Consider the following 144179-nt stretch of genomic DNA (forward strand, 5'->3'; position numbering starts at 1 on the left):
GTCAGTAGATGGTTAAAAAAACCAAACACCTCTGTTCTATAGTGAGAATTAATTTTATCACGTTTAAGCAATTAACTACACTCCAGTGTTAATGGATATTCCTATTATTTTAGCTCTGGGTACAGTGTTGAGGGGCTCCCATCGGCTTATCTATAAAACTGGGGAAAAAAAACTTGTAAAGATACATTAAAGGGAATCAGCAGGTTTTTGCTATATAATCTGAGAACAGCATAATGTAGTAGTAGCCGAGAAACAGATTTCAGCCATGTGTCACTTATCAGGCTGTGTGCTGATTTTCCCATGCAATGAGTCTTTTATCACCAGGAGATTATCACTGCCTGGACTACAGCTCACATGATCCCTGGTCCAATATGCAAACACCACTGATTAGCAGCTCACTGTCAATATACCCAGAAAGCTGTGGTGCAGGCGGGGGCAGATTTATGAGCTCTGCTACATTGTGTTGCAACTGCTGCACCCAGTAAACTAAAGGTATGTTCCCATGGTCAGTAAACGCTGCGGGTTGGACGCTGCGTCCAGATGTTACAGCATAGTGGATGGGATTTCTAGAAATGCCATGTCCACTATGCGTGCACAGACATCCGCAGCTCACCTACGGAGACAGACATGCAGCGCGTCTTTCCAGACTGCAGCATGTCTGTATTTCTTGCGGAGACACGGACCTGAAATGTATAGGTTGCGGTGATTCCGCATGGTTCAATGAACATATGTGGATTCACCTGTGTCCAATAGCCGGCAGCGGACACGTGCTGTGTCCAAAGCGCTGCCTAATCCTGAATGTGTGGACATACCCTAAGGGACGCATCATTGGAATCAGGGTCTCTTTCCCGACATTATGCTGCTCTCAAATGAGGTAGCAACAACCTGGTCACAGATTCTCTCTAGATAATGCCAAATCGTATAAGTAGAAATACTGCAAAACACAAGCATAAGATGAAACATTAAGAGTTTTTTAGTGCATTTTCCAGGATAAAAACAATTGTGTTTAGAGGGCCGCATTGCGGATCTGTCAGCGCCCTTCACCCACTGCAATGAATGCATAAAAAAGCAACGAAAGCGCAAATAAACGCACGTATTGTAAGCTGCTTTTTACCTGCCAAGACATGCATTTTCAGTGCAGAAACACTGCAAAAACGCAGCGTGTGAATATTCCCTTAGGCTGTGTGCACTGGAGGGGTTTATAGTCAAACTCAATGACATCCTCAAGCAAAAAACAAGAAGTTCTCCACACGGCGTGCTTTATGCTTCCCGGACACATTTTTGCTTTGCGTCTGTTAACGCTTCTGTTTTCTCTAAATGTTATTCAGGTGTTTTTGCATTTTTGCACTCGAAGACTCCTCAAAACAGGGACGGACTAAACTGCATATTGGGATTATGGGATGATGGGCTGCAATACTAGACTCCACCACTAGATGGCAGCACATTTTACAAATGCAGCCCAGGAAATGACTTCTTGTAATATAGCAAGAAGGGAATTCAATGGAAATACTTAAATGAATCAGAACATCCACAGGGCTGGATTAAAGTTTAATAATAGAACCAGGGAAAAAAGATTGTAACTATATGGGATTATGTGTAGAATATCGGGTTACACACGCCTGGTGATATATCTCATCAACATCTCATAGGAATATGAGTATATCTATTGTTCTGTATGGGGATTATGGGTGAAATATCACAAATACACATGCCCAGGAACATACTTCATCTACTTCTGATAGGAATATGGGTATAACTATTGTTCTGTATGGGGATTATGGGTGAAATATCACAAATACACATGCCCAGGAACATACTTCATCTACTTCTGATAGGAATATGGGTATATCTATTGTTCTGTATGGGGATTATGGGTGAAATATCACAAATACACATGCCCAGGAACATACTTCATCTACTTCTGATAGGAATATGGGTATAACTATTGTTCTGTATGGGGATTATGGGTGAAATATCACAAATACACATGCCCAGGAACATACTTCATCTACTTCTGATAGGAATATGGGTATAACTATTGTTCTGTATGAGGATTATGGGTGAAATATCACAAATACACATGCTCAGGAACATACTTCATCTACTTCTGATAGGAATATGGGTATATCTATTGTTCTGTATGGGGATTATGGGTGAAATATCACAAATACACATGCCCAGGAACATAATTCATCTACTTCTGATAGGAATATGGGTATATCTATTGTTCTGTATGGGGATTATGGGTGAAATATCACAAATACACATGCCCAGGAACATAATTCATCTACTTCTGATAGGAATATGGGTATATCTATTGTTCTGTATGGGGATTATGGGTGAAATATCACAAATACACATGCCCAGGAACATAATTCATCTACTTCTGATAGGAATATGGGTATATCTATTGTTCTGTATGGGGATTATGGGTGAAATATCACAAATACACATGCCCAGGAACATAATTCATCTACTTCTGATAGGAATATGGGTATATCTATTGTTCTGTATGGGGATTATGGGTGAAATATCACAAATACACATGCCCAGGAACATAATTCATCTACTTCTGATAGGAATATGGGTATATCTATTGTTCTGTATGGGGATTATGGGTGAAATATCACAAATACACATGCCCAGGAACATAATTCATCTACTTCTGATAGGAATATGGGTATATCTATTGTTCTGTATGGGGATTATGGGTGAAATATCACAAATACACATGCCCAGGAACATAATTCATCTACTTCTGATAGGAATATGGGTATATCTATTGTTCTGTATGGGGATTATGGGTGAAATATCACAAATACACATGCTCAGGAACATACTTCATCTACTTCTGATAGGAATATGGGTATATCTATTGTTCTGTATGGGGATTATGGGTGAAATATCACAAATACACATGCCCAGGAACATACTCCATCTACTTCTGATAGGAATATGGGTATAATTATTGTTCTGTATGGGGATTATGGGTGAAATATCACAAATACACATGCTCAGGAACATACTTCATCTACTTCTGATAGGAATATGGGTATATCTATTGTTCTGTATGGGGATTATGGGTGAAATATCACAAATACACATGCCCAGGAACATACTTCATCTACTTCTGATAGGAATATGGGTATATCTATTGTTCTGTATGAGGATTATGGGTGAAATATCACAAATACACATGCTCAGGAACATACTTCATCTACTTCTGATAGGAATATGAGTATAATTATTGTTCTGTATGGGGATTATGGGTGAAATATCACAAATACACATGCCCAGGAACATAATTCATCTACTTCTGATAGGAATATGGGTATATCTATTGTTCTGTATGAGGATTATGGGTGAAATATCACAAATACACATGCTCAGGAACATACTTCATCTACTTCTGATAGGAATATGGATATAACTATTGATCTGTATGGGGATTATGGGTGAAATATCACAAATACACATGCCCAGGAACATACTTCATCTACTTCTGATAGGAATATGGGTATATCTATTGTTCTGTATGGGGATTATGGGTGAAATATCACAAATACACATGCTCAGGAACATACTTCATCTACTTCTGATAGGAATATGGGTATAATTATTGTTCTGTATGGGGATTATGGGTGAAATATCACAAATACACATGCCCAGGAACATATTTCATCTACTTCTGATAGGAATATGGGTATATCTATTGATCTGTATGGGGATTATGGGTGAAATATCACAAATACACATGCCCAGGAACATACTCCATCTACTTCTGATAGGAATATGGGTATAATTATTGTTCTGTATGGGGATTATGGGTGAAATATCACAAATACACATGCCCAGGAACATACTCCATCTACTTCTGATAGGAATATGGGTATATCTATTGTTCTGTATGGGGATTATGGGTGAAATATCACAAATACACATGCCCAGGAACATACTTCATCTACTTCTGATAGGAATATGGGTATAATTATTGTTCTGTACGGGGATTATGGGTGAAATATCACAAATACACATGCCCAGGAACATACTCCATCTACTTCTGATAGGAATATGGGTATAACTATTGATCTGTATGGGGATTATGGGTGAAATATCACAAATACACATGCTCAGGAACATACTTCATCTACTTCTGATAGGAATATGGGTATATCTATTGTTCTGTATGGGGATTATGGGTGAAATATCACAAATACACATGCCCAGGAACATACTTCATCTACTTCTGATAGGAATATGGGTATAATTATTGTTCTGTATGGGGATTATGGGTGAAATATCACAAATACACATGCCCAGGAACATACTCCATCTACTTCTGATAGGAATATGGGTATAATTATTGTTCTGTATGGGGATTATGGGTGAAATATCACAAATACACATGCTCAGGAACATACTTCATCTACTTCTGATAGGAATATGGGTATATCTATTGTTCTGTATGGGGATTATGGGTGAAATATCACAAATACACATGCCCAGGAACATACTTCATCTACTTCTGATAGGAATATGGGTATAATTATTGTTCTGTATGGGGATTATGGGTGAAATATCACAAATACACATGCCCAGGAACATACTCCATCTACTTCTGATAGGAATATGGGTATAATTATTGTTCTGTATGGGGATTATGGGTGAAATATCACAAATACACATGCCCAGGAACATACTTCATCTACTTCTGATAGGAATATGGGTATAATTATTGTTCTGTACGGGGATTATGGGTGAAATATCACAAATACACATGCCCAGGAACATACTCCATCTACTTCTGATAGGAATATGGGTATAATTATTGTTCTGTATGGGGATTATGGGTGAAATATCACAAATACACATGCTCAGGAACATACTTCATCTACTTCTGATAGGAATATGGGTATATCTATTGTTCTGTATGGGGATTATGGGTGAAATATCACAAATACACATGCCCAGGAACATACTTCATCTACTTCTGATAGGAATATGGGTATAATTATTGTTCTGTATGGGGATTATGGGTGAAATATCACAAATACACATGCCCAGGAACATACTCCATCTACTTCTGATAGGAATATGGGTATAATTATTGTTCTGTATGGGGATTATGGGTGAAATATCACAAATACACATGCTCAGGAACATACTTCATCTACTTCTGATAGGAATATGGGTATAACTATTGTTCTGTATGGGAATTATGGGTGAAATATCACAAATACACATGCCCAGGAACATACTTCATCTACTTCTGATAGGAATATGGGTATATCTATTGTTCTGTATGGGGATTATGTGTGAAATATCACAAATACACATGCTCAGGAACATATTTCATCTACTTCTGATAGGAATATGGGTATAATTATTGTTCTGTATGGGGATTATGGGTGAAATATCACAAATACACATGCCCAGGAACATACTCCATCTACTTCTGATAGGAATATGGGTATAACTATTGATCTGTATGGGGATTATGGGTGAAATATCACAAATACACATGCCCAGGAACATAATTCATCTACTTCTGATAGGAATATGGGTATAACTATTGTTCTGTATGGAGATTATGGGTGAAATATCACAAATACACATGCCCAGGAACATACTTCATCTACTTCAGGAAATATGTTCCTGGGCATGTGTATTTGTGATATTTCACCCATAATCCCCATACAGATCAATAGATATACCCATATTCCTATCAGAAGTAGATGAAGTATGTTCCTGAGCATGTGTATTTGTGATATTTCACCCATAATCCCCATACAGAACAATAATTATACCCATATTCCTATCAGAAGTAGATGAAGTATGTTCCTGAGCATGTGTATTTGTGATATTTCACCCATAATCCTCATACAGATCAATAGTTATACCCATATTCCTATCAGAAGTAGATGAAGTATGTTCCTGAGCATGTGTATTTGTGATATTTCACCCATAATCCCCATACAGAACAATAATTATACCCATATTCCTATCAGAAGTAGATGAAGTATGCTCCTGGGCATGTGTATTTGTGATATTTCACCCATAATCCCCATACAGAACAATAGATATACCCATATTCCTATCAGAAGTAGATGAAGTATGTTCCTGGGCATGTGTATTTGTGATATTTCACCCATAATCCCCATACAGAACAATAATCATACCCATATTCCTATCAGAAGTAGATGAAGTATGTTCCTGGGCATGTGTATTTGTGATATTTCACCCATAATCCCCATACAGAACAATAGATATACCCATATTCCTATCAGAAGTAGATGAATTATGTTCCTGGGCATGTGTATTTGTGATATTTCACCCATAATCCCCATACAGAACAATAGATATACCCATATTCCTATCAGAAGTAGATGAAGTATGTTCCTGGGCATGTGTATTTGTGATATTTCACCCATAATCCCCATACAGAACAATAGATATACCCATATTCCTATCAGAAGTAGATGAAGTATGTTCCTGGGCATGTGTATTTGTGATATTTCACCCATAATCCCCATACAGAACAATAATTATACCCATATTCCTATCAGAAGTAGATGAAGTATGTTCCTGGGCATGTGTATTTGTGATATTTCACCCATAATCCCCACACAGAACAATAGTTATACCCATATTCCTATCAGAAGTAGATGAAGTATGTTCCTGGGCATGTGTATTTGTGATATTTCACCCATAATCCCCATACAGAACAATAGATATACCCATATTCCTATGAGATGTTGATGAGATATATCACCAGGCGTGTGTAACCCGATATTCTACACATAATCCCATATAGTTACAATCTTTTTTCCCTGGTTCTATTATTAAACTTTAATCCAGCCCTGTGGATGTTCTGATTCATTTAAGTATTTCCATTGAATTCCCTTCTTGCTATATTACAAGAAGTCATTTCCTGGGCTGCATTTGTAAAATGTGCTGCCATCTAGTGTTGGAATCTAGTATTGCAGCCCATCATCCCATCATCCCATAATCCCAATATGCAGTTTAGTCCGTCCCCTCAAAACACCTAAGGGGAATGGAGAGGAAGGTCCCACTGCCACAAGGGAAAACTGACAACAACAATGGAGAAAAGTAACGTGCGAAAAGCGCAGTGAGACGTCTACACTGCCCACCTGGGGCCGGCTCACCACAGGGCAAGTGCTCCAGGCTGATTGGTGAACTCTAGTCACGTGGTCTCACAGGCGCCGCTCTTTTTTTTTTTTACGATAGATAATGTCTCCAGAGAGTCCAGCTAGAAGGGCTCCTCTCTATGGTTATTCGGTGGAATCATGTGTTTCCTGTTGGAAATGACGTCAGAGCGAGGCTGAAAGTCACAGGTAAAGTCGTGCGTTGTGTTATGTGGGTATTTTAGGGGGCAGCGCCTCTGTCCGCGGGGGTGGAGGTGATAATACAGGATGGGCTGTGCGGATAGCTGGAGCATAGGGCCCGCACAGCATGTACAAGAGGCCTTCGCATGTACAGACCCGCTGGGGGGCCCTCCTCTGACCTGCAGAGCCCCACATATTGTCTAAGTTACTGCTATCTCCGCCAGTCCCGTAGAGAATGAAGCGGGCAGTGGTGCACTTCCCAGACCCTGCGCCATATTCCTGGGGCTCTGCAGGGCCCTGTTCTCGGGGGCAGTATGGTGGCTCCTCTGCTATGGATAGCTGATAACTTCACATGAGGTGTCCTCTGTTATTAGACACTATAGATGGTGGCCCGATTGTAACGCATCGGGTATTCTAGAATATGCATGTCCACGTAGTATATTGCCCAGCCACGTGGTATATTGCCCAGCCACGTGGTATATTGCCCAGCCACGTGGTATATTGCCCAGCCACGTGGTATATTGCCCAGCCACGTGGTATATTGCCCAGCCACGTGGTATATTGCCCAGCCACGTGGTATATTGCCCAGCCACGTGGTATATTGCCCAGTCACGTAGTATATTGCCCAGTCACGTGGTATATTGCCCAGTCACGTGGTATATTGCCCAGCCACGTGGTATATTGCCCAGCCACGTGGTATATTGCCCAGTCACGTGGTATATTGCCCAGTCACGTGGTATATTGCCCAGTCACGTAGTATATTGCCCAGTCACGTGGTATATTGCACAGCCACGTGGTATATTGCCCAGTCACGTAGTATATTGCCCAGTCACGTAGTATATTGCCCAGTCACGTGGTATATTGCCCAGCCACGTGGTATATTGCCCAGCCACGTGGTATATTGCCCAGCCACGTGGTATATTGCCCAGTCACGTGGTATATTGCCCAGTCACGTGGTATATTGCCCAGTCACGTGGTATATTGCCCAGTCACGTGGTATATTGCACAGCCACGTGGTATATTGCCCAGCCACGTGGTATATTGCCCAGTCACATAGTATATTGCCCAGTCACGTGGTATATTGCCCAGTCACGTGGTATATTGCCCAGTCACGTAGTATATTGCCCAGTCACGTGGTATATTGCCCAGTCACGTAGTATATTGCCCAGTCACGTGGTATATTGCACAGCCACGTGGTATATTGCCCAGCCACGTGGTATATTGCCCAGTCACGTAGTATATTGCCCAGTCACGTGGTATATTGCCCAGTCACGTGGTATATTGCCCAGTCACGTGGTATATTGCCCAGCCACGTGGTATATTGCCCAGTCACGTGGTATATTGCCCAGTCACGTGGTATATTGCCCAGTCACGTGGTATATTGCCCAGTCACGTGGTATATTGCCCAGTCACGTGGTATATTGCCCAGCCACGTGGTATATTGCCCAGCCACGTGGTATATTGCCCAGTCACGTGGTATATTGCCCAGCCACGTGGTATATTGCCCAGTCACGTGGTATATTGCCCAGTCACGTGGTATATTGCCCAGTCACGTGGTATATTGCACAGCCACGTGGTATATTGCCCAGCCACGTGGTATATTGCCCAGTCACGTGGTATATTGCCCAGTCACGTGGTATATTGCCCAGTCACGTAGTATATTGCCCAGTCACGTAGTATATTGCCCAGCCACGTGGTATATTGCCCAGCCACGTGGTATATTGCCCAGTCACGTGGTATATTGCCCAGTCACGTGGTATATTGCCCAGTCACGTGGTATATTGCCCAGTCACGTAGTATATTGCCCAGTCACGTGGTATATTGCCCAGTCACGTAGTATATTGCCCAGTCACGTGGCATATTGCACAGCCCACGTAGTATATTGCCCAGCCAGGTTTGTCACAGGTTAAAAAAATAAACATATACTCACCTTTCCGAAGGCACCTTGCAGTCCATGGCAGCTTCTGGTCCCAGGGTTGGTATGAGCGCAGGACCTGTGATGACGTCGTGGTCACATGACCGTGACGTCATGGCAGGTCCTTCTCCATACCATCTTTGCCACCGGAACCTGCAACGGAAGATGGTGGCCGGCGCGAGCGACTACGGAGGGCGAGTATAGCAGGTTTTTTTTTTATTATTATTTTTAACATTACATTTTTTACTATTGATGCCGCATAGGCAGCGTCAATAGTTAAAAGTTGGGGACACACAGGGTTAATAGCGGCGGTAACGGAGTGCGTTACCCGTGGCATAACACGGTCCATTACCACCGGCATTAACCCTATGTTAGCGGTGACCGGAGGGGAGTATGCGGGCGACAGGCACTGACTGCGGGGAGTAAGGAGCGGCCATCTTCTTCCGGACTGTGCCCGTAGCTGATTGGTCGCGGCAGCCATGACAGGCAGCTGGCGAGACCAATCAGCGAATGAATAACCGTGACAGACAGAAGGACAGACAGACGGAAGTGACCCTTAGACAATTATATAGTAGATCTTCCCTAAGTGACCCCCGCCCCTCCTCTGTACTGCTGGCCACCGCTTTCTTGGCTTCCTTTTCCATGATGTCAGGTGATTGCTGCAGCTAATTGGGTATGTGCCATCGGGGTCGGAAGAGATCGGCTCATCCAATGCAGTAATGTATTGCACTACTTAGGGTGCACCATGGTAGACGCACGTGTCATACTGTAGGTTATATGATCACTGGAGTGAGCAGGGTTTGGTCTTACGATTTTGCCTTCTCCTATTACTTCCTGATCCAGCTTTGTTTTGTGACTAACTGCATCGGTATTTGCCATAAAATAACATTGTGGGAGGAATTTTAGTAGCCGGTGCCACTCCAAACATGTATGGCTGTAAGCCAAGGGCTATTCCTCCTGACCCCCTTTTTTTCTCTACAGTTTCATGCCAAACACTTCAGCAACAAAAAAATCCAACAGTCCAATCCTGATTTCTAGAATGAGGGGAGTCTGGGGACCATTGTACATGGACATTATTATATTATTATTTTTCACTTATTTTGAGCTAAAAAATACCTTGTAATTTTGTTTTAAGGCTCTGTGTTTCCCTGCTGATTGCTGGCTGCAGAATGAGATTAACTAAGAATTTGTCAGTGAGCTCCTTAGGAGTGGAGTTGAGCGAATATGTTCCGAATCGGTTGCCGAATCTGAATTTGCCATGTTTGTACCCTATTGGTGCCAAATTTATGTTTGATCAGTTCTGATCATATTCAGTCATTCCTACTTCCATTTACTCCAATAATGTTCGGTGAATAGTGGAAAAACAATACTCGCCGCTGATCGTAATCGAACCAAATATTTTAAATTTAGCTCAACCCTACTTATGAGGGGTGTTGATCCCCTTTTCTGTCTTTTTCTCATCTCCTCTCAGCTCACTTATGACCATATCAAAGAGCTGAACTTTCAAAGTGATCCTCAATCAACCAAGAGAATCAAAGTAAAATACAAAGCTTTGAAAACTCGTGTTTTTTGGCTCTAAAAAGAGGCAAATTTTGTCGTTAACATATTGCACAGCACTTTCCAATTTTAGCGGGGACTTGTACAGATAGACATTACTGAATAACACATAACTCCGACACCAAGAGGAGTGAGGGTCCTTCTCGCAGCGTACAATCTATGAGGAAATAGTGGAGACACGACAGGTAAATGGTAAAATGTGCTGATATTGTACAATACGGCCATAATATACTGAATAGGGTAGGCACATAACGCTGCATTAACCGATCGGTCAGTGTGTACAGTACAGACACAGGGCTATTAAGTGCACGGAGGCTGCGTGAACAGATGCTACGAGGGTAATGATTTTGAAGAAAATTTTGTATGGACGAAACGTCATGAATCGGGAGCTTCTCGTCAAGACAAGCAATTTCTTCCATACAGCACATTCTGACAGTGTGTAACTCTGTGACATATTTAGTTTGAGGGGTTGTCCCCTAACAGGAAATCTTCTCCCCCGAGTGCAGTTTGCTATGAAGAAACAAACCATTCTTTGCTCACTGTCCACCAATGAGTCTCTGACTTTTCCCCTCCGGACGTCCAAGTGAGCCGCACTTGACATCCCCTTTAAAGTGGTTGTCCAATAATCCTAACTATGTGATAAGTGTCTTATTGCTTGGGGTCTGACTGATCACAAGAATGTGGGTCCTATGTCACCTGTTGGAATAGAGTGGGGGCCACACAGTCTTTAAATACAAGACTAACAAAATAGGGAACCCCAGATTTGATATCGCCCCAACAGTGAGACACGTAGGGTCTGGTATGGGAGTAGTTGTAATCGCGGGACAGTCGCTGTGAGTCTCACATTGTATATTTATATCAGCCGAGCCAAGCAGAAGGCCCCATTTTATTCTTTTTCTCTCTTTTCAGGATAAGGATGGCTTCCTCCAGGCGCCTGGCAGACATTGGTTATAAGGTGTTTTCTGGGTCCATGATGCTGCTGACGCTGTATGGTGGCTACCTGTGCAGTGTCCGGGCGTATCGGTACTTCAAGCGGAGGGAACAACTGGCGTTGGCGGCAGAGAACCAGACAGAAGCCATTATGAAAGACTGAAAGAGCTGCGCTCAGTTCCGTCCAGCACTGGAGATGCTGCGTACATGAAGTAATACCGCATCAGCCTCAGCAATCCAATGTGCAGTGGAGACAGTCTTACATTATCGGGCTGTAATTTACTTTTTTTTTTTTTTTATGTAAAATACTTTTTTTTTCAGTACAAATAAATTTCTATATAGACTCACATTTCAGCTGAAGAGGTGATAATTTTCTGCCATAGATTCAATACTATTGTACACTTATAATTGTCATTAATGGGGTTGTTAATTGGAAAAAAAAAAAATCAGACCACAGGAAAGTCTCCAAAATGCTAAAGTGAGGCATCCTCGCCTGTCTCTAGAATCGGTCACTACAGTGACACGTGACTGCTGGGGTTGGTCTTTGGCTGCAGCGCTGTGACGATTGGTTGCAGCGGTCTGGTGACTGAAGCACTTCACAGGCTTGGGACATTTCCCAAGAAATTTGTCTTAAAATAATTGTGTTTTATGCAGATCAGGAGACCTGTACAGGCAAGGGCTAATGTTTGTGACAAAGCCATGTGCGCCATCTTGTAGAAACCTGCAGCTTTTTACTACTACACGGTGCTTCCATTTAGCACAGAATAAGAGAAATACTAGCATAGCGCTTGTGATGGAGCAGGACCCAAGGTTCACAATCTTTCAGGGGCAGAACATGACGTTTATAAAGTACCATACTATTTTCACAAAGAGGACATATTAAAAGGGAACCTGTCACCCCCAAAATTGAAGGTGAGCTAAGCCCACCAGCATCAGGAGCTTATCTACAGCATTGTGGAATACTGTAGATAAGCCCCCGATGTTACCTGAAAGGTGAGAAAAAGAGGTTAGATTATACTCACCCAGGGGCGGTCCCGCTGTGGTCCGGTCCGATGGGTGTCGCGGTCCGGGGCCTCTTACGATGACGTCCTCTTCTTGCATTCACTCTCTGGTGTACTTTGTCTGCCCTCGAGGGCAGAGCAAAGTACTGCAGTGCGCAGGGGCCGGCGCCTGCATACTGCAGTACTTTGCTCTGCCCTCAACAGGACAGACAAAGTGCACCTGCACCGGAGCCGCAGCTTGAAGACAAGAGGACGTCATCCTATGAAGATGGGAGACCCCGGACCGCAGCGGGACCGCCCCTGGGTGAGTATAATCTAACGTCTTTTTCTCATCTTTCAGGATACATCGGGGGCTTATCTACAACATTCCTGAATGCTGTAAGATAAGCCCCTGATGCCGGTGGGCTTAGCTCACATTCGATTTGCCCACATTCCAGTTGTGATCAGATCCTGGCACCTGAGAGGCACAAAGGTCTGTCCGGCACATGGCGTATGGTAGGTGGAAGGCCGCTTACACGTTTTGCATTAGGATAATGGCTCTGAAATCAAATCCCTTGCTAAACCTTTTAATAAAACACAACCATTGGGGTATACAACTGCAATCAAAACTACTCAACCCCCACTGCTAATTGGGTTTATTAACAAAATTTACAATCTTTCCGCCGGTTTCAGTAAACCAATGAGAAAAGCACAATGTAACTCAATACGAGAAACAGAACAAGTGGTTTCTCCAAACTCAAGACAAAATGCCACATCGGGAATGCTGCCAGAAGCTGGTGGCTGGTTACACATCCGCAGCAGGTCACAACAGCCGGAGGCGCTCCACCAAGTACTAAGGCTATATTCACACTTTGCGGATTTTGCTGCGGATCCGCAGCGGATTTGACCGCTGCGGATCCGCAGCAGTTTCCCATGAGTTTACATTTCAATGTAAACCTATGGGAAACAAAAAACGCTGTGCACATGCTGCAGAAAAATCCGCGCGGAAACGCTGCGGATTACATTCCGCAGCATGTCACTTCTTTTCTGCAGATTTTCAGCTGCTCCAATAGAAAACTGCAGTTGAAAATCCGCAGAAGAAAACGCAGTAAAAACCGCGATAAATCCGCAGTAAAAACCGCGATGGGTTTTCACTGCGGATTTTGCAATTCCGCTGCGGAAAAATCCGCAGTGGAATCTGCAAAGTGTGCACATAGCCTAAAGGCTCAAGAAGGTTGGAAATGGATTCACAGGACCAGGTCAGCGCACTAATCTGTGCCCTGGAAACTGCCTCTGACATGACGCCATCCCTGGCTCTACTTTTATTTGCCAGCCCGGCACAATATCATGTTGCGGTGTGACGCACATGTGACATCGCTCCAGCCCAGATAATAAAAAGAAGCGCTGCAGATGCTGGAAGGTAGGAGGCGATTCTCTGGGTTCCAGTCCGATGGCCATAGATGACTGATGGTTCACAGGACTCGGTCCAGTGGCCAGGATTTGTACCATCTCTACAGAAGAATCCATTAAGGGGTTTATTCATGCCGAGGCTGCTGTAGTCTTCAAAAGTGTCATTTTGTAGTGAATTTGGAGAAATCACTTGTGACATTGGTCACGCTGAGATATTTAAATTGTTCTTGTTTTCATCGGTTTATTGCAGACAGCAGTGTGTACATTTCTGGGAAGGGTTGAGTACTTCTGATTGCAGCTGCCGTGACGCTATAGTCCATTACCCATATACAGTGTGCTTACAGCGCCATCATGTGGTCACTGCGGGAAGCAGCTTATATCACACTACTGGGAGGAGGCACACCTGTTCCCCTGGAGATATTGTGCCAAAATAAAGGAGTTCCCACCACTTCTTAAATACTATATTCATCAAAATGGTTTTCCTTACAGACCGGGCCATATTGGCGCTGTCATACTGATCTGGTTAATACCGCAGGTGAAGAAATCCATTTCTTATTTGACATTTCCTTATATTCTTACCTTCGTACATCAGGGTGGGATTGTGGGTAGGGTCTTCATATTTGTTCTGTCTCCTCCGCCGTGTCTGGTTATCGCTTAATATAAAATTGTGCGCATGCGTAGATTGCTCCGTGCAACCGGTGCCATTTCACTGAAGCCGCACAATTTTAAATGAAGCAATGCTCAGACACAGCGGAGGAGACAGATCAAATCTGAAGACCCTACCCACAATCCCACCCTGATGTACGAAGGTAAGAATATAAGGAAATGTCAAACAAGAAATGGATTTCTTCACCTGCGGTATTAACCATATCAGTATGACAGCGCCAATATGGCCCGGTCTGTACTGTATTTAGTAAAATGCTGCTGACAAGTTCTCCTTTTAAAAGGATAACCATTTTGATGGGTATGCTTTTGTAATATGGGCATACAGGTTAGGCCAGTCTCACACGTCCAGATAATTCCGGTACCGGAGTTATCCGTGTCCATGTACTCACGTAGGCCATCTGTGTGGGATCCGTGTGATGTCCGTGAGTACGTTTTTAGGGTCCGTGTGCTGTACATGTGTCCATGTATTGCAACAATTTTTACAATTTTAACCCTATGACAGGAAAAATGCACACGGACAGCATCCGTGTGCGGTACGTGTTTACACGGACCCAATGACTTTAATGGGTCCGTGTGATCCGTGTGCTCCCACGAACACTGACATGTCTCCGTGTTTTGCAAACGGACACACGGTCCGTGAAAACATGCTGACATGTGCAGAGACACATTGATTTTAATGTGTCTACGTGAGTCAGTGTCTCCGGTACGTGAGGAAACTGTCACCTCACGTACCGGAGCCACTGACGTGTGAAACCGGCCTTACACAAAGAAAGCTGAAGACCTGACCCACAATCCCGCCCTGATGCGCAAAGATAATACAAAACAATTATTAAAGAAAATCTACAGAATGGATTTCTTCACCTGAGGTATTATTTTAATCGGATCCCCTGTCTAGATGTGACGCACACTTGCCATGTCAGTCTGCCACAATACACTCTGCTGGCCAATCAGAGGCCAGCAGCTGACGTCAGTACACGCAACTGGGTGCATGGCAGGGACATAGTGTCCACAATGCTAGGATGCCAAAGTCACCTGCCAGCTTCAGAAGACGACATGGCGGGGGAAAGATAGGAAGGTGAGTAGCAGGGTTCGTGATTTTTTTTTTCTATATGTTGAACAGCAGTGCCAGCAGGATGGGGGAGCATATATACCAGGATGGGGGAGCATATATACCAGGATGGGATGGGGGTGCATATATACCAGGATGGGGGTGCATATATACCAGGATGGGATGGGGGTGTATATATACCAGGATGGGATGGGGGTGCATATATACCAGGATGGGATGGGGGTGCATATATACCAGGATGGGATGGGGGTGTATATATACCAGGATGGGATGGGGGGTGCATATATACCAGGATGGGATGGGGGAGCATATATACCAGGATGGGGGAGCATATATACCAGGATGTGGGGAGCATATATACCAGGATGGGGGGGAGCATATATACACCAGGATGGGGGGAGCATATATACACCAGGATGGGATGGGGGTGCATATATACACCAGGATGAGATGGGGGTGCATATATACCAGTAGGGGGGGGGGGGAGCATATATACACCAGGATGGGATGGGGGTGCATATATACCAGGATGGGGGGAGCATATATACACCAGGATGGGATGGGGGTGCATATATACCAAGATGGGGGGAGCATATATACCAAGATGGGATGGGGGTGCATACAGTTAGGTCCATATATATGTGGACAGAGACAACATTTTCTTTAATTTTGGTTATAGACATTACCCCAATGAATTTTAAACAAAACAATTCAGATGCAGTTGAAGGTCAGACTTTCAGCTTTCATTTGAGGGTATCCACATTAAAATTGGATGAAGGGTTTAAGAGTTTCAGCTCCTTAACATGTGCAACCCTGTTTTTAAAGGGACCAAAAGTAATTGGACAATTGACTCCAAGGCTATTTCATGGACAGGTGTGGGCAATCCCTTCGTTATGTCATTCTCAATTAAGCAGATAAAAGGCTTAGAGTTGATTTGAGGTGCGGTGCTTGCATTTGGAAGGTTTTGCTGTGAAGTAAACATGCGGTCAAAAAAGCTCTCCATGCAGGTGAAACAAGCCATCCTTAAGCTGTGAAAACAGAAAAAACCCATCCGAGAAATTGCTACAATAATAGGAGTGGCAAAATCTACTGTTTGGTACATCCTGAGAAAGAAAGAAAACACTGGTGAACTCATCAATGCAAAAAGACCTGGGCGCCCACGGAAGACAACAGTGGTGGATGATGGCAGAATAATCTCCATGGTGAAGAGAAACCCCTTCACAACAGCCAACCAAGTGACCAACACTCTCCAGGAGGTAGGCGTATAAATATCCAAATCTACCATAAAGAGAAGACTGCATGAAAGTAAATACAGAGGGTTCACTGCAAGGTGCAAGCCACTCATAAGCATCAAGAATAAAAAGGCTAGACTGGACTTTGCTAAAAAAAACATCTAAAAAAGCCAGCACAGTTCTGGAAGAACATTCTTTGGACAGATGAAACAAAGATCAACCTCTACCAGAATGATGGAAAGAGAAAAGTATGGCAAAGGCATGGTACAGCTCATGATCCAAAGCATACCACATCATCTGTAAAACACGGCGGAGGCAGTGTGATGGCTTGGGCATGAATGGCTGCCAGTGGCACTGGGTCACTAGTGATTATTGATGATGTGACACAGGACAGAAGTAGCCACATGAATTCTGAGGTATTCAGAGCCATACTGTGTGCTCAGATCCAGCCAAATGCAGCCAAACGGATTGGTCGTCGTTTCATACTACAGATGGACAATGACCCAAAACATAAAGCCAAAGCAACGCAGGAGTTTATTAAAGCAAAGAAGTGGAATATTCTTGAATGGCCAAGTCAGTCACCTGATCTCAACCCAATTGAGCATGCATTTCACTTATTAAAGACTAAACTTCAGCCAGAAAGGCCCACAAACAAACAGCAACTGAAAACCACCGCAGTGAAGGCCTGGCAGAGCATCAAAAAGGAGGAAACACAGCGTCTGGTGGTGTCCATGAGTTCAAGACTTCAGGCAGTCATTGCCAACAAAGGGTTTTCAACCAAGTACTAAAAATGAACATTTTATTTAAAATTATTGAATCTGTCCAATTACTTTTGATCCCTTTAAAAACAGGGTGGCACATGTTAAGGAGCTGAAACTCCTAAACCCTTCATCCAATTTTAATGTGGATACCCTCAAATGAAAGCTGAAAGTCTGAACTTCAACTGCATCTGAATTGTTTTGTTTAAAATTCATTGTGGTAATGTCTATAACCAAAATTAGAAAAATGTTGTCTCTGTCCAAATATATATGGACCTAACTGTATATACCAGGATGGGGGAGCATATATACCAAGATGGGATGGGGGGAGCATATATACCAGGATGGGGGGAGCATATATACCAGGATGGGATGGGGGTGCATATATACCAGGATGGGGGGAGCATATATACCAGGATGGGGGAGCATACAGTTAGGTCCATATATTTGGACAGAGACAACATTTTTCTAATTTTGGTTATAGACATTACCCCAATGAATTTTAAACAAAACAATTCAGATGCAGTTGAAGTTCAGACTTTCAGCTTTCATTTGAGGGTATCCACATTAAAATTGGATGAAGGGTTTAGGAGTTTCAGCTCCTTAACATGTGCCACCCTGTTTTTAAATGGACCAAAAGTAATTGGACAATTGACTCCAAGGCTATTTCATGGACAGGTGTGGGCAATCCCTTCATTATGTAATTTTTAAATAAGCAGATAAAAGGCCTGGAATTGATTTGAGGTGCGGTGCTTGCAATTGGAAGGTTTTGCTGTGAAGTAAACGCAGTCAAAGGAGCTCTCCATGCAGGTGAAACAAGCCATCCTTATGCTGCAAAAACATTAAAAAAAACATCCGAGAAATTGTTGCAATATTAGGAGTGGCAAAATCTACAGTTTGGTACATCCTGAGAAAGAAAGCACTGGTGAACTCATCAATGCAAAAAGACCTGGGCGCCCACGGAAGGCAACAGTGGTGGATGATCGCAGAATCATCTCCATGGTGAAGAGAAACCCCTTCACAACAGCCAACCAAGTGAACAACACTCTCCAGGAGGTCGGCGTATCAATATCCAAATCTACCATAAAGAGAAGACTGCATGAAAGTAAATACAGAGGGTTCACTGCATGATGAAAGCCACTCATAAGCATCAAGAATAAAAAGGCTAAAAAACATCTAAAAAAAGCCAGCACAGTTCTGGAAGAACATTCTTTGGACAGATGAAACCAAGATCAACGTCTACCAGAATGATGGAAAGAGAAAAGTATGGCGAAGGCGTGGTACAGCTCAGGATCCAAAGCATACCACATCATCTGTAAAACACGGCGGAGGCAGTGTGATGGCTTGGGCATGCATGGCTGCCAGTGGCACTGGGTCACTAGTGTTTATTGATGATGTGACACAGGACAGAAGCAGCCGAATGAATTCTGAGGTATTCAGAGACATACTGTGTGATCAGATCCAGCCAAATGCAGCCAAACTGATTGTAGTATGAAACGACGACCAGATGGACAATGACCCAAAACAAAGCCAAAGCAACCCAGATGTTTATTAAAGCAAAGAAGTGGAATATTCTTGAATGGCCAAATCAGTCACCTGATCTCAACCCAATTGAGCATGCATTTCACTTGTTAAAGACTAAACTTCAGACAGAAAGGCCCACAAACAAACAGCAACTGAAAACCACCGCAGTGAAGGCCTGGCAGAGCATCAAAAAGGAGGAAACACAGCGTCTGGTGATGTCCATGAGTTCAAGATTTCAGGCAGTCATTGCCAACAAAGGGTTTTCATCAAGTACTAAAAATGAACATTTTATTTAAAATGATTGAATCTGTCCAATTACTTTTGGTCCCTTTAAAAACAGGGTGGCACATGTTAAGGAGCTGAAACTCCTAAACCCTTCATCCAATTTTAATGTGGATACCCTCAAATGAAAGCTGAAAGACTGAACTTCAACTGCATCTGAATTGCTTTGTCTAAAATTCATTGTGGCAATGTCTATAACAAAAATTAGAAACATGTCTGTCCAAATATATATGGACCTAACTGTATATACCAGGATGGGGGGAGCATATACACCAGGATGGGGGGAGCAAACATACCAGGATGGGGGGAGCATATATACCAGGATGGGGGGTGCATATATAAGGATTGGGGGGGGCACCATATACAAGGATGGGGGGAGCATATATACCAGGATGGGGGGAGCATATACACCAAGATGGGGGGAGCATATACAAGGATGGGGGGAGCAAACATACCAGGATGGGGGGAGTATATATACCAGGATGGGGGGTGCATATATAAGGATTGGGGGGGGCACCATATACAAGGATGGGGGGAGCATATATACCAGGATGGGGGTGTATATATACCAGAATGGGGGTGCATATACCAGGATGGGTGGGGAGCATATATACAAGGATGGGGGGGGGAGCATATATACAAGGATGGGGGTGTATATATACACCAGGATGGGGGTGCATATATAAGGATTGGGGGGAGCATATATACCAGGATGGGGGAGCATATATACCAGGATGGGGGAGCATATATACCAGGATGGGGGGAGCATATACACCAGGATGGGGGGAGCATATACACCAAGATGGGGGGAGCATATACAAGGATGGGGGACCAAACATACCAAGATGGGGGAGCATACATACCACGATGGGGGAGCATATATACCAGGATGGGGGGAGCATATATACCAGGATGGGGGGAGCATATATAAGGATTGTGGGGGCACCATATACAAGGATGGGGGGGAGCATATATACCAGGATGGGGGTGTATATATACCAGGATTGGGGGGGGCATATATACAAGGATGGGGGTGTATATATACCAGGATGGGGGGAGCAAATATACAAGGATGGGGGTGCATATATAAGGATTGGGGGGAGCATATATACCAGGATGGGGGTGTATATATACCAGGATGGGGGGAGCATATATTCAAGGATGGGGGTGTGTATATACAAGGATGGGGGGAGCATATATACCAGGATGGGGGGTGCATATAAGGATTGGGGGGGCACCATATACAAGGATGGGGGGAGCATATATACCAGGATGGGGGGTGAGCATATATACAAGGATGGGGGTGTATATATACCAGGATGGGGGTGTATATATACCAGGATGGGGGGAGCATATATACCAGGATGGGGGGAGCATATATACCAGGATGGGGGGAGCATATATACCAGGATGGGGGTGTATATATACCAGGATGGGGGGAGCATATATACCAGGATGGGGGGAGCATATATACCAGGATGGGGGGAGCATATATACAAGGATGGGGGTGTATATATACCAGGATGGGGGGAGCATATATACCAGGATGGGGGTGCATATATAAGGATTGGGGGGGCACCATATACAAAGATGGGGGAGCATATATGACAATGGTAATTTTTAAATTGAAGAACCTTTTTAAAATACAAAAAAAATAAATAAAAATGTACATTTTTTGTTTTATTTTTTTTTCACAGACTGAAGTAAACAATGATATAAAATAGGACATTAAGGCGCACACTCCTGATCATTTTCCACACACTGCTCGTGAAGGGTTGCCACCCCTTGTACCTGGCACAGCTGTGGGCGCTCGGAGGGTAGTCTCATCCACGGTGAACCCCAGGGCCCGGCGATCGACAACTGCCAACCAACCAACCAAGTGTAACATTGGCCCAATAAGCACAGCCACAGCCTGTGCACGACTGCCTCTTCCCAAGTGGATGAATGGTGGAGGAGGGGAGCAGGGAGCACACAGTTTATAAAAAGGTGCAGATTGAACAAAATATATAGCAGCCAGCGCGTGCGAATCCAGATCCACGGAACCAACTGTCAAGTAATAACTGGGCTGCAGTCTGGGGCAGAATGTGCTTCACCCTCCAGGGGCGGCTCAGTTCAGGACCGGTTGTTTGTGAGGAATGATTTAGGCTGAGTCTTATGACATGTCTTTTACAAAAGGGAACATAGTACTATGTCGCTGGCTGTCCATTCACTTATTCTTCAGACCACTGGCCGCCTGAATCTTGGCCATTCATCCTGTTGGCCCCGTTGCTGGATGTGTTATGGACTGATTTTGTGCCATTTAGTGCCGTGTCCTCCTCTTCCGAGCTGCTTTCTATATCGCTGCGTTCGTCTTTCAATGCCTGGCAAGGAAGAAAAAAAAAAATCACATTACTAGAGGATTATGAAGATCGTTGTTTATACGAGCTAAAAAAAAATCCGTATTAGTGGTAGTGAGATAGTCATGGTAGGTGCAGCATCTCGCCATACAGAGAAAAGCGCCGTCTTCACGTTAGATACTAGGCACGGTTAAGAAGGTAACACAGGACGCTGGTATCAGTGGGACAAATGGCAAAATTCGGCCACCCTTTATGGGCCCAGCCATGCTTGTGATGCAGCATTCACCTACAATCCCCGGCGGCCGTCCTGGAGCTCAATGGTGCAGCCAGAGTTTTCAGTCTGTACGGCAAAGCATCCCGCACCCCCTGACACGGCCTAATGGCAGAGATGTAGGAAGTTTTATAGAACATCTCTGCTACACAAAAAAAAATGCAACGCACACCTATGTATTGCACCGATACCAACATGTGCTCTGGCTCAGTGTTTTGGTCCAGTTTTTTTTTTTTGTACAAACAAGGACAGGATGAAGCTTAATATTAGAGATAGGACAGTCCCGATTGGGTACACCTTGTCGTGGTGGGATGGCCTTTACTTTTTTTTTTTTTAAACAAAACAATGTTAAATTAAGTACCATTATTATTTATCTACTTATTACAGGGTATTTGCTCAGATTTTATCATAGGGCTCGTCTACTGGCCGCAGTGTGAATGCTCACCTATGAAGTGCACTTATACCAATATATGCTCTGTTCAGCTTTTTGGTCCCGTCTAGTATTTTTGCATGGTTCCCCCCTTTTTTTTTTTTTTTTTTGAGCTGTTCATTTTGTTTATATAGCTTTCCACAGCTGACACATAGCGAGGAGACCACCACATGGTAGGTACCGTCACTATTGGGAACACCTTGTGGTGGGATGACACTCCATTTTTTGTGTTTTTTTTTTTTTTTTAATCAAAATAATGTTAACTAACTACCCCATGTTATTTACATGTACTATTACCATTTATCTGCTTACTACAGGGCATTTGCTCATTTTGTTTTCATCTTCGGTTCTGCTTGTTAAATGGTCACAGGGTGAATGCTTACCTATGCATTGCACTCATACCAACATATGTTTGGTTCTAAAACATCAAAACCCCCCGCCAAAAACAGCTTTTTATTAGAAGAGTCGTCTTAGAACAGACAACTCCTTCCAGATTGCAGCCACGTGAGCAGATGATGGCTGGGAGCCCGGCATTCTTAGAGCAGTTCTTTGTTCTGGAACATAGAGGGGAGTATGGCGCTAAACACTTTCTCCCATATGTGGTCCCTCACGCCAGAGTCCCGTTCTGACCATGCTTCTGCAGTCTTTCAGGAAAAAAAAAAACAAAAAAACATGTGGGCAACACTTCAGAAGAAGACCTCTTTAAATGAGCAAATCGCCAAACAATAGTACAACCAAAGCAAATCCTGAAGTTTCTCCACAAAAACCGTCTAACCAGAGCTTTGCAAATGAAGACATTCGAGATGGTGTATAAAGTGGCCTTCAGCACATTTGTGAAAATTATATTAGAAAGTGACCAACCATCATAAAGATGTTTTGTCAAACAGTGCAAAGCAAATGTGGTGGAATATTTGGACTCCATTACTAGCATTACAGTGACATGTCAGTTTGGACACCCCTGGTCAAAATTAATATTATTGTGAACAGTTAAGAAAGTTGAAGATTAAATTATCTCCGAAAGGGCTAAAGTTAAAGATGACAAATTTTCTTTGCATTTTAGGCAATAGAAAATATATATTTTCATTTTTTATATTTTAAAAATTAAGAAAAGGGAAATGGGCCCATGCAAAAGCTTGGGTACTCTTGGAAATGTGTGTGCTCAGATAGCTTAAAGTCCGACACCTTGATCAAAGTTACTAGCCTGTTAGGGTTATGGCTTGGTCACCATCATTATTCGGAAAGGCCAGGTGATGCAAGTTTCCCAGCTTTAGGCTATGTGCGCACGCTGAGCATTTGCTTGCAGAAATTTCTGCAAGGTTTCTGCATCTCTTGGCAGGGGGGGGGGGGGCGTTTTGGTGTGTTTTTGCATGCTTTTTTGTACAGCACTGACTGCTTTTTTTGAGCTAAATAAAGATTAAAAAAAAAAAAAGTTTTGTGATGTAATTTCTTGGTTCAACACCACCTTCTTCATGCTGATGCAGTAGTAGGGCTTGGTGTCAGCAGCTGTCATTGACACCTAGCTGTGGGCTTAATAATGAAAAGGTATCAGCCAGACAGCCTCATTACTAAGCCAATAAGTAAACACACACATTGTCACCAGCGGGTACCGTCACACAGTGGCATTTTGATCGCTACGACGGCACGATCCGTGACGCTCCAGCATCGTAACAATATCGCTCCAGCGTCGTAGACTGCTGTCACACTTTGCAATGTACGACGCTGGAGCGATAATTTCATGACGTATGTGCGATGTAGAAGCCGTTGGTTACTATGCGCACATCGTATACAATATCGTGCACACCTTTGTTACACCATGCGATCATGCCGCCACAGCGTGACACTAGACGACGAAAGAAAGTTTCAAACGATCTGCTACGACGTACGATTCTCAGCGGGGTCCCTGATCGCAGGAGCGTGTCAGACACAGCGAGATCGCTGGAACGTCACGAATCGTGCCGTCGTAGCGATCAAAATGCCACTGTGTGACGGTACCCTAAGTAGGAGCCTTAACGAACGTACCTAGGCTGCAACCAGACAGCAACTGTTCATTTTAAAGAAAAAAAAAAAATGTTGGGTGGGCTCCCGCATAATTTTAATAACCAGCAGAGGGAAAGCCGACAGTTGATAATATTCTAGGAAGGAGCCAATGGCCATAAAGATTCCCAAGGATATTAATATCAGCTCACAGCTGTTTGCTTAGACTTTACTGGCTAGTTTACAGGGAGAAATTACATAGGGTTCCTTATAAAAATCTAACCAGCAAAGGCTAGGCAGACAGCTGTGGACTGATATGAATAGCCTATGAAGGGGCCATTGATATTGGCCCCCACCCAGACTAAAAAACATCAGCTCTCAGCTGCTCCAGAAAAGGCACATCGATATGTTGTGCCAATTCTGGCACTTGGCCTTGCTCTTCCCACTTGCCATGTAGCAGTGGCAAGTAGGGCTAATATGTGGGGTTGGTGTCACCTTTGTATTGTCAGGTGACATTAAGCCCACAGGTTAGTAATGGATGTGTCTATAAGACTCCTATCCATTAGTAACCCCATAGTGATATTGTATTAAAAAAACCCAGAATAAAGTTCTTTATTTGAAATAATGACACAGACTCCTTTAATAATCTTAATTAAACCATACTCGCCAAATGCATAATCCACCGATGCCAACTTCTCCTGCAACCAAAATAAAATAAACCATAATATTCCTCACCTGTCCACCGAGAAGATAATCTGTAATGTCTCACGACGATCCCGATCACTTTGACAGCAGTCACATCAGTGATGTGACTGCTCTCAAAGACAGCCAGCGATACAGGAGGTAATTGCTCCCGCAGTCTACCACTAAGCTGCCATGAGAGAGGTCACTAGAGTTCATCAGCTGATCAGCTCCGGTGAGCTCCCTTACGGCACCACTGCTGCATGGGAAAGTTCACACTTTTGCTCATTACTAGTTATACAGAGTCCACCAAGAAAAGCAAAAGCTGACAGCACTCTCTGTACTGGGGCGCCCGTTCCACATACAGGGAACCGTTATATAGAGTCGTGAAAAAAAATTTTCCTCACAAAAATGATTTTTTTAGTCCCCAATTTTTTTATTTTCCCAAGAGTAACAGGAGAAATTAAACCCCAAAAGTTGTCCAATTTGTCTTGAGTACGGTGATAACCCATATGTGGGGGGACCACTTTTGGGGCGCACGTCGGGGCTCGGAAGGGAAGTAATGACGTTTTAAAATGCAGACTTTGATGGAATGGTCTGCGGGTGTCATGCTGCATTTTCAGAGCCCCTGATGTATCTAAAAAGTAGAAACCTCCACAAGTGACCTTATTTTGGAAACTAGACCCCCCAAGGAACTTATCTAGATATGTAGTGAGCATTTTTAACACCCAAGTGCTTCACAGAAGTTTGACGCAGAGCCGTGAAAAAAAAAAATCATTTTTTTCCCACAAAAATGTTTTAGCCCCCAATTTTTTTTTATTTTCGCAAGGGTAACAGGACTAATTGGACAACAACGTTTGGGGTCCAGTTTCTCCAGAGTACGCTGATGCCCCATATGTGGGGGTAAACCACTGTTTTGACGCACGACAGAGTTCAGAAGGGAGGGAGCACCATTTGACTTTTTGAAAATCTATAAATGTAAGCGAGCACCATCAAAAAAATCAATCCACATTTTGATCACCTAATTCATATGATACAAGTAGTAGCATAGAATCATAGAGGCATATGCATAAAAGAACAGGGATCACCAAATAGATTACAATACAAAAAATATATTTATTTTTATTGGAAATCCCCACAAACAAAACAGGTTCAAAAACATTTAAAAGTCCCTACTTGAACAATAGTCACAAAAAGTATCGGTCATACATAATAATGAGTTAAATACTCAAAAAACCTACTGCATGTCACAACGCTCAATATAACAGATACACTCAGTCTTAACCTTAATAAAATGTTAAATAACTAGAAAGGCAACCAATTTATGCAGGCTAATACAATTAATTAGATGTATACATGCTGCCATCATGAAAATAGCATAATATCAATACAATACATCCCACAAAAAATTGGGATTTCCCTGAAAAACATGAATACAATCACCTAAAAAGGAGCCCAGCAGGCAAAGGGATAAGCAGAGAGGTAGTTACTTCAGAGAGGCCATAATAGTGGAGGAACAGATACTTCACCCTAATCTCGGATGTCAGTCGCCCCCCATGAAGTGAAGCAGTCAGGCAAGGTATGTACTGGACCCACGCGTATCGACACATAGAAGTGTCTTTCTCAAGGTCAATCATTTGACTTTTTGAGCGCAAAATTGGCTGTCGCGTTTGGAGACCCCCTGATGTACCTAAACAGTGGAAACCCCCGCAATTCTAACCCCAACCCGATCCATAACCTTAATCACAACCCTAACCCCAAAACACCCCTAACCCTAATCCCAACCCTAACCATAACCCTAATCAAAACCTTAAACCCAACACACCCCTAATCCTAATCTCAACTCCAACCTCAAACCTAACCCTAATCCCAACCCCAATGCCAACCCTAGCCCTGATACCAACCCTAACCAACTTTAGCCCCAACCCTAATTGGAAAATGGAAATACATATTTTTATTTTATTATTTTTTCCTAACTAAGGGGGTTTCTAATTTTAAAAATCCTGTTGGCACCATATTTATGGCCAAAGTGATTGTTAGTATATGGTGACACTTTTCCAGTTTCTCATTTTTAAAAAGGGAAGGGTAAGATTGCGTACAAGACTTAGGGTACCGTCACACAGTGGCACTTTGATCGCTAGGACGGCACGATCCGTGACGTTCCAGCGATATCGTTACGATCTCGCTGTGTCTGACACGCAGCAGCAATCAGGGACCCCGCTGAGAATCGTACGTCGTAGCAGATCGTCTGAAACTTTATTTCGTCGCTGGATCTCCCGCTGACATCGCTGGATCGGCGTGTGTGACGCCGATTCAGCGATGTCTTCACTGGTAACCAGGGTAAACATCGGGTTACTAAGCGCAGGGTCGCGCTTAGTAACCCGATGTTTACCCTGGTTACCAGTGTAAATGTAAAAAAAAAAAAAAACACTACATACTTACCTTAAGCTGTCTGTCCCCGGCGCTCTGCTTCTCTGCACTCCTCCTGCATCCTGTGTCAGCGCCGGCCAGCCGGAAAGCACAGCGGTGACGTCACCGCTCTGCTTTCCGGCTGACCGGCGCTGACAGTGCAGAGGAAAGCACAGCGCCGGAGGACAGACACGGAATGTAAGTATGTAATGTTTGGTTTTTTTTACATTTACGCTGGTAACCAGGGTAAACATCGGGTTACTAAGCGCGGCCCTGCGCTTAGTAACCTGATGTTTACCCTGGTTACCAGGGGACTTCGGGATCGTTGGTCGCTGGAGAGCTGTCTGTGTGACAGCTCTCCAGCGACCACACAGCGACGCTGCAGCGATCTACATCGTTGTCGTATCGCTGCAGCGTCATTTCAGTGTGACGGTACCCTTAGTACATGGCCATGTAGGAGACTGCAGTGATAATAGAATGCATGTAGTCATCCTGTTTACCTTGTGCAGCCATATACACGTGGTCTGTATGTGGAAGGACAAAACTCAACCAACAAGAAATACCTGATATTCAAGAACACCAGAGCGTCCCTCAGGCAAGGTTCACCATGGACAGTAAGGGTATGTGCACACGTTGAGTATTTGGATGCAGAAATTTCTCCGTATCTTGGTAAGAAAAACACGGCGGCAAAAACCAGCATTGTTGGACATCAATAAATGCTATAGGCAAACATATAGCCATATAATTGCACAACCCCCCCGACATTATAAAGTTGCACCCTGTGGAGCTTATTGGACTTATGAAAATGGCAAAGTAGTGCTATATATATATATATATATATATATATATATATATATATATATATATATATATATATATATATATATATATATATATATTATATATAGAACAAAAGGTAAAAAGCAAAAAGGTAAAAAAAAAAAAAAAAGCAAAAAAGGTAAGAGCAAACAATTATCAGGCTGGGAAGGTCCATGGTTATTCAACTCTTCCCAGCCTAAAAATACCTGCTCGCAGCTGCCCCAGAAGTGGAGCATCACAGATGCAATCGGCGCCCAGCCATGACTCTTCCCAATTGCCTTGGTGTGTTGGCAGTCTGGGTAATGTGACTTGGGGTTGATGGGGTAGTGTCCAAAATACACAGCTGACATCAAGACCTGTTGGAGGTGTCCATCAGAAACCCCTATTCTTAACCCAGAAAAAGAAAACTTACCCCCTGACACTATTCGTGTCTCAAATTAAAAAAAGTTTCCAACATGTCCGACATAATCCAGGGCGTAGAGTATCCAGGAATCTCTGAGGAGCAGTGATGCTACTGACGTTACTGCACAGGGAGGTGTGACCCGGCGCCTCTAATGAGCAGTGACGTCAGTAATGCCGCTGCGGTCACTCTGCGCTCTGGACTACGGCGGACATGCGTGGAATCTTTTCTAAAATTGGTGAACGTGGGACAGGGTCTTGTGTTTCTCAGTTTGTGTTTTTCAGGTGTCCATTTGTGGACTACAGCAAACCTGGGAACTTTTTTTTTTTCTATAAATTGGTGAACGAGGGATAGTGTGAGAGTGTGTATGTGTTTCTTTGTTCTTAAGGCCCCTTCACATTAAGCGACGCTGCAGCGATACCGACAACGATCCGGATCGCTGCAGCGTCGCTGTTTGGTCGCTGGAGAGCTGTCACACAGACCGCTCTCCAGCGACCAACGATGCCGGTAACCAGGGTAAACATCGGGTTACTAAGCGCAGGGCCGCGCTTAGTAACCCGATGTTTACCCTGGTTACCATCCTAAAAGTAAAAAAAAAACAAACACTACATACTTACCTACCGCTGTCTGTCCTCCAGCGCTGCGCTCTGCTTCTCTGCACTCCTCCTGTACTGTCTGGGAGCCGGAAAGCAGAGCGGTGACGTCACCGCTCTGCTTTCCGGCTCACAGCCAGTACAGGAGGAGTGCAGAGCACAGCGCTGGAGGACAGACAGCTGTAGGTAAGTATCTAGTGTTTGTTTTTTTTTACTTTTAGCATGGTAACCAGGGTAAACATCGGGTTACTAAGCGCGGCCCTGCGCTTAGTTACCCGATGTTTACCCTGGTTACCAGCGAAGACATCGCTGGATCGGTGTCACACACGCCGATCCAGCGATGTCTCCAGGGAGTCCAGCGACGAAATAAAGTTCTGGACTTTATTCAGCGACCAACGATCTCCCAGCAGGGGCCTGATCGTTGGTCGCTGTCACACAGAACGATTTCATTAACGATATCGTTGCTACGTCACAAATAGCAACGATATCGTTAACAATATCGTTATGTGTGAAGGTACCTTTACTCTGTTAGTAATGATGGTATCTGATAGTCATCAGACACAGCGGACATCAACTCCAAGCCACATTGCCCCTGCACCAGAGCAATAGGGAAGAGCCAAGGCAATCTGGGTAAAGTGGACTGGTATTTTAGCCTGGGAAGGACCCAATAACCATGGACCTTCCTGGCCCGATATCAGCTGTCTGCTTTACCTTTGCTCTTTACAAAAAATGGGGGGCCCAGTGTGTTCTTTTCTTCATTTAATCATAAAAAGTTGTCCAATAAGCTCCATGGGGTGCAATTTTATGTTGGGGGTTGTGCTAATATATGTCTATTTCTCTCTATTATCTACAGTCATGGCTGAAAGTGCTGGCACCCTTGAAATTGTTCCAGAAATGTAAGAATTTCTCCAAGAAAATTATTGCAATTACAAGTTTTGCCATACAAGTTTTTTTTCCTTTGTGTATTTAAAAAAAAAAAAAAAAAAAAACAAAGAATTGCAGCCAATCTCCCTGGATATGGACAGTAGAGAAAAAAAATAGATGAAAAGTCGCAGTGCAGGATAGTCCGAATGATGGATAAACAACCCCAATCAAGTTACAAAAAAAAAAAATCAAGCTGTCCTGTAGTCTCAGAATGCATCAGTGTCAGTAAGAACTGTCAACATTTGAATGAAATGAAACTCTATGGCAGGAGACCTATGAGGACCCCACTGCTGATACAGACAAAAAAAGCTTTATCGCAGTTTGCAAAATGTTCGCGAGTAAGCCAAAATCTTTCTGGGAAAGCGGCTTGTGGACAGATGAGACCAAGATAGAGCACATAATTCTACTGTTTACCAAAACCGGAACGAGGCCTACAAAGAAAAGAACACAATACCTACAGTCAAATATGGTGGAGGTTAGGTTCAAAGATGTTTTGGGGTTGTTTTGCTGCCTCTGACTCTGGGCGCATTAACTGTGTGCAAGGCATCATGAAATTAAGGATCAAAAGATTTTGAGTTGCTAATACAGTGTCCAGTGTCAGAAACTTGTGTTTGTCATGTTGGAAGACCTAGAACGCAATGACCCCAAACATGCTTGAAAAAGCACTCAGCAACTTTCCAGTGATTTTGTTTCCATCCATTTCTAAGTGGCCAGCAATGAGTCCAGATCTAAATCCCATTGAACACCTGCGGAGAGACCGTAAACTTGCTGATGGGAGAAGGCATCTTTCAAATGAGAGACCAGGAGCAGTTTGCAAAAGAAGAGTGGTCCAAAATTCCCATTGAGAATCTTGATGATGGTTATGGGAAGTGATGGATTGTAGTTATTTATTCCAAAGGGTGTGTAACTAAATATTAATTTAAGGGAGCCAACAATTTTGTCTGGTCCATTGTTTGAGTATTGTGTGAAATTATGTCCAAATTGCCCTTTTTCTCTCTTTTTGTGTGTTGTTGCAATACCCAATTAGGAAATAAGCATGTGTATAACAAAAAAACATGTGTAATTGCAATAATTTTCTGGGAGAAATACTATGGAACAATTTCAGGGATGCCAAAAATTTCGGCCATGAATGTATTTCTATTATCTCTAGCATTCACTGCTGCTTAAAAACACATACAAAAACACAGCAAATCTGCAATCATTTTTAGACCCGCATTTTTACAGCTTTTAACGGACTTCATTGAAGTCAATGGGTTAAAAAAAATGCTGAAAGAATTGACATGCTGCACATGTGAATCTGCACCAAATCTGGAAGTCACAAATAAGTAACATGGGCATGAGACTTTAGGAGTCTTATTCACTTTGCTGGCATCAGGATTCCCTTCAGGTTTTGTGACAAATCTGCACGACGAAAATGCAATGTGTGCACAAACCCTAAACATAGATTAGGAAATGACTGCAAACGTGATGCTATGTAAATGTACTGGAAGCAAACCCATTATTTTTGCTCTCATTTCTTTCTCTAGTACATGCTTAGAATCAGAAAATTACACAGAACAGGTCCTTCTCAAAAAATTAGCATATAGTGTTAAATTTCATTATTTACCATAATGTAATGATTACAATTAAACTTTCATATATTATAGATTCATTATCCACCAACTGAAATTTGTCAGGTCTTTTATTGTTTTAATACTGATGATTTTGGCATACAACTCCTGATAACCCAAAAAACCTGTCTCAATAAATTAGCATATCAAGAAAAGGTTCTCTAAACGACCTATTACCCTAATCTTCTGAATCAACTAATTAACTCTAAACACATGCAAAAGATACCTAAGGCTTTTATAAACTCCCTGCCTGGTTCATTACTCAAAACCCCCATCATGGGTAAGACTAGCGACCTGACAGATGTCAAGAAGGCCATCATTGACACCCTCAAGCAAGAGGGTAAGACCCAGAAAGAAATTTCTCAACAAATAGGCTGTTCCCAGAGTGCTGTATCAAGGCACCTCAATGGTAAGTCTGTTGGAAGGAAACAATGTGGCAGAAAACGCTGTACAACGAGAAGAGGAGACCGGACCCTGAGGAAGATTGTGGAGAAGGACCGATTCCAGACCTTGGGGAATCTGAGGAGGCAGTGGACTGAGTCTGGTGTGGAAACATCCAGAGCCACCGTGCACAGGCGTGTGCAGGAAATGGGCTACAGGTGCCGCATTCCCCAGGCAAAGCCACTTTTGAACCATAAACAGCGGCAGAGGCGCCTGACCTGGGCTACAGAGAAGCAGCACTGGACTGTTGCTAAGTGGTCCCAAGTACTTTTTTCTGATGAAAGCAAATTTTGCATGTCATTCGGAAATCAAGGTGCCAGAGTCTGGAGGAAGACTGGGGAGAAGGAAATGCCAAAATGCCTGAAGTCCAGTGTCAAGTACCCACAGTCAGTGATGGTGTGGGGTGCCATGTCAGCTGCTGGTGTTGGTCCACTGTGTTTCATCAAGGGCAGGGTCAATGCAGCTAGCTATCAGGAGATTTTGGAGCACTTCATGCTTCCATCGGCTGAAATGCTTTATGGAGATGAAGATTTCATTTTTCAGCACGACCTGGCACCTGCTCACAGTGCCAAAACCACTGGTAAATGGTTTACTGACCATGGTATTACTGTGCTCAATTGGCCTGCCAACTCTCCTGACCTGAACCCCATAGAGAATCTGTGGGATATTGTGAAGAGAAAGTTGAGAGACGCAAGACCCAACACTCTGGATGAGCTTAAGGCCGCTATTGAAGCATCCTGGGCCTCCATAACATCTCAGCAGTGTCACAGGCTGATTGCCTCCATGCCACGCCGCATTGAAGCAGTCATTTCTGCCAAAGGATTCCCGACCAAGTATTGAGTGCATAACTGAACATTATTATTTGATGGTTTTTTTGTTTGTTATTAAAAAACACTTATTTGATTGGATGGGTGAAATATGCTAATTTATTGAGACAGGTTTTTTGGGTTATCAGGAGTTGTAAGCCAAAATCATCAGTATTAAAACAATAAAAGACCTGACAAATTTCAGTTGGTGGATAATGAATCTATAGTATATGAAAGTTTAATTGTAATCATTACATTATGGTAAATAATGAAATTTAACACTATATGCTAATTTTTTGAGAAGGACCTGTAGTACTAAGCAGTGTAACTGTGATGCTAGCACTGGGGCGAGATAAACCGCTACCAGAAAGTAGCAGCAAAAGTCTTATTCACTCTGCTACACATCTTGTTTTTTATTCACTTATATAGCGCATTAATTCCACAGTGCTTTACCGACATCATCACTGTCCCCATTAGGGCTCACAAGCTATACTCCCTAACCGTCTGTCTTTGGAGTCTGGGAGGAAACGAGAGTGCCTGAGGATAGCCACGCAAACACGAGGAGAACATATAAACTCCTTGCAGATTATATCCTTGGTGGGCAAAGCAACAGTGCTAACAACTGAGCCGGTCAGATCTGTAAAAGGTTTGACTTCCAGTCCCTTTTACCAATTTTAATAATGCAAGAGTCAAAGGACTCAGCAGCGTAACGACAGGGCCAAGTGGGTCAGGGGCCCGCTGACGCCAGCAGAGCAGAGACCTGCAAGTCTATAATGCTAACCATTGAGCCATCCTGCTGCCCAAAATAGACTTCAATCTGATCCTAATGACCTGGAAGATCGATAGCAGGACACATTTTTAGATCTTATGAGCTCGGGAGGCAGAAATGAGAAGAATAATGAAATCTGATTTCTTTGACAAGATCTTACAAAGTTCCTTATATTCACGTGTAGTATTAGTAGAAATATAACGCTCAGCACGAGAGCTGCTGTAACACATTCACCTGGCAGCAGTTTATTCTGAGCCTACACTTGTCACTATATGCATGTAGAGATAAATGGGCAAAGGGACAGTGAACCTACTGATAGATTTGTGGGAAAAATCCATTGTTAATCGTGTGAATAATGCAAATTCAACTTGAAAGCAAAACTGTAGTATAAAAGTAAAAATAAATAAATAAATTAAATTAGTAATGTGGCAGTATCACACTTTTTGCACTCATGGGTATAATGCATTTGATGGCCTGCTTTATTAAAGTATCGTTCCAGAATGGGATGAAGTATTAAGGTTTAGTTTGTAAGCATGAGGTTTGATGACAAAGTGAAATTACCGTGTCACATGGATGGATTATCAGGCGCACTTTATTTCCATGCATAGTTACAAAATAAGAAAAAGGCCACAGGTCTGACTAGTCCAAGCTTACTAGACAAATTAGGAGTCATTATTCCTGGATTTTTAACCCTTAATGTTAAGGTACCGTCCCACTCAGCGACGCTGCAGCGATATAGACAACGAGCCGATCGCTGCAGCGTCGCTGTTTAGGTCGCTGTAGAGACGTCAAACACAGTAACTCCAGAACGATGCAGGAGCGATCCAGTGACGTAACGGCGACTCACTTATCGTTCTCGCTGGTTGTTAGCTCCATGTAAAAACATTGCTGGCATCGTTGCTTTTGCTGTCAAACATGACGATACACGCCGACCTGACGACCAAATAAAGTTCTGGACTTCTAGCTCCGACCAGCGATGGCACAGCGGGATCCAGATCGCGGCTACGTGTCAAACACAACGAGATCGCTATCCAGGACGCTGCAACGTCACGGATCGTTGTCGTTCTCGTTGTAAAGTTGCTGAGTGTGACGGTACCTTTACTTGTAAATAGATAAGAATCTAGACGGTTTCTGAAAGCTTATAGTATCTGCCATTATTACCTCTTCTAGTATATCTTGATTGCCGTTCGAGCAAAGAACCCTTTCCTGTACTTATGTCTAAAATCACCTTTTCACCACACAATGGTGATTATTAAAAAACAGAAGACATCTTTACAAAAAAAATAGGGATCATATTGCAGGTCTTTGTATTGACCACTTATAGATTGATATGAGTATATTAGATGACGTCTAGGGCTGGAGGATAATCCACCCATGTTACTAAAGCTGGAGCCCGGATTCATCAGGAAGCGTGTAGCCACAATCACAATGCCAGGTCGCCTTCATGAATTAGGGCTGCGGTGTTACGTGATGGTAAAGAACATGCAGGATGTGAAGGAAAAGCAGGCAGGAAAGTGGAAACGGCACAGAGAAAACTTACAGGCAAAGGGTGACATTTTCCAGTTCCAACCTGACACAGAGAAAAACGAGGGAGAGAAAGAGTGAGGCAGGGAGTGCGAAGACATCAGAAGCTCTCCTAACAGGTCACCTTGTCAGGGCAGAGCGCAAAGACATCAGAAGCTACCCTAACGGGAACCTTGTCAGGGCATAGCGCAAAGACATCAGAAGCTCTCCTAACGGGTCACCTTGTCAGGGCAGAGCGCAAAGACATCAGAAGCTACCCTAACGGGAACCTTGTCAGGGCATAGCGCAAAGACATCAGAAGCTCTCCTAACGGGTCACCTTGTCAGGGCAGAGCGCAAAGACATCAGAAGCTCTCCTAACAGGCCACATTGTCAGGGCAGAGCGCAAAGACATCAGAAGCTCTCCTAACAGGTCACCTTGTCAGGGCAGAGCGCAAAGACATCAGAAGCTCTTTTAACGGGTCACCTTGTCAGGGCAGAGCGCAAAGACATGAGAAGCTCTCCTGACAGGTCACCTTGTCAGGGCAGAGCGCAAAGACATCAGAAGCTCTCCTAAGAGGTCACCTTGTCAGAGCAGAGCGCAAAGACATCAGAAGCTCTTTTAACGGGTCACCTTGTCAGGGCAGAGCGCAAAGACATGAGAAGCTCTCCTAACGGGTCACCTTGTCAGGGCAGAGCGCAAATACATGAGAAGCTCTCCTGACAGGTCACCTTGTCAGGGCAGAGCGCAAAGACATCAGAAGCTCTCCTAAGAGGTCACCTTGTCAGAGCAGAGCGCAAAGACATCAGAAGCTCTTTTAACGGGTCACCTTGTCAGGGCAGAGCGCAAAGACATGAGAAGCTCTCCTAACGGGTCACCTTGTCAGGGCAGAGCGCAAAGACATGAGAAGCTCTCCTGACAGGTCACCTTGTCAGGGCAGAGCGCAAAGACATCAGAAGCTCTCCTAAGAGGTCACCTTGTCAGGGCAGAGCGCAAAGACATCAGAAGATCTCCTAACAGGTCACCTTGTCAGGGCAGACCGCAAAGACATCAGAAGCTCTCCTAACAGGTCACCTTGTCAGGGCAGAGCGCAAAGACATCAGAAGCTCTAACAGGTCACCTTGTCAGGGCAGAGCGCAAAGACATCAGAAGCTCTCCTAACAGGTCACCTTGTCAGGGCAGAGCGCAAAGACATCAGAAGCTCTCCTAACAGGTCACCTTGTCAGGGCAGAGCGCAAAGACATCAGAAGCTCTAACAGGTCACCTTGTCAGGGCAGAGCGCAAAGACATCAGAAGCTCTCCTGACAGGTCACCTTGTCAGGGCAGAGCGCAAAGACATCAGAAGCTCTCCTAAGAGGTCACCTTGTCAGAGCAGAGCGCAAAGACATCAGAAGCTCTTTTAACGGGTCACCTTGTCAGGGCAGAGCGCAAAGACATGAGAAGCTCTCCTAACGGGTCACCTTGTCAGGGCAGAGCGCAAAGACATGAGAAGCTCTCCTGACAGGTCACCTTGTCAGGGCAGAGCGCAAAGACATCAGAAGCTCTCCTAAGAGGTCACCTTGTCAGGGCAGAGCGCAAAGACATCAGAAGCTCTCCTAACAGGTCACCTTGTCAGGGCAGACCGCAAAGACATCAGAAGCTCTCCTAACAGGTCACCTTGTCAGGGCAGAGCGCAAAGACATCAGAAGCTCTAACAGGTCACCTTGTCAGGGCAGAGCGCAAAGACATCAGAAGCTCTCCTAACAGGTCACCTTGTCAGGGCAGAGCGCAAAGACATCAGAAGCTCTCCTAACAGGTCACCTTGTCAGGGCAGAGCGGCAGTAGATAAGCAGTAGTCCCATCAGATTACAGAAAGTGAGAGGAGAGAAACAGAAGGTACAGCCAGGAGGAGAAAGAAGAATCCTATTACCGCCGTCCCCGGAGACCCCGCGGCACACCTGCATGCAACCTACCTTTCCCTTTGTCAGAGACTTGTACGCTATCCGAATTATGAGGTAAGACCAGATGACGTGCAGAACTTGTAGGACTAACAAGAGGCCATTGAACAGCCACCATGAGGGGTACGGCCCGATCAGCTCCCAGCTCTCAAACATTGTTGTATTCAGGATCCTGCAAACACCACAGTTCGTTAATAAGCGGCCAGGTAATGGGATTGAGAAGACCAGGTTAATAATAATCTATTTTTATATAGCGCTAACATATTCCGTAGCGCTTTGCAGTTTGCACACATTATCAGCACTGTCCCCGTTGGGGCTCACAATCTAAATTCCCTATCAGTATGTCTTTGCCCACGCAAACACTGGGAGAACATAAACTTCCTTTGCAGATGTTGTCCTTGGTGGGATTTGAGCCCAGGACTCCAGCGCTGCAAGGCTGCCGTGCTAACCACTGAGCCACTGTGCTTCCAGAGTGAATTATAGCTGCATCCAAAAACACACGATCAGGACACATATATATATATATATATATATAGATATATTAAAATGTAAAGTCCCCATAAGACCATGAAATAGCATGCTAGATAACGTCTCCGAAAAAGCAACCCCTGACTATTCCCTGGAGTGTCTGACAAATCCCAATTAGTCATTTTTTGCTCCGCAGTGAGTGAACAAAGCTCTGCAGTGTGCACACAGACCGAGCACCATATTCCAATGAGGAGGTCCCCAATAGCTTTTACACCAAATGGTCCAATGGTGTAAAGTATATTAAAGAAAAGAGCATGTGAAGATCCTATTCTCAGACCATCAGCCGCTATGGGAGAAACATAACATGGGTGCGACTGCTGCAGTTTCTGACCGCTCTGGACATTAGTGAAGATTCGTTTCTTCTATACTTGTTTCGGCTACAATACCCCTTTATTGCCCATTCAATGGATAGTTAATAACCATTAGATCAGTGTATGCTATAACAATGGGACCCCATCGGATCACCCAAAGGAGTAGGTATTGAATGGAGCAGCAGGTCACAAATGTACCGTTATGACACTGACGATACCCAAGGATGAGCCGATGCTTGGCTCCCTTCATCTGGGTCATACTTTGGGGGTAGTGGGGGGAGGGGGGGATCAGAAGGGCCATAATTGGCCATTCAGTTCAACTTCTCCTGACAGAGGTCTTGGAGCCAGTGGAGACTGGGAGACATAAGTCCCCTGTTCTCCCCTGTTCTGGCAATTGGTGGGGAAGACGATCTATGCGGTGCCACCTATCAAGTGTATAAGAGAAAGCGGCATACTGCTATAATGAAAAAAACACTGTTCGCTAACCCTAGGCAACCCCTTTAAAAGTAGGAGAAAATCATGGGCTGTGGGTAAATCTTCAAAAACTTACCATGTTGGGAACACTACAAGTCGTGTGGTCACAAACATGAGCCCAAACATCATGAAGAGGCCATCACATAGTCTCTGGTACTTTGCATAGTTTGTCATCTTTGCTGCCTTTTGGGAAAAAGAGGGAATAGTATCAGGTGCTGGAAGTATTATGGAGCGTAGAAGATCTTATTAATAGTGTAGTAAAGGAAAGAGAAAGCTTTTAGGAACCAGCACCAGTCTCTCCCATGGCCTGGCTCTGATGCTCCAGCTCTAGGGGCATGTGCACACGACATCTTTCTGCCTGAAGAACAACAAAAAAGCCAAAAAGAATGAACATCTTGATCGCAATTCTGCCTTGCGCACATTGTTCTGTCTTTCTGACGCTCTTAACCACTTCGCTTTTTGCCACCGCATGGCTTTTGAAGCCTGACCTGACCATTCTTCAGGCGGCGACTGACTAAGACGCTCAGTAGTTGACTTACTAGGTCAAAAGAAAAATGAAAAAGGCTGAAGGGATGCCAGGGAAGACGCCTCTTGAAATAAAGGGTTAAACGATGTTGTGTGCACATAACCTGATGAAGCATAAATCTGGTTTTGTTTTTTTTTCCTCCCTCTTTATTCCAGGACGAGCACTCTAATATAATGATCCATTATTACGCTTAGTTGATGCGAGTCGCATTTCTCTTTGCTTATTTCCAGTTTGTCACAAAAGTACTTTATTCAGGATTTACCGCTGTTTTTTGGTTCCAGTAAACTATTATCCCAAGGCAAAGTGTAAAGAAAAAACAAGACCCCACTACTAAGCTTTACTTAACCTCCCCAGGTCCAGTGCTGTGTCTCAGTCTCCACTGCTTACTAGGTCTCGGCCGTTTGTCTGCGGCGTTGACGTCATGCTAACAGTTCTGCAGCCAATCACTGAGGTCATTGGCGTAGCCAATGCAGATGGCATAGCCTGCGGAGCTCATTGATTGTCTGCAGTGCCAAGACTGAGCTTTGTCCCTGCTGCTGCCCCTGTGTTTTGGGTTTTTATATTTCCACACTGAACTGCGCCTGTGGACAATAGTTTACCAAAAGCAGAAAACCCCCTTCGGCACCGGAGAGTCAAAAACATTTTGCATCTATACAGAAGCTCTGATAATAAATCCAGTGACGTTTCAGCCACCCGGGTGCTTTTCCCAGCAATTTACTAGAACAGAAAGCAATCGTCTGTATGCGGGGATCATGGAGAAGCCCATTAGTGCACATACACCGCAGTATACACTTTGCATGCAGTTTTACTATGAAAACAAGTTTATTACTCCTACCTCCAGCAAGAAATCAGAAGAATCGTGCAGGCACAGCACCAGGGTCCCCACACGGATCATGTTATTGACATAGGAAAATGATATGAGGCCAACAGCAGCCAAGTGATGAACAAACATTAGTAAGAAGTCCTGTCAATTAAGAAATGAACACGATTAGACATGGAAATCAAGTCCGGCATTGTATGGAAATATTTCTTACATTCAGCGGTAGGGCAGATGTGGGGTTATAGTAGAGCAATCACCATTTGACCTTGGGCCATAGAATCAGAAGTAGCAAAAAAGTTACTGCCAGAAGCAACAAGTGTGAAGAAAAGGAAGACGCTGACCTCTACTGTGCTACAATGTAACTGTGTGTGTCCCACACTCCCTGGCCATACACAGAACTGTAGAGAATGGGCTGCGCATCCTAAAAGTGCAGAAGATTCACAGCCCTACATGGGGCTGCAGCTATCAGGAAGCTCCACGTTGCTTCCAACAGTCGAACTCTGCATTCACTTGTCAGAGTGACAGATTACAGACTGCCACAAACCGATCCTGTATTCTGCAAGGTGTGAGAATCATTCATACCTGCAGTAACCAAAATCTTTAATAACTCAAACAGATAATATTTATGAGGGAGTGGCTGATCTAAGATTGGCTGGGTGTGCAACTGAAGAATACTGCTCAAAAAATAAATAAATGAAGGGAACACTTAAACAACAGAATATAAATCCAAATAAATTCAACTTCTGTGAAATCAAACTATCCACTTAGGAAGCAACACTGTTTGACAATCAAATTCACATGCTGTTGTGCAAATGGAATAGACAACAGATGGAAATTATTGGCAATTATCAAGACACCCCCTATAAAGGAGTGGTTCTGCAGGTGGGAACCACAGACCACATCTCAGTACCAATGCTTTCTGGCTGATGTTTTGGTCACTTTTGAATGTTGGTTGTGCTTTCACACTCCTGGTAGCATGAGACGGACTCTACAAACCACAGTGGCTCAGGTAGTGCAGCTCATCGAGGATGGCACATCAATGTGAGCTGTGGCTCTAAGGTTTGCTGTGTGTCAGCATAGTGTCCAGAGGCTGGAGGCGCTACCAGGAGACAGGCCAGTACACCAGGAGATGTGGAAAGGGCCGTAGGAGGGCAACAACCCAGCAGCAGGACCGCTACCTCAGCCTTTATGCAAGGAGGAACAGGAGGAGAACTACCAGAGCCCTGCAAAATGACCTCCAGAAGGCCACAAATGTGCATATGTCTGCACAAATGGTTAGCAGCTGACTCATTGAGGATGGCCTGAGTGCCTGACGTCCACAGATGGGGGTTGTGCTCACAGCCCAACACCATGCAGGACGCTTGGCATTTGCCACAGACCACCAGGATTGGCAAATTCGCCACTGGCGCCCTGTGCTCTTCACAGATGAAAGCAGGTTCACACTGAGCACACATGGCAGACGTGACAGTCTGGAGACGCCCTGGAGAGTGATCTGCTGCCTGCAACATCCTCAAGCATGACCAGTTTGGCAGTGGGTCAGTAATGGTGTGGGGTGGCATTTCTTTAGAGGGCCGCACAGCCCTCTATGTGCTCGCCAGAGGTAGCCTGACTGTCATTAGGTACTGAGATGAGATCCTCAGACCCCTTGTGAGGCCATATGCTGATGCAGTTGGCCCTGGGTTCCTCCTAATGCAGGACAATGTCAGACTTCATGTGGCTGGAGTGTATCCCCAGACCTGAATCCGATTGAACACATCTGGGACATCATGTCTCGCACCATCCACCAATGTCACATTGCACCACAGACTGTCCAGGAGTTGGCGGATGCTTTAGTCCAGGTCTGGGAGGAGATCACTCAGGAGACCATCCGCCACCTCATCAGGAGCATGCCCGGGCATTGTAGGGAGGTCATACAGGAACGTGGAGGCGCCAAGCACCGAGCATCATTTCCTTGTCTTAAATGCCTTTCCACTGAAGTTGGATCAGCCCGTAACTTCATTTTCCACTTTGATTTTGAGCATCATTCCTACTCCAGACCTCCATGGGATATTAGTTGTGATTTGTTTAGGTGTTATTGCTCCCAACAAATTCCACTATGTAATGAATAAAGATTTACAACTGGAATATTTCATTCAGTGATATCTAGGGTATGGGATTTTAGTGGTCCCTTTATTTTTTTTGAGCAGTGTAGACTGCTAGCATGAGCAGAGATTAAAGCGGCCACTGTTTGGATCACGTGATGGGAACATCACAAGGAGCGGTGATACATGTGCTGACCACATGATTGGACCATTAATAAAAGGGCTCAGATTTATCCGTGTTGACATAAAAATGTATGGACCTCACAGGATCTTCATTGCTGCGCATTGGTTATTTTCGGCCAATCGGATGTGTGGAGTGATCCCCAAATTTATAGGGACATAGAATACAGCTGTGGTCTCCAAGACCACCGAGAAACGTGTGTGATGGTATTTTACCAACAGATTCATCTATATGGGGATTGTATAGATTACATCAAATCTCAATCAATACATTTATTTTAATTAGCATTTTCATCCAGATGGATGAGGGGCCGAGGTGAGGATTATGGAGGAGTGGTCCTTCGTTCCTTCTGAGAAATCGCTCCGCATAGTAAGTGTTTGGATAATGTTTTTCTGCTCTGCCTTGATAAAGGCCATTTGAGGCAGAAATGTTGCAGTTTTCCTGCCCGACATAGGACATGATCAATGAAGAATTGGATGTCACCAGAGTGAAGTGAGATTCTTGCCGACGCTGGCAATGGAGGAGATTTAGAAATTACTTTCTCCGCCTCCTTCGCACCGGTGCTCTGATTCTCTGATGCAAGAGGATTTGAGCACTGACACTTGGATCACGCTCGCAGCAGAGCAGGAGACGAGAGTCTTAGCATATCGCATCTGGCCTTATCAGCGGAATTGGACTGATTCTCTCGGCGGTGGAAAAAACTTAACTCTGATCACACTCCTATTTTTTATACAGCCCTATAGAGGTGAGTGGGCAAGCGCCATCCAATCAACGGAGGAAAATCGTGCATGCTGCAATTTGGGGGTGGCTTTGGGGAGGAGAGTCATCCATATGATCACAAGAATGTGATTTGCAGACTTCTGGCCTCATTGTGACTAGACTGTGTGCGGCCTGAGTACTGAGTCACTTGTACTGAGCGGGGCAGAGTATGCCGGCATGTGACCACCAACCCTCACCGGTGACACTGAAGAGCGTACAGTGCTCGCGCTGTAAATAGTCAGAAGTCTGCAGTCACACTTTCATAAAACCGGAAAACCCTCAAGCTGCGAATCAAATTTTTGACAACCTTACACAGGCAAAGATGAAATGATCAATTTGTAAAGGTTTCTAGATTCCATATGACAGAAAATGTTTATAGTGTCCGGTCAAGACTGTATGAGGCCCAGAGGTCTGACCCCTTAACTACCAGACATTGCTGGCGTATTGATTAGATGTTAAATCGACCGAAAACCACACTTAAGAGGATCTGTCATCAGAACATATTGCCCTTTATAGTAAGTAGCTCCACTCTCTGAATATTGGGGGTCGGGGAGATTCCCAAAAACAGAAATCCTCTCCTTCGGAATAGGGCATATGTAGAAGGGTCGACAATGTTTCATGTTTAAAAAAAAAAATAATACTATGAAAAAAAATAATTATTGTTCCCAAATTCCAAATCTCCAAAATCGCAGCACAGGAGGTGAAGGAACATTTTCATTCCCATCTCTATCAATAAGAGGTCAGTTCTGTATAAGAAGAAATGGCCTTGTTGAGTGATTCACAATGTGCAGAACGGCCATCAGATTATTCTTTTCCTAATAAGACGTTGGCTGACTTGAGTTATTGAGACACGAGGGCAAGATATGAAGAAAGAATGTGGTTGTGTCCTATGAGCTTCAATGAGCACCGGCGAGTACAGGAAATGTAGTCACAGGACGGCCGAGAACTGTCATGTTGTAGCACGAGGCAGGATACGCAGTGTTTGCAGAAGGAACGTCCGCCTGGCACACAGCTCCACATCATCCATCCATGCTGGATTGCTCAAGTACTGGATAAGATCTCAGACTGCTTCTCTAGTTGCCCCCATTTTTTACTGCACAGAACGGCAATATTACCAGCAGTGGCCATACTAATATTTTTTGGAAGGTAGATTAACTCCCACCATTAGTTATTGGCACCAGTCACCTAAAGCTTATTTCTTCTGCCACTTTGCTCTACTGAGGACCTTAATCCATAAGATCATAGCCTAAGTCTTAACCCTACAGCCTGCTACATAATGCAAACCACCCAGAGGAGGCCAACAGGCCGCTCTCTGATGGGTGAATGGAGCTCTCTGCTCACACGTGACTTTTGCTTGCATACATGACGATGTACATGGAGCCGATCTCCAGTAATGTATCTACCTCTAGGTAGCCCAGCTCCCATCCATTATCTCTGAGAAGAACAGGTTATGGTCTACTTTCAGGCACCATCACATTCCCACATACTGCCTTATTCTCGGGGAAGCCTTACCTTGCGCTTGATGTCTGTGAACTGGGAGAACATTAAGGACCAGTAAAACGCCAGCTGTTGAATATAATAATAGTAAAGACCCTGCGTGAGCGGCTGTGGAAGAAACAGACAAAAAAAGTAAAGTTATAATTCTGATAGATACATCATGGCCTTCGTATGTTTATTATGTACAGGATCTGAACTGATCTCAGGGAATCATACAAGGGTCTATACGATACTACTATGGGATTGTGAAAGCAACAAACTCCCGGCTGTAAGGACCAGGGGTGAGGTTCCACCAGTTCTGGGGAACCGATGGTTCAAATTGCAACTGGTCCCCCGAACTGGCATGGAGCAGTGTCCTGGACTAGTTCTGTGTTCCTGCCATCTTCAACTGAATGTGCGTTCAAAGACATGCAAACAATGAACTGTACTGCAGTACAGAAAGCCACCGACTTCCTGCACCATAATATACAACAGCCGCCAGCCCAACAAAGACTGTAAGCTGATGCCGCCAGCGTATGATGTCACGGCCCATCCACGCCACATATATTGGAGGAAGAGGATGCCACTGGAAATCTATATAGAATAGCGGCAATATGGGGCCATTACAGGATGGGAGAACATAGGGGGCCATTATTACAGGAAGAGGGCCAGATGAGGAACATTGATTATTGTTTCATGGTAACAAGTGGAGGACATAATTACTGTAGGGGCCAATTAGGGAACATTATTACTGCTGTAATATATTTTACTTTTCAGGATGCCGTTTTTAATGGAGGAAAAAAGGAGGTCCCGTTACTGTGCAGGTTGGCACAGTCGCTTTTTTCTTCATCTGGTAAATCGGGGAAAAAGTGGGGAATGTGCTCTAGAAGCGATCAGCTGTAGATGTCTGCTATTTTCTGCAGAGACAAGTCCTGGCTTGAAGATGTGATAGTGGTCTGCACTGGATGAAGAAAAGAGGCAGGACTTCACCTAGAGACATCACTGTATTAACTGTATACTGTACACTATTGTTATGAAAGGCAATTCAGTATCACAATGGACATGGAGGTCAGAGCACATACAGTGATCTGACAATAACCCAAAATAATAGAACGAGCTCTGAGACGTGGGAACTCTGCAGACCGCAATCCCTGATCCTCTCCAAACACAACTAGAGGCAGCCGTGGATTGCGCCTAACGCTCCCTATGCAACTCGGCACAGCCTGAGAAACTAACTAGCCTGAAGAAAGAAAAATAAGCCTACCTTGCCTCAGAGAAATACCCCAAAGGAAAAGGCAGCCCCCCACATATAATGACTGTGAGTAAGATGAAAAGACAAACGTAGGGATGAAATAGATTCAGCAAAGTGAGGCCCGATATTCTAGACAGAACGAGGATAGGAAAGATAACTTTGCGGTCTACACAAAACCCTAAAGAAAACCACGCAAAGGGGGCAAAAAGACCCTCCGTACCGAACTAACGGCACGGAGGTACACCCTCTGCGTCCCAGAGCTTCCAGCAAATCAAATAGACAAGCTGGACAGAAAAAATAGCAAACAAATAGCAAAGAAGCACTTAGCTATGCAGAGCAGCAGGCCACAGGAATGATCCAGAGAAAAAACAAGTCCAACACTGGAACATTGACAGGAAGCATGAATCAAAGCATTAGGTGGGGTTAAGTAGAGAAGCACCTAACGACCTCACCAGATCACCTGAGGGAGGAAACTCAGAAGCAGCAGTACCAGTTTCCTCCACAAACGGAAGCTCCCAGAGAGAATCAGCCGAAGTACCACTTGTGACCACAGGAGGGAGCTCTGCCACAGAATTCACAACAGTACCCCCCCTTGAGGAGGGGTAACTGAACCCTCACCAGAGCCCCCAGGCCGACCAGGATGAGCCACATGAAAGGCACGAACAAGATCGGGGGCATGGACATCAGAGGCAAAAACCCAGGAATTATCCTCCTGAGCATAACCCTTCCATTTAACCAGATACTGGAGTTTCCGTCTTGAAACACGAGAATCCAAAATCTTCTCCACAATATACTCCAATTCCCCCTCCACCAAAACCGGGGCAGGAGGGTCAACAGATGGAACCATAGGTGCCACGTATCTCCGCAACAATGACCTATGGAAGACGTTATGTATGGAAAAAGAATCTGGGAGGGTCAGACGAAAAGACACAGGATTAATAACCTCAGAAATCCTATAAGGACCAATGAAACGAGGTTTAAACTTAGGAGAGGAAACCTTCATAGGAATATGACGAGAAGATAACCAAACCAGATCCCCAACACGAAGTCGGGGACCAACACGGCATCTGCGATTAGCGAAACGTTGAGCCTTCTCCTGGGACAAGGTCAAATTGTCCACTACATGAGTCCAAATCTGCTGCAACCTGTCCACCACAGTATCCACACCAGGACAGTCCGAAGACTCAACCTGCCCTGAAGAGAAACGAGGATGGAACCCAGAGTTGCAGAAAAACGGTGAAACTAAGGTAGCCGAGCTGGCCCGATTATTAAGGGCGAACTCAGCCAAAGGCAAAAAGGACACCCAGTCATCCTGATCAGCAGAAACAAAGCATCTCAGATATGTTTCCAAGGTCTGATTTGTTCGTTCGGTCTGGCCATTAGTCTGAGGATGAAAAGCCGAGGAAAAAGACAAGTCAATGCCCATCCTACCACAAAAGGCTCGCCAAAACCTCGAAACAAACTGGGAACCTCTGTCAGAAACTATATTCTCTGGAATGCCATGCAAACGAACCACATGCTGGAAGAACAATGGCACCAAATCAGAGGAGGAAGGCAATTTGGACAAGGGTACCAGATGGACCATCTTAGAAAAGCGATCACAGACCACCCAAATGACTGACATCTTTTGAGAGACGGGAAGATCTGAAATAAAATCCATAGAGATATGTGTCCAAGGTCTCTTCGGGACCGGCAAGGGCAAAAGCAACCCACTGGCACGAGAACAGCAGGGTTTAGCCCGAGCACAAATCCCACAGGACTGCACAAAAGTACGCACATCCCGCGACAGAGATGGCCACCAAAAGGATCTAGCCACTAACTCTCTGGTACCAAAGATTCCAGGATGACCAGCCAACACCGAACAATGAACCTCAGAGATCACTTTATTTGTCCACCTATCCGGGACAAACAGTTTCTCCACTGGACAACGATCAGGTTTATTAGCCTGAAATTTTTGCAGCACCCGCCGCAAATCAGGGGAGATGGCAGACACAATTACTCCTTCCTTGAGGATACCCGCCGGCTCAGATAAACCCGGAGAGTCGGGCACAAAACTCCTAGACAGAGCATCCGCCTTCACATTTTTAGAGCCCGGAAGGTACGAAATCACAAAGTCAAAACGGGCGAAAAACAGTGACCAACGAGCCTGTCTAGGATTCAAACGCTTAGCAGACTCGAGATAAGTCAAGTTCTTATGATCAGTCAATACCACCACGCGATGCTTAGCTCCTTCAAGCCAATGACGCCACTCCTCGAATGCCCACTTCATGGCCAGCAACTCTCGGTTGCCCACATCATAATTCCGCTCAGCAGGCGAAAACTTCCTGGAAAAAAAAGCGCATGGTTTCATCACTGAACAATCAGAACCTCTCTGCGACAAAACAGCCCCTGCTCCAATCTCAGAAGCATCAACCTCGACCTGGAACGGAAGAGAAACATCTGGTTGACACAACACAGGGGCAGAAGAAAAATGACGCTTCAACTCTTGAAAAGCTTCCACAGCAGCAGAAGACCAATTGACCAAATCAGCACCCTTCTTGGTCAAATCGGTCAATGGTTTGGCAATACTAGAAAAATTGCAGATGAAGCGACGATAAAAATTAGCAAAGCCCAGGAACTTTTGCAGACTTTTCAGAGATGTCGGCTGAGTCCAATCATGGATGGCTTGGACCTTAACAGGATCCATCTCGATAGTAGAAGGGGAAAAGATGAACCCCAAAAATGAAACCTTCTGCACACCAAAGAGACACTTTGATCCCTTCACAAACAAAGAATTAGCACGCAGGACCTGAAAAACCGTTCTGACCTGTTTCACATGAGTCTCCCAATCATCCGAGAAGATCAAAATGTCATCCAAGTACACAATCAGGAATTTATCCAGGTACTCTCGGAAGATGTCATGCATAAAGGACTGAAACACTGATGGAGCATTGGCAAGTCCGAATGGCATCACTAGATACTCAAAATGACCCTCGGGCGTATTAAATGCAGTTTTCCATTCATCGCCTCGCTTAATACGCACCAGATTATACGCACCACGAAGATCAATCTTGGTGAACCAACTAGCCCCCTTAATCCGAGCAAACAAATCAGATAACAAAGGCAAGGGGTACTGAAATTTAACAGTGATCTTATTAAGAAGGCGATAATCTATACAAGGTCTCAGCGAACGATCCTTTTTGGCTACAAAAAAGAACCCTGCTCCTAATGGCGACGATGACGGGCGAATATGCCCCTTCTCCAGGGATTCCTTCACATAACTGCGCATAGCGGTGTGCTCAGGCACGGATAAATTAAACAGTCGACCTTTTGGGAATTTACTACCAGGAATCAAATTGATAGCACAATCACAATCCCTATGCGGAGGTAGGGCATCGGACTTGGGCTCATCAAATACATCCCGGTAATCAGACAAGAACTCTGGAATCTCAGAAGGGGTGGATGACGAAATTGACAAAAATGGAACATCACCATGTACCCCCTGACAACCCCAGCTGGACACCGACATGGATTTCCAATCCAATACTGGATTATGGGCTTGTAGCCATGGCAACCCCAACACGACCACATCATGCAGATTATGCAACACCAGAAAGCGAATAACCTCCTGATGTGCAGGAGCCATGCACATGGTCAGCTGGGTCCAGTATTGAGGCTTATTCTTGGCCAAAGGCGTAGCATCAATACCGCTCAATGGAATAGGACACTGCAAGGGCTCCAAGAAAAACCCACAACGCTTAGCATATTCCAAGTCCATCAAATTCAGGGCAGCGCCTGAATCCACAAACGCCATGACAGAATACGATGACAAAGAGCAGATCAAGGTAACGGACAGAAGAAATTTTGACTGTACCGTACCAATGGTGGCAGACCTAGCGAACCGCTTAGTGCGCTTAGGACAATCAGAGATAGCATGAGTGGAATCACCACAGTAGAAACACAGCCCATTCAGACGTCTGTGTTCTTGCCGTTCAACTCTGGTCAAAGTCCTATCGCACTGCATAGGCTCAGGTTTAAGCTCAGGTAATACCGCCAAATGGTGCACAGATTTACGCTCACGCAAGCGTCGACCGATCTGAATAGCCAAAGACATAGACTCATTCAAACCAGCAGGCATAGGAAATCCCACCATGACATCCTTAAGGGCTTCAGAGAGACCCTTTCTGAACATAGCTGCCAGCGCAGATTCATTCCAATGAGTGAGCACTGACCATTTTCTAAATTTCTGGCAATATACCTCTATCTCATCCTGACCCTGACAAAGAGCCAGCAAATTCTTTTCTGCCTGATCCACTGAATTAGGCTCATCGTACAGCAATCTGAGCGCCAGGAAAAACGCATTGATATTACTTAATGCAGGATCTCCTGGCGCAAGAGAATGCCCAGTCCTGAGGGTCGCCGCGCAAAAAAGAAATAATAATCAAAACCTGTTGAACTGGATCACCAGAGGAACGAGGTTTCAAGGCCAGAAATAATTTACAATTATTTTTGAAACTCAGAAACTTAGTTCTATCTCCAAAAAACAAATCAGGAATAGGAATTCTTGGTTCTAACATAGATTTCTGATCAATAGTGTCTTGAATCTTTTGTACTCTTGCCGAGAGCTGATCCACAAATGAAGACAGACATCTAATGTCCATCGCTACACCTGTGTACTGAACCACCCAAATGTCTAAGGGAAAAAAAAAGACAAAACACAATGCCAAGAAAAAAAAATGGTCTCAGAACTTTTTTTCCCTCTATTGAGAATCATTAGTACTTCTGGCTTCCTGTACTGTTATGAAAGGCAATTCAGTATCACAATGGACATGGAGGTCAGAGCACATACAGTGATCTGACAATAACCCAAAATAATAGAACGAGCTCTGAGACGTGGGAACTCTGCAGACCGCAATCCCTGATCCTCTCCAAACACAACTAGAGGCAGCCGTGGATTGTGCCTAACGCTCCCTATGCAACTTGGCACAGCCTGAGAAACTAACTAGCCTGAAGAAAGAAAAATAAGCCTACCTTGCCTCAGAGAAATACCCCAAAGGAAAAGGCAGCCCCCCACATATAATGACTGTAAGATGAAAAGACAAACGTAGGGATGAAATAGATTCAGCAAAGTGAGGCCCGATATTCTAGACAGAACGAGGATAGGAAAGATAACTTTGCGGTCTACACAAAACCCTAAAGAAAACCACGCAAAGGGGGCAAAAAGACCCTCCGTACCGAACTAACGGCACGGAGGTACACCCTTTGCGTCCCAGAGCTTCCAGCAAAACAAATAGACAAGCTGGACAGAAAAAATTGCAAACAAATAGCAAAGAAGCACTTAGCTATGCAGAGCAGCAGGCCACAGGGATGATCCAGAGAAAAAACAAGTCCAACACTGGAACATTGACAGGAAGCATGAATCAAAGCATTAGGTGGGGTTAAGTAGAGAAGCACCTAACGACCTCACCAGATCACCTGAGGGAGGAAACTCAGAAGCAGCAGTACCAGTTTCCTCCACAAACGGAAGCTCCCAGAGAGAATCAGCCGAAGTACCACTTGTGACCACAGGAGGGAGCTCTGCCACAGAATTCACAACACACTATATACTGAGTTCCTGTGTATAATATCACTAGTGATCACTATTATCTGTATACTATATACAGAGTTCCTATGTATAGTGTCACCGGTGATCAATATATACAGAGCCTCTGTGTATAATGGCACTGGTGATCACAATTACCTGTACACTATACACTGAGCTCCTGCTTATAGTGGCACTGATGGCAATACTAGTGTTCGTATTGTGATTTTTATTCATGATCATTATTGTAGTACTGTAGTATTATCCATTCACTATATGGTGGTAAAATGTGATCTGGTTAGGCAATCCCTGCATGTGTTGCGGCTGTTGAATAATGGCGAGACATGCAAACATGGCAACTCGAGCATAGTATTCGAGCACGTCAAAGATACTGTATTAGCACACGAGCATGCTCGGATAAAATCTTATGCGACCACGCTCGCTCATCACTAGTATTTATCCCTTTTATGTGGTACTAGATGGTGGCCCGATTCTAACGCATCGGGTATTCTAGAATATGCATGTCCTCGTAGTCTATTGCTCAGCCACGTAGAATATTGCCCAGCCACGTAGAATATTGCCCAGCCACGTACTATATTGCCCAGCCACGTACTATATTGCACAGCCACGTACTATATTGCACAGCCACGTACTATATTGCACAGCCACGTACTATATTGCACAGCCACGTACTATATTGCACAGCCACGTACTATATTGCACAGCCACGTACTATATTGCACAGCCACGTAGTATATTGCACAGCCACGTAATATACAGCACAGAGCCACGTAGTATATTGCCCAGTCATGTAGTATACAGCACAGACACGTAGTATATTGCCCAGCCAGTTAGTATATTGCCCAGTTACGTATGTAACAGGTTAAAAAATAAAAAAGAAACACTCACCATCCGAAGAGCCCATTGTAGTTCCGGCGCTTGTGTGCGGTATCCGGTCCCAGGATTGGTATGAGCGCAGAACCTTCCATGACGTCATGGAAGGTCCTTCTCCCATAGCATCTTTGGAAGCGGAACCTGCCGCTTGCAGTGCCGAGGAGAGGACGCGACGGCGGAAGGTGAGAATAAGGTTTTTTGTTTTATTATTATTTTTAACATTAGATCGTTTTACTATTGATGCTGCATACCCAGCATCAATAGTAAAAAGTTGGGGACACACAGGGTTAATAGCGGCGGTAACGGAGTGCGTTACCCGCGGCATAACGCGGTCCGTTACCGCCGGCATTAACCCTGTGTTAGCGGTGACCGGAGGGGACTATGCGGGCAACAGGCACTGACTGCGGGGAGTAAGGAGCGGCCATTTTCTTCCGGACTGTGCCCGTCGCTGATTGGTCGCGGCAGCCATAACAGACAGCTGCCGAAACCAATCAGCGAATGAATAACCGTGACAGAAGGACGGACAGACAGACAGACAGACGGAAGTGACCCTTAGACAATTATATAGTAGATTAGTATTATTATTGTGGTAGTACTATGTGGTCTGGTCATGATGTGATATTTGTCCCTTGTATGTGGTATTATTCGGTCACTATGTGGTGGAAAATATGTTGTGTGGTCACTGTGGTGGCATTTGTCCTTTGTATGTGGCATTATTCAGTCACTATACGGTGGTAATATGTGATCTGGTCATGATGTGATATTTGTCCCTTGTATGTGGCAGTATTCGGTCACTATGTAGTGATAATATGCAGTCCGGCCATGGTGTGGTGGTATTTTTCCATTGTATGTGGTATTATTCGGTCACTATATGGTGGTAATACCGTATTTTCTGGTATATAAGATGACTGGGCGTATAAGACTACCCCCAACTTTTCCATATAAAATATGGAATTTGGGATATGCCCGCCGTATAAGACTGGGATCATCTTATACACCCAGTCATCTTATACGGCGTGTGGTTCCCAGGGTCTGGAGGAGAGGAAACTCTGTTTCAGGCCCTGGGATCCATATTCATGTAAAAAATAAACAATAAAAATAAAAAACATGGATATACTCACCCTCGGACGGCCCCTGGTGCTCAGCGCTGCTAGCGTCTGCCTCTGTTCCTTAGGAACGCAGTGAGTGAAGGACCTTCAATGAAGTCGCGGTCACATGAGCGGTCAGGTGACCGGTCAGGTGACCGGTCACCTGACCGCGACGTCATCGAAGGAACAGAAGCAGACGCTAGCAGCGCTGTGAGCCAGGGGCCGTCCGAGGGTGAGTATATCCATGTTTTTTATTTTTATTCTTTATTTTTTACATGAATATGGATCCCAGGGCCTGAAGGAGAGTTTCCTGTCCTCCAGACCCTGGGAACCACACACCGACATGCAGATCGCTCCCTGCACACGCTGTACCCGGCGTATAAGACGACCCCCGACTTTTGGGACAATTTTTAGGGGTCAAAAAGTCGTCTTATACGCTGGGAAATACGGTATTTGGTCTGGTCATGATGTGGTGCCATTTGTCCCTTGTATGTTGTATTATTCGGTCACTATATTGTGGTAATATTTGGTCTGGTCATGATTTGGTGCTATTTGAACCTTGTATGTGGTAGTATTCGGTCACTATATGGTGGTAATATTTGGTTTGGCCATGATGTGGTAGCATTTGTCCCTTGTATGTGGTATTATGCAGTCACTATGTGGTGGAAAATATTTTGTGTGTTCACTGTGATGGTATTTGGCACAAATTTAGCCTGTAGCTGCTGAGGCCAGAGATTAGATGCAGCAGACAATTGAAGTAACAGAGGGACATGAGGTTGTCCTTTCCAATTTGAGCAGGGATTCTTTAGTATTAATTTTAAAAACTTGTAGAAAACCCCTTTAATACTACACTAAGAAGAGACAATGTAACTGGAGCAAAGTGGACTGGACAGGAGGCATTGAGACTACAGATAAAGATACAGGAGGGGCAAGTAGGGTAAAGCGCTTTTACTTGTAGTTACAGTTAGTTGTATTATGTGGTTGATGAAAGTATGGTAAAAATCAGCGTGGCTAGCAAAATGGTTGTGGTTTCCTAACAAACAAAGAAACCTGTTAAAAAATGAAAACCTGCCTCTGGTACGGACGGAGCCATACTAAGCACATAAACAGTTTTTTTGGAAGTAAAGACAATGTTGTAATGAAGATTAGTGCAGCTTTCCAACACATTTTGTGATACCAATATCTACGTTTGATGGTAATGAAAAGAAAAATACTTCTTTCCATCCAGAGACTCAACTGTGTACGGTCCTGCTTATTTGAGAAAGGGGATCACTTGCAGTCAGGCTAGGTCATCTTCTACTAGCCAAATCCATATTTCTCCTTTAACTCAAAGATTTGCTGCACTACATTAGGCCATTGTCACACATTCATATCACAACCACAAGTCTCAGTCTGACCATGAAATGAGCAGAACGGAAAGCATTATACACTCCTATAGTAAGCTGCAAGTTCAGCCGTTAGACGGCCAGTCGACAGGAACTTACAGCTCTTATGGGAACCTTTCTACACCCCTATATTACGCTAGTGTGGAACTGTGCAATATATCAGTCTAAGGGCACAGTCAAACGGCCATATAAATTGGAATGAGATGTGATCGCAGTGCACGGACTGGCCGGCGGCTCTCCCAACCCAAGCGTGACAGCTGCATAGAAATACATGACGCGGTCCTGCTCGGTCAGAAGAGCTGCTGGCCAGTCTGTGCACAGTGTTCAGATTCATACGGATGTCTGACTGCGTCCTAAGGCTATGTGCACACGATGGGGAATTGCTGTGGATCCTCAGCGGATTTTTCCATGCAGAAACGCTGCAGATCCACACTGTGATGCACAAGGTTATTCAATGGAGTGAAAAAAAAAGCTGTGCAGATGGTGCGGAAAAATCAGTGCGGAATTGCTGCGGATTTCAAAGAAGTGCATGTCACTTCTTTTGTGCGGATTTGCAGTGTTTCTGCACCCCTCCATGTTAAAAATCCGCAGTGGCAAAAACCGCACAAAATCCGCACAAAATCTGCATCAATTCTGCATAAAAACCACACAAAATCTGCGGCTGCGGATTCTGCCAGGAGATGCGGATTTTGTGCAGAAAATTCCGCACCTCTTTTCCTTAGTGTGCACATAGCCTAAAGGTGGAGGCTATTCTCTTGTTGGATTGTCTACAGTGTAGAAACAGCTCTAAGTTGTGTCGGCATCTGCACATGAATAAGAGGCTCTCATGCTCCCTTCACACATCTTTGGAAAGTGGATGAAACTGAAACAAATTTATATCAGAATTTTCCATTTTGGGCCATGTGAGCATCTGCGGTGCCATTTCTTCTATCATGAAAGCGGCAGATACTACACAGAACCCGATGGACCCCATTAGTATCGTTGGGGTTCGGTTGACAGTTGAGGTCAAAATTGGAAGTTATGATGATGCGAATGGAGCTTTTCAATATTATTCTTTAGTTACATAAAATCAGTACGACATCAGGTCATTTTTTTTTTCTTTCAACTGTTGATGGGTACAGGAAGGAGAATCTGAAGCCTCCAAGGACATGGCGGATCTGTCACACTGCTGTACTAAAAGGACTGGTGAGAGAGCAGGAACAGGAAAGCAGCCATGCTCCGTTCTCACCTTCACACCGCCCTATGAAGTTACTGCCACTGTGTAACCTGACTGCAGCAGGCAACGGTGTGTCATCAGTCGCACAATGGGCCATTGTAATAAGTGGGGCATTAGGGGGTGCAAGAGGGAATTCATAGTATTGCAGGCACAGTGTACAGTATAGCACAGGGACATCTTGTAAAGAGGAAATATATATATAAGCTTTGATTGCTCAAGTCCTGAATATGATGTGAAGGTGCAGTATTCTTTACCTGATAGGGGTAGTTGTACCAGCACTGTCGAGTATCCCAGAACCAGGGTGACTGCAAAAAGAAAAAAAAAAAAAACATAGAAAATCACTATAATGCTCACAGCCATAAGTACAAAATGAATTCACAAGAGGGGTTCCTCTTTAAAAACAGTAAGAAATGTTTATGAGTGTCATGCATGGTGAATGCGGCAGCGACCCAGCAGTCTCAGGGGAAGTGGGGGGATGCCCGACCCAGCAGTCTCGGGGGAAGTGGGGGGATGCCCGACCCAGCAGTCTCAGGGGAAGTGGGGGGATGCCCGACCCAGCAGTCTCGGGGGAAGTGGGGGATGCACAACCCAGCGGTCTCAGGGGAAGTGGGGGGGGATGCGCGACCCAGCAGTCTCAGGGGAAGTGGGGGGGAAGACCAACACGGCGGTCTCAGGGGAAGTGGGGGGGGATGCGCGACCCAGCAGTCTCAGGGGAAGTGGGGGGGGATGCCCAACACGGCAGTCTCAGGGGAAGTGGGGGGATGCCCAACACGGCGGTCTCAGGGGAAGTGGGGGGATGCCCAACACGGCGGTCTCATGGGAAGTGGGGGGATGACCAACACAGCGGTCTCATGGGAAGTGGGGGGATGACCAACACGGCGGTCTCAGGGGAAGTGGGGGGGGGGGGGGGTGACCAACACGGCGGTCTCAGGGGAAGTGGGGGGGGGGGATGACCAACACGGCGGTCTCAGGATACATGACATACAGTACAGACCAAAAGTTTGGACATACCTTCTCATTTAAAGATTTTTCTGTATTTTCAGGACTATGAAAATTGTAAATTCACATTGAAGGCATCAAAACTATGAATTAACACACGTGGAATTATATACTTAACAAAAAAGTATGAAACAACTGAAAATAAGTCTTATATTCTAGGTTCTTCAAAGTAGCCACCTTTTGCTTTGATGACTACTTTGCACACTCTTGGCATTCTCTTGATGAGCTTCAAGAGGCAGTCACCGGGAATGGTTTTCACTTCACAGGTGTGCCCTGTCAGGTTTAATAAGTGGGATTTCTTGCCTTATAAATGGGGTTGGGACCATCAGTTGTGTTGTGCAGAAGTCTGGTGGATACACAGCTGATAGTCCTACTGAATAGACTGTTAGAATTTGTATTATGGCAAGAAAAAAAGCAGCCAAGTAAAGAAAAACGAGTGGCTATCATTACTTTAACCCCTTCCCGACCCATGACGCCACGTAGGCGTCATGAAAGTCGGTGCCAATCCGACCCATGACGCCTATGTGGCGTCATGGAAAGATCGCGTCCCTGCAGATCGGGTGAAAGGGTTAACTCCCATTTCACCCGATCTGCAGGGACAGGGGGAGTGGTAGTTTAGCCCAGGGGAGGTGGCTTCACCCCCTCGTGGCTACGATCGCTCTGATTGGCTGTTGAAAGTGAAACTGCCAATCAGAGCGATTTGTAATATTTCACCTATTATAACTGGTGAAATATTACAATCCAGCCATGGCCGATGCTGCAATATCATCGGCCATGGCTGGAAATTCACATGTAAAGCGCCATGGAATAAATGGCGCTATAAAAATGTATAATAATAATAATAATAATAATAAAAATACTAATGTGCCCCCACCCCACCGATCGCCCCCCCAGCCCCCCGATCTGGCCGATACACTGCTCCGACTCACCTCCGTCCAGTGCTCCGCTCCCCCCCGTGCTCTTGTCCGCTCCCCCCGTGCTCCAATCACCCCCCCTGCGCTCCGGTCCACCCCCCCCCCCCCCCCCGGTGCTCCGCTCCAGCCCCCCCGCGCTCCGTTCCACCCCCCCCCCCCCCGTGGTGTCCCCCCCCCGTGGTCCCCCCCCCCGTGGTCCCCCCCGCCCCCGTGGTCCCCCCCGCCCCCGTGGTCCCCCCCACCCCATCATACTTACCGATCCAGCCGGGGTCCCGTCCATCTTCTCCCTGGGCGCCGCCATCTTCCAAAATGGCGGGCGCATGCGCAGTGCGCCCGCCGAATCTGCCGGCCGGCAGATTCGTTCCAAAGTGCATTTTGATCACTGAGATATAATCTATCTCCGTGATCAAAATAAAAAAAATAATAAATGACCCGCCCCCCCCCCCCCCCCTTTGTCACCCCCATAGGTAGGGACAATAAAAAAATAAAGAAATTTTTTTTTTCCCACTAATGTTAGAATAGGGTTAGGGTTAGGGGTAGGGCTAGGGTTAGGGCTAGGGTTAGGGCTAGGGTTAGGGCTAGGGTTAGGGCTAGGGTTAGGGCTAGGGCTAGGGTTAGGGGTAGGGTTAGGGGTAGGGGTAGGGTTAGGGGTAGGGGTAGGGTTAGGGGTAGGGTTAGGGGTAGGGTTAGGGTTTCGGTATGTGCACACGTATTCTGGTCCTCTGCGGATTTTTCCGCTGCGGATTTGATAAATCCGCAGTGCTAAACCGCTGCGGATTTACCGCGTTTTTTTCTGCGCATTTCACTGCGGTTTTACAACTGCGATTTTCTATTGGAGCAGTTGTAAAACCGCTGCGGAATCCGCACAAAGAAGTGACATGCTGCGGAATGTAAACCGCTGTGTTTCCGTGCAGTTTTTCCGCAGCATGTGTACAGCGATTTTTGTTTCCCGTAGGTTTACATTGAACTGTAAACTCATGGGAAACTGCTGCGGATCCGCAGCGTTTTCCGCAGCGTGTGCACATACCTTTAGAATTAGGCTATGTGCACACGGTGCGGATTTGGCTGCGGATTGGCCGCTGCAGATTCGCAGCAGTGTTCCATCAGGTTTACAGTACCATGTAAACATATGAAAAACCAAATCCGCTGTGCCCATGGTGCGGAAAATACCGCGCGGAAACGCTGCGTTGTATTTTCCGCAGCATGTCAATTCTTTGTGCGGATTCCGCAGCGTTTTACACCTGTTCCTAAATAGGAATCCGCAGGTGAAATCCGCACAAAAAACACTGGAAATCCACGGAAAATCCGCAGGTAAAACGCAGTGCCTTTTACCCGCGGATTTTTCAAAAATGGTGCGGAAATATCTCACACGAATCCGCAACGTGGGCACATAGCCTTAGGGTTAGGGTTGGAATCAGAGTTGTGGTTAGGGTTGTGATTAGGGTTATGGCTACAGTTGGGATTAGGGTTAGGGGTGTGGGGGGGGTTAGTGTTGGAGTTAGAATTGAGGGGTGACCACTGTTTAGGCACATCAGGGGTCTCCAAACGCAACATGGCGCCACCATTGATTCCAGCCAGTCTCGTATTCAAAAAGTCAAATGGTGCTCCCTCACTTCCGAGCCCTGACGTGTGCCCAAACAGTGGTTTACCCCCACATATGGGGTACCAGCATACTCAAGACAAACTGCGCAACAATTACTGGGGTTTAATTTCTCCTGTTACCCTTGTGAATCTAAAAAAATGCTTGCTAAAACATAATTTTTGAGGAAAGAAAAATGATTTTTTATTTTCACGGCTCTGCGTTGTAAACGTCTGTGAAGCACTTGGGGGTTCAAAGTGCTCACCACATATCTAGATAAGTTCCTTGGGGGGGTCTAGTTTCTAAAATGGGGTCACTTGTGGGGGTTTCTACTGTTTAGGCACACCAGGGGCTCTGCAAACGCAACGTGACACCCGCAGACCATTCCATCAAAGTCTGCATTTCAAAACGTCACTACTTCCCTTCTGAGCCCCGACGTGTGCCCAAACAGTGGTTTACCCCCACTCATGGGGTATCAGCGTACTCAGGAGAAACTGGACAACAACTTTTGGGGTCCAATTTCTCCTGTTACCCTTGGGAAAATAAAAAATTGCAGGCTAAAAGATCATTTTTGAGAAAATAATTTTTTTTTTTTTTTTATTTTCATGGCTCTGCGTTATAAACTTCTGTGAAGCACTTGGGGGTTCAAAGTCCTCACCACACATCTAGATTAGTTCCTTTGGGGGTCTAGTTTCCAAAATGGTGTCATTTCTGGGGGATCTCCAATGTTTAGGCACACAGGGGCTCTCCAAACGTGACATGGTGTCCGCTAATGATTGGAGCTAATTTTCCATTTAAAAAGCCAAATGGCGTGCCATCCCTTCCGAGCCCTGCCGTGCGCCCAAACAGTGGTTTACCCCCACATATGGGGTATCAGCGTACTCAGGACAAATTGGACAACAATATTGGGGGTCCAATTTCTCCTATTATCCTTGGCAAAATAGGAAATTCTAGGCTAAAAAATCATTTTTGAGGAAAGAAAAATTATTTTTTATTTTCATGGCTCTGCGTTATAAACTTCTGTGAAGCACCTGGGGGTTTAAAGTGCTCAATATGCATCTAGATAAGTTCCTTGGGGGGTCTAGTTTCCAAAATAGGGTCACTTGTGGGGGAGCTCCAATGTTTAGGCACACAGGGGCTCTCCAAACGCGACATGGTGTCCGCTAACAATTGGAGCTAATTTTCCATTCAAAAAGTCAAATGGCGCTCCTTACCTTCCGAGCCTTACCATGTGCCCAATCAGTGGTTTACCCCCACATGTGAGGTATTGGTGTACTCAGGAGAAATTGCCCAACACATTTTAGGATCCATTTTATCCTGTTGCCCATGTGAAAATGAAAAAATTGAGGCTAAAAGAATTTTTTTGTGAAAAAAAAGTACTTTTTCATTTTTACGGATCAATTTGTGAAGCACCTGGGGGTTCAAAGTGCTCACTATGCATCTAGATAAGTTCCTTGGGGCGTCTAGTTTCCAAAATGGGGTCATTTGTGGGGGAGCTCCAATTTTTAGGCACACGGGGGCTCTCCAAACGTGACATGGTGTCCGCTAAAGAGTGGAGCCAATTTTTGATTCAAAAAGTCAAATGGCGCTCCTTCCCTTCCAAGCCCTGCCGTGCGCCCAAACAGTGGTTTACCCCCACATATGAGGTATCAGCGTACTCAGGACAAATTGGACAACAACTTTCGTGGTTCAGTTTCTCCTTTTACCATTGGGAAAATAAAAAAATTGTTGCTAAAAGATAATTTTTGTGACTAAAAAGTTAAATGTTCATTTTTTCCTTCCATGTTGCTTCTGCTGCTGTGAAGCACCTGAAGGGTTAATAAACTTCTTGAATGTGGTTTTGAGTACCTTGAGGGGTGCAGTTTTTAGAATGGTGTCACTTTTGGGTATTTTCAGCCATATAGACCCCTCAAACTGACTTCAAATGTGAGGTGGTCCCTAAAAAAAATGGTTTTGTAAATTTCGTTGTAAAAATGACAAATCGCTGGTCAAATTTTAACCCTTATAACTTCCTAACAAAAAAAATTTTTGCTTCCAAAATTGTGCTGATGTAAAGTAAACATGTGGGAAATGTTATTTATTAACTATTGTGTGTCACATATCTCTCTGGTTTAACAGAATAAAAATTCAAAATGTGAAAATTGCGAAATTTTCGCCAAATTTCCGTTTTTATCACAAATAAACGCAGAATTTATTGACCTAAATTTACCACTATCATGAAGCCCAATATGTCACGAAAAAACAATCTCAGAACCGCTAGGATCCGTTGAAGCGTTCCTGAGTTATTACCTCATAAAGGGACACTGGTCAGAATTGCAAAAAACGGCAAGGTCTTTAAGGTCAAAATAGGCTGGGTCATGAAGGGGTTAAGAAATGAAGGTCAGTCAGTCCGAAAAATTGGGAAAACTTTGAAAGTGTCCCCAAGTGTAGTTGCAAAAACCATCAGGCGCTACAAAGAAACTGGCTCACATGAGGACCACCCCAGGAAAGGAAGACCAAGAGTCACCTCTGCTTCTGAGGATAAGTTTATCCAAGTCACCAGCCTCAGAAATCGCTGGTTAATAGCAGCTCAGATTAGAGACCAGGTCAATGCCACACAGAGTTCTAGCAGCACACACATCTCTACAACAATTGTTAAGAGGAGACTTTGTGCAGCAGGCCTTCATGGTAAAATAGCTGCTAGGAAACCACTGCTAAGGACAGGCAACAAGCAGAAGAGACTTGTTTGGGCTAAAGAACACAAGGAATGGACATTAGACCAGTGGAAATCTGTGCTTTGGTCTGATGAATCCAAATTTGAGATCTTTGGTTCCAACCACCGTGTCTTTGTGCAACGCGGAAAAGGTGAACGGATGGACTCTACATGCCTGGTTCCCACCGTGAAGCATGGAGGAGGAAGTGTGATGGTGTGGGGGTGCTTTGCTGGTGACACTGTTGGGGATTTATTCAAAATTGAAGGCATACTGAACCAGCATGGCTACCACAGCATCTTGCAGCGGCATGCTATTCCATCCGGTTTGCCTTTAGTTGGACCATCAATTATTTTTCAACAGGACAATGACCCCAAACACACCTCCAGGCTGTGTAAGGGCTATTTGACCAAGAAGGAGAGTGATGGGGTGCTACGCCAGACCTGAACCCAATCGAGATGGTTTGGGGTGAGCTGGACCACAGAGTGAAGGCAAAAGGGCCAACAAGTGTTAAACATCTCTGGGAACGCCTTCAAGATTGTTGGAAGACCATTCCCGGTGACTACTTCTTAAAGCTCATCAAGAGAATGCCAAAAGTGTGCAAAGCAGTCATCAAAGCAAAAGGCGGCTACTCTGAAGAACCTAGAATATAAGACATATTTTCAGTTGTTTCACACTTTTTTGTTAAGTATATAATTCCACGTGTTAATTCATAGTTTTGATGCTTTCAGTGTGAATTTACAATTTTCATAGTCATGAAAATACTGAAAAATCTTTAAATGAGAAGGTGTGTCCAAACTTTTGGTCTGTACTGTATGTGAAGACCAAAGTTGCTATGTTGTCTCAAACAACAGCAAAAAAAAAGCCCCTGGAAAAAAAAGCCCCACTCCAATGCAGCGTCTTCACCACACTGGAAGGGATGTCAGGACCACTAATGGCCACAAAGGCTACCAACTGACTACAGTGAGCACCAGATCTGAGCAGTGTAGGGTTCTGGTGACAGGCATGCATTTTGGTAAAAAAAAAAAAAATTTCTTTAAATCAGTATTGTGAAGTTCCCAGAAGTCAGACCCCCACCACTCCCCGATCATAGAGTAATGGCATATCTTGGCTATCCCTCTATATGACAACTTTGATATATGATGATATTTTGGACTATTTTAGAGACTGCTTTTGCTTAGCACATCAATTATTGCTTTACGTGCCCACTTGTGGATGTAAAGAGTTAACAGCTGGTGGTGGACATACCACATACAACGGAATATACCGCTAATGTTTAATTAGCAGACAGGAAGTATCTGCACTTTGAACTTGGCAAATGTGAGAGCACAGAAAAAAATACCGTCCATTGCTTCCAGTTAGAAGGCGAGTGTGCCAGGCAGAGGATTACACCTTGTTTAGCTTGTTCTATCAAACCAAGAAAATATTGCCAATTTCCATTCACGGTCAAAACAGAGTGGATGTCAGAAACCTCGTGTCAACCGACACATTCTGAAGGAGTATTTCTGCAACGTGGCAGCCAATTTCTGGCCATGTATTGTATAAACCCTGTTCTCGTGGAGACTGGCTGTGACTGACATGCAGGAAGACTACTTACCGTCCACAGAAACCATACGCCATAGGAAAAGATATATAGGTAAAATAGAAACCTCCACCTAGAAAGAGAAAGAAGGCGAGCTGGTCAAAACTCAGACCAGGCTCCATGGCTTATCCCATTGTGAAAATACATTTACTGTTTTCCTCCAGTGTATTTTAATGGCCATGCCTTCATGAACTCTAGAGATAACATCCTTAGTATTGTCTGTAATCTTGACATTGCTCATTGGTGCTCGCCCTCCCTTCTGGGAGGTATCCTCACCGGTCAGGGGGCATGACCTGCTCCTGGCTTCTAGTAACAACCACGGATCCCACATCACACTGCTTTGCCGGTACTGTCAGGATCACAAGATCACATACCATGGATGTTGGTTTTATAGTTTATTAAGGCATGTTGATTAAAATATTTCATATCCCCAGAGTACCCGTTTAAAGGGCCTGGTGAAGTCTGCACTGCATAATCTAGGAATCTAGATTATTCGGTTAGAAGGAAAATTTAGCAAAGCATGGCCACACCTGATTGTGATAAAACACACCACACCTAGCAATCTCACAATGCAAGTGTCCAGAAACAACTAAAAAAGGAAGTGGAAAAATACATGATCGGCGCATCAATTCCAATAGGTTCATTTTTTAACAATTATATATACACAGCGGGTGAAATAAGTACTGAACACCAATTTTCTAAGTAAATATATTTATAAAGGTGCTATTGACAAAGTTATAACCAGATGTCTAACAACGCATCCAATCCACACAAGCAAGGAAATCAAACCATAGATGTCCATAAATTAAAAGTGTAATGAGAAATGACAGGGAAAAAGTATTATTATTATTATTTATTGTTATAGCGCCATTTATTCCCTGGCTCTTTACATGTGAGGAGGGGTATACACAATAAAAACAAGTACAATAATCTTAAACAATACAAGTCATAACTGGTCCAGGAGGAGAGAGGACCCTGCCCGCGAGGGCTCACAATCCACAAGGGATGGGTGAGGACAGAGCTGGTCATGCAGCGGTTTGGTCGATCGGTGGTTACTGCAGGTTGTAGTATTGCACACGCTAACTAAAATTTATCTAATGCTTCGTTTGTTGGGGATAACAGCTTCAAGTCGCCTCCTGTAGGAGAAACTAGTCACATGCATTGCTCATTAGTGATTTTGGCTCACACAAACAAACACTCTTCAAATCCTGAAGGTCCCGTGGGCTCCTATGAACTCTGAGCTTTAGTTCCTTCCATAGATTTTCTATTTGATTCAGGTCCTGTGATTGGCTGGGCCATTCTAGTAGCTTTATTCTCTTTCTGTGAAACCAATTGAGACAGTTTCCTTGGCTGTGTGTTTGGGATCATTGTCTTGCTGAAATGTCCACCCTCATTTTCATCTTCATCACCCTAGTGGATGGAAGCAGATTTTTATCAAGAATGTCACTTTACATTTGTCCAATCATCCTTTCTTCAATCATATGAAATGTGACTTATGATGAAAAACATCCCCACGCCATGATGAGCCCACCTTTAAACTTCACCGTTGGTATGGCGTTTTTGGAGTGATATGCATTGCCTTTTCCCTCCAAACATGGTGTACATTATGGCATCCAAAGAGCTCAAGAGCTTTTGGCCTCATCTGATCAGATTATATTCTAGATTATAGATTGTATTCATAGGCTTGTTTAAATGTTATTGAGCAAACTATATTCACACTATAACATGTTTCTTGTTCAGAAATGGTGTCTTGCGTGGTGGGAGTACATACAGGCCATGGAGGTGGAGTGCCATACTTACGAGTTATTCTTTGAAACAACTGTACCTGCTGATTCCAGGTCTGTCTGTAGATCTCCAGAGGTGGTCCTTAGCTCTTGGACAACACTTCTGATATCACTTCTTATCATTCGTCTGTCTGAAATCATGCAGAGTACATAGTTGTGGCCAGAAAGCATTAAGCGACTTACTGGTAGTGGCATTTTTCGGAGGCCCATGACACCACTACGAGAGAGGGGATCCGCCCTTCAGGAACAGGAAACCTACAGATACAAAAGGGCGGCACCTCTCCCATGCGTCAGTTGTATTTCAGAGCCTGAGAGGACTACCGCGGTTAGTGGCACACAAATATACATTATATACAGTTTATCTACAAAAATAATCCATTGCATTGTAACTAGATACCACACGTGAGATCTATATATCTTATTATATACATTATAGGAAGTGCAACCCCCACGTGAATAGGGAGGGAACTAAGGGTGCTGTCATGGGCCTCCGAAAAATGCCGCTACCAGCAAGTAGCTTAATGCTTTATTCGGACTCCCATGACAGCACTACGAGAGAATTACAGAGATGTAAACTACCTTAGGGAGGGACTATAGCTTGTAGCACCCTTAACCCAAAGGTGAGATCAGAGGAGAACCCCAAGTCCAACCGATAGTGCTTGAAAAAGGAAGGGGACGACCACGTAGCTGCCTTACATATCTGGTCGATTGATACTCCAGATCTTTCCGCCCAGGATGTAGCCATGGCCCGGGTGGAATGCGCCCTCAGATTCCGCGGAGCCGGACCTCCACCTGCAGTATAAGCTAGAGAGATAGCCTCCCTATTCCACTTCACTAGTGTGTACTTAGAGTATCTAAGCCCTTTCCTAGGACCTTTGAAGGACAAAAATAACGCATTATCTCTCTTCCAAGCATCAGTGACTGCGATATATTCTAACAGGCATCTCCTGACATCCAATGTATGGAGTAGCTCTTCCTTAGAATTAGAAGGATTAGGGAGAAATGACGGTAAAACTATCTCCTGTGATCTGTGAAAATGTGATGCCACTTTTGGCAAATAGAGTAGTCCTCAAACCGGACCCGGCCTATCGTGTAGAAACTCTGTATAAGGGGAAAGTCTAGAGAGTGCCTGTATGTCCCCTACCCTACGGGCAGATGTTATTGCTACTAAAAATGCGGTTTTGAGGGATAATAACTTAACTGAGGCTGAATGTAAGGGCTCAAACGGTTCCTTAGTCAAGGCTGAAAGGACTAAATTGAGATCCCAAGGCACCGACCTATTCTTGTGTATGGGTCTGGCTCTACTAGACGCTTTAATAAACTTTGATACCCAATAGTTATTAGCAATGTTACAAGAAAACAGGCTGAGACTTGTACTTTTAGCGTACTTGTAGATAGATTTAGCTCTAACCCCCTTCTGCAGGAATTCTAAAATCTGGTTAATTGGTATCCCTTCTTCAATATTAAAATCTGGAGAGGCCAGGAACTTCCTCCAGGTTCTAGAGTAGATTCTTGTTGTTATTTGTTTTCTACTCTTCATAAGGGTATCAAATTTGGGGAAAACCCTCTGTTTTTTTTTTTTACAACGACCTCTCAAACTCCATGCCGTCAAATGGAGTCCCTTCACTTGTGGATGGCTGATCGGACCTTGATGGAGTAAATCCAGAATGTCCGGAAGTACCCAGGGGTCTTCCACCGACATGGTCCTGAGCCAGGCAAACCAGGCCCTTCTGGGCCAGAATGGGGCGATCAGTATGACTCTTGCTTGACCCTCCCTTATTTTTCTGACCACAAGAGGCAATAGGCCCAGCAGGGGGAACGCATAAGCCAATCAGAAATCCCATCTGATCAGGAAGGCATCCACTGCCAACGGATTCTCCCTGGGATTTAGGGAACAGAAATTTCTTGTTTTTCTGTTGTCCTTGGTGGCAAATAAGTCCACCTCTGGATGACCCGACTTGCGGACAATCTGATCAAAGATGTCTCTGTTCAGAGTCCATTCCCCTTGTCTTAAGGTGTTGCGGCTTAGAAAGTCTGCTTTTATATTTTCCTTCCCTCTTATATAGAGTGCAGTTAAAGATAGTAAATGGCTCTCTGCTGTCTGGAGCAGGCGGTCCGCAACTTCCATCAGAGATTCGGAATGTGTTCCACCCTGGTGATTTACGTAGGCTACCGCCACCTGGTTGTCCGAGAGGATCTTGACATGGTGACCCTGTAGATATACGAGGAGTTTCTTAACTGAAAATTCAATCGCCATTAACTCCCTCTGATTGGAAGAGGGTGATGTTTGGGGGTTCCATAGACCCTGAACAACAATGTCACCCATGTGTGCCCCCCACCCCGCGGGGCTGGAGTCTTATTAAACGAGTCACGTGTCACCCAGGGAACTCCTGCCGACAGTTTGTCTTCTTCTAGCCACCATCTAAGAGATGTAAGAACTACCGGACTCAATATCACCTGACCCTGCAAGGACCCTTGTAAGGCTCTATCATTATCCAGAACCTCAGATCTGGTGTGGAATTGGGCCCAACGGACGGCGGGAATACATGAAGTTAGGGATCCTAACAGTGACATAGCCTGTCTAAGGGTCATGGATGGTTTATTAATCGCCTTTAACACCTGTTGAATATGCAATAATTTATCAGGTGGAAGACAGCATTGTTGGGTCTCTGAATTTAATAACAGCCCTAGGAATCTCTGAATTTTTAGGGGCTGTAATCGGTATTTTTCATAATTTATAATCCAGCCCAGATGTTCTAGTTTGGTCATAGCTGTCTTCACTTGTGAAAGGCAATGGTCTGCTGAATTTCCCACTATAAGGAAATCATCCAGATAAGGAATAATGAGGATATTGGACTCTCGTAAGTGCGCCATGACCTCAGCGACTACTACCCTAGGTGCTGCTGAAAGGCCGAAGGGCAGAGCTCTAAACTGAAAATGGTGAACTATTCCTCCCATAGACACCGCTACTCTTAGGAACCTCTGGAAGTTCTCATGGATAGGTACATGATAGTATGCATCCTTTAAATCTACAACTACAATGAAGCAGTGTTTGAACAACATCTTTATTGTTGAACTGATTGACTCCATTTTAAAGGTTTTATTAACCAGAAACTCATTAAGAGACTTAAGATTTATGATAGTTCTAAATGATTTATCTGGTTTTTGAATCTGAAATAGAGGAGAGTAGAACCCTCTTCCTCTCTCTGATTCCGGGATTTCAATCAGAACATTTTTAAGACAAACTCATGACCTCTGTTTCCAAAGTTCTCTGTTCAAGGGTGGAAGAACGTAAGGGGGTCAATTTAAACTCATCTCGAAGCCAGTGATTAAACTCCAGTCTCCCTCCCACAGGGATTGCTAGTCATTGGTCTGGTTTTTTACGTTCTTTTGAGGAACGGCGAAACATGTAGCCCGTACCTCTCCTGCGTCTATCCTCCCATCTAAAATTATCTCTAGAAAGTGAGGATACGCGTTTTCTTCCGTGACCAAATCTCCTTCTGTTGAAAGGACGACGGTAGGATGCTGATGACAAATTAGGGAACTTTTTCTTGTCATCCCCTGCTTTCTCAAGCAACTCATCCAATGTTGGCCCGAAGAGATATTCCCCTTTGCATGGGATAGCGCAGAGCTTGGATCTTGATTGAATGTCTCCTGACCAACACTTCAACCATAAGGCTCTACGAGCCGCGTTGGAGAGTCCTGCTGCTCTGGCCGCCATTCTAACTGAATCCACCGAAGCGTCTGACAGGAAGGCAGCAGCATCCTGAATTACTGGGAGCGCATTCAGGATTGTATTTCTGGAAACGCCTTCTTTAAGTTGGGACTCCAACTGTTCTAGCCAGACCATTAAGGATCTGGCTGTACATGTTGCGGCCACTGCCGGTCTTAGGCTACGTTCACATTTGCGTTCTGCCGGGCTGCGTCGGGCGCAGCCACGGCAACGCATGCGTCATGCGCCCCTATATTTAACATGGGGGCGCATGGACATGCGTTGCATTGCGTTTTGTGACGCATGTGTCTTTTTTGGCGCACGCGTCAGGGCGCAGAGGACGCAGCAAGTTGCATTTTTTTGCGTCCAAAATCATGCCAAAAAAGGACGCATGCGTCGCAAAACAATGCGTTTTGGTTTGCGTTATGTCGCCGACGCAGCACCGCACAACGCAAATGTGAACGTAGCCTTAAAGATCCGGCCGCCATTTCCCAGGTACCTTTAAGGAAGGTGTCTGCCTTCCTATCAAGAGGATCTTTAAGGGTCCCCATGTCCTCAAATGGTGGTGAGGCTTTCTTTGATGCTTTCGCCACCGCAGCATCTAATTTAGGGGCCTTGTCCCAGGTATCAACAGCCGCATCCTCAAAGGGATACCTGCGCTTTAATGCTGGTGGCAACGAACCTTTCTTTTCCGGTTTCTTCCACTCCCGGAGAATTAAATCCTGAACTTTTTCATTCACCGGAAAGGATCTACGTCTTTTATGATCTAACCCGCTGAACATTATTTCCTGTCTGGAAAGTTGCATTTTAGGCTCTTCTAGGCCCATCGTACCCCTGACCGATTTAACTAATTTATCAACCCGGTCCAGAGGTAGACAAAATCGGCCAGAGTCCTCTTCTGATGACGAGGAAGAGGGAATAGAGCCATAGGAACCTTCTTCTCTTTCTTCCTCCGAAGAATCAGAGATCAAGGGAGCTTTATGCTTTGAACTTCCCGCCTAGGATAGAGACCGCAGGGATACCCTTACTTCCATAAGGATCATCTCCTTTAAGTTAGCTGTACTCGCAGAATCTTCCGCTACCTAGGGGAGGACAATAAGGATGAAAACCTTCTATCTGACCTGATGTCACTCAACCCCCTACCACTCCTGTAGTCCTCACCGTCTGCTGTATACAGGGGGCGCATAATTTTTTGGGATAAGAATCTGGTAAAGGGATTCCACATAGGGTCGCACTCCTTATGTTTTGTCTTTGTACTTTTCTTCCCCTAGAATGACAAAGTATAAGGGGCCCGCGTCACTGAGTGAACATTCATGTAGATCACTTACCAGCGTACGCCAAAAAAGGTACCGGAACATCAGGGGGTTCTTTCCCAGTCGATGCTGTTGATCCCTGCTTGGATGAGCTCTTACGACCGGACTGGTCACTTCTGACATGCTCCTTCTCCATGGGCTTCTGTCGTACTTCATCCAGCAGCTGAGGCTGCTGCTCACCATCACTCTCCATGATGAAGATGTGGCCAAAAGCAGAGCTCTAAATCCAACACCTGCTTAAATCCCCCTGAATTCCGGTCAGCAGGCTGCCAGGCGCCATTCTCATTGGTCCCTGCTGTTCAAGCTGCAGCTGGGAGGTCAGCGGGGCCTATGAAGAATCAGGCGTTCAGGATCGATGGGCGCCGCCATCTTGGATCGACTACGCAGTCACTCGGCGACCCGGAAGCGCCCGCTGACTCCGCCCCCGATGTCACTGCAGCCCGGAAACGCTCTGAGAGCGCTGCAGGACGCCGGAAACATGCAGCAGCGCTTCGGACGGCGTCCACCTCCCGACGCCGCTACCTCACCACCTCGCTGCACCGCCGCATGGACCCGAAGGGGCGGCTATACTTACCGGCGCTTAGTGGAGATCAGGAATCCTCCGGACTCTGCTCCCTGCTGTAACACGCCACTGATGTGCAGTCCAGCCAGGACCACCGTGGCGTCTCCAGGGACTCCTGCACCAGCTGAGGTAGGAGACCCCCCCCCCCCCCCCCATGGGAGAGGTGCCGCCCTTTTGTATCTGTAGGTTTCCTGTTCCTGAAGGGCGGATCCCCTCTCTCGTAGTGCTGTCATGGGAGTCTGAATAAATAATCTTCTTTCCACTTGTGGATTAGATCCTTTAAGAGTGCTCACTGGAACTTTCAGTAGTTTAGAAATTCTTCTGTAGCAAATGCCATCAGTATGCTTTGCAACAATAAGGTTGAGAAGGTCTTGAGACAGCTCACTGGCTTTACCCATTATGAAAAGTTTCTTGTGTGGCACCTTGGTAATGAGACCTTTTTATACACCATCAGTTGAACCTAGCTGATATTTTTAACTAAGTGGCAGGATTGCTTTCTAATCACTGACCAATTTCAGCTAGTGTCGTGACTTTCCATACCTCCTCCATGATGTGTTCAATACTTTTTCCCTGTGTCATGTCTCATTATTACACGTAACAATTGATGGACATCTATGGCTTAATGTCTCTGCCTGTGTAGATTGGATGGGTCGTTACCGACATGTGGTGATAATTTCATGACAATAGCACCTTTACTTAGAAGTATTGAACACATCCAGTTTCTTTCACCCGCTGTATGTATTCATGCATATTTATATATAAATATATGTGTGTATATTAGCATTTCCACTTTTTTCTTGAATTTCATTTTGTTTTCTTAGCCCTCTTTCACAGGTATAAAACAACTCATTCTTTTCCGATCAGTGTTATGTAATCCACGTTCAGCTGTCTGCTAGACGTCCAGCATTGTGGTTGTAATAAAAGTGCAATACAAGAGCCTGTATTACCGCAGCAAAAACAGTGAGATGTGAGTATATCCTGAAGGGGAGGATGCATTCACATGCATATTGCCAAAAACAGACTAATCAGTCATTGGAAAAGATTTTCAATTTTCACAGCACGCTTTCGTTTTTTGTTTGTGTGTACAACTTCAAAACTGATGAATATAAATAAGGACATAAGTGGCAGTCCAATGCATGACTTAGGGCAGTATTTTTATATATTTTTTACTTACATGCTCTCTGTAAATTTGGTCACTAAGCTTGGCTTATCCTGATTCCGCCTCTGCCTGAACCACCTCTGAATTTTACGTGCATCCCAGTCCAGCTGTTTTGATAGCCCTTCCAGGTGCTTCCCATCGGGACACTGGGGAATATTCAAGAGCAGCGTTAGAATAACAGGGTTATATACCTCCTATAATACTTTACAAGCAGGTCTTTATATTCAAGGCTTGTGCAACAGTCTATAACTACATGCCACCTCAGAGGCTCAAAAAACACACACGAAAAAAAACAACAACCAATGCACTGGACCCAGGGAGGGCAGGTCTTCGCTGCAGTCTAGGGGTCCCTGTTTGGCTGCAGCAGCTGAGGACTCTTAGCTTACCAGCTCTGCCAATGTAGATGGTACAAGACAAGTGATGGGCTGCAGCGATGTTACCATAACAGAACTGTAGACCAAAAGGCTGGGAAACTGGCAGAGACTAAGCGCTGGACCGGGAAAGGGTAATAAAAGCCCAATTATTAATTTTATTTTTTTTTACTGTAAACTCACCTGGAGACAACTTTATTTTAAACTGGGAAATGCATTTCAAAAAAAGGGATTTACCTGGGAATGTTTTTAACTTTTGGCAAAGTGCTTGGAACAGCTAATGATTAGCTTAGTGAGATAGCCATTTGCTGCTCTGGTGGGGACCAGGGCAGCATTTTAATGGGAAGATTGGCGGGGGTTAGGTGGGAGATTAGTAAAATGAATATAAATTTAAATTTCTCTCAACTAACCTCAGTGTGCCAAAAGAAGAAAGAGGGAAGGAAAAACAAACAAAACAAACCTTTCACCGATGGACAACCCTTTTAAAATGTAAGATTCAATACACCTTTGTTGCTTTTTTTCCCCAACTATGTTACTAGCATGTTGTTTAATCATAGAGTAACATAGTAAGAGAGGATTTTTCACCATTTTTTCATGCTGAACTAAACACAATAATTATTTTTATTCAATCTTGCCTCACTGTTGCAGATATATTATCAAAAACAACCAAATAAAGAAAGCATAGCCTCAGCTTAGAGCAGATTTTTCAGCTCTGATCTCCTGCAGGAGGCAGGGCAGCGGACTTTAGCAGTGTCACTTTACAAACCCTTCTATCAGCTCTCCTGATTACAGAGTATCAATCACACTTATTTCTGCTGTGCTCAAGCAACTTGTAAATCGCTCTGCAGCGAGATCTAGACAGTCATTACATCTCACAGGAGTAAGCAGGCTGTTTTGGACTACTCCTGTGTGACATGTAAGGAGACCCTGCTCTGCTCTCACTGCAGAGATTGAAAATTGAGCACAACAGACATAAGTGTGACATGGACACATCTGCGGACAGACAGCGAGTGAGCTGATAGAAGCGTTTGTAATGAGAAACATTAACTACACTGAGCTGCCCCTCACCTCACATGGATCTTATCTGAAAGGTGTTAGTCATCTGCACTTTCTATTCATGCAGGAGGTTAAGGTACCTTCACACATAACGATATTGTTAACGATATCGTTGCTATTTGTGACGTAGCAACGATATCGTTAATGAAATCGTTATGTGTGACAGCGACCAACGATCAGGCCCCTGCTGGGAGATCGTTGGTCGCTGAAGAAAGTCCAGAACTTTATTTCGTCGCTGGACTCCCTGGAGACATCGCTGGATCGGCGTGTGTGACACCGATCCAGCGATGTCTTCACTGGTAACCAGGGTAAACATCGGGTAACTAAGCGCAGGGCCGCGCTTAGTAACCCGATGTTTACCCTGGTTACCATGCTAAAAGTAAAAAAAAACAAACACTACATACTTACCTACCGCTGTCTGTCCTCCAGCGCTGCGCTCTGCTCTCCTCCTGCACTGTCTGTGAGCCGGAAAGCAGAGCGGTGACGTCACCGCTCTGCTTTCCGGCTCCCAGACAGTACAGGAGGAGTGCAGAGAAGCAGAGCGCAGCGCTGGAGGACAGACGGCTGTAGGTAAGTATCTAGTGTTTGTTTTTTTTTACTTTTAGCATGGTAACCAGGGTAAACATCGGGTTACTAAGCGCGGCCCTGCGCTTAGTTACCCGATGTTTACCCTGGTTACCGGCATCGTTGGTCGCTGGAGAGCGGTCTGTGTGACAGCTCTCCAGCGACCAAACAGCGACGCTGCAGCGATTCGGATCGTTGTCGGTATCGCTGCAGCGTCGCTAAATGTGAAGGGGCCTTTAGACCAGGAGATCAGGACTGTATCATTACATCTCACACACTGAGAAACCTGCGCAGAGCTACGATGGGGCGGGCGTTTCTCTCCTCTGCGTGTTGCGTCCTGCTTGGTCAGCATCATAAAGTTACAGCCACAAAATTTTGCACAGTCACACGTCTGGACCCCGAGAGCGTCATAGGCTATGTTGTGAGGTGAAATTTTAACCCCGCGCTTTCCAATTCACTGAACAATTTTGCCCCTATCTACATAATGGGGCAAAAGTGAAAGGAAAAGTGTTGGAGGCAAATTGACAGCTGCCAGATGTGAACAAGGGGGACTTAAAGAATGAGAGCGATGGCGCCAAAGAGTATATACCATACAGTTGCTAAGGTGGGGCCTCGTCATGGGATACTCACCACACACGCCGGGCATATGAATGAACACACACACAAAATGCGCCACACACTACCACGTGCTTGAACACATACCACCCTCAGCACATATTTCAGCACACATACACCAACCTCGCCACATAAAAGTCGAAACACAAAAGTCGCAGCTCAATACTCGCTACGCGTAATACTCGCCACATGCAAAACTAGGCTCACGCAAAACTCGCCACACGTGCAAAACTCACCTCATGGGAAAACTCGCCACACGCAAAACTTGCACCCGCGGAAAAATTGCCACATGCACAAAAGTTGCAACACATGCAAAAGTTGCCTCACACAAAACTTACACTCACTCAAAACGCACCACACAAAACTCGCCACGCGTAAAACTCGCCATGCGCAAAACTTGCTCCACACAACTTGCTACACTAACCTGTCACATGCAACTTGACACACAAAAAGTTGCTACACGCATGTCGCCACACAAAACCCATCTCACAAAAGTCGCTACATGCATGTCGCCACACGCAACTCACACACAACTTGACACACGAAACTCGCCCTAAAACACACACAAGTCTGGTATTATCCTTCAAAAATAAAAATCTGATTAATAAGCAGACAAACTACAAGAGCAACAAATGTACCATATAGGAAATACGGCAGCTGTCAGTCACATGACCTGTCTATTATGTGTATGTGTGAGCTAATATATACTGCCAGGGGGAGGGCTTCCTGTTGGCTGGGGATTTATCAGGCTGCCAATTTAGCTTACAAATACTGAGGTAAAAATAATGACCAAATAACGTGTGAACAAGGTCTAATACAGGAGGAGATGACATACAGATATATACTATGTACAGGGGAGATAACACACAGGTATATACTATACACAGGAGCAGATGACCTACAGGTATATGCTATATATAGGAGGAGATGACATACAGGTATATGCTATATATAGGAGGAGATGACATACAGGTATATGTTATATATAGGAGGAGATGACATACAGGTATATGCTATATACAGGGGAGATGACATACAGGTATATACTATATACAGGGGAGATGACATACAGGAGATGATATATATATAATACACCTGTAAGGGAGATGACAAACATGTATATACTGAGGTGAAAATGAGAGGTGTGAGGTGAAAATGAAAAGGTGTGAGTGCAAAATGAGAGGAGTGAGGGAAAATAGTGGAGTGATCGGAAAATGACAGATGTGAGGTCGAAATGACAAGTGTTAGGGGGGAATGAGAGGAGTGAGGGGAAAATGAGAGGTGTGAGGGAGAAAATGAGAGATGTGAGAGGGAAAATGAAAGATGTGACGGAGAAAATGAGGCGCGTGATGGGAAAATAAGAGAAGTGAGGTGCTATAACAGCAGATATTTACGGTACTATGCCCAGGCAACGCCGGGCTCTTCAGCTAGTATAATATATATATATTTTAATTATACACACACATACAGTACAGACCAAAAGTTTGGACACACCTCATTTAAACATTTTTCTGTATTTTCATGACTATGAAAATTGTACATTCACACTGAAAGCATCAAAACTATGAAATAACACATGTGGAATTATATACTTAAAGGGACTGTCACCTGAATTTGGAGGGAACAATCTTCAGCCATAGAGGCGGGGTTTTCAGGTGTTTGATTCACCCTTTCCTTACCCACTGGCTGCATGCTGGCTGCAATATTGGATTGAAGTTCATTCTCTGTCCTCAATAGTACACGCCTGCACAACCCAAGATTGCCTTGCGCAGGCGTGTACTACAGAGGACAGAGAATGAACTTCAATCCAATATTGCAGCCAGCATGCAGCCAGCAGGAAAGGAAAGGGTGAATCAAACACCCGAAAACCCCGCCTCCATGGCTGAAGATTGTTCCCTCCAAATTCAGGTGACAGAGTCCCTTTAAAAAAAGTGTGAAACAATTGAAATTATGTCTTATATTCTAGGTTCTTCAAAGTAGCCACCTTTTGTTTTGATGACTGCTTTGCACACTCTTGGCATTCTCTTGATGAGCTTCAAGAGGTAGTCACCGGGAATGGTCTTCCAACAATCCTGAAGGAGTTCCCAGAGATGCTTGGCACTTGTTGGCCCTTTTGCCTTCCCTCTGCGGTCCAGCTCACCCCAAACCATCTTGATTGGTTCAGGTCCGGTGACTGGAGGCCAGGTCATCTGGCATAGCACCCCATCACTCTCTCTTGGTCAAATAGCCTTTACACAGCCTGGAGATGTGTTTGGGGTCATTGTCCTGTTGAAAAATAAATGATGGTCCAACTAAATGCAAACCGGATGGAATAGCATGCCGCTGCAAGATGCTGTGGTAGCCATACTGGTTCAGTATGCCTTCAATTTTGAATAAATCCCCAACAGTGTCACCACAAAGACACGATGGTTGGAACCAAAGATCTCAAATTTGGACTCATCAGACCAAAGCACAGATTTCCACTGGTCTAATGTCCATTCCTTGTGTTCTTTAGCCCAAACAAGTCTCTCCTGCTTGTTGCCTGTCCTTAGCAGTGGTTTCCTAGCAGCCATTTTACCATGAAGGCCTGCTGCACAAAGTCTCCTCTTAACAATTGTTGTAGAGAGGTGTCTGCTGCTAGAACTCTGTGTAGCATTGACCAGGTCTCTAATCTGAGCTGCTGTTAACCTGTGATTTCTGAGGCTGGCGACTCGGATAAACTTATCCTCAGAAGCAGAGGTGACTCTTGGTCTTCCTTTCCTGGGGCGGTCCTCATGTGAGCCAGTTTCTTTGTAGCACTAGATGGTTTTTGCCACTGCACTTGGGGACACTTTCAAAGTTTTCCCAATTTTTCTGACTGACTGACCTTCATTTCTTAACCCCTTCAAGTCGCGGCCCTTTTTCGTTTTTGCGTTTTCATTTTTCACTTCCCTCCTTCCCAGAGCCATAACTTTTTTATTTTTCCGTCAATATGGTCATGTGAGGGCTTATTTTTTGCGGGACAAGTTGTACTTTTGAACAACACCATTGGTTTTACCATGTCTTTTACTAGAAAACGGGGAAAAATTCCAAGTGCGGTGAAATTGCAAAAAAAGTGCAATCCCACACTTGCTTTTTGTTTGGCTTTTATGCTAGGTTCATTAAATGCTAAAACTAACCTGCCATTGTGATTCTCTAGGTCATTACGAGTTCATAGACATCTAACATGTCTAGGTTATTTTTTATCCAAGTGGTGAAAAAAAATTCCAAACTTTGCTTAAAAAAACAACAACAAAAAAAAAGTGCCATTTTCCGATACCCGAAGCGTCTCCATTTTTCGTGATCTGGGGTCAGGTGAGGGCTTATTTTTTGCGTGCCGAGCTGACGTTTTTAATGATACCATTTCAGTGCAGATACGTTCTTTTGATCGCCCGTTATTGCATTTTAATGCAATGTCGCGGCGACCAAAAAAACGTAATTCTGGCGTTTCTGATTTTTTTCTCGCTATGCTGTTTAGCGATCAGGTTAATCCTTTTTTTTTTTTATTGATAGATCGGGCAATTCTGAACGCGGCGATACCAAATACGTGTAGGTTTTTTTTTTTTTATTGTTTTATTTAGGATGGGGTGAAAAGGGGGTGATTTAAACTTTTATATTTTTTTCATATTTTTAAAAACATTTTTTTTTTTTTTTTTTTACTTGTGCCATGCTTCAATAGCTGGCATAGCCTGATCGGCTCTGCTTCATAGAAGCGATCATCAGAAATGCAGGTGTGCTGCAGGTAGCAGAAATGCAGGTGTGCTGTGAGCGCCGACCACAGGGGGGCTCTCACAGCAGGCCTGCATTAGTAACCATAGAGGTCTCAAGGACCTCTATGGTTACCTTCCTGATGCATCGCCGACCCCTGATCATGTGACGGGGGTCGGCGATGACATCATTTCCGGCCGCCCGGCCTTAGGCGCCGGTTAAATGCCGCTGTCTGCGTTTGACAGCAGCATTTAACAGGTTAATAGCGGCGGGTGAATAGCGATTTCACCCGCCGCTATTGCGCACACATGTCAGCTGTGCAAAACACGTCGCGACTTTGATGTGGGCTCACCGCCGGAGCCCACATCAAAGGGGGAGACACGACATGCGCCGTACTATTACTGCGCATGTCGTGAAAGGGTTAAAGTAACGATGCCCACTCGTTTTTCTTTACTTAGAATTTGTATTATGGCAAGAAAAAAGCAGCTAACAGTCTATTCAGGAGGACTATCAGCTGTGTATCCACCAGACTTGTTCTCAACACAACTGATGTCCCAACCCCATTTATAAGGCAAGAAATCCCACTTATTAAACCTGACAGGGCACACCTGTGAAGTGAAAACCTTTCCCGGTGACTACCTCTTGAAGCTCATCAAGAGAATGCTAAGAGTGTGCAAAACAGTCAAAGCAAAAGGTGGTTACTTTGAAAGACATTTTTAGTTGTTTCACACTTTTTTGTTAAGTATATAATTCCACATGTGTTAATTCATAGTTTTGATGCCTTCAGTGTGAATTTACAATTTTCAGAGTCATGAAAATACAGAAAAATCTTTAAATGAGGTGTGTCCAAACTTTTGGTCTGTACTGTACCTACACACATACATACACACACACACACGCACGCACGCACGCATACACATATACTATTCCACTCCACAGGCAATTTTATATTGTGTGTCTAGTTCAACATGAAACATTTGATGTAAGGTCTTCTATAAAAATATAAGATTTTCCTAAAAAACCAATTGAGTTAATTCATACAGCGTAAAGCAAGTGAGAAAAAGGGGGCTTCAAACATACCAGGAAAAGTTTAACCCCTTAGTGACAGAGCCAAATTTTTGAAATCTGACCAGTGTCACTTTATGTGGTAATAACTCTGCAATGCTTCAACAAAGCCCAGTGATTTTGAGATTGTTTTTTCGTGACACATTATACTTTATGATAATGGTAAATTTAGGTTGATATGCTTTATGTTTATTTATAAAAAATATCAGAAATTTGAAAAAAATGTTACAAAATTAGCAATTTTCAAACTTTGAATGATTATCCCTATAATCCCAATAGTGATACCACAGCAAAACATTAATAAATAATATTTCCCACATGTCTGCTTTACATCAGCACCATTTGCAAAATGTTATTTTATTTTGTGAGCATTTTAGGAGGATTAAAAATGTAGCAACAATTTAAATTTTTTTCAAGGAAATTTACAAAATGTATATTTTTAGGGACCTATCCATGTTTGAAGTGAATTTGGGGGTCCTATATATAGGGAAATCCCCACAAGTGATACCATTTTAAAAACAGCACCCCCTGACATATTGAAAACTGCAGTCAGGTTGTTTGTTAACCCTTCGGGTGATTTTCAGGAATTAATGCAAAGTGGCATGAGAAAAATGAAAATGTGTATTTTTATCACCTAAATGTCACTAACTTCTGAACAGGTTACTACAGCCGACAGACTCTAAGGCCACTATTTGGTCATGAATTTCCATGACAAACATCAGGACCACGCAATCATGATCTGAGACCACCAATTGGGATAAAGAGGAAGCCCCCACAGTCTGTTAACCGTTTATAATGATGTAGTCACTATTTACAGCAGCATCTAAGGGGTTAAATAGATTTGGATGGTGCAAACACTGATCGTGGCTGATGCAGCAAGTTGTCAGCTATCGTGGACAGCTGACAGCTACTGGATTGTCACCTGTATGGGGATATAAGTCTCTTATATCTCAGGTCAGTTAAAAGGCGTATTGGCGGTCACTAAGGTGTTAAAGAGTCGCACAGTGTAAATAGTGAGGAGGAGGACAGAGGTCATGTGATGACTAGGATCAGCAGACCAAGCCAGAAACATTATTGGTCTCTGACCATCCTGGTCAAGTCCACAAGAATACATTCTATAAAGTTCTCATTCATTGTAGAAGAAAAAAACAAAACATCTAGTTATTTTACTGAACTGCTGATGTGCCCACCGTGGTCACTCACACCAATCACCGGCCAACATGCTCTGAAGGTTACTGCTCTAGGGAAAGAAAGGCCGGCAGTGGACAGCAGAGCAGACTAATGAGAGAGTCATGTTTGTATTCTTGGCTTTACTATACTTTCTGCTATTAATACACTTTCTTTAACAACCCCTTTAATACTGGTTACCAGTACCATGGGAGGTACCCACATTCACTGGGCAGTACTGTGCATAAACGGTATGCGATTTATAACCAAACCCGCAGTGACCGCAGGGTGATGCCACTATCTGGTGGTTTCCTCTTTGCCCACGTAATACAGCTCTTCACCTAATAACTACAGGCCCCCATATGTGTTAGATGGGGCCGGCCGGCCAGCTGGTGTGTATGGCCCACCTGAAACAACACGAGGGGGAAACAAGGATTGGGCAGATAGAATTTCATCTTCAGGGGTAGATACACGTTGCCAGAGGAGTCTCACAGCAGCTTCCTCCTCACCATTTGCAAAAAAAAAAAAAACACATGAACACTCGGCCGAATGCTCTTGTTTATTGGCGGTGTGGGGGGGGTTGGAAGCCGGAGAGACCGCTCGATCAACAGACGGCCATCTCACAGGTTGCCAACACACATTAGTTGGCTGTCCGCTGAACAAGGTTTTGGCTAGTTGTTCGGCCAACAGCCATCTCAGCCGACTCTTCCATACACAGGAGCGCTCTATGAGAGAGCCGCCATCTGACACCGGCTGTCGGCTTACCCCTGGCTGAACAATGTAACTGGCAATCCGAAATTGGACTTGGGCAAATTACAACAACCAGTCAGCCAGTGCCCCCACACACATTACACCATTGGCTGAACTCATTCAGCCGACACCAGTGTAAAGTAAGAGGTCCTGGGCTTCTGAGGGTAGGGGTGGTCACATTGGTCAGGAAGATCACACTCCCAAAATAACCCATTACGGAAGTGTTATCCAGTCCAGAGAGATCAATCACATCCCGCTGTTATTGGGTTACATAGTCCTATTCACGGCAGGACAAAGCCTCGAGATTTATCTGATGCACGACAATGAGCACATCTGCCCGTCTGACTATGCCTAGGAATATGACACCGACTGCTCCAGTATACGGCAGCGGTATACAGACTACGCGTGTTTACTCTGTCTACAGACCATATGGATAATGAGGAGGGAATAAGCAAGAGATGAATGGAGATGTTCTCGCTAATGCCATTTACAGCATTGTCTTCATGTAAGCAAAGATATGGCCACAGGTGATGTACTGACACGGGGTCAGAGAAATTTGTAATTTTACCCGTTTGTGAGGATGAGAAAACCCCATTAAACAGAAGTCTAATCCAACCATTGTTCTAATTACTCAGCCCTCAATTAGAAAATCTCCACTCTAAGAATAAACAGGGGCCAAGATGGAGGCAATTTACTTGTGAAAAGTATTTCCCCCACATGCATGCACAATCTAGACTGACTCCTCAGAAACAAAAGGCCCTGTTCACACACATATCACACAAAATGGGGCCAAATAATTCAGGACTACTCTAGCAGCAAAAAAAGGCTAAACAAAACCAAAACTGAGGAAAAAAAAAACACTAGACTTAAAGGAACTCACGATAATCAATTTGTAAGGGTATGTGCATAAGACGGCTTTCCTTCAAGTGGGTCTGCTTGGAAAACTGCCTTAAAGAGCGCAAACTAAATGCTCAAAAGAAAGTATTCTAACATTACTTGCTGTTACATTTTTAAAGGATTCAGGACGCACCAAAAACTCTGAAAAAATGCTTTAAAAATAGGTCAGTCAAAAAAAAAAATTGTACAATAAAAATGCTCAAAGATTTTCAGGAGGGGGAAACGCCAGCATTTTCGTGAAGAGTCTTGCTCTTCAAAAACTCAGCAGGGTGAAAAAAACGTATGCACATACTCTTAGATTTCATCTTTAATTTGTATTAGTTACATAATCTGTTTGTATTAAAGAGCTACAGAATGCAAAATGGAGAAAGAAGGAGAGGAAAACAAACCGCACAAGGCACTATATCCACATGATAGAGTACAAGGTGCAATGCAAGCCGATAAATCTTATTGCCCACAGGACCAGGTGGGAAAGGTCGCCCTGATTCCGCTCCGTCATTTCACACTCAAGTGCCAATGTCTCACAGGACACGGTCATCTAGGAAAGCGAACTCTGTCCTCATAACAGATCTGTACTATGGACCACAGACGGGCAGTAATCCCATAATTGAGGGTTTGGGTCAAGTTGAGAAGTTTGAATATATAACCCTTAAAAAAAGAACGTTTATTAGAATAAGTATAAAGGCAACACCAAAAGAAAACCCAAAGGCACAAAAATGGTGATGGACTAACTGATAACACAGATAATATATTTCACGTGTGTGTGCTTGGATACATCATACTTTTTATACAGTCAAACACATTCCAGAAGAGCCACCGTGTTGTCTCCTCGCAGGTCTGGGATACAAGGCGTGTGGGAAGTCAGGGGTGAACAGAACGGGCTAGATAGTCTCTATTGGAAAGAAGCCCACGTACAACCACACATGGTCTATGAAGCCCTACGTGTTCACACTTACGACACCTTAATATTATTCACATATCTTCTCAACTTAGTAGGAAGGTATCACCTTAGAATACCCTCGTTAGGATAGGAGGTAAATTATTAATAGCAGGGGATCCAACCGATGGGCCTCTACCTAATCCGAGAATAAAGTGGGAGGTCAAGCCCGCACAGGCCCTCCCATGGAAACAAATTGGGTGACGGTGAGCATGCTTGACCTCCGCTCCATTCAAGATCCGCTGTGTTCTCAGATTTGGTGAAAGCCCAATGGTCAGGCCAGCAATCAATAATTACCTCCTGCACTACGGGTGGTAGCCTGAAGTGACAACTTACCAATTTGGCACAAACCCCTTTTTAGCACACCATGAAACACAAGATCTCATGTCAACATAGAAGACGTTCCACACCTCTGGCAATTTGTTTTTCCACAAGACCAGAAAGAAGATGTCTGGCAGCTGCTCCTAGCTCACTGAGAGAAGCAATAGATGGAAATCGTCAGCTCACCATGTGTTTCAGCACCTTGCTGGATGAAGTAACACCTCCCGGAGTCGTTTCCGTCTTGGACATCAGCAAATAGGGAGAAGGTGGGGGGAAAAAAAACCTCCAGTGATGAAATCAAGAAGGAAAATATCTTTTTATAAAAAAAAATATGAAACATTTTTTATTCGGTACAGTAGCACATTAAAAATTTTTTTTTTACAGACGGTGGCTCAGTGGATAGCACTGCAGCCTTGCAGCGCTGGAGTCCTGGGTTCTAATCCCACCTTGGACAACATCTGCAAGGAGTTTGTATGTTCTCCCCGTGTTTGCGTGGGTTTCCTCCGGGTACTCCGGTTTCCTCCCACATTCTAAAGACATACTGATAGGGAATTTAGATTGTGAGCCCCATTGGGGACAGTGATAATGTGTGCAAAACTGTAAAGCTCTGCGGAATATGTTAGCGCTATATAAAAATAAAGATATTATTATTATTATATGAGGAGGCGACTTGAGGCCAAAATTGGTGAACCGCGAATCTTTCTGGATTTTCAAGTTACAGACCAGAGTCTCCCACGGTTAGAATCTACGACAAGATCTTATTCTACAATATAACCAAGTTTCATTGATTTTTCTATTTGTTATGGTTTATCTTTTTCGTGGTTAACATTCCTTTTTTCTTTTCATACCGTCTCTGTACATCTATGTATGACTTGTGCGTTTTTTATTCTTCCTCTTAACGTTGTGTGTTAAATCTGTGTGGCACTTTATGGAGTCTTGTGACCTCTATTAGAAACCTGTCCACTCCAGGGTGATACATATACTGTGATTATGATTGGGTTCTCCATCCCAGGTTGTGGTGACCAAGATCCATGTCTTTTTTAATGCACTACTGCACCGAATAAAAATGTTCATTTTATTTCTATAGAAAAGATATTTCCTTCTTGATTTAATCACTCAAGGTTTTTCCCCCCACCTTCTCCCTTTTAGCTCACTGACCACTATCTACTGTACATGGCTGGCGTTGGTCTTAACTTGTCGGCGATTTCCAGTCAAGGTGGCCAGGCAACGATGATAACTCTAGCCATATACATAAGTTCGGGGTTAGCCGTGCCTCTAATAAACACGTGGTCAAATCTTCCCTGATCCATCTATTGGTGGACAGTCTGGATGTCACCATCAGACACTGACAACATTTTGAACTTTGCCTAAAGTGTATGGCTTGCATAAGGCTTTTGCTTCAATAATATCTAGCCTTTTTCTTCAATGTTTTATGGCTTTTGAAGAAAAAAAATATATAAAAAAAAAAACGTAGGAAAAAAAAAAAAAAAAAGGAAAAAGAAAGTCAAAAGGTATTCAGTAAGTTAGCAAAAAACACTAAAATAAAGCAAGTGTACAAAACTGCAGACAAAAATGAATGACACCTAGAGCGCCTTCTGCTTGAAAAAGGAAGTTTCTGCCAGAAAGATGCAATGGACATATTGGAGCGGTTGTCAGACACCTGTGACATCTAGCCCACCCAACGATGAGGTGCCCAGATTCAGCACGTTTATAAAGCAGTCGGATAAGTTTTCGATAACACCGATGGGCCGTGTGCCGACATCTTTTGTTCTGCAGAGGCAGCGAAGCAGCACTGTCCAGATATTTCCGCTCGTATAGTCGTTATTGGAAGGAATCCATTTTTAAATAAACCTTTTAGACGTGCAATAATTAGAAAACGTGGATTGATTAATGGCAGGAGGCACGAGGCATCAGCCTGCAGGTAAAGACATGTACATGTGTAATTTATGGATCCTCATAAATCAGGTGCTTCATAGAAAAATCCCATTGTTTATTTTCAGCTTGGCAATCTTTAACTCATTCATATAAAGAAGTAAATGCCAGTCACTACTTCTGCAACCTGTGCCAACAGCACATATGGGTGGCGCAAGCAATGGGCAGCAGTGAGGCAACGGGTGCCAAGCACGGGAAATATGTGCAATGGCCCGAATCTTTGGGCCTAAGAGAAAGATATCAAGAGTCCCACAGGGACTGAGGGTGAAGCAATGATCCGTATGGCACTACAGAATTTATTGGTGTTGTAGAATGAAAAATAAAAAAATGCTACATTACATTGAAGGGTTATTCACAAAATCAGTAGATTTTCTGTAACTAACCCCAGAGATACTGACATTTTGGCTCTGGAAACAGTGGCGTAACTTGAAACTCATTGGCCCCGATGCGAAAGCTCCAATGAGGCCCCCAAATATTTTAAATCTTTAATAGCAATAGTCTTTTTCTATAGGCCAAAGGGACTTTTAAGGCCCCCTAGGCTCCAGGGCCCGGGTGCGATTGCAACCCCTGCACCTGTTGTAGTTACACCCCTGTCTAGAACACAAAGAACCAGAATCTGCAACAGTCTTGGATAGAGGGGGAACGTGCATGCTCGACCTCCGTTACATTCATTGTCAATGAGACAACCAGAAAAAGCAGAGGACATCACTCATCTATCTCAGACAGTCCCACAAACAATATATGGAGTGGTGACATGCACGTGCCGGCACAGCTCCATTTCAACGTCGTTATTGTGACCGTGGGGGTCCCAGTGGTCAGACCCCAGAAATCAGCAAATCCTGTGGATAGGTGACAATAACTTTTTAAAGGCAGTCTGTAAGCACAGAATGACTGTTCAAACCAAGCACAAGCGCTCAGTGCACCCTTGGTGTGGCCAAACCGTTCCGCACACCTGCCCACCTACTTATACTACCTCTATCTCCAGCCACCACCTCTCGATTTTGATTCACAGCTCTGGCAGAGAAGGGCAGAGATAGATGTAAAATAAGTAGGTGGGAAAAAGCATTGAAATGTTTGGCCACGCCGAGAGCACTGAACGACTGTGCTTGGTTTGAACGGTTATTCTGTGTCGCTATATATATCCCTATCTTTATCTCCATATTAGATTCATTAGAGAAGACAAACAAGGACCCAGACATCACCAAAACCGCCATTTACCTGCAGATACAGGATTAATCTGCAGGCAAAAAGTATTAGAGCCCTGTGTAGCCGGATGACATGAAGTTTTAAGCATGGTGCAATCTCTGTAGCGGCTCTTCCAGAGACACCCGGACAGTGCAGGGGAGTCATTATGTCACCGGTCAGTACACTGGGAGTGCGGCTGTAATCGTGCCCTAGCACTTCGAGTGACAGCCCACCTACAGGTATCTGCAGAGCGAGCTGCCACTCAAAGTCAGCTCCCAGTACACCGAGCGGGGACGTACTCCTCTGCACCGCCCTGGTGACGCTGAACCGTTACACTGTGACTAAACTGCTTAAAATTTTGTTTTCCCAAAGTAGCAGCACTTTAAGTCAGCTGGCGACGCAGGGTTTTAATGATATTTACCTGCAGATTAACCAAATATTTGCAGGACATTTGCGTTTTTTGGGGGGGGCGATATTCAGTCCCCTTTAAGCGATGGAGCATGCTGAAAGAAGCTAGTCATGGAGCAAGATGCACTCACTGACCTTTGTGATGGATATGAAGACTTTTTCTAGGATGGCATTGGGCTGAGCTTTTCGGGGTCCAGTGCCCTGGAGGCCTAGTCGTAGTGCACATGGCGTAGCAAGAAACCTGTAAAAGACAAATAACTAGTCACAAACTGATATTACCATAATAATCATGAACCCTTAAAATGGATCTTTCTCCTGTTTGATAATGTTAAACAGGACACATCATGGAACAGTGGCTGCAGAGGTGAATAAAACAATTTTTACGTGCGATTCACTGGCGCTTCTTCGGGGGGGTCTCCGAGACAAGATTTGTCTCTACGGGTGTGTACTTCTTCCCCTGCATGAGGATGAGCAATCATAAGCAGGGAGCATTGTGCAGGGGAGAAAATAATACTCCCTCCTCTCTGATCTCTGCAGCTATGGTGTAGAGCTACAGCGGAGCTGAGTTATGTATCATTACAAACACTTCCACATTTCATCTCACAGCAGTTAGTGAGAAGGAAAAATATAGACCTGGAAGAGTTTGTAGCTATACCAAACTCATCTCTGCTATATCTATATGCAGTAGATGAAGAGTTACACATTACTAACACTTCCAGATCTCAGCTCACAGTTCAACAGGCTCAAACTAGTGAGAGATCCTTTCTATACAATTATAGTACAGTTGCTATACAGCTTGCTGACCCATTTCCATTCCAAGGCTTCACATCTCAGCATACATGCCAAGCACTCGGCTAAATTATGTATGTTTCCCTGCAATTATAAATTAAGTAAAGTGCTCTAAAAGTTCACTGTATACACTGAAAACGAGCAAAAAATGGATTTGTGCCAAAGTTTCTCTTTTCTCTATAGGTTTAGAACAAGGATTCATGGTGAACATTCTTGCAAGCAGTTTACAGTAAAACTACAATCTTAACCCTTCTCCTGCCATGGTCTTATCACATACGTCCTTGCAGGCTGGGCAGTCAGAGTCCAGGAAATTGAGGAGTCAGAGGCTTGGCTTACGCACTTCACAGCCCTGCTTGCAGGGTGGCAACTCAATGGCCAAGAACATATGCGATTCATCTCGGACAAAATTCCATCTCGGAATCAGAAGAGATTCAGGGCTTATTTTTAGGCTGAAATTCCCTGCTCTAGTCGTGACCCAAAATATCGGTTAAATTGAGAGCTGCAGACGCCCGACTTTTACCGTAACCTACATCATCTCAGGCTGGGCTGTGACTACAGCAGTGAATACCAGCTTCAAAATGACCTCTAGATGGCTTCTATCCCGGTGATCCAGGCCGAGATACAGCTCGTCACACGATCCCTGTGGCCAATAAGCTTTGGCTCCTGTACGGATGAATAACACATTTGGAGGAAGTAAGAGCAGAAGGAACAGCGCCAGCACTGGAGGGGAGTGGAGATATTTTACAAGGGGGAATACCTAAGAACTGAAGGGGTTGTCCAAGTAGTGAACAACCCTTTTAAACCAAACCAATGTGAAGCAATGGAAGGGTGGCAGGTGAAAAAAAAAAATGTTACAGCTTTAACAATATGGCAACAAACATTTCTCAATAAAAGGTGGGTTTTACTGTAAAAAAAAAAAAGTGATAAAATACAAGTAAAAACTATACATATTTGGCATCATTCTATCCATAATGACCCAAACTCAAAAGGAGCACGTAATGTATCCAACCTGAAAGCCATCAAAACGTCAGACTCGGTGTTTGTGTGGTCTCAAAAAAAAAATTAAAAGTAATCAAGAAGTCACATATGCACAAAAGGTGAAATGAAAACAAACTTGCCCTGCCAAAAATAAACTACATCAACAGAGAGAACAGTTCTGTCTCCCAGAATTTTTACACACACAATCATATCTGGGGGTGGGGGAGGGTTCTCTACACTAATACCTTAGGGACTCTAAAAATGCATTACAGTGCATTAGGGCCACGGTCAGTATTTGACATCAGTATTTGTAAGCCAAAACCAGGAGTGGAACAATTAGAGGAAAAGTATAAAAGAAACGTCACCACTTCTGCATTTATCACCCACTCCTGGTTTTGGCTTACAAATTTTTGCATTTTTTTTTTCCTTCCACTTTACATTCGTTCATATTTATCACCCGAAACTTCCTAAAAACACACACACACAGTGGCGTGTGAAATTATTTACCCCCTTTGGCTTCTCACCCATTTTGTTACTTTACAACCTGCGTAATTTTTGGTAATCCGATTTGTGTGTGATGCACTAATTAGTCTAAGTTGGTGAAGTGAGAAAAATATAGTCATGAATTAAATTTATGAGATGAAATAACTAAAAATGAACATGAGCATAGGTTTTCACCCTTTTTGCTGTGAAGTCCCTGCAAATTTGTTGCAAGCAATTCCTTTCATATGTCCCATGCTTAGTGACAGGACGTCCACCTGCGTCCAATGTCACCACACACCTTTCCTGAAAGGCCACAGAGGTTGTAACACCATTAAGCAAGAGGCGCTACTAACCAAACAGCACCATAAAGACCAAGGAGATCTCCAAACAAGTCGGGAACAAAGTTGTTGACAAGTACAAGTCAAGGTTGGGTTATAAAAAAAAAAAAAAAAATCCCAATCTCAGATGATCCCAGAGCACTATCAAAACCATTATCATCAAATGGAAGAACATGGTACGATGACAAACCTGCCAAGGGCCGGTCCACCAAAAAAAACTCAGCCCCGGGCTAGGAGAGCATTAATCAGAGAGGCAGCACAGAGACCAAAGGTAACCCTGAGGGAGCTGCAGAGTTCCCAAGCAGAGACTGGAGTATTAGTCCACAATAAGTCGTACACTCCTCAGAGGTTGCCTTTATGGAAGAGTGAGCAAAAAAAAAAAAAAAAAAAATAGGTTTTTACTTATACACAAAAATTGTAAAGCTCGTTTTGAGTTTGCAAAAGACATGTGGGAGACTCCCCAAATGAATGGAGGACAGTGCTGTGGTCAGATGAGACAAAAGATGAGCTTTTTGGCCACCAAGGTAAACGCTATGTCTGGCGCCAACACAGCTCATCACCCCAAGTACACCATTTTCGGCAAGAGGGACATGAAAAATGGTCAAAGGCAATGTGAAGATGGATGGTGTGAAATACAGGGATACTATGAAGCAAAACCTGTTTCAGTCCATCAGTGATTTGAGACTGGGATGGAGGTTCACCTTCCAACAAGACGACGACCAAAACATACTGCTAAAGCAACATTCGAGTGGTTCAAGAAGAAAATAGAATTATTCTTACCGTTAATTCGGTTTCTAGTAACCCACCACGACAGCACACCTGGAGGATGTTACCCCTTTCCTAATAGGGACAGGAAATGACAAGAGGTTAAATAACCCCTCCCTCATCCTCCCCTCAGTGTTATTATAAAGGACCACAGGAGAATGAATGCTTCAAATTATATTTATTCTTTTCAGAACGTATATTAAGCAAAGGGAGGGATTACTCCTGCTGTCGTGGTGGGTTACTAGAAACCGAATTAACGGTAAGAATAATTCTATTTTCTCTAGTAACCCCCCACGACAGCACACCTGGAGCAGTACCCAAGAGTAATTTTCAGGGAGGGACTACAGCACTAAGGACTTTTTCTCCGAAGGCTAAGTCTTCTTTTGACATCAGGTCAAGCCTGTAATGTTTGGAGAACGTATGGACCGAGGACCATGTAGCCGCTCTGCATATTTGCTCGATGGAAGCACTGGCTTTCTCGGCCCAGGAGACAGCTGTTGCTCTAGTAGAATGGGCTGTGAGCTTTCCTGGTGGTGTAAGGCCTTGAATTTGATAAGCCTCCAGGATTGCCCTTTTGATCCAATTTGCAATTGTGGATCTGGAAGTCTTCTTCCCCTTATTCTGGCCGAGAAGATGAATAAACAGATTTTGATCTTTTCTAATCTTTTCTGATGCATGAAGATAATAGAGTACCATTCTTCGAACATCCAAAGTATGGAAATGTTCCTCTTCCTCATTCTTTGGTTCTTGATAGAATGATGGAAGAATTATCTCCTGCGATTTGTGGAAATCGGAGACGACCTTTGGGAGAAAGGATGGGTCTAATCGTAGGATAAGCCTGTCCTGAAGAATCTTCATGTAGGGCTCGTTGATTGACAGGGCTTGTAGTTCACCCACTCTTCTGGCTGTTGTTATAGCTACCAGGAAGGTGGTTTTCCAAGCGAGTTTATCCATGGTTATGGAAGATAAGGGTTCAAATGGTGGCAGTGTAAGTCCTTTCAGGACTATATTCAGGTCCCAGGATGGAACTATATTTATGGGTCTTGGAGATATGCGGGATGCCGCCGTCATGAATCTTCTTACCCATCTATGGTTGGCTAAAGATTGGTCAAAATAAGAGCTCAAGGCTGCCACTTGTACCTTGAGGGTGCTGGGTCTGAGACCCTTCTCCAGCCCATCTTGTAGAAAATCCAGGATCTTGGCTAGGTTTGGTTTATCTGGGTTAGGTTGCTCAGGAGCACACCATGTGATGAACGTCTTCCAGATCTTTTGGTAAATAGAATTAGTAACCGTTTTGCGACTTTTTTGTAATGTTTCAATTACCCTCTTTGATAGTCCTCTAGTTCTCAGAATTGAGAATTCAGAAGCCAGGCATTTAGGTGTAGCCTCTCGGGATCTGGATGCAGTATTGGCCCCTGGTAGAGAAGGTCTTTGACCGGTGGAAGTGCTATTGGCCCATCTATCTTTAGACTGACGAGGGCCCCAAACCAACCTCTTTTGGGCCAAAGTGGAGCCACTAGGATCACCTTGAGTTTTTCTGCCCTTATTTTCTGCAAGACTTTTGGTAGGACCGGCAATGGCGGGAAAGCGTATGCTAGCGAGAATGTCCATGGCTGGACCAATGCGTCCACAGCTAACCCCGGATTCATCGGATCTAGCGAGAAGAACTGGTCTACCTTTGCGTTCAGACTGTTCGCGAACAAGTCCACTTCTGGCTGTCCCCATCTTTTGACTAGTATCTGAAAGACTTCTGGGTTTAGGCTCCATTCTCCTGGATGGACCTCTGTTCTGCTCAGGAAGACGGCTTGTACGTTTATTTCCCCTTTTATGTGTAGGGCGGATATGGAGAGAACATGTTCTTCGGCCCACGAAAATATTCTTGCTGATATTCTTTTTAGATCTTCGTGTCTTGTACTTCCCTGGTGGCGAAGGTGGGCAACTGTTGTCATGTTGTCTGAGTATATTTTTAAGTGGGAATTTTGTACAAGAGTTACCGCCGCTTTGAGAACTTCTACTGCTTTTAGTTCTTTGAAATTCGAGGATTGTTGTGCCATTTCGGCTGACCAGAATCCCTGGAATATGTGCTGGTCTACCGTAGCTCCCCAACCTTTTCCACTGGCATCTACTGTTATGGTCACTGCTGGGACCTGCAACCAGGGAACTCCTCTTATTAAGTTCTCTTTTTGTAGCCACCATGGTAATGAGGACTTTACATGCGGTGGTATCCAGATCTTTTTGTCTAGAGAACCTGGGGATCCGTCCCAGCTTGACAGAATATGTGTCTGAAGTATCCTGGTGTGGGCTTGAGCCCATGCCACCATCTGGATGCAAGATGTCATGGTACCTAGAACCGACATGGCCCATCTTAGAGATACTCTCTTCTTGTCCCGCAATGTTCTTATCCTTGATGTAAGCAGGGACCGTTTTTGTTCGGGCAAGAAAGAGGTTTGTCTGTGGGAGTCTAATAAGACCCCTAAAAAGATCTTTGTTGTGGACGGAACCATATCCGATTTTTTGGGGTTTATCACCCAACCCAGGGATGACAGGATCTGGACTGTTTGAAGATGTTCCTGTAGAATTGGAACTGTGGGGGCCACTACCAAGAGGTCGTCGAGGTATGGGATTATGCATATCCGCCGACTTCTGATGTACGCCATCACCTCGGACATGACCTTTGTAAAGATCCTTGGAGCTGATGATAGTCCGAATGGGAGGACATTGAACTGGAAGTGGTCTATAACTTCTCCTCTGGTGACTGCAAACCTTAGAAATTTCCGATAGGTTGGATGGACTGGGACGTGATAATATGCGTCCTGTAAGTCGATGGCTGCCATGACGAAGTCTTGCCCTATTAAGGGTACTGTCGATCTGACGGACTCCATTCTGAATCTTCTGTAGGTTACATATTGATTCAGCGGTTTCAGATTGATTATCATCCGATGGGTTCCGTTTGGTTTCCTTATCAGAAATAGGCTGGAATAATGGCCCTTGTTTCTTTCGTCTTTTGGGACTGTGGAGATCACATTGTTGATTAAGAGATCTTCTATCCCAGTTATCAGGGTGGACTGTAGCTTTGGTGTTGATAACGTTGTAGTTTTCATTCTTTTTTGGGGGTATGATGTAAACTCTATTTTCATCCCCTCTTTGACCAATCTTAAGGTCCTCTGATCCACCCCGATCTCTTGCCAGACTGGGAGGAAGTTCGAAATCCGACCCCCCACTATGACGGCGTCATTGCTTTCTCTGGTTTTGGGGTTGTGAAAGAAAAAGATTCCTGTCTTTCCCTCCTTTCGGATAGCTCCAGCGACCTGTCTTACCCTTTCCTCTGTATTGAGGAGTATGCTCCTGCTGAGCGCGGAAGGGTCTTTTCCTAGGGTTTCTAGGTTCTGGTAAGGTCTTTTTCTTGTCTGAAGCCTTCTCCAAAAGATCATCCAAGGCTGGTCCAAACATATACTTTCCTTTAAAAGGAATAGAACACAGCCTCATCTTGGAAGTCATATCCCCAGACCAGGATCTTAGCCAGAGTGCACGCCTTACCGAGTTTGACAGTGCGGATGATCTCGCCGTCACTCTCACGGATTCTGCAGAAGCATCTGCTAAAAAGCCTGTTGCTTTCTGGAAGATAGGCAAGGAGGCCAGAATATCTTCTCTCGGAGTACCTGAGGACAAGTGCTCCTCTAGCTGCCCCAGCCAGCGATGCATCGATCTAGCCACGCAAGTGGATACTGAATTGATGTTCAGTAAAGATGCTGACGTTTCCCACGACTTCCTTAGTAGTCCGTCCATCTTACGTTCCAGAGGGTCTCTCAGTTGGGAGGCATCCTCGAATGGTAGCGTGGTCTTTTTGGCTACTCTGGCAATCTGGACGTCCACTTTTGGGACTTCTGACCAGCATGACGCTGTCTCGGCATCCACAGGAAATCTGTCTTTAATTTCCGCTGGAGTAGTCAGCTTCTTTTCTGGGGATTCCCACTCGTCCAGAACTAAATCTCGGATGTTTTGGTGAATAGGAAACACCTGACGCTTCCTAGAACGAAGTCCTCCAAACATCTCTTCTTGCACTGACTGGGCCGTCTTCTCTTCCTCAACCTCCATAGTTTTCCTTACAGCCGTAAGGAGTTCTTCTATATCAGATGAAGAGAAGTAGTATCTCTCTTGCTGGACAGTTTCAGAGTCCAGGGATAATTCACCCTCCTCTGGGGGTTCGTCCGACGTCTCTCCCTGAGAGTCCTCCTGCTCTTCCTCCTGTGGATTAAGTTTCCTTTTCTTAGCCTCAGGAGGGGCACTAGGAGATGGTGTAGGCTGGGAAAGAGTGGCCAGAGATGTTTTAATCTCCTGCTGGATTAAGGTTTTAATCTCCTCTATCAGGGATGGCCGTTCCTCGCTGATAATTTTGTCTGTGCATTCTTTGCACAATGATTTCTTGTATGAAGAGGACAGCTTCTTCATACAAACTGCGCATTTGCGGGTAGTATTTGTTTTGCTTCATGATGTGGGTTCCTTGTCCCCCTAAAAAGGAAGGGGAGAAGGAATCATAAGACTACAACCCACATCAGGGAATGGACACCCGGGGCCAGACTACTCACTGGGGCCGGGATGGTGCTGTGTTCTGCAGGTGCAGAGCGCGAGGAAGCAGACATCTCCATAGTCTTCACCACACAGTGGTCCTACCTGCGATGTCTTCCTGTCCAGGGCCTGAATATATAGGCGACCGGACGCAGCACCTGTCCTCCTGGATGAGGACCTCCTCCTCCGGTGTCCGGAAGTACGTGGGGGGAGAACGCCGACGTCTTCCATGCTATCTGCCTAGCGTTCCTGGCTGGAACGCACGAGGAACTTCCTGATTCAGAGAAGCCAGCCGGCGCGTCATATCCGGCCCCCGGCTTCAGACCGGAAGTAAGCACACACGCGCGCGCGGTGCGGAGGAGGAGAAGGGCTGGAGAGCTCTGAGAGGCCTCCAGCCGAAGAACGCCTCAGACCTTACCCGCAGGCGCGGAATGGCGGCGGTGAAGAGTCCCGAGTCGGAGGAGACGGGAGCAGCGACAGGGAATGGACGTAAGTCTGATCCCAGCTGCCCGGCCAGATTATCTGTATTCCCCCCGGTGACCGCTGCCGGCACAGTGCACCTGGGATGACCTCTTCATCCCTAGTAGGGACAGGAAAGAACACTGAGGGGAGGATGAGGGAGGGGTTATTTAACCTCTTGTCATTTCCTGTCCCTATTAGGAAAGGGGTATCATCATCCAGGTGTGCTGTCGTGGGGGGTTACTAGAGAAAAACATGTTAAAGTCCATACCTTAATCCAATTGAGAATCTGTAGTCAGACTTGAAGATTGCTGTTCACCAGAGGAAACCATCTAACTTGAAGGAGCTGGAGCAGTTTTGCCTTGAGAAATGGGCAAAAATCACAGTGGCAAGATGCGGAAAGCTCATGGAGACTTATCCAAATGATTTGCAGCTTTAATTGCCAAAAAATGAGGCTCGACAAAGTACTGACATTGGGGGTGAAAAGTTATGCATACTGAAGCTTTCAGTTATTTTCTTTTTCTTCACAAGAAAAAGAAAACCAAGATGATCACAGTTGTAGTCATGTTCTTTACATGAACTAATGCAAACCCTCAACAACAAAAAAAGTGGCATTCCGGGTTGTGAGGCAGCAAAACAAAAAATGCCAAAAGGTGAATTTTATTTTTTTTTTTTCAAAATTTCATGAAGGTGCCCGTGAGCGGTGCCGTGGCATTATAACAATGTGTCAGGTGTCTACTTTCAGAAAATACACTAGTATAAGGGGGGTGGGGGGTCTTAATTCCTTTTTTATTTTGTAATTAAGATTTTATTTGTATACGTCAGATGTCCTAAGACTGTCCTAGTTACTTGAGAAGGTTAATATTTTATGGAGCAAGAAGTCAAATTTAGGCTACTAGATAAAAATCTGACGGTTAGAATGGATGCAATTTATCTTATGTAAACTGCAACTGTAGTTTAACCCCACAGGAAGAAATTGAACGTGAGCGCTGGTCACAGGAATGACAATGATTTGGCACATAAACAAAAAAAAAAAAAAACAGAGCCTTTATTTTTCTGGAGGTTCACCACCTATATTTTTTTTAAATCCCAAAATGCTTATTTTATGTAGAATAAAGGCAGTCACAGTTACCCACACAAGCCCTCCATCGTTACCTTTGGTCTTTGATATTACGGGTACTGACCACTGCAGCCAATAACTAGGCTACTTGGTCTTGCACCATTTAAATAGACATCACCGCTGAGCCTTGTGACTGGCTGCAGCGTTCATGCCTGCAACCACTACAGTCATAAGCATAGACCAGGGGCGGCAGCGGGGTTAGGGTCAGTTGGAGTAACTGTCAGAAGGATAAAGACTAGTAATGAGCGAGTGTACTCGTTGCTCGGGTTTTCCAGAGCACACTCAGGTGACCTCCGAGTATTTTTTAATGCTCGGAGATTTAGTTTTCATCATGGCAGCTGAATGATTTACAGCTACTAGCCAGGCTGAGTACATGTGGGGGTTGCCTGGTTGCTTGGGAATCCCCACAGGTAATCAAGCTGTCTAGCAGCTGTAAATCATTCAGCTGCAGGGATGAAAACGTAATCTCCAAGCAGTCATAAATACTCGGAGGTCACCCGAGCGTGCTCAGGAAAACCCGAGCAACGCATATACTCGCTCATCACTAGAGGCCATCATTAGTCTCCTTTTTGAAAAATCATGTCTCTACCCCCCTCGAGCCTCATTACATAAGGTTTTTAGACCACAACCTCCCACATCAAGCTTCTCACATAAAGGTGGCCATACACCTTAACGGGAAGCTGTCAGCAAGTTTTGTCCCATATGAGCTACAGCCACCGCCTTTCAGCCCTCATATACAGAATTCTAATATGCTGCATATCCGTCCCATAAAAAGAAATAACAGCTTTTATTATACGCACCTGTCGAGCGGACCGGTCCAATGGGTGTTGCTTGTCTTGGTCCTGCGCCTCCCTTATTTTGACGCCGTCCTTCTGTGCTTCGTGCGGCTGACGCATCCTACCCTCGTAAGGGCATAGATAAGTACGCCTGCACAGGAGCGCAATGCCGGGGAGACTGGAGGACATAGGACGTGTAATCCACATGAAGTCCAGAAGGATCAGGGTTAGGGTGCACAGTGTGAATATGGGTTTAAAAGAGTTAAATATTCACGTATATAAACCTTTTCCTTCCCCTTTCCATTCCTGGTGGTGGAGGATATAATGTTGGATAAGTATATTTTTATTATACACCTGATGAAGGCTGTAAGCTGCCGAAACGCGTTGTGTAATCTTCCATTTTGAAACGCTCATTGAAAGAATCAACCGGGGCAACAAAAGACGGCGCTGATCCTGGTCTTCATTTCTGATTCTTCCACGGCGGGAAACTCCTGGGAGCGGTGCCCCCCGTGTCTCCGGGAATAGCTGCAGTCTATCACTTTTGAATCCAAACCAAAATGAGAGTTGTGCCTCAGGCAGCACACCTACATCAGGTGAGCACATGACCTAAACTTACTACACTTAGAAGAAAAAAAAACAAAAAAACCAAGTGGCGCTATCTATTAGGATTTCCCATACAAATAGAAACACATGTGAAGGAGGACTGAGGGTATGGAAACATGTTAAGATCTACATCAAAACATCTCTAGGCAGGAAAAATACTGCATTAAAAAAAAAAAAAAAAAAAAAAAACTCCTATATATGGCCATTTCATTAGAAACTACACACTAAACAAGGCTGATGAACCAACTACACGCCAGTATCGCAGGTAACCTGGCTCGGATACAAGGCCATCTACACCCATTTCATAGAGATGCCATTATCTAACCACAGCCCGAAACCACTACTAAATCAGCAGGACAGACGCACACTGGAAACTTAATATTTCACTCCATTTCCTGTAAGCCTCACCAGCCGCACCTCGCTCTTAGCATCACAAGATGAAATTTCACATCCATGTGTCAGGCTTTGAGCCATAGTGAAAGCCTCATGTTAAAAGCCCCCCGGGAATTATTCCTGATGGAGCACAACAAACATCATATAGCACACACTGTCTGCTCCGACCAACCTCCAGACCATGTGCGGGCATCGGCTTCTGCTGTACAGATGCCCCTTTTTTTTCCCCATATCTCTACATTTGGTTTTGTACTTTTATTTTTTTAAAAAACATTCAAGTATTTTTTTTATCAATTTTATCAGAAGTTAGTATTTGAGGTTGAGATCAGAATGATTAACTTCCATCCTCGAAAACCTGTGAAATTATTAGTAAGTGCTCAGATGACGGTATTATACGGGATTTATAGAGCAAATTCAGAGCTAAAATCCACAGGAGGGTAACATCCCACAGACATGAAAGGGATTTTACCAAACGTCTTCACTTGTATTAGAAAGATTCAGAATAAGAAACGTGGAGATAAGTGGCCTGTCGCTCATATTGGGCACAAAGCACCATCAATAGCTCGGTAGAATGACAATGGGGCCAATCCACAGATCTGAGGGTCGACTTCCACCACCTGTTCGGCATCTACGGTGCCACAATAGTGATGGCAGGTAGGATATACACCTTAGATACAGGATGAACGTGCACGGTGCTGCACCCCCAACGTAATTACGGATACACGCCAGATTTAATCCGTTCTATGAACCTCATTCCAGGACTGTGGCATCGGTAAGCCAAACCTCCGACTCCTCAATTTCCATGACTCCGACTCCACTGCCGTGCCTCCTTCTAAGGCTACATTCCCACAGCCGTGTTCTGCCTGTTTTTTTTTATTCCCACAGCCATGTTCTGCCTGTTTTTTTATTCCCACAGCCGTGTTCTGCCTGTTTTTTTACTCCCACAGCCGTGTTCTGCCTGTTTTTTTTACTCCCACAGCCGTGTTCTGCCTGTTTTTTTTATTCCCACAGCCGTGTTCTGCCTGTTTTTTTTATTCCCACAGCCGTGTTCTGCCTGTTTTTTTTATTCCCGCAGCCGTGTTCTGCCTGTTTTTTTATTCCCACAGCCGTGTTCTGCCTGTTTTTTTTATTCCCACAGCCGTGTTCTGCCTGTTTTTTTATTCCCACAGCCGTGTTCTGCCTGTTTTTTTTATTCCCACAGCCGTGTTCTGCCTGTTTTTTTTATTCCCACAGATGTGTTCTGCCTGTTTTTTTTATTCCCACAGATGTGTTCTGCCTGTTTTTTTTATTCCCACAGATGTGTTCTGCCTGTTTTTTTATTCCCACAGCCGTGTTCTGCCTGTTTTTTTATTCCCACAGCCGTGTTCTGCCTGTTTTTTTATTCCCACAGCCGTGTTCTGCCTGTTTTTTTATTCCCACAGCCGTGTTCTGCCTGTTTTTTTTATTCCCACAGATGTGTTCTGCCTGTTATATACTCAGAGCACATGGTGCCACTTCCCTTCTGCAGATCACACTTGGCCATTGAAGTCTTTGGAGATCCATAGTAAGCAGATGAATCACAAAGACGCTGTATATCAGTTTTCCATCAATTTCACCCGTTTTTTAAATTGATCCATTGCTTTGGTGGTTACACCTGCGAGGGGGATGAGCCTCTCTGTGCAACCATCTGTGGGTGTAATAGCTGCCTCTTATCGCATGGACTATTCAGGTCGGTAAAATGAGCCGGATAGTACAGGCTTTAATATTGATCTGTGTGCTGTGCACTACACACACTGACCGCATTATAGAGGAAAATATGGAGCACGTATGTGAAGAAACAGGTCGTCTGGAAGGTTTTCTGTCTGTCAGTCTCCCAGACAGGCAGCAGAGTGTCCGCTTGCACATGGCGGCGTATCAATTACCCATCGCTAAGTCTAGTACATTCAAATACACAGGGCGATGACAGAGCAAGCGGCCGGCATTACCTGCTCATCAGCAGCCATAGAACGGGCCGGTGTTTGCCCAGCCATTGGGCAGGGAGAAAAATGGTTCTTCACTGTACAGCTATAATAATAAACACTGTTTTAACTCCTTAATTTACTGACCCTAGATATAAGAGAATAGCCTCCCCATACAGGTGACAATCCAGCAGGTGTCGGCTGTACACTATAGCTGACAACTTGCTGTATCAGCCAACACAAAAAAAAAAATATTTTTTTTTAATATTTCCTTGAAAAAAATGAAAACTTCCTGCTACATTTTTAAACGTCCTACAATGCTAACAAAATAAACTAACATTTTACAAATGGTGCTGATGTAAAGCAGACATGAAGGAAATCTTATTAGGCTGTGCACGTTCAGGATTTTTCGCTATAAAAACGCATTAAAAAAACGCATACATATACATCCCATCAATTATAAGGACATATATAGGGCAGCACGGTGGCGCAGTGGTTAGCACAGCAGCCTTGCAGTGCTGGGGTCCTGGGTTCTAATCCCACCCAGGACAACATCTGCAAAGAGTTTGTATGTTCTCTCCGTGTTTGCGTGGGTTTCCTCCGGGTACTCCAGTTTCCTCCCACATTCCAAAGACATACTGATAGGAATTCTGGATTGTGAGCCCCATCGGGGACAGTCATGATAATGTGTGCAAACTGTAAAGCGCTGTGGAATATGTTAGCGCTATACAAAAATAAAGATTATTATTATTATTATAAAGCATTCTGCAATTTTTGTGCACATTAGTTTTTTTCCGCAAAAAAAACGCATTGTGGTAAAAAAAAACGCATCATGTTCATTAATTTTGCGGATTTTTTGCGGTTTTCCCGCTATTTAATGCATTGGGAAGCTCCGGGGGAAAAAATAAAAAAATAAAAAATAAAAAAATGCACAAAAGACGCATCAAAAACATGTGGAAAAAAAAACGCATGCGGATTTCTTGCCGTAAATGTCTGGTTTTGTTCAGGAAATTTCTGCAAGAAATCCTGACACGTGCACATACCACACAATGTTTTTGTGTGGTATGATGATTTGGATTAAAGGGATAATCATTCACAGCTTGAAAATTGCAATTTTTTTTTTTAACTTTGTCAATTTCTGATTTATAATTTTTTTCAAAAAAAACAAAAAAAAACACAACCTAAATTTGCCATTATCATGTATGTGACACGGAAAAAAAAAAAATCTCAAAATCACTGGGATATGTTGAAACATTCCAGAGTTATTACCACAGAAAGACATTGGTCAGAATTCAAAAATTTGGCCCGGTCACTAAGGGGTTAACACGTCATTTGTCTTTCTGCCTAGTCATTACTGGAGGGGGCAAAAATAGGTGTACGTTACCATGGCGTGCGTTTACTGCAGACCTCCTGTACCAAAGACATAGTAGTGAAAGGGGGCACTGCAAAAAAAAAAAAAATCCCCCAAAAACTGGAATTGCAATTTGTCATTATAGTAGCATTTTTTCTTCTTTTTCAGTATGTAATATTGTAATATTAATGGTACATTCAAAACTATGTCCTGTTTGATTAAAAACAGGCCCCAAGATGGCTAGATTAAGAGAACAAAATGCAAAAACTAAAACAAGTCCCAATAGGAATGGGTTAACCAAGCGGATCAGACCCGATATTACCCAGAATCACTTGGCATTTTTTTCATGCCATTGAGTGTTGTCTTTATGGCCGTACCCTCCCCTAATGTTGGCCATTCGGCCCCCCGCACGCTCGGTAGATACATTCTGCGCCATGATCGGCGGTTTCTGGCAGTCGCTTATCACTGCTGACTTTAATTGGGGTTTGGGTGAGATGACAAGAGATCTCTCGGAGGCAGAGGATGCAATTTAAGCCCAGGGATTGCAACCAAATCCCTGACACGAATATCTCACAGTAACTAATCCATCAGTGCTAATGATCACTCCTGTCATTACAGGGCACACAATCAATGTAAGCTGCAGCCGGCACAAGAAGACAAGCAAATACAAGCCACCATCTTCATAGAAACCATGCACACGTAGGCACAGGTCATAAGTCATTAGAAAAATCTGTTTTTTTCTACCATTTTAACTGACAGTGGTAAAAACTCTTGTGAGCAAAGCCTTAATAGCCAGCAGTAAGGGCAAAAGTGGTACCTTTCCCTACCCATCTCAGGTAAACGGAAATTGACTGCACTGGGTTAGGTCATAGACAACAGGGGTCAGCTATAGCATATGTACGGGCAACGTCACTTACAAGTTGGGTGCATGTTTCTCCAATGCTGAGTAATTATGGCAGCCCTCAAAGACCTTTCTGATAATGTAGTGGTCATCATTAAAGGGAACCTGTCACCCCCAATATCGAAAGTGAGCTAAGCCCACCAGCATCAAGCCCCCGATGTATCCTGAAAGATGAGAAAAGAGGTTAGATTATACTCATCCAGGGGCGGTCCCGGTCCGGTCCAGGGCCTCCCATCTTCTTACGATGACGTCCTCTTCTGGTCTTCACACTGTGGCTCCGGCGCAGGTGTACTTTGTCTGTTCTGTTGAGGGCAGAGCAAAGTACTGCAGTGTGCAGGCGCTGGGTCTCTCGGACTTTTCCTGGCGCCTGCGCACTGCAGTACTTTGCTCTGCCCTCAACAGGACAGACAAAGTACACCTGCGCCGGAGCTGCAGTGTGAAGACAAGAAGAGGACGTCATCGTAAGAAGATGGGAGGCCCCGGACTGCGACGCCCATCGCACCAGAACCGGACCGGACAGGGACCGCCCCTGGGTGAGTATAATCTAACATCTTTTTCTCATGTTTCAGGATACATCGGGGGCTTATCTACAGCATTACAGAATGCTCTAGTGACTGTGCGTTAGATGTAACCCAGCAAGTGAGTTCGATGATCACCTGTAAATGCAGCCTTAAGGTACCTTCACACATAACGATTTCGTTAACGATATCGTTGCTTTTTGTGACGTAGCAACGATATAGTTAACGAAATCGTTATGCGTGACAACGATCACCAATCAGGCCCCTGCTGGGAGATCGTTGGGGAATGATCAGGACCTTTAATTGGTCGCTGATCACCCGCTGTCATCGCTGAATCGGCGTGTGTGACGCCGATCCAGCGATGTGTTCACTGGTAACCAGGGTAAACATCGGGTTACTAAGCGCAGGGCCGCGCTTAGTAACCCGATGTTTACACTGGTTACCGTTCTAAAAGTAAAAAAAAAAAAAAAAAAAAAAACAGTACATACTTACATTTCGGTGTCTGTCCCCCAGCGTCAGCTTCCCTGCACTGTGTCAGCGCCGGCCGGCCGTAAAGCAGAGCACAGCGTTTACCCTGGTTACCAGGGGACTTCGGCATCATTGCCACACGACCTAAATAGCGACGCTGCAGCGATCGGCATCGTTGTCTATATCGCTGCAGCGTCACTAAATATGACGGTACCTTATGTAACTTCAGTCTTATGACATGGCTTATCAGTAAATCCTGAGCAGATGAGAGACACAAAGGTGTTTACACCTGCTCCATTTCCCTACATCTCAGAGATTGTAGTGCAAAGTATGTTATGTGAACGCCGACCTGAGGAGCGCACACCGCTTATCAGTGCAGGAAAGTAAATAATCCAAGACACAATCCAGGTCTAAAGGTCCATTCACACCTAGAGATTATTGGGACCGACAAAAGCACATGGGGTAGAAATGAGGTGAGAGACCAAAATGTATCTTCGTCTCAAACTTCAACAAAACGCCAACGACACTAGTTCTGTGCTGGAAAAGAGCCTCTATAGAAGCGCTAGGACTACAAGGCTTATGTGAACAGGCCTCAAAGGGGTTTAATTAAGATGGTAAAGTGTCCCTTATTTACAGGACACGAGCTTTGAAGAACCCCACTGTAGAGGACATTTCATCAAATGTTTCTTGATGAACTGGACACAATGTAATAGCAGTTGCAGCGCAGAATACAACATGGTTTTGTTTTTTCATTTTGCCTCCCCATTGTGGTGTTATTAGCAAAGTATTTGGACGCTAATGAGTTAATTTCCATTGGGTCCTAATGGGTGCTACCAGACAGTTCACTGGGGGCGTGTACTTCTTGTATGATGCTGACCAATCATAAGAAGGCAGCAACACAAAAGGAAAGAGAAACAATAGCTTAGTTTAGGTTTCTCACTGCAAGACAATCTGATATTTGATTTCTCTGCAAAGCGGATACAGGTTGCTGCGAGCACAGCAGACCTCAGCGTCATGACACCTGTAATCTGTCAGTCCAATTGGGGAGGGAGAGGCAGTACAGCAGGAGGTGGTAGCAATGAGGAGAGTTACGGTAATAGAAGAGTTTGTAATGTGACGCAGCTAAACTCAGCTGTACTGCCCATACCTCTAAAGGGACTGCCAGGAAATTAAAGCTCAAAAAGCTTTTGTAAAGAAAATGAACGGGTCTACTGTCCCCACAGCAACTTGGTAATCGCTCTGCAGCGAGATCAAGGCTGTCATTACATCTCACACAGGAATAGCCTGTTCCAAGCTATGGTGGAGGAGTTTTAATTTTTTAAGTTTTAAGTTTTAAGTTTTTAAGTTTTAAGCCTACAGCCTGCAGTGATCCTCAACCTACTGAACAGCCGCGCAACCTGCCCTACCCTCTCCTAGTGTATCCTCACCCACCCCCTGCAGACTGTGAGCCCTCGCGGGCAGGGTCCTCCCTCCTTATGTACTCGTGTGCCTTGTTATCTGCTCATGTTTAATGTATTTGTCTATATTTGCCCCGTATTCACATGTAAAGCGCCATGGAATAAATGGCGCTATAAAAATGTATAATAATAATAAATAATAATAAAATTCCCCGTGTGTTGCTGCCTGCCTATGATTGGTTAGTGTCATACAGAGGGAAGAAATACACGTGCCCGCCACCCCAAGAAAAAACAAACTGATAAAGCCTACTTGGATTGAAAAGTAAATTATTAGGTGCCGACTAGGTTAATACCTCTGCATTGAGATTAAATTAAAAAAAAAAACTTATACAATTATCCCCCTTTGCAGCCACAACTACATTGTGTGTCCAGTACAACATGAAAAGTTTAGTGAAAGGTCCTTTTAAAGTGGAATAATGCATGCTACCATTTCACTGATTGCCTATGGGACTGCTGGAGATAGCCAAGTACAGCGCTCAGCCATCTCCAGCACATGTAAGACCATAGCGCCATTCAAATAGGTGGTGGTGTTGGAGGTTGGGTGGGCTCCCAAGTCTCATACTCTGAACCCAGCGATTGGCCCAGGCATCAGATACCCTCCTCGATACTACATTTACCAAGATCTTGCAACCAGGGCTGTGGAGTCGGTAAGCCAAACCTTCACCTCCTCCAAAATGGGCTCCGACTCCACAGCCCTGCTTGCAGAACCATTACTTTAAAAAAATAAATATCAAAGCAGTAATGTAGAAGACACTTTAACCCAGAGAGTTTCTGTATCGCTTCTTGTGGAGGGAGTGAAGGTTGCTTATGAAACAAAGTTTCTTTTATAACCGTGATTGGTATGGATCAATGCCACGCAACACAAAGCACACGGTCTGCCAAATCAGAAGTCGTCCCTGAAATGCCCTCACATTAGAGCGGGTATATCCACAGGGTGCGTCACGACTATAATGGGTGGGGGTCCACCTCCGATTTCCCGATCCCATGCCGGGTGCGGTAATCACTACATCCATCCTTGGCTCTCCGATTTCATAACATCCATAGAACTGAATGGAAACTGCCAACACTTTCATGGAATGAAAGCCAATTCTCCATTCAACCTTCACCTGGACGCCGCAGCTGGCAGAAGAGGGTCAGGAGACCACCATTGTTTGGAAATGTATGAAGGCTCTACGTGGCTTATCCGGGGGAGCTTCCCCCACAGTAAGCACTGGTGGGCGCCATTGAAGTAGATCCAGCAGCTGAATTTGCTGCCTTTAGTACGAGCAGGATATAAAGCTGCACATTGCTCCTCTTCTACCCAGAACGGCACAAATGTTAGAGAACAAACCACAGTGGAAATGTAGCTGTAGTGAGAGCGCGCCATGTCCGTGATGATCGACAGGCCGCTACGTATGCCAATATACCCAGCAGCCCAGTCATTGCCGCCATCAGGGGCGAGGAGAGCCCCAGCCTCATATACACAGCGGACTCAGGCCTGTGAGCACCATATACTGCTGCTGGGGTCAGGCTGTGTGTGGGCACTCACTGCAAGATCTGCAGATGATACATGGAGCTTGCGGACTTTTTTTTTTTTTTTCAAAGTTTGCAGGAAGCCATCATGTCCACGCCTTGTCTGCAGAATGTGTACGGAGACTTAGTGGACTATTCATTCATTGCACCATACTTCAGCGGCAGATATTTGCGGAGCATTCCACCCCGATAAGCCACTAATTTCCTACACGTGCTCTGCATCCTGCCCGTCATCCTCTTACGCCATCATCAGTGATAAAGTCCCTGAAGCTACAGGGTTTTGTAGTAAGAGGTCCGCGCTCTATTGCCAAAAATAAATCTGGACTAACCAAAAGGTAGACAACATTTATGCCTGAGAAGCCGACCTTCGTACCATCAGTAGGGGGGCAACAAGGCATATCCATCACTCAGCTGGACCAGCTATGACAGCGGCTGGAGCTGGTGGGCTGCCACGTGTTGGGCCTCCAGAGATCCGATATGGGTAACTTATAGCGGTGGGCACCACTTTATAAGGTAATCTATCAATATGTTTTTGCTACATCATCTGCTTGTTACCGTTTTGAAGGAAAAAAAAAAATCACTTTTATCTACTGCAGGTCTAGCAGTTCTCTAAATGCTGAGATCTGCATAACCGCGCCCTCAACACAGATTGGCAGCTTTCTGCCTATGCACAGTGTACACAGAAAGCTGCCAATCAGTGACAGGGGCCGAGTTACACAGATCATAAATATAGAGGATGACATGGCAGCAGGTTTACTACTCCTCTAGTGATAATCTCCTGCTGATAAAACACCGATTTTATCAAAACTACAGCAAGTAGCCCATTACGTGACATCACTGGGATCAGGGTCTCTGTTTGTACATTATGGTTGAAAGTAGAGGGAAAGGAGAGGGTTGCAGCAGATCACGCTGGAAGCATGTTAAGGATTGTTGCAGCCAGATGACCCGGTGGGTGCCCTACATGCTTGTGATTTCAGGCAACGTAGAAGAAACGAAGGGCAGTTTCCAGCACAACCATCCAGGTATAAAATACAATTTTCTTTATTAAAGCAGGTTAAAATGTTTAAAACAAGAAACCTCAAAGCCTGACGTATTAGGAAACCCATAACCATAGGAAGCACCTACATTATTGTGCTCTCACATTAGGTGGAAAGTCTGGTGACTGACTCCCTTTAAAGATTTTTTTAGGCAACAAATACATTTTTTGCCTAAGCTCATGCATGTATGATCGCTGAATGTGAGACCACTGAGACGCCCATGATTACTAGAACAGTGCTCCCAGAGACCCCTATGTGAATCAAGCAGTCGGGGACGTATAAGGGTATGTACAGCGGTTTCCCATGAGTTTACAGTATAATGTAAACCTACGGGTAACGAAATCCGCAGTGCACATGCCGCGGAAAAAAACGCACGGATACACAGCGGTTTACATTCCACAGCATGTCAATTCTTTGTGCGGATTCCGCTGCGGTTTTACACCTGCTCCAATAGAAAACTGCAGGTGTAAAGCCACAGCGGAATCCGCAGTAGAAACCGCGATAAATCCGCAGGAAAAACCGCAGCGGTTTTGCACTGCGGTTTTTCCAAATCCGCTGCGGAAAAATAAGCAGCCCTCCAGAGTACGTGTGCACATACCCTAAGACCACAGCTCCAATCACTCATAGGGGTCTGACAACTCTGCCGTCTGCATCAGTCCCATCAAAGTGAATAATGCGGCGCTCAAGCATGCAAACAACTCCATTCACACAAGGGTCTCTGGGACCCCCATTCTCCCAATAACTGGAGGGCCCAGCGGTAGGACCACCATCACTCCAAGAACTATCACCTAACCTAGGCATTGGTAATAAATGCAGTTATTGAGAAAACCTTTACTCCTTACCTCATTTACAAACTTATATTTTCCATTATAATGATCCTGAATACAGGTGTAACGAGTCTGTACGGATCCTTTCTTTAAGGCGCCATTGATTTATGGGGGGAGAGACTTTCGATGTCCTGGAATCTGATGAAACATGTGTATGGTGACAAAGGCATTTGTTTTTTTTTTTAATGGGGAGAGGGATGTTGGAGTACTGACATATGCTCACATGTGGTGAAAACAGACACATGGATGAGGATGAAAATTACAAATACCGTACTGAATAAGGTTCCTATTGATTTCAATGGAAAAAAAAACATGAGGTTAGCTCATACAGGTGTGAGAATTGGGCATATTATGCTAATGACACTTGGATCAAACTGTCAGAGCGTGAGCCGAGAGTCATCCGTGCGGGAGCCAATTCTCTCGCATAAGAGAATCGCAGCACAGGTGCGAAAAAGATGAAGAACTTAATTTCTCCATTGTCTGAGCGTACATCGGACTGCACTTGGGTGACATCAGAGTGCAGTCTGACGATTCAAATGCACCCATAGACTTGTATGGGTTGGGCCTCTTTCACACTTCCGTCTTTGTTTCCGTCAAAATCCGTCGTTTTGTGGAAAAGACGGATCCAACAAATGTTTCTGCTGGATCCGTTTTTTTCTCATAGACTTGTATTAGTGACTGATTGTGACGGATGGCCTTCCGTTTCATCCGTCGTGCGCTGGATCCGTTGTCAAATCGCTGTCCATCGGGCGGAGACAACGCATATAGAAACATTTTTTGTGTACGTCGGAAAATCGCCCAGCGACGGATCCTGCACTGTCCGTCGTTGGCTATAATGTAAGCCAATGGATGCAGGATCCGTCGCTGACGGTCAAAAAACAGATTACGTTTTTTTTTTTTTTTTTAAACTGAGCATGCCTGGAAGGATTTCCATTCAGGGGAAAATCTCTCTCTCTCGAATTCTGTTTCTTCAAATTCCAGCTGTAACTACTTCAACAAATCTGTCAAAAAAAAAAAAACAGATCCAGCGCATCAGTTTTTTTTACAATCAGCACAGGATCCATCTTTTCAAGACTATGACAGATGGTGACCGATTCTAAAAAACGGATGTGTGAAAGAGGCCTAAGTGCGATCTGTCAAAGGCAGCCGCAGCATAGTGCGATAGGTTTCCCATGCTGAAGATCTGCTCTGCCCCACAGGACAACACTGGGCCTTTCCAATAAAATATCAGCTAGCACCGGCCTGTGTTATGCACCGGTGTGAGCGAGCCTTACGCTGTACATGGTAGGTTTCTTTTCCATGTGGTAAAGAAGGAAAAGTAGAAATTCTTCGGACACTAATTGTGTGGATTTTTCAGCCACAACTGACTAATGTTGGCTCTGTGTTACATAACAAAAGGAAGTACTGATGACTAATAGAATAGATGAAATATTGCAATAGTTCCTTACAAGGGGTTCAGCTCTGTTGAGGCTACTGATGGGCGTCCTACACCATTAGGATCAAGCAGTGTTCCTGCGGTGTCGGCACTCGCGGTCCCGGAGCTCTCGTTATGACACGTGACCCCGGCACCCAATCAGCACTGGCGTCACTGTCCCCGCCTTCAGACAAATCGATCAATAGGAAGTCGGATCAGCTGCAGCCCGGATTTCCATTTTCCTGTTTGATTTGTCTGAAGGTGAAAACAGTGACGCCAGCGCTGATTGGGTGCCAGGGTCACATGTCATAACGAGAGCTCCGGGACCATGAGTGCTGACACCGCGGGAAGGCGCAGGCACGGGAGGAGAGTATAGGCTTTTTTATTTCATCAGGGCCTAGCGTGGGGTATGAGAAAGGGTTGTCCTAGTACTGGGCAAACTCTTTAAGACATATTTTACAGCATTCTGGTACGCGGCGTGCAAGACCCCGATCTCCTCCTCACAGCACAACAGAAGGTCTTGATCCGCCATCTCCGCTCTTGCGTTCACCGTCCTTCTCTGCTTCATATGGATGACATGTCACGCCTCATCCCCCCACAGTGTGCCCCATCACACTGCTTCACAGGCGTTCTTCTTTCTGCCCTGCCGAGTGCAGAGGAAAGCAATGTAGTGTGCATGCGCCAGGAAAGGTCAAATAACGTTGATGACCTGGAAGTAAAGACGGCACATGCGCACTACAAGACATTGCCCATCCTCAGCAGAGCGAAGTGCACCCGTGCATGAGCACAACCGGGGGACGGGTCATACACGATGCAGGGCGGCAATTAAGAGAGAGGAGGCACGAGATCAAGACCAGAGCATATGGGAGGGGTAAAATACAGGGATTATTTGTGTCTGGCAGATGGGATTGGGGACTTATTAGAATGCTGTCAACGAGGCCTTCACGGTGGTGGATGTACTTTTTATTGGGAAAACGTGGCGATAGGTTCCCTTTAAAAGAATTTGTCCAATTAAAACAAGTTGTTATACTTATCAGCAGGAAAAGCAACAACTAATTAGTGGGCGGCCCCGCCGCAGGGAGCATCACCCGTTATCAGAACATTTGCACATGTTACAAGATGGCGCAGGTGGTCGGATACATGACCGCCGCTATATTCATCCTCTATAAAGCAGCAGGTCAAAGGTGAGCGCAGCGCTGTTATCCCCATAGGGAAGGAATAGAGCAGTGGTCACACATGGGCACTGCTGCTCCTGTCTAGCTGGTATAAAAGCCCCCCGGAGGTCAGACCCACATCGATCAACAAGTTATCACCCATCCTTGGTATGATAAGGTATTTAGCTGACCACGAGCTCCAAGGATTTAGTGAGAAACCTTGTCCCTGCAGCAGGAGCTCCCCTCACCCTAAAGGATCAGTTTCCATCTTGGGGGGTCCTTCAGGGTTCAGTACATGTTCTGGGAAAGCTCCAGACAGATCTACACGTGGGGTATGGCTAGTAGGACGGGTATATGGCACACACTTCCCCTGTAGCACAAAGCACAAGACCTGGACACAGAGCAGCACACCAGGACCAGCTGCCGGCAGACACCACTGGGGGTGACCACAGAACTGATGGGGAACAGAAATTAATAAATGTAGCATGTAATCCCTTTAAAAAATATGCTTTATTGATATCTATTCAAAATACCAGAAATTGAGGCGATTGTCTTGGAGCTAAGAAGTTTTTTGGGCCCAATGCTTTCCTTTGCTCCCTTTCCATTTATTCATCATTGTTTACAACATTGTATGCCATTATCTCTTTGGTATCAGACATGATGGACTATTCATTTATATGAACCAAGTCGGTTTATTATCTAATCACCCCCCGCAGTTGCTTTTTTGACATATGATATATGTATCTGTGAGTGGCTACCATAGCTAATATATCATAGGACTGTACATGTGGTTATATGTTCATGTATTATTGATTTCTAGTCCATTTTTTTCATCTCAAATACATGTATGGGGAGGAAGATTAGTTTGTGCACTTTAACCTTCTTTTATGTAAGACTATACTTCATTACTTTTGTTGCTTATTGTTTTCCCACCTGTAGCCTGTTAGGAATCAATAGGGCTAGTTTGGGATAGCCACCGCGGAGTGGGGGCGCCAAAAAAAAAAAAATTGCTTCTATTAGGGTGCCAACCTCCACTGCCAGGTAGGGAGAGTAGTGAAGTGTAGGGATATTTTCAGGTTATCTGCACTTTTAGGTCTTTTTTGTTTATTTCACTGGGGTTTTGGTACGGTATTTTTAATAGATATCAATAAAGCATATATTTAAAGGGATTACATGCTACTTTTTTGATTTTTTTCCCTACTTTGGATATAATATTGCGGTTGTATTATGGGGAACAGAAATTAGAAAGACCCCTCCGCAGCACCGGCCTCCGAGTGACAGGAGCACAATTACTTCAGACATTGGGAGCTGTAGTGGTAGATCAGTTGGCGCTGAAGTACAGACCTGCGGTCCATTAATGGCGGCAGAGAGGAGACCCCGATGAGCGATCCTCATCAGGACACAAAACTCTGACCCCTTGGGGCCAACTCCAGGAAGGAGAGAGGAGGCCCCAAGGGGAGGCTGCTGGCAGAAGGTCTGGGCTGTCACACTGAGACCTGAGCACAGTTCCCCCCGGAAGGGCGGGCGGTCGCTGAGGAGCACAGTTCCCCCCGGAAGGGCGGGCGGTCGCTGAGGAGCACAGTTCCCCCCGGAAGGGCGGGCGGTCGCTGAGGAGCACAGATCCCCCCGGAAGGGCGGGCGGTCGCTGAGGAGCACAGATCCCCCCGGAAGGGCGGGCGGTCGCTGAGGAGCACAGTTCCCCCCGGAAGGGCGGGCGGTCGCTGAGGAGCACAGTTCCCCCCGGAAGGGCGGGCGGTCGCTGAGGAGCACAGTTCCCCCCGGAAGGGCGGGCGGTCGCTGAGGAGCACAGTTCCCCCCGGAAGGGCGGGCGGTCGCTGAGGAGCACAGTTCCCCCCGGAAGGGCGGGCGGTCGCTGAGGAGCACAGTTCCCCCCGAAAGGGCGGGCGGTCGCTGAGGAGCACAGTTCCCCCCGGAAGGGCGGGCGGTCGCTGAGGAGCACAGTTCCCCCCGGAAGGGCGGGCGGTCGCTGAGGAGCACAGTTCCCCCCGGAAGGGCGGGCGGTCGCTGAGGAGCACAGTTCCCCCCGGAAGGGCGGGCGGTCGCTGAGGAGCACAGTTCCCCCCGGAAGGGCGGGCGGTCGCTGAGGAGCACAGTTCCCCCCGGAAGGGCGGGCGGTCGCTGAGGAGCACAGTTCCCCCCGGAAGGGCGGGCGGTCGCTGAGGAGCACAGTTCCCCCCGGAAGGGCGGGCGGTCGCTGAGGAGCACAGTTCCCCCCGGAAGGGCGGGCGGTCGCTGAGGAGCACAGTTCCCCCCGGAAGGGCGGGCGGTCGCTGAGGAGCACAGTTCCCCCCGGAAGGGCGGGCGGTCGCTGAGGAGCACAGTTCCCCCCGGAAGGGCGGGCGGTCGCTGAGGAGCACAGTTCCCCCCGGAAGGGCGGGCGGTCGCTGAGGAGCACAGTTCCCCCCGGAAGGGCGGGCGGTCGCTGAGGAGCACAGTTCCCCCCGGAAGGGCGGGCGGTCGCTGAGGAGCACAGTTCCCCCCGGAAGGGCGGGCGGTCGCTGAGGAGCACAGTTCCCCCCGGAAGGGCGGGCGGTCGCTGAGGAGCACAGTTCCCCCCGGAAGGGCGGGCGGTCGCTGAGGAGCACAGTTCCCCCCGGAAGGGCGGGCGGTCGCTGAGGAGCACAGTTCCCCCCGGAAGGACGGGCGGTCGCTGAGGAGCACAGTTCCCCCCGGAAGGACGGGCGGTCGCTGAGGAGCACAGTTCCCCCCGGAAGGACGGGCGGTCGCTGAGGAGCACATTTCCCCCCGGAAGGACGGGCGGTCGCTGAGGAGCACAGTTCCCCCCGGAAGGACGGGCGGTCGCTGAGGAGCACAGTTCCCCCCGGAAGGACGGGCGGTCGCTGAGGAGCACAGTTCCCCCCGGAAGGACGGGCGGTCGCTGAGGAGCACAGTTCCCCCCGGAAGGACGGGCGGTCGCTGAGGAGCACAGTTCCCCCCGGAAGGACGGGCGGTCGCTGAGGAGCACAGTTCCCCCCGGAAGGACGGGCGGTCGCTGAGGAGCACAGTTCCCCCCGGAAGGACGGGCGGTCGCTGAGGAGCAGGGCTCCCCCGGAAGGACGGGCGGTCGCTGAGGAGCAGAGTTCCCCCGGAAGGACGGGCGGTCGCTGAGGAGCAGGGCTCCCCAGGAAGGACGGGCGGTCGCTGAGGAGCAGAGTTCCCCCGGAAGGACGGGTGGTCGCTGAGGAGCAGAGTTCCCCCGGAAGGACGGGTGGTCGCTGAGGAGCAGAGTTCCCCGGGAAGGACGGGTGGTCGCTGAGGAGCAGAGTTCCCCCGGAAGGACAGGTGGTCGCTGAGGAGCAGAGTTCCCCCGGAAGGACAGGTGGTGGAGCGGTCAGTGCCCGGTGCCGGGGTGGCATCTCTCACCTCTCAAACAGCAGCCTGAATGCGAAGATCCCCAGCGCCGTGGGGATGGCGTACAGGAGGTGTCCAGCCCGCGGGTACTGCTCGCCGCTCTCCGTGTCCGCCAGGTCGGCCCAGGTGACGTTCTGCGGGAGCCAGAAGCGCTCGTTCCAGAACCAGGCCGAGAGCGCACACATCTTCAGGCAGCTCCGCCGCCGAGACACACGGGACCAAAGCAGCAGCTCCGGGGATGACGTGCTGCCAGGCGGGACTGACAATGCTGCCGCCGAGAGCCCGCCTCCCCCAGCAGACCGCGCCCGGAATATCTGCTGCTCACAGGAGCCGCCCTCTTGCTACACCAAATGGCCGGAAAAGGCATGTTGCTACACTCAGATGTGATCCGCCATATTGCTACACCCAAAAGGGCTCCCCTTGCTCGCATGACGTCACTCACGTGCGACAGCCTGGGAGACGTATAGACGCAGGAAACAAAAAGAAAACCGGCTGTTGCCCATAGCGACCAATCCCAGACACCAGCCCTGTTATTAGTAATGGCAGACTCCTGCTTGTGGGAAAGATCTTTATTTTTTAACCCCTTAATATCTCACATATGTTAACATCTTGTAACCTAATTATTTATTATTTTCATTATTATTTCATTATTTAATTTCAGTATATTTTTTCGACAAATGCTACAATGGAAAAAAATAAAGATGTTGCCTATGGCAACTAGTTTCGACTTTTAAAAGAGAGATAATTACCCTTGATACCAATGTAATGTTACCCCTCTGTAAATCGTAGTGTCACACATAGCCTATGGGTACAGTTTTGGCCTCAACATTCTGAGGCCACATTCACACGCTCAGTATTTGGTCAGTATTTTACCTCAATATTTGTAAGCTGAAATCAGTAGAACAATCAGAGGAAAAGTATAATAGAAACATATGCACCACTTCTGTATTTATCACCTACTGCTGGTTTTGTCTTACAAATCCTGAGGTAAAAAACTGACTAAATACTGAATGTGTGAACGTGGCCTAATAGAAACCCGTCACCACTTCTGTATTTATCACCCTCTCCTGGATTGGGCTTACAAATACTGAGGTAAAATACTGACCAAATACTCACAGGAGAGAATCGCAGCGCAGGTGGAGGTAAGGAGAGCTTAATTTCTCTATCTTCTCCATTGTCTGTATCCATGGTAATCGAACTGCGCTCGGATAACTTCCAAGTGCAGTCCAATGTTTTACACGCACCCATAAACTTGACTGGATGCGTGAGATCCAAAATATCGGAGCTATTTGCTGCTATTGTTTTGTGATCCCGAATCGTCATGAGATAGAAAGAGTGCTATCCCATAAAACATCAGACAGCACTAATTATACGCTCGTCTCCGCAAGCCCTAAATAAGATATTGGAAAGGCGGGGAACAAGATTATGAGTGGGAAGGAAGGTCTCTTTTATAATGAGAGGTTCAAATAAATGGACTTGTTTAGCTTATTATCCGAGTGCAATGCAATTCCCACGGACGCCGGCAGCAGTGGAGATGGAGAAACTCCTTTCTCCGTCTCCTCTGCACCTATGCTGCGATTCTTTCATGTGAGAGGCTCGGAGAACAGAGCACTGACTCTCGGCTCGCACTGGCAGCAGAGCAGGATCCGAGTGTTGTTGCATCCAGTGCTCTTGTATCGGACGTCATTGTGCCCATTGATCCAGAAGAGCATTTGTGAGGTCAGACACTGATCTTGGATGACATGGTCGGGCTCGCAATCTCTCTTCTAGATCATCCCAAAGATGTTCGATGCAGTTGAGGTTATGCTCTGCTGCCAGTCAAGTTCTTCCACACCAAACTCACCCAACCATACCTTGAGCATTGCTTTGTGCAGCTGGGCACAGTCATGCTTGAACAGAAAAGGGCCTAACGATTTATCTTCACTGGAACGAAGGGACCTAGGCCATCCCCTGGAAAACAACCCTAGAAAATTGTTCCTCCTTCTCTAAATGTTACAGCTGGCACAATGCAGTCAGATAAGTAAAGTTCTCCTGACGCTCACCAAATCTGTGATCCCCACTCCACAGGAGCATGTCTCCATTTCTCCAGAGCGCAGTGATGGCGGCTCTACATCGCTCCATCAGAGGTTTTGCTGTATGCTTTGTACAGCTGTTCAGCCATGAAAATGAACGTCATGAAGCTGCTGGCGCACAGTTTTTGTGCTGATGATAATGCCAGAGGAGGTTTGGAATTCCCTAACTTTCTGATACAGGGAAGATATATATCTCGGTACCGTGTTAGCCAGTGGATAGAAAAATATTTTCTCTCTCAATTCTAAATATTTTCCTAACTTACTGAGTCAGAGCAAGACACTTATTCTCCACTTTGTGGTTGAGTTGCTGTGGTTCCTAATCACTTCCACTTTTCAGTAATACCACTCACTGATGATAGTGGAATATTTATGAGAGAAGAAATTTCATGAACTGACTAGTTATAATGGCAAAAGTTGCCGTTTCAGGTTTGTGCTATTCTATGCCTGATGAAGACATCTGAGTGGTCTCGATAGCTTGCAATTTGTTACCATCTTTTCAGTTAGCCATTAAAGGGTATCAACCACTGAGGACTCTCAAATCTTAATATTTTTCTATCTACTGGCTATCATGGTACAAAGATATATATTTTTTCTCTCGTTACAATGGTGACATCCTATTATAGTACTGCACTCAAATTCAGTGAGATCTTTAGAAGAAATCATTCTTTCACAATCTATCTACTATATAATTGTCTAAGGGTCACTTCCGTCTTTCTGTCTGTCCTTCTGTCTGTCACGGAAATTCATTGGTCGTGGGCGGCCTCTGTCTGTCATGGAATCCAAGTCACTGATTGGTCTCGCCAGCTGCTTGTCATGGCTGCCGCGACCAATCAGCGACGGCCACAGTCCGATTAGTCCCTCCCTACTCCCCTGCAGTCAGCGCCCGGCGCTGGGTTAATGCCAGTGGTAACGGACCGCGTTATGCCGCTGGTAACTCACTCCGTTACCGCCACTATTAACCTTGTGTGACCAAGTTTTTACTATTGATGCTGCTTATTCAGCGTCAATAGTAAAAACATCTAATGCTAAAAATAGTTTAAAAAAATATAACATCATTATATACTCACCTTTCGTGACGCTCCGGTGACCGCTCCATGCAAGCGGCAGGTTCCGGTGCCAAGGATGGTATGGGAGAAGGACCTGCCATGACGTCACGGTCATGTGACCACAATGTCATCACAGGTCCTGCGCGATAAGGACTTGCCATGACGTCACGGTCATGTGACATACGTAGCTGGGCAATATACTACGTGACTGGCCAATATACTACGTGGCTCTGTGCTGTATACTATGTCGCTGTGCAATATACTACGTGGCTCTGTGCTGTATACTACGTCACTGGGCAATATACTACGTAGCTGGGCAATATACTACATGGCTGGGCAATATACTACGACACTGGGCAATATACAGCGTGACTGGGCAATATACTACGTGCCTGGGCAATATACTACGTCACTGGGCAATATACTACGTGGCTAGGCAATATACTACGTGGCTGGGCAATATACTACGTGGCTGAGCAATATACTACGTGACTGGGCAATAAACTACGTGGCTGGGCAATATACCACGTGACTGGGCAATATACCACGTGACTGGGCAATATACTACGTGGCTGGGCAATATACTACGTGACTGGGCAATCTACCACGTGACTGGGCAATATACTACGTGACTGGGCAATATACTACGTGGCTGGGCAATATACTACGTGACTGGGCAATATACTACGTGACTGGGCAATATACTATGTGGTTGGGCAATATACTACGTGGCTGGGCAATATACTACGTTGCTGGGCAATAAACTACGTGACTGGGCAATATACTACGTGACTGGGCAATAAATTACGTGGTTGGGCAATATAGTACTTGGGCTGCGCAATATACTACATGGACATGCATATTCTAGAATACCCGATGCGTTAGAATCGGCCACCATCTAGTATATATATAAAATGTGTGTATCGACGATGATGTCATAATGGTTGCCATGGTGATGATGATATCAAAAAGGTTGCCATCGTGACGGTGATGTCATAATAGATTTTAATAGTGATGGTTATGTCATAATGGTTGCCAAGGTGATGATGATGTCAGAATGGTTGCCCTGGCGAAGACTATGTCCTAATGGGTATATGGGCACGGGACTATGTGATGGTGATGTGTGTGATGGGTATATGGGCACAGGACTATGTGATGGAGGATGTGTATGACGGGTATATGGTAACAAAGGAGAAACATAGGAGTTTTATGGTAGAAAAACTTATGACAAATCTGTATTAATACAATCACGTTTATTGACAACCAATTTAAAAGAAAAATAAATTAAAATATATATATATATATATATATATATATATATAATCTACTATATAAAGCTGAATGTGTGTGTGTATGTATGTATGTCCGGGATTGGCATCTGCACCGTCGCAGCTACAGCCACAACATTTTGCACAGTCACACGTCTGGACCCCGAGAGCATCATAGGCTATGTTGTGAGGCGAAATTTTAACCCCGCGCGTTCCAATTCACCAAACAATTTTACCCCTGTCTACATAATGGGGAAAAAAGTGAAAGGAAAAGTGTTGGAGGCGTCGTAGCTACAGCCACAAAATTTTGCACAGTCACACGTCTGGACCCTGAGAGCGTCATAGGCTATGTTGTGAGGCGAAATTTTAACCCCGCGCTTTCCAATTCACCAAACAATTTTGCCCCTATCTACATAATGGGGAAAAAGTGAAAGGAATAGTGTTGGAGGCAAATTGACAGCTGCCAGATGTGAACAAGGGGGACTTAAAGAGTGAGAGCGATGGCGCCAAAGAGTATATACCGTACAGTTGCTAAGGTGGAGCCCCGACATGGGATACTCACCACACACGGGGATATGGACACACACAAAATGCGCCACACACTACCACGTGCTTGAACACATATACCACCCTCAGCACACATTTCACCACACATACACCAACCTCGCCACATAAAAGTCGAAACACAAAAGTCGCCGCTCAAAACTCGCCACGCGCAAAACTCGCCACATGCAAAAACTAGGCTCACGCAAAACTCGCCACAAGTGCAAAACTCACCTCATGGAAAACTCGCCACACGCAAAACTTGCACACGCGGAAAAATTGCCACATGTACAAAAGTTGCAGCACATGCAAAAGTTGCCTCACACACAACTTGCACATACTCAAAAGGCACCACACATAAAACTCGCCATGCGCAAAACTCGCCATGCGCAAAACTTGCTGCACACAACTTGCTACACTAACCTGTCACATGCAACTCGACACACAAAAAGTTGCTACATGCATGTTGCCACACAAAACTCATCTCACAAAAGTCGCTACATGCATGTCGCCACACGCAACTCAACACACACAACTTGACAAACGAAACTCGCCCTAAAACACACACAAGTCTGGTATTATCCTTCAAAAATAAAAATCTGATTAATAAGCAGACAAACTACAAGAGCAACAAATGTACCATATAGGAAATACGGCAGCTGTCAGTCACATGACCTGTCTATTATGTGTATGTGTGAGCTAATATATACTGCCAGGGGGAGGGCTTCCTGTTGGCTGGGGATTTATCAGGCTGCCAATTTAGCTTACAAATACTGAGGTAAAAATACTGAGCAAATCATGTGTGAACGAGGTCTAATACAGGAGGAGATGACACACAGGTATATACTATATACAGGGGAGATGACACACAGATATATACTATATACAGGAGAGATGACACACAGGTATATACTATATAGAGGAGATGACATACAGGTACATACTATATACAGGAGGAGATGACACACAGGTATATACTATATACAGGAGCAGATGACCTACAGGTATATACTATATACAGGAGGAGATGACATACAGGTATATGCTATATATAGAAGATGACATACAGGTATATACTATATACAGGAGGAGATGACACACAGATATATACTATATACAGGGGAGATGACACACAGGTATATACTATATACAGGAGGAGATGACATACAGGTATATACTATATATAGAAGGAGATTACATACAGGTATATACTATATATAGCAGGAGATGACATACAGGTATATACTATATACAGGGGAGATGACACACAGCAGGTATATTATATATACAGGGGAGATGACATACAGGTATATACTATATACAGGAGATGACATACAGGTGTATACTATATATAAGGGAGATGACAAACATGTATATACTGAGGTGAAAATGAAAAGGTGTGAGTGCAAAATGAGAGGAGTGAGGGAAAATAGTGGAGTGATCGGAAAATGACAGATGTGGGGTCGAAAGAGGAGTGAGGGAAAATAGTGGAGTGATCGGAAAATGACAGATGTGAGGTCGAAATGACAAGTGTTAGGGGGAATGAGAGGAGTGAGGGAGAAAATGAGAGGTGTAAGGGAGAAAATGAGAGATATGAGGGGGAAAATGAAAGATGTGATTGGGAAAATGAGAGGCGTGATGGGAAAATAAGAGAAGTGAGGTGCTATAACTAACCACAGATATTTACTATGCCCAGGCAACGCCGGGCTCTTCAGCTGGTACTATATAAAAGAGTATATGACACATAGGTATATAGAGGAGGAGATGACATACAGCAGGTATATACTATATACAGGGGAGATGACACAGGTATATACTATATACAGGAGATGACATACAGGTATATACTAAATATATAGGAGGAGATGACATACAGGTATATAGTATATACAGAAGAGATGACATACAGGTATAAACTATATACAGGAGGAGATGACATACAGCAGGTACAGTATATACTATTTACAGGGGAGATGACATACAGGTACATACTATATATAAGGGAGATGACAAACATGTATATACTGAGGGGAAAATGAGAGATGTGAGGTGAAAATGAGTGGTGTGAGGTGAAAATTAAAAGGTGTGAGTGCAAGATGAGAGGAGTGAGGGAAAATAGTGGAGTGATCGGAAAATGACAGATGTGAGGTTGAAATGAGAAGTGTTAGGGGGGAATAAGAGGAGTAAGGGGGTAAAATAAGAGGAGTGATGGGCAAAATGAGCGGTGTAAGGGAGAAAATGAGAGAAGTGAAGGGGAAAATGAGAGGCGTGATGGGAAAATAAGAGAAGTGAGGTGCTATAACTAACTACAGATATTTACTATGCCCAGGCAACTTCGGGCTCTTCAGCTAGTCTGCTATATAAAGCTGAATGTGTGTGTGTGTGTGTGTATGTATGTATGTATGTATGTCTGGGATTGGCATCTGCACCGTCGCAGCTACAGCCACAAAATTTTGCACAGTCACACGTCTGGACCCCGAGAGCGTCATAGGCTATGTTGTGAGGCGAAATTTTAACCCCACGCGTTCCAATTCACCAAACAATTTTGCCCCTATCTACATAATGGGGAAAAAAGTGAAAGGAAAAGTGTTGGAGACGTCACAGCTACAGCCACAAAATTTTGCACAGTCACACGTCTGGACCCTGAGAGCGTCATAGGCTACGTTGTGAGGTGAAATTTTAACCCCGCGCTTTCCAATTCACCAAACAATTTTGCCCCTATCTACATAATGGGGAAAAAGTGAAATGAAAAGTGTTGGAGGCGTCGCAGCTACAGCCACAAAATTTTGCACAGTCACACGTCTGGACCCTGAGAGCGTCATAGGCTATGTTGTGAGGTGAAATTTTAACTCCGCGCTTTCCAATTCACCAAACTATTTTTCCACTATCTACATAATGGGGAAAAGTGAAAGGAAAAGTGTTGGAGGCAAATTGACAGCTGCCAGATGGGAACAAGGGGGACTTAAAGAATGAGAGCGATGGCGCAAAAGAGTATATACCGTACAGTTGCTAAGGTGGGGCCCCGACATGAGATACTCACCACACACGGGGATATGAACACACACACAAAATGCGCCACACACTACCACGTGCTTGAACACATATACCACCCTCAGCACACATTTCACCACACATACACCAACCTCGCCACATAAAAGTCGAAACACAAAAGTCGCCGCTCAAAACTCGCCACGCGCAAAACTCGCCACATGCAACAACTATGCTCACGCAAAACTCGCCACAAGTGCAAAACTCACCTCATGGAAAACTCGCCACACGCAAAACTTGCACACGCGGAAAAATTGCCACATGCACAAAATTTGCAACACATGCAAAAGTTGCCTCACACAAAACTTGCACATACTCAAAAGGCACCAAACATAAAACTCGCCATGCGCAAAAATCGCCATGCGCAAAACTTGCTGCACACAACTTGCTACACTAACCTGTCACATGCAACTCGACACAAAAAGTTGCTAGACGCATGTTGCCACACAAAACTCAACACACACAACTTGACAAACAAAACTCACCCTAAAACACACACAAGTCTGGTATTATCCTTCAAAAATAAAAATCTGATTAATAAGCAGACTACAAGAGCAACAAATGTACCATATAGGAAATACGGCAGCTGTCAGTCACATGACCTGTCTATTATGTGTATGTGTGAGCTAATATATACTGCCAGGGGGAGGGCTTCCTGTTGGCTGGGGATTTATCAGGCTGCCAATTTAGCTTACAAATACTGAGGTAAAAATACTGAACAAATAACGTGTGAACGAGGTCTAATACAGGAGATCACACAGGTATATACTATATACAGGGGAGATGACACACAGATATATACTATATACAGGAGAGATGACACACAGGTATATACTATATAGAGGAGGAGATGACATACAGGTACATACTATATACAGGAGGAGATGACATACAGGTATATACTATATACAGGAGATGACACACAGGTTTATACTATATACAGGAGCAGATTACCTACAGGTATATACTATATACAGGAGGAGATGACATACAGGTATATGCTATATATAGAAGATGACATACAGGTATATACTATATACAGGAGGAGATGACACAGATATATACTATATACAGGGGACATGACACAGGTATATACTATATACAGGAGGAGATGTGTTATGATTAGGCAACTCAGTACCACAGTGAACATAGAGGTCAGAGCACATACAGTGATCTGACAATAATCCAAAAACATAGAACGAGCTCTGAGACGTGGGAACTCTGTTGACCGCAATCCCTAATCCTATCCAACAACACTAGAGGCAGCCGTGGATTGCGCCTAACGCTACCTATGCAACTCGGCACAGCCTGAGAAACTAGCTAGCCTGAAGATAGAAAATAAGCCTACCTTGCCTCAGAGAAATACCCCAAAGGAAAAGGCAGCCCCCCACATATAATGACTGTGAGTAAGATGAAAAGACAAACGTAGAGATGAAATAGATTTAGCAAAGTGAGGCCCGACTTTCTGAACAGAGCGAAGAAAGGAAAGGTAACTTTGCGGTCAACCCAAAACCCTAAAAACCATGCAAAGGGGGCAAAAAGACCCTCCGTACCGAACTAACGGCACGGAGGTACACCCTCTGCGTCCCAGAGCTTCCAGCAAACAAATAGATAAGCTGGACAGAAGAAAAGCAAACAAAATAGCAAAGGAAAACTTAGCTATGCAGAGCAGCAGGCCACAGGAACGATCCAGGAGGAAAACAAGTCCGATACTGGAACATTGACAGGAAGCCAGGATCAAAGCACTAGGTGGAGTTAAGTAGAGCAGCACCTAACGACCTCACCACATCACCTGAGGGAGGAAACTCAGAAGCCGCAGTACCACTTCCCACCGCCAACGGAAGCTTACAGAGAGAATCAGCCGAAATACCACTTGTGACCACAGGAGGGAGCTCTGCCACAGAATTCACAACAGTACCCCCCCCTGAGGAGGGGTCACCGAACCCTCACCAGAGCCCCCAGGCCGACCAGGATGAGCCACATGAAAGGCACGAACAAGATCGGGAGCATGGACATCAGAGGCAAAAACCCAGGAATTATCTTCCTGAGCATAACCCTTCCACTTAACCAGATACTGGAGTTTCCGTCTCGAAACACGAGAATCCAAAATCTTCTCCACAATATACTCCAACTCCCCCTCCACCAAAACCGGGGCAGGAGGGTCAACAGAAGGAACCATAGGTGCCACGTATCTCCGCAACAATGACCTATGGAATACGTTATGTATGGAAAAAGAATCTGGAAGGGTCAGACGAAAAGACACAGGATTAAGAACCTCAGAAATCCTATACGGACCAATGAAACGAGGTTTAAACTTAGGAGAGGAAACCTTCATAGGAATATGATGAGAAGATAACCAAACCAGATCCCCAACACGAAGTCGGGGACCCACACAGCGTCTGCTATTAGCAAAACGTTGAGCCTTCTCCTGGGACAAGGTCAAATTGTCCACTACCTGAGTCCAAATCTGCTGCAACCTGTCCACCACAGTATCCACACCAGGACAGTCCGAAGACTCAACCTGTCCTGACGAGAAACGAGGATGGAACCCAGAGTTGCAGAAAAATGGCGAAACCAAGGTAGCCGAGCTAGCCCGATTATTAAGGGCGAACTCAGCCAAAGGCAAAAAGGACACCCAGTCATCCTGATCAGCAGAAACAAAACATCTCAGATATGTTTCCAAGGTCTGATTGGTTCGTTCGGTCTGGCCATTAGTCTGAGGATGGAAAGCCGAGGAAAAAGACAAGTCAATGCCCATCCTACCACAAAAGGCTCGCCAAAACCTCGAAACAAACTGGGAACCTCTGTCAGAAACGATATTCTCTGGAATGCCATGTAAACGAACCACATGCTGGAAGAACAATGGCACCAAATCAGAGGAGGAGGGCAATTTAGACAAGGGTACCAAATGGACCATCTTAGAAAAGCGATCACAGACCACCCAAATGACTGACATCTTTTGAGAAACGGGAAGATCTGAAATAAAATCCATAGAGATATGTGTCCAAGGCCTCTTCGGGACTGGCAAGGGCAAAATCAACCCACTGGCACGAGAACAGCAGGGCTTAGCCCGAGCACAAATCCCACAGGACTGCACAAAAGTACGCACATCCCGCGACAGAGATGGCCACCAAAAGGATCTAGCCACTAACTCTCTGGTACCAAAGATTCCAAGATGACCAGCCAAGACCGAACAATGAACCTCAGAGATAACTTTATTCGTCCACCTATCAGGGACAAACAGTTTCTCCGCTGGACAACGATCAGGTTTATTAGCCTGAAATTTTTGCAGCACTCGCCGCAAATCAGGGGAGATGGCAGACACAATTACTCCCTCTTTGAGGATACCCGCCGGCTCAGATACACCCGGAGAGTCGGGCACAAAACTCCTAGACAGAGCATCCGCCTTCACATTTTTAGAGCCCAGAAGGTATGAAATCACAAAGTCAAAACAGGCAAAAAACAACGACCAACGAGCTTGTCTAGGATTCAACCGCTTGGCGGACTCGAGATAAGTCAAGTTCTTATGATCAGTCAAGACCACCACGCGATGCTTAGCTCCTTCAAGCCAATGACGCCACTCCTCGAATGCCCACTTCATGGCCAGCAACTCTCGGTTGCCCACATCATAATTTCGCTCAGCAGGCGAAAACTTCCTGGAAAAGAAGGCGCACGGTTTCATCACTGAGCAATCAGAACCTCTCTGCGACAAAACAGCCCCTGCTCCAATCTCAGAAGCATCAACCTCGACCTGGAACGGAAGCGAAACATCTGGTTGACACAACACAGGGGCAGAAGAAAAACGACGCTTCAACTCTTGAAAAGCTTCCACAGCAGCAGAAGACCAATTGACCACATCAGCACCCTTCTTGGTCAAATCGGTCAATGGTTTAGCAATACTAGAAAAATTGCAGATGAAGCGACGATAAACCTTAGCAAAGCCCAGGAACTTTTGCAGACTTTTCAGAGATGTCGGCTGAGTCCAATCATGGATGGCTTGGACCTTAACAGGATCCATCTCGATAGTAGAAGGGGAAAAGATGAACCCCAAAAATGAAACCTTCTGCACACCAAAGAGACACTTTGATCCCTTCACAAACAAAGAATTAGCACGCAGGACCTGAAAAACCGTTCTGACCTGCTTCACATGAGACTCCCAATCATCCGAGAAGATCAAAATGTCATCCAAGTACACAATCAGGAATTTATCCAGGTACTCTCGGAAGATGTCATGCATAAAGGACTGAAACACTGATGGAGCATTGGCAAGTCCGAATGGCATTACTAGATACTCAAAATGACCCTCGGGCGTATTAAATGCAGTTTTCCATTCATCGCCTCGCTTAATTCGCACAAGATTATACGCACCACGAAGATCTATCTTGGTGAACCAACTAGCCCCCTTAATCCGAGCAAACAAATCAGATAACAACGGCAAGGGGTACTGAAATTTAACCGTGATCTTATTTAGAAGGCGGTAATCTATACAAGGTCTCAGCGAACCATCCTTCTTGGCTACAAAAAAGAACCCTGCTCCTAATGGCGACGATGACGGGCGAATATGCCCCTTCTCCAGGGACTCCTTCACATAACTGCGCATAGCGGCGTGCTCAGGCACAGATAAATTAAACAATCGGCCTTCTGGGAACTTACTACCAGGAATCAAATTGATAGCACAATCACAATCCCTATGCGGAGGTAGGGCATCGGACTTGGGCTCATCAAATACATCCCGGTAATCAGACAAGAACTCTGGAACCTCAGAAGGGGTGGATGACGAAATTGACAGAAATGGAACATCACCATGTACCCCCTGACAACCCCAGCTGGACACCGACATGGATTTCCAATCTAATACTGGATTATGGACTTGTAGCCATGGCAACCCCAACACGACCACATCATGCAGATTATGCAACACCAGAAAGCGAATAACCTCCTGATGTGCAGGAGCCATGCACATGGTCAGCTGGGTCCAGTACTGAGGCTTATTCTTGGCCAAAGGCGTAGCATCAATTCCTCTCAATGGAATAGGACACTGCAAGGGCTCCAAGAAAAACCCACAATGCTTAGCATACTCCAAGTCCATCAAATTCAGGGCAGCGCCTGAATCCACAAATGCCATGACAGAATACGATGACAAAGAGCAGATCAAGGTAACGGACAGAAGAAATTTTGACTGTACTGTACCAGTGGTGGCAGACCTAGCGAACCGCTTAGTGCGCTTAGGACAATCAGAGATAGCATGAGTGGAATCACCACAGTAGAAACACAGCCCATTCAGACGTCTGTGTTCTTGCCGTTCAACTCTGGTCAAAGTCCTATCGCACTGCATAGGCTCAGGTCTAAGCTCAGGTAATACCGCCAAATGGTGCACAGATTTATGCTCAAGCGTCGACCAATCTGAATGGCCAAAGACATAGACTCATTCAAACCAGCAGGCATAGGAAATCCCACCATGACATCCTTAAGGGCTTCAGAGAGACCCTTTCTGAACATAGCTGCCAGCGCAGATTCATTCCATTGAGTGAGCACGGACCACTTTCTAAATTTCTGACAATATAACTCTATCTCATCCTGACTCTGACAAAGAGCCAGCAAATTTTTTTCTGCCTGATCCACAGAATTAGGCTCATCGTACAGCAATCCGAGCGCCAGGAAAAACGCATCGATATTACTTAATGCAGGATCTCCTGGCGCAAGAGAAAATGCCCAGTCCTGAGGGTCGCCACGCAAAAAAGAAATAATGATCAAAACCTGTTGAACTGGATCACCAGAGGAGCGAGGTTTCAAGGCCAGAAATAGTTTACAATTATTTTTGAAACTCAGAAACTTAGTTCTATCACCAAAAAACAAATCAGGAATAGGAATTCTTGGTTCTAACATAGATTTCTGATCAATAGTGTCTTGAATCTTTTGTACTCTTGCCGAGAGCTGATCCACACATGAAGACAGACTTCTAATGTCCATTGCTACAACTGTGTCCTGAACCACCCAAATGTCTAGGGGAAAAAAAAGGCAAAACACAGTGCAGAGAAGAAAAAAAAATGGTCTCAGAACTTCTTTTTTCCCTCTATTGAGAATCATTAGTACTTTGGCTTCCTGTACTGTTATGATTAGGCAACTCAGTACCACAGTGAACATAGAGGTCAGAGCACATACAGTGATCTGACAATAATCCAAAAACATAGAACGAGCTCTGAGACGTGGGAACTCTGTTGACCGCAATCCCTAATCCTATCCAACAACACTAGAGGCAGCCGTGGATTGTGCCTAACGCTACCTATGCAACTCGGCACAGCCTGAGAAACTAGCTAGCCTGAAGATAGAAAATAAGCCTACCTTGCCTCAGAGAAATACCCCAAAGGAAAAGGCAGCCCCCCACATATAATGACTGTGAGTAAGATGAAAAGACAAACGTAGAGATGAAATAGATTTAGCAAAGTGAGGCCCGACTTTCTGAACAGAGCGAGGAAAGGAAAGGTAACTTTGCGGTCAACCCAAAACCCTAAAAACCACGCAAAGGGGGCAAAAAGACCCTCCGTACCGAACTAACGGCACGGAGGTACACCCTCTGCGTCCCAGAGCTTCCAGCAAACAAATAGATAAGCTGGACAGAAGAAAAGCAAACAAAATAGCAAAGGAAAACTTAGCTATGCAGAGCAGCAGGCCACAGGAACGATCCAGGAGGAAAACAAGTCCGATACTGGAACATTGACAGGAAGCCAGGATCAAAGCACTAGGTGGAGTTAAGTAGAGCAGCACCTAACGACCTCACCACATCACCTGAGGGAGGAAACTCAGAAGCCGCAGTACCACTTCCCTCCACCAACGGAAGCTTACAGAGAGAATCAGACGAAGTACCACTTGTGACCACAGGAGGGAGCTCTGCCACAGAATTCACAACAGAGATGACATACAGGTATATACTATATATAGAAGGAGATGACATACAGGTATATACTATATATAGGAGGAGATGACATACAGGTATATACTATATATAGGAGGAGATGACATACAGGTATATACTATATACAGGGGAGATGACAGCAGGTATATACTATATACAGGGGAGATGACATACAGGTATATACTATATACAGGTGATGACATACAGGTGTATACTATATATAAGGGAGATGATAAACATGTATATACTGAAGTGAAAATGAGAGGTGTAAGGTGAAAATGAAAAGGTGTGACTGCAAAATGAGAGGAGTGAGGGAAAATAGTGGAGTGATCGGAAAATGACAGATGTGAGGTCGAAATGACAAGTGTTAGGGGGGAATGAGAGGAGTGAGGGAGAAAATGAGAGGTGTGAGGGAGAAAATGAGAGATGTGAGGGAGAAAATGAGAGGCGTGATGGGAAAATAAGAGAAGTGACGTGCTATAACTAACCACAGATATTTACTATGCCCAGGCAACGTCGGGCTCTTCAGCTAGTATATATATATAATGGTAAAGGACACCAATGAGCAACATACAGCACCATATAAATATGAACGTCCAACGAAAAGGACCAAAATATATGAGGTAAATAACCCTATCCAATAGTGTGTCGAACATATCCCACAAGACCTCTAGGGGAGGACAACACAAGTTCTGTCCCAATGGTTAATGCATGATAATGTCCACACTTCATAATAGCTCGGTCTCACATGCTACCTTGTATTAGACAGAAAGAATAAGAGTTAACCTTACCGGTGCCATAATGCGGAACTGGACGGCCCCGACGTACGTTTCGCTGCTTTACAGCATGGCTTTCTCAAGGGGAGAAAGCCATGCTGTAAAGCTGCGAAACGTACTTCGGGGTGCGTCCAGTTCCGGTAAGGTTAACCCTTATTCTTTCTGTCTAATACATGGTAGCATGTGAGACCGAGCTATTATGAAGTGTGGACATTATCATGCATTAACCATTGGGACAGAACTTGTGTTGTCCTCCCCCTAGAGGTCTTGTGGGATATGTTTGGACACACTATTGGATAGGGTTATTTACCTCATATATTTTTGGTCCTTTTCGTTGGATGTTCATATTTACTGTATATGGTGCTGTATGTTGCTCATTGGTGTCCTTTACCATTATATATATATATATATTTTTTTTTTTTTTTTATTGTTTGCCAATATACGTGTGATTGTACTAATAAAGTTTTGTCATAAGTTTTTCTACCATAAAACTCCTATGTTTCTCCTTTGTTAGTATATTGTAATGGAGTGATATACAGGTAGCTAGGTGATGGCGCTTGGCTTACTGATTAATATGAGTCTGGGCATTTTTGTATTGATGATGGGTATATGGGCACGGACTATGGGATGGAGGTTATGTATGATAGGTATATGGGCACAGGACTATGGGATGGAGGATGTGTATGATGGGTATATGGGCATGGGACTATGGAATGGAGAATGTGTAAGATGGGTATATGGGCACGGGACTATGGGATGGAGGATGTGTATGATGGGTATATGGGCATGGGACTATGGAATGGAGAATGTGTAAGATGGGTATATGGGCACGGGACTATGGGATGGAGGATGTTTGTGATGGGTATATGGGCACGGGACTATGGGATGGAGGTTATGTATGATAGGTATATGGGCACAGGACTATGGGATGGAGGATGTGCATGATGGGTATATGGGCATGGGACTATGGAATGGAGAATGTGTAAGATGGGCATATGGGCACGGGACTATGGGATGGAGGATGTGTATGATGGGTATATGGGCATGGGACTATGGAATGGAGAATGTGTAAGATGGGTATATGGGCACGGGACTATGGGATGGAGGATGTTTGTGATGGGTATATGGGCACGGGACTATGGGATGGAGGATGTGTATGATGGGTATATGGGCACGGACTATGGGATGGAGGATGTGTATGATGGGTATATGGGCACGGGACTATTGATGGGCTCTATTGATCTTTATTTTATGTTGATTCCCTGACTGCCTTTCACTACCCTTTCATGGCAATACTTAGGCTTCAAATATCAGTGATTATACATCTATTGCTTCTGACAGATTCTATAGTGAACCACAGTGTGCCTTTCACTCTTAACTATTTTTCTAATTGGCACTCTTATTGTTTATTGTAGATGATCTGATTCACTATCACATAGTATGTTTTTGGTTTTTTTGGGACCACTCACATATTTGTTTTTTTAGTGGTATTTCTATGGATTCTACTCAATGTCAGCAGCACAATAACTTCTTATTGAATATATGTGCAGCCGTGATCCATTAGGGTTTTATACAGTTTTTTTGCTTTGGAACCTATATGTACTATACTCCTGGATACACGTCCTTTTTCTTTATTTTTGGATACATTTTGATTTTGTAATTTAAAAATTGGTATATTTACCTGTGCATTTTTCCTATTTTTTATAATTTTTTTATTAATGTTATAATTTTTATATAATAAAAAATCATTTTATTGGACTATTTGGTCGCTGTGTGGTGCCCTTCTTTTGTTTTTTAGGTATATTTTCCGACTCTCCATTATATGAATATGCTGGTCCTTCCCGGGTAGTAAGCACTTATATATCACTTGTATAATTTTACATGGAGATTTTTTTGACAAATTTTCCTTACTACCACGGGGATTGGTCCTTTGTATATAGCTTTTGACTGGGTATATGGCACGGGACTATGGGATGGATGTTATATATGATGGGTATATGGGCGTGGACTATGAGATGGAGGATGTGTATGATGGGTATATGGGCACGAACTATGAGATGGAGGATATGTATGATGAGTATATGGGATGGAGGTTATGTATGATGGGTATATGGTCACGGGACTATGGGATGGAGGATGTGTATGATGGGTAATTGGGCATGGAACTATGGGATGGAGGTTATGTATGATGGGTTTATGGGCACGGGACTATGGGATGGAGGATATGTGTGATGGGTATATGGGCATGGGAATATAGGATGGAGGATATGTATGATGGGTATATGGGCATGGGACTATGGATTGGAGGATGTGTATGATGGATATATGGGCACGGGATTATGGGATGGAGGATATTCATTATAATTTGCTATAACTAACCACAGTTAGTTACTATGCCTGGGCAACACCGGGCTCCTCAGCTAGTTGTTAATAAAGACAGACTGCACTGTAGTTTGTACATATATTTCATAGATTGCAATCTTGCGAGCAGGGCCCTCATTCCTCTTGGTATCTGTTTTGATCTATGTGTATATTGTTATGCTGTAATGTTTATTGCCTGTACAAGTCCCCTCTAAAATGTAAAGTGCTGTGGAATATGTTGGCGCTATAGAAATAAAATTATTATTACACTGCGTGCAGAATTATTAGGCAACTAGTATTTTGATCACATGCTACATTTTTTACATGTTGTCTTACTCCAAGCTGTTCAGGCTTGAGAGCCAACTACCAATTAAGTAAATCAGGTGATGTGCATCTCTGTAATGAGGAGGGGTGTTGTCTACTGACATCAACACCCTATATAAGGTCTGCTTAATTATTAAGTGACTTCCTTTCCTTTGGCAAAATGGGTCAGATCTTCAGAGAGATTTGACGGGCTCTGAAAAGTCCAAAATTGTGAGATGTCTTGCAGAGGGATGCAGCAGTGATGAAATTGCCAAACTTTTTAAGTGTGATGACCGAACAATCAAGTGTTTCATGGCAAATAGCCAACAGGGTCACAAGAAGCGTGTTGGGCAAAAAAGGCGCAAAATAACTGTCCATCAATTGAGGAAAATTAAGCATGAAGCTGCCAAGATGCCATTTGCCACCAGTTTTGTCATATTTTAGAGCTGCAACGTTACTGGAGTATCGAAAAGCACAAGGTGTGCGATACTCAGGGACATGGCCAAGGAAAGGAAGGCTGAGGCTGAAAAACGACCACCTCTGAACAAGAAACATAAGATAAAACTTCAAGACTGGGCCAAGAAATATCTTAAGACTGACTTTTCAAAGGTTTTATGGACTGATGAAATGAGAGTGGCTCTTGATGGGCCAGATGGATGGGCCAGGGGCTGGATCAGTAAAGGGCAGAGAGCTCCACTCTGACTCAGACGCCAGCAACGTTGAGGTGGGGTACTGGTATGGGCTTGTATAAGATGAACTTGTGGGACCTTTTCAGGGTGAGGATGGAGTGAAGCTCAACTCCCAGACCTACTGCCAGTTTCTGGAAGACTACTTCTTCAAGCAGTGGTACAGGAAGAAGTCGGTATCGTTCAAGAAAAATATGATTTTCATGCAGGACAATGCTCCATCACATGCCTCCAACTACTCCACAGCGTGGCTGGCCAGTAAAGGTCTCAAAGAAGAAAAAATGACATGACCCCCTTGTTCACCTGATCTGAACCCAATAGAGAACCTGTGGTCCCTCATAAAATGTGAGATCTACAGGGAGGGAAAACAGTACACCTCTCGGAACAGTGTCTGGGAGGCTGTGGTGGCTGCTGCACGCAATGTTGATCGTAAACAGATCAAGCAACTGACAGAATCTATGGATGGAAGGCTGCTGAGTGTCATCATAAAGAAAGGTGGCTATATTGGTCACTAATTTTTTGGTGTTTTGTTTTTGCATGTCAGAAATGTTTATTTCTAAATTTTGTGCAGTTATATTAGTTTACCTGGTGAAAATAAACAAGTGAGATGGGAATATATTTGGTTTTTATTAAGTTGCCTAATAATTCTGCACAGTAATAGTTACCTGCACAAACAGATATCCTCCTAAGATAGCCAAATCTAAAAAAAAAAACACTCCAACTTCCAAAAATATTAAGCTTTGATATTTATGAGTCTTTTGGGTTGATTGAGAACATAGTTGTTGATGATCAATAATAAAAATAATCCTCTAAAATACAACTTGCCTAATAATTCTGCACGCAGTGTATTATATTTATATATACAGTGGTGTGAAAAAGTGTTTGCCCCCTCCCTAATCTCCTGTACCTTTGCATGTTTGCAATGCAAAAGTACAAAAAGAGGATTCAGAGATCCTCCAAAAATTTGAAAAAAAACAGCAAAACACGGCAGAGGTTCTTACCTGCCTAGGCCTCCAAACAAATGCACTAACAGGATGCAGTGGACCCATGTGGTAAAATAGAAACACAGGTGCAGCATAACCGATGACACAGCCACTCACCAGCTACCAAACTAATGGAGGGGGTGGCTGCTTGGCACATAGCTGCACATAAAAACTTGTATGTGGCGCTGTTCACACAATGGAGATGCACAGCATCCAGGCAGGCCTAGTAGTGACACCCTTCTATTAGATCAGGCGGGCCTGCCCAGCGCTATCCAAATGCACCCCATGTGCACAGACATCACAGTTTACAAGCAGAAAATGGGCCCAACTGCACCCTGAAAAAAAATGCAAAAAACACATAAAAAAAATATTATGTGAGGTATTGGTTTATATTCTGGCCAAAATACGCAAGCTCATAACCCACGTCAAGGGTCCTCACGCTTATGAGTCCTATCTCTAAACAGCAAAAGTACAAAAAGAGGATTCAGAGATCCTCCAAAAATTTGAAAAAACAGCAAAACACGGCAGAGGTTCTTACCTGCCTAGGCCTCCAAACAAATGCACTAACAGGATGCAGTGGACCCATGTGGTAAAATAGAAACACAGGTGCAGCATAACCGATAATCATCCTCACATAATATTTTTTTATGTGTTTTTTGCATTTTTTTTCGGGGTGCAGTTGGGCCCATTTTCTGCTTGTAAACTGTGGTGTCTGTGCACATGGGGTGCATTTGGATAGCGCTGGGCAGGCCCGCCTGATCTAATAGAAGGGTGTCACTACTAGGCCTGCCTGGATGCTGTGCATCTCCATTGTGTGAACAGCGCCACATACAAGTTTTTATGTGCAGCTATGTGCCAAGCAGCCACCCCCTCCATTAGTTTGGTAGCTGGTGAGTGGCTGTGTCATCGGTTATGCTGCACCTGTGTTTCTATTTTACCACATGGGTCCACTGCATCCTGTTAGTGCATTTGTTTGGAGGCCTAGGCAGGTAAGAACCTCTGCCGTGTTTTGCTGTTTTTTCAAATTTTTGGAGGATCTCTGAATCCTCTTTTTGTACTTTTGCTGTTTAGAGATAGGACTCATAAGCGTGAGGACCCTTGACGTGGGTTATGAGCTTGCGTATTTTGGCCAGAATATAAACCAATACCTCACATAATATTTTTTTTATGTGTTTTTTGCATTTTTTTTCGGGGTGCAGTTGGGCCCATTTTCTGCTTGTAAACTGTGATGTCTTTGCACATGGGGTGCATTTGGATAGCGCTGGGCAGGCCCGCCTGATCTAATAGAAGGGTGTCACTACTAGGCCTGCCTGGATGCTGTGCATCTCCATTGTGTGAACAGCGCCACATACAAGTTTTTATGTGCAGCTATGTGCCAAGCAGCCACCCCCTCCATTAGTTTGGTAGCTGGTGAGTGGCTGTGTCATCGGTTATGCTACACCTGTGTTTCTATTTTACCACATGGGTCCACTGCATCCTGTTAGTGCATTTGTTTGGAGGCCTAGGCAGGTAAGAACCTCTGCCGTGTTTTGCTGTTTTTTCATGTTTGCAATGCAGCAGTCTCTGGGATCTCAGAAGGTGTTGCCACTGGTGAGCGGAGGCCATTTTCCAAATGATCGTCTCCCAAGATCTCAATCTGCTCATGCGCTGCCTCCAGTGGCCATTTTCTCCAAGCCCACCGCTGTGAAATCATAGGGAAAATTGACTCCACTCAGTAGTGCCGACACCTTCTGAGATCTTGGGCACCACAGCAACCCTGCTTCATGTGACCCAACTTCACCGCCGCCACCCCGGTAAGCTAATTTCGGACTGAAAGATGCACCCCCATTTTCCTCCCAGATTTGGAGGAAAAAAATGCTTCTTCTTCTTCGAAAAATAAGTTACTTTGTGTAGACTCCACACATGATATCGATATACCGTATGTGTTCACATTTTGTATATACAAGTCATCTACATCTGTATCTTTATTAATTTCCAAAACATTAACCAAGAAAAGATGAAAAATAAGGATTTATCAAGCCCCTGAAAATCAGGGCCACTCCCTCCATGTCATAGCTGTGTTCTATGGGGTCAGCACTGAGCAGTACTGGAACTTTCAGGGCAATAAATGGTGTGGCCCAGGCACAGTACATAATTATGTTTTACTAGATGGTGGCCCGATTCTAACGTATCAGGTATTCTAGAATATGTAGGTAGTATACAGCACAGGCTATGTACTATATTGCACAGTGACGTAGTATATAACACAACCGACGTAGTATATAACATAGCTAAGTAGTATATAACAGAGCTACGTAGTATGTAACACAACATACGTAGTATATAGCAGAGCTACGTAGTATTATTATTTTTTATTATTTATTTATATAGTATTATTATATATTATCTAATATATAATTGCCTAGAATACTACTTCCTGCAATTTGTGCCAACTTCCTGTCCGGAGCTAATGTCCGGAGCTAATGTCCGGAGATAAGTGACGTCAACAGTGTCCAGTGTCTGATTGGTTGCCGCCTGCTGCGAGCGACCAATCAGAAACGTGCCGTACTGTGACACACTCCGCCCGCCATTTTGGTGTGATTTTTGAATTTTTACCTCACAGCAAGTTTCTACTGCGTGGAGGCGGGCCCAGTGACGTTGCTCTTCAAGCTCCTGCCGAATTTCGTCAAAAAAATGATAATACCATTTACCAAAACTATATATATTTAGTTGTGAAGTGGTTCAGTGACATTTTCACACCAATTTTGAACTTTTGTTTGGTGTTTTCTCCATATACTGCCTATTATTTTTGTTCTTTCTTACTATTATTTATTAATTGTATTATTCTTACATTTGAATAAATAAAGTATATATGGATTCTAGACTCCCGATTCTTTAGAATCGGGCTGCCATCTAGTATATAATAATAATATATATTATTATTATATAGTTTTATTTATTATATAGTATATAACACAGCCACATAGTATATAACATAGCCACATAGTGTATTGTACAGGTATGTAGTATATTGTCAGCCACATAGTATATAGCAGAGCCACGTAGTATATAGCAGAGCCACGTAGTATATAACACAGCCACGTAGTATATAACACAGTTACGCAGTGTATTGCACAGCTACGTAGTGTATTGCACAGCTATGTAGTATATTGGTCAGCGACGTAGTATATAGCAGAGCCACGTAGTATATAACATAGCCACGTAGTATATTGTAGAGGCACGTAGTATATTGCATAGCTACGTAGTATATTGCACAGCCACGTAGTTGTTGTGAATTCTGTTGTCAAGCTCCCTCCTGTGGTCATGAATGGTACTTCGGCTGGTTCTGTCCATGGGCTTCCTCTGGTGGTTGTGAGTGGGGCTGCGGCTTCTGAGTTTCCTTCCACAGGTGGCGAGGTTAATTCGTTAGCTGGCTGCTCTATTTAACTCCACTTAGATCATTGCTCCATGCCACCTGCTAATGTTCCAGTATTGGTCTAGTTCACTCCTGGATCGTTTTGGTGACCTGTCTGCTCCAGCAGAAGCTAAGTTCCTGCTTGTTTTTCTCTTGTTTGCTATTTTTCTGTCCAGCTTGCTATTTTGATTTTTGTCTTGCTTGCTGGAAGCTCTGGGATGCAGAGGGGCGCCTCCGCACCGTGAGTCGGTGCGGAGGGTCTTTTTGTGCCCTCTGCGTGGTTTTTTTGTAGTTTTTGTGCTGACCGCAAAGTTACCTTTCCTATCCTCTGTCTGTTCAGTAAGTCGGGCCTCTCTTTGCTAAATCTATTTCATCTCTGTGTTTGTGATTTTCATCTTAACTCACCGTCATTATATGTGGGGGGCTGCCTTTTCCTTTGGGGAATTTCTCTGAGGCAAGGTAGGCTTTATTTTTCTATCTTTAGCGCTAGCTAGTTCCTTAGGCTGTGACGAGTTGCATAGGGAGCGTTAGGAGCAATCCACGGCTATTTCTAGTGTGTGTGATAGGATTAGGGATTGCGGTCAGCAGAGTTCCCACGTCCCAGAGCTTGTCCTGTATTATTAATAACTATCAGGTCTTTCCGTGTGCTCTTAACCACCAGGTCCATTATTGTCCTAACCACCAGGTCATAACACGTAGTATATTGGACAGTCACGTTGTATATAACAGAACCGACACAGCAACATAGTATATTGCACAGCTACGTAGTATATTGGACAGTCACGTTGTATATTGCACAGTCACGTTGTATATTGCCCAGCTACATAGTATATAAAACAGAGATGTAGTATATAACAGAGCCCATGCAGTATGTAACACAGCCCACGTAGTATATAGCAATGTGGGCACTATATGCGTGGTTAATAAATACTTAAAATAAAAAATAAACATATACTCACCTTCCGAAGGACCCCTGAAATCCTGGTGTCTGTGTGCGGTGCACGCGGCAGCTTCCGGTCCCAGGGTTGGTATGAGCGCGACGTCATGGCAAGTCCTTCTCGCGCAGGTGCGCAGGGCCTGTGATGACGTCACGGTCACATGACCGTGACGTCACGGCAGGTCCTTCACGCATAGCATCCTTGGCACCGGAACCTGCCGCTTGCACTGCCGAGGACAGGGCGCGACGTCGGAGGGTGAGGATAACCTTTTTTATTATTATTATTGTTATTTGTAATATTAGATCTTTTTACTATTGATGCTGCATACTCAGCATCAATAGTAAAAAGTTGGTCACACAGGGTTAATAGCTGCGTTAACAGAGTGCGTTACCCGCGGCATAACGCTGTCCGTTACCGCTGGCATTAACCCTGTGTGAGCGGTGACTGGAGGGGAGTATGGAGCTGGCGCTGACTGCGGGGAGTATGGAGTGGGCGCCGGGCACTGACTGCAGGGGAGTAGGGAGGGACTAATCGGACTGTGGCCGTCGATGATTGGTAGCGGCAGCCATGACAGGCAGCTGGCGAGACCAATCAGCGACGCGGGATTTCCATTACGGAAGTTGCAGACAGACAGACAGAAGTACCCCTTAGACAATTATATAGATTACCTAACATTATTTCCAGTTCTAGTACCTATAGGCAACCTTTTTGGCTCTTTCATTTCTTGCTGATTTTTATATGTTTGTGTGATCTGGTAAGCAAATAAATATGATAACATTTAATTATTGTATTATTGACATCGCTTATATTTCCACCCTAAACGATGATGTAAGGCCGCTATTTTTAACAATATGGCAATGTGATCAAATATCAGCAATTTTTTGCAGAGTTTTTTTTTTTCATTTATTTTTTACTGCGTTCAATGTAATGGTTAAATAGTGCAATAGTTTTATAGCTCATGTCATTCTGGGTATGGCAATGCTAAATTAAAATAAACTTTATTTTATTTTTGTTTTTGCATAAAAAAAAATTATCGATAAAACATTTTTCCATGATTATTTTTCATTTGATAGTTTCTTTTTTACATTTTTACCAATTATTTGAAACTTGTTTTGTACTTAGTCCTTTTATGGGACATGAACATTGAATAGTCTAATCTTTGGTCTAATTCCTGGCAAAGTTTATGTAATGAAGGTTATTAGACCTGTTAGTATTGCACTGACAGAATGCTTATTAGACCTTACTTATGGCAAGGCTTGGTACACTGCAATGACAGTCATCAGCACCTAGTGATCGTAGGGGTGGCCAATAGAGTGAGAGAGGAAGACCCTACCCTCTCACAGCCATCTAAATGTCACTGTTGCTATTGACCAAGGCATTTGTAGGATTAAAAAAAACTGTTTCTTAGAAGCTTGACCATCAGTTTAGCAGGGGTGGACATACAGCCAATACAGTACAGCTGCATCGGAGATGGAAGGGGCCCTTTCAGGATGGCTAATAATGAGGGCAATCTGGCCTGTTTCTCGGAGCCCGAGGCTCTGGGCAGCCAACGGCCAGATTGCCCTCATAATGTGCGGCGGACAGGGAGCGATCCCTACAAGAGAAGATGGCACCAGAGCTGCAGGAATCAGTCCTCAGCTTCCTGCTCAGCACTTTCTCTCTGACACAGGCACGCGTGACTTGACAACATCAGCATGCAGCGCACGCCTGTGTCAGAACTCAGGTGGCGACGGTGCTGCGGTGAACGGACACAGAGGTGAGTGATGTGTATTTTTTTACCAATATATTGGGAGAGCTCCAGGACAATGAGGGGTGGGGGAGAAGAACAGTGATAGAGGTGGGAGAGATGACACTGATAGCAGTGGGGAAGAGGGCAATGATGGGGGAGGGCAAAGATGGGGTAGGCGAGAACAATAATGGGGTGGTGGAGAGGACAATGATGGAGGTTGGGAAGAACAATGATGGGTGTGGTGGAGAGGACGATGATGGTGTCGGGGAGAAGACATTGAAGAAGGTGACGCCCCTCGGAAGAAGCTGGTTGCGAAACATGCGTTGGGTTGAGGTGGGACACTGGGTCTGCTGCAGGTAGATATTATTGTTTCTGGTTACACTTGTATATGTAATACTATTGTACTCTATGCATGCTCAGGCAGCTAGTAGTTCACCAGGCAATATATAGGAATATACCTCGGTGAGATCAAAACATCCAACACTGCGGAGACACCATCACGTGTTTCTCAATGCAGTGATCCAGAACACTGCCCCCATCCCTTATGGAAATATGCAAATGCATGTATAAAAGCCGCAGAGACACCATCACATGTTTCTCAACACAAGCAATAAATAGCCATGTTTTGACATAGGTGATTTTCCTTTTTGGATGCTGCCCTTCCCGTGGTTGTTCCTTCCCGGTGAAAGACCTGGCTATTTATTGCTTGCGTTGAGAAACACGTGATGGTGTCTCCGCGGCTTTTCTACAGGCATTTGCATATTTCCCATAAGGGATGGGAGCAGTGTTCTGGATCACTGCATTGAGAAACATGTGATGGTGTCTCCGCGGTGTTGGATGTTTTGATCTCCCCGAGGTCATTCAACCTTATGTTTATAGTCCTTTCACTAGGCACTGCTCCTAATAGCCAGTTTCCTACTCCACACTGATGAGGGGCAAAAACCCCGAAACAGTTGTCTGTGGATGGATACCATGTTTTGGCATAGGTGGCTTTCCTTATTGGATGCTGCCCTTCCCATGGTTGTTCCTTCCCAGTGAAAGACCTGGCTATTTATTGCTTACATTGAAAAACACGTGATGGTGTCTCCGCGGCTTTTCTACATGTAGCCCTAACCCTAATGGGAAAATTAATATAAATACATTTATTTTATTTTATTTTTTTCCCTAACTAAGGGGGTGATGAAGGGGGGTTTGATTTTACTTTTATAGCAGGCTTTTTAGCGGATTTTTATGATTGGTAGCTGTCACACACTAAAAGACGCTTTTTATTGTAAAAAATAGTTTTTGCGTCTCCACATTTTGAGAGCTATAATTTTTCCATATTTTGGTCCACAGAGTCATGTTAGGTCTTGTTTTTTGCGGGACGAGTTGACGTTTTTATTGGTAATATTTTCGGCCACGTGACATTTTTTGATCGCTTTTTATTCCAATTTTTGTAACCCAGAATGACCAAAAACCAGCTATTCATGAATTCCTTTTTTTGGGGGGGACGTTAATACCGTTCCACATTTGGTAAAATTGATAAAGCAGTTTCATTCCTCGGGTCAGTACGATTACAGCGATACCTCACTTATCTAATTTTTTTAATGTTTTGGTGCTTTTTTTACGATAAAAAAACAAACAACTTTGAAACTCATCAAAGAGAATGAAGACTTTCTAGACAGAACAGAAGCATCTCTACTGGTCACAGAAGGTGAAAAAAGTGTCAGAGAACCTCCAAAAGCAGATGAGTGGAAGCATGTGACCAAAAGAAGCAAGAAGACCATGGAGAAATCACCAACCACACAACTGAAGAACCGATATCAAATCTTTGTAGAGGATGAAGATGGCACACCTAAGGATGAAGCAATACCAGCAAGCAAAAAAGAAAAGGGCACACAGCAACAAGTGACAGCAAAAAGTACAGCCAAGAAGCAACGAAGAGTGGTGGTGGTGGGAGACTCACTACTGAGAGGCACAGAAGCAGCCATCTGCAGACCGGACATAACTGCAAGAGAAGTATGCTGCCTTCCAGGTGCGATGATCAAGGATGTGACCGATAGGATACCAAAGCTCTTCAGCTCCAAGGACGTCCACCCATTTCTTCTGATACATGTTGGCACCAATGACACGGCAAGGAAAGACCTACCGACAATCTGCAAAGACTTTGAAGAGTTGGGGAAGAAAGTAAAGGAACTGGATGCACAGGTAGTTTTTTCTTCTATCCTTCCAGTAGACGGGCATGGCACCAGGAGATGGAACAGGATCCTTGATGCAAACAACTGGCTAAGACGATGGTGCAGACAACAAGGATTCGGATTCCTGGACCACGGTGTGAATTACTGGTACGATGGACTCCTCGCCAGAGATGGACTACACCTCAACAAACCTGGGAAACACACATTCGCCAGAAGACTCGCTACACTCATCAGGAGGGCGTTAAACTAGAAGAAGAGGGGACGGGAAGAAAAACATTAGACTTGAACAAAGAAGACCCAGGAAAACATACTCAGATGGGAGGTAAGAACATTTCTAAAGCAATCCACAGCGAGGAGATTGGAACAAAACAAAATCCTCTAAACTGCATGCTCGCAAACGCCAGAAGCCTGACAAACAAGATGGAAGAACTAGAAGCAGAAATATCTACAGGTAACTTTGACATAGTGGGAATAACCGAGACCTGGTTAGATGAAAGCTATGACTGGGCAGTTAACTTACAGGGTTACAGTCTGTTTAGAAAGGATCGTAAAAATCGGAGAGGAGGAGGGGTTTGTCTCTATGTAAAGTCTTGTCTAAAGTCCACTTTAAGGGAGGATATTAGCGAAGGAAATGAGGATGTCGAGTCCATATGGGTCGAAATTCATGGAGGGAAAAATGGTAACAAAATTCTCATTGGGGTCTGTTACAAACCCCCAAATATAACAGAAACCATGGAAAGTCTACTTCTAAAGCAGATAGATGAAGCTGCAACCCATAATGAGGTCCTGGTTATGGGGGACTTTAACTACCCGGATATTAACTGGGAAAGTGAAACCTGTGAAACCCATAAAGGCAACAGGTTTCTGCTAATAACCAAGAAAAATTATCTTTCACAATTGGTGCAGAATCCAACCAGAGGAGCAGCACTTTTAGACCTAATACTATCTAATAGACCTGACAGAATAACAAATCTGCAGGTGGTTGGGCATCTAGGAAATAGCGACCACAATATTGTACAGTTTCACCTGTCTTTCACTAGGGGCACTTGTCAGGGAGTCACAAAAACACTGAACTTTAGGAAGGCAAAGTTTGACCAGCTTAGAGATGCCCTTAATCTGGTAGACTGGGACAATATCCTCAGAAATAAGAATACAGATAATAAATGGGAAATGTTTAAGAACATCCTAAATAGGCAGTGTAAGCGGTTTATACCTTGTGGGAATAAAAGGACTAGAAATAGGAAAAACCCAATGTGGCTAAACAAAGAAGTAAGACAGGCAATTAACAGTAAAAAGAAAGCATTTGCACTACTAAAGCAGGATGGCACCATTGA

The 144179-nt window shown here is 44.7% G+C and overlaps 2 protein-coding genes across 3 annotated transcripts; one reads left to right on the forward strand and one right to left on the reverse strand.

The window, feature by feature from the left end:
* The first annotated feature begins 7228 nt into the window (after positions 1-7228).
* On the forward strand, positions 7229-12097 carry COX14 (cytochrome c oxidase assembly factor COX14). The gene is made up of 2 exons (XM_069758832.1): positions 7229-7355; positions 11728-12097. Exon 2 carries the CDS (start codon positions 11735-11737, stop codon positions 11909-11911), a length of 177 nt encoding a protein of 58 aa, XP_069614933.1. The 5' UTR covers positions 7229-7355; positions 11728-11734; the 3' UTR covers positions 11912-12097.
* Positions 12098-21336: 9239 nt separating this feature from the next.
* CERS5 (ceramide synthase 5) lies at positions 21337-115021 on the reverse strand. Of its 2 annotated transcripts, XM_069758833.1 has the most exons (11): positions 114621-115011; positions 87526-87631; positions 72433-72563; positions 63903-63960; positions 56378-56428; positions 44765-44857; positions 40247-40375; positions 38962-39068; positions 37588-37744; positions 35673-35702; positions 21337-22029 (listed from the first exon to the last, which is right to left on the reverse strand). In XM_069758833.1, the coding sequence occupies exons 1-11, from the start codon at positions 114791-114793 to the stop codon at positions 21880-21882; spliced, it is 1185 nt and encodes a 394-aa protein (XP_069614934.1). In that variant the 5' UTR covers positions 114794-115011; the 3' UTR covers positions 21337-21879. The 2 variants fall into 2 exon arrangements, with proteins under 2 accessions (XP_069614934.1, XP_069614935.1); XM_069758834.1 differs by lacking the exon at positions 35673-35702 and having other exon boundaries at positions 114621-115021.
* Positions 115022-144179: the final 29158 nt, after the last annotated feature.

The sequence above is a fragment of the Ranitomeya imitator genome, chromosome 3, assembly GCF_032444005.1.
Source record: "Ranitomeya imitator isolate aRanImi1 chromosome 3, aRanImi1.pri, whole genome shotgun sequence".
NCBI lineage: Eukaryota > Metazoa > Chordata > Amphibia > Anura > Dendrobatidae > Ranitomeya > Ranitomeya imitator.

What these genes read in the sequence shown, in the direction of transcription:
- CERS5 (XM_069758833.1), bottom strand. Translation starts at nt 114,793, where the DNA reads ATGTGTGCGCTCTCGGCCTGGTTCTGGAACGAGCGCTTCTGGCTCCCG. An exon ending in GGTACAACTACCCCTATCAG is followed by an intron (nt 44,858 to 56,377) that starts GTAAAGAATACT and finishes TTTCTTCCACAG; the next exon opens with CCGCTCACGCAGGGTCTTTA. An exon ending in CTTGTAGTGTTCCCAACATG is followed by an intron (nt 37,745 to 38,961) that starts GTAAGTTTTTGA and finishes TGGTGTTTGCAG; the next exon opens with GATCCTGAATACAACAATGT.
- COX14 (XM_069758832.1), top strand. Translation starts at nt 11,735, where the DNA reads ATGGCTTCCTCCAGGCGCCTGGCAGACATTGGTTATAAGGTGTTTTCT.